Genomic DNA, 144179 nt, shown 5'->3' with positions numbered 1-144179 from the left:
TTTGGCTCCGTACAACAAGCAGCGAATCTCAAATCTCAATCGCGAGTGACAGGTTCAAATCCCGGTCAAGGTCATCGAAGGCTCGTTCCTCTCGTGCTCGCTGGACCGAGGACGTAAGGCTGAAGTTGCTCCACTGATTGCAGAGTCAGCACCGTACTCTCCAACGAGACCCAAGTTCCCCCGCCATGATAATGTGGAATTACCATCCCCCCCCGGCTGAGGACTGCGGTTTGGAAGCATGTAACCTGACGATCGTTTGATCTCGGACGCAGCCACACAAACGTCTCTTTGATACGTTCACCTCACTCGACAGGTTCGTGAAGGGTGCATTCACAAACGCTCACATCATTGCATTGCAAACCTGATCTTGGTCACTTCGTACATTCTTTAATTGTGATTATAATCAGCAGTGAGACGGAGCGACTAGCCCCAGCTCGAGTGCGGGAGTGAGATGAATTTTGGCATCCCGTGACACCCCTAAGAGATGGCGACAATAAATGATGGCCGATCATTAATTCCCATCACCCCCCCCGCCCCCCATTTTTTTGTTTGTTCGGAAACTTAAGTGGGTTTCACTGCGCCCTCCTCCACTGTGTTCTCACACGCAAAAAAATGAAACGAAGAGGCGGAGTTGTGGACGTCCCTGGAAATGAATCGTTCCACCTCACTGCCCCACCTCGCTGCCCCACCTCGCTGCCCCACCTCGCTGCCCCACCTCGCTGCCCCACCTCGCTGCCCCACCTCGCTGCCCCACCTCGCTGCCCCACCTCGCTGCCCCACCTCGCTGCCCCACCTCGCTGCCCCACCTCGCTGCCCCACCTCGCTGCCCCACGTCGCTCAACACTCGCCTCCAGTGCAGCCAGGTCGGCTCTCCTCCGCCGTGAGAACAACAACCACGGACGCGTCAATCTCACAAAAGCCCCTCCACGTGGCTAATGGAAGGTAGCAAAATTGGTACCCACCCACCAACCCACCAACCCCCACCCCCAAAAAATAAAAATGCCATTTTAAGCGCAAAGCCGAGCGAATTGACTGACGCGTTGCATTAGAGGACTCTCATTCACGAGCCGAGGCCGTTTGCAATCGTGCGCCCCCCCCGCCGCCACCGAGGGAGCCGGGGGGCCGCCGGAAAGCCCCCAGGGAGGTGCACTGCTCACTGCTGTGCCACGCGATGTGGGCTCACGCGCACGTCTCTGTGTCTGTGTCACCTGGGGGGGGGGAGCGGTGGTGGAGTGGTGAGCGCTACGCTGCGCTACGAACCCCGGCGACACGAGTTCGATTCCCGCTCACGGCCAACACCCAGTGACGATTATCTGAACCGGTCCTGGGCCTCCCCTAGGTCGACTCAGCCTCAAATGAGTACCTGATGCGGTGTGTAAACATCGCCATAGTACACACACACACACCATAGTACACACATACACCATAGTACACACACACACACACCATAGTACACACACACACCATAGTACACACACACACCATAGTACACACACACACACTATAGTACACACACACACCATAGCACACACACACACACCATAGTACACACACACACCATAGTACACACACACACACCATAGTACACACACACACCATAGCACACACACACACACCATAGTACACACACACACCATACTACACACACACACACCATAGTACACACACACACCATACTACACACACACACACCATAGTACACACACACACCATAGCACACACACACACACACACCATAGTACGCACACACACACGTGCTGCCGCAGTGCCACAGCCCGGCAGATTCCCAGAAAACCACCGCAGTTCCAATTTTGGAGCAACCCGGCAGTGTAAAGCTGCGTCAAAGCGGCACGCGAACTCTCATTTCAATCGCACCTTCAAAGTTACCGTTCGTGCAGTGGGACTGTTTGTGTCTCGCGACGTGCACGTGCCCTCTCGTGCTTGCGTGCGTCGTAAACGCACGCAAGAGGCTCTTGCGCGCCTTTCACGCAGCCCACACGCTTGGGGGCTTTTGCGCGTTTAAGGCCCAACAGCGACAAACGGGTCCCCTCCGACGGCGTGTGGCTGACTTCAATCGATCGATCGCGCGCGCGAAATTCAGCCGTGAAATTTTTTGTTCAAGTAGCAGCGGCGTCGGTTTTATCTGGGCCGGGGACCACGGTTCCAGACAAAACCCACCGGGGGCTTTGTGTAACTTGCGTTGTGTGGTTTATTACACGTTTTTGACCGTGACAATTTAGGTTAGGTTGGGAGTATATCCACGGTAGAGTTTTTTTTTTGGTCAGACCGCGTGAATATAAATGCGTCTGTAAACCCGCCACCACCCGACACAACCGATGAGTAAGGTTTGTCACGTAAACAGAACGTTCCAATTCGTTACTAGTACAGCACACCGGTGTGTTGGAGAGTAAACCCACACCGTTTACAATTCGACATTTCGCTAGTAATTACAACTCGCATCATGAATTGTAAATGTTGTGGGTTTACTCTCCAACACACCGGTGTGCTGTACTCGTAACGAATTGCAATGTTTTGTGTACGTGACAAATCTTACTCAAGTTCAAGTTCATTTATTAGGTATAGCCCTGTGAGTCATTCGCTTCTTGAATCGGGTGCAAACAAAAAACAAAAACGTGAACAAGAAAACATCTTAAAGTGAGTATGTGACTATGTGCAAACTAAAAATCCAGGAAAAAAAAACGGCAAAACTTCCAGAAGTGGCTGTGTCGGGTGGTGGCGGGTTTAACGACGCATTTATATTCACGCGATCATAAACCAAAACACTTATATTATGGATGATAACATTGGTCGCGAAAGCCTACCACGTGTTCAATTGAGAATATATCGAGAAACCCAAGCCTCTGACTGGATTCCCTGTCGTGCTCAGGGGTGGCTGGCTTGGTGTCAATGCGCCCGTGGTTTTGTGGGGGCCTCACGGAGTTTCTCCAACTTCGCCTTTTGAAAGGGAGATTCCTCCCCCGACACTCACACGCACAGATGTCCAGGAGGTGGCCCAGCACTGCGACCCGGTGCTGATGCTTGCACGCCGCGCCAGGCACGTACCCCGTTTGAGGCTGAGTCGACCTGGAAGAGGCACCCCCCCGCGGGATCGATTCAGGCATCACGTGACACTGATGTTCGCTGCGTGCCAGTAATCTAAATTTGCGTCGCCGGTTCCTCTGTGCGGTGTGCAAATCACTGCATCAAACATGGGTACAGAACCCCTCCGTTATGAAAAATGTCAGGTTGTAGCTCATCTTCAGGTGCTCCAAAAAAATGTTAACACTTCCGAGAATGTGCAACAACAACTACAAGAAATGTGCCTCTGGGCCCTGGAGAGACCACCTGGAGAAGATTCCAGGCACGCGTTGACAGCGATGGCGAACAAGTGAAGCTATTAACATGACATTTGTTGTCATCGTACAGTGTCTTATTATCAGTTTATTTCCATAAAAAACGATAGTCCCATGAAAGTGTTAACATTTTTTTTGAAGCGCCCTGTTTATTGACGCATCCGTCCCATATTTGTCCCCACATGCTTACATTTCAATTTAACGTGGAGAGAAAAAACATGTTTATTTTGTTACGAACAAACAGTAATTCACGACGGCTAACGATTACCTTGTGTTGTGTATCTCACCTGAAGCCGCGAAACATTCCTAAATTGTTTAATCATTTCAGGTTATTGACCCTCTCGGGTTTTTGTGTGAGTCTATGGGTCTCTGTGTGAGTCCGTGTGTCTCTGTGTGAGTCTTGTGGGTCTCTGTGTGAGTCCGTGGGTTTCTGTGTGAGTCCGTGGATGCCTCTGCGTGAGTGCGTGGGTGCCTCTGTGTGAGCCTTGTGGGTCTCTGTGTGAGTCCGTGGGTCTCTGTGTGAGCCTTGTGGGTCTCTGTGTGAGTCCGTGGGTCTCTGTGTGAGCCTTGTTGGTCTCTGTGTGAGTCCGTGGGTGCCTCTGTGTGAGTCTGTGGGTCTCTCTCTGTGTGAGTCCGTGGGTGCCTCTGTGTGAGTCTGTGGGTCTCGTACGCGCCCTGCCACACGATGGGCGCAAGCCACTGGGGGAGTGAGCGCGCTCACATCCCCCCGTCGGGAACTGTCACGCCACCACGTCCAAGCCACAACCACGAGAAGAACCAGGCGGAGGAGGACGGCCAGATTAGCACCGTTCAGATAACGTCACTCAGAAGACGGCGAAACTTGGGATAACATCGCAGCCCAAGATGACATCGCGTTGACGATAACGGCGCTTGTCAGATGACATCGCTTCCCAGGTAACGTCACTCAGACAACATCGCACTCGGATTAACACGATTCGGATGGCGTCACTGACAAGGACTCCCCCCCCCCCATCACCACCCACATCACCCCCCCCCCCATCACCCCCCCCATCACCACCCCCTATCACCACCCCCCCATCACCACCCCCACTCCCATCACCACCCCCAACACCACCCCCATCACCACCCCCATCAACCCCCCCCATCACCAACCCCATCAACCCCCCCCCCCATCACCACCCGCCATCACCACCCCCACTCCTATCACCACCCCCATCACCACCCCCACCCCCATCAGCAGCGGGAGACGGCTCCTGTCACCACGACACTTGGGTGTAGGCGTCGAGGACACCAATCACCGCGTTTGTAACAACAACAACAACAAAAACAACAACAACAACAACAACAACAACAACAAAAACAATAAAAACAATAAAAAAAATAAAAATAACCACACCAGTAACAACAACACCAATAACAACAATAAACAACAACAAAACTGCAGCAGCTCCCTCGCTTCGTTGCCACGCAATCCAGAGGGCAGGCGCGCACTCGTTCAACAACAAAAAACTACAAAACAACAGCAACAACTAGACAACAACAACAACCCCCGTGTTTTATTTATGAAGGCAAGGCCCCACTGAGCTGTACAGCTCATTGCCAGGAGCGACTTTGCCATCACAAATGATCGCTCAACGTCGCGCCTCATCATCTCCGGGAGGACCCGGAGAAAACAAACAAAGGTTCCCCCCCCCGTATAGCCTCCACAGGCTGTTGGGGCAAGTGCTGTTAGCGAGTAGCGCCTATGAAGGCCGGCACTGTGGCAGACGAAGGGGGTTGGGATGGCCAGCACCACGCCCGGCCGCCTTTGTCTCCCCAGTGGCGATGTTTACACACCGGTCCAGGTAGTCAAAATTTGATTACTATTTTTTCACCAGGCAATGCCTCACTGAGCTACGCAGCTCTGTTTCAGAAGCGACCTGCCCATCACAAATAATATCTCAAAGAGGTGGCTTATCGTTTCATTTGAGGCCGAGTCGACCTAGGCGAGATCCAAGAACCGGTTCGGGTGCTCGTCGCCGGGATCGTCGGCTTCGCTCTGGCCGCTCCCCCACGCCTCGCGAGGCCCCCCCCCTCTAGCTCACACGGGCTCGCCGCACTAAATCATTCATCGCGCGCCTACCGCGTGCCTGGCCGCGGTGCAACAAATTGACGGGAACGTGCCCAGTGGGGGAGCTGGCACGCGTTACGCACGAGGCTGCGGCAAGTCAGCGCGGCTCTCGGGTGCGAGAGATGAAGTCCCCGTCGAAGGAGCTCAAAAAGCGCACGCGGTCGTTAATAATGCACGGCGCGTGTAGGCTGCTGCTGCTGCGGCGGCGTCGCTCGCGGGGTGACGGCGAGCCAGGGAGCGAGCCAGGGGGCGAGCCGGGGCGAGCCAGGGCTGCCGGGGGGCGAGCCAGGGTGAGCCAGGGGGCGAGCCAGGGTGAGCCAAGGGGCGAGCCAGGGGGCGAGCCGGGGCGAGCCAGGGCTGCCGGGGGGCGAGCCAGGGCGAGCCAGGGGGCGAGCCAGGGTGAGCCAAGGGGCGAGCCAGGGTGAGCCAAGGGGCGAGCCGGGGCGAGCCAGGGGGCGAGCCAGGGCGAGCCAGTGCGAGCCAGGGCTGCCGAAGGGGACAAAAGGAGATCTTGGCGCTCCGCATTTTTTCTTGTTACGTCGCAAAGCAGCGTGGGGTAACGCCTCGCGCATTTTTCTCACTTCTCGGTGGTTCACCCCCAGCCACCTACCATCGCGCTCGCTGGGTTCAAAATCGTGGCGGTGGAAAGGGGTTGTTGTTGTTGATTTTTTCGTTTCGTGTAATTTTTATTTCGTGGCAGAAAAGTGTCCCGTCAGAAAATAGCGGTGCATTGTTTCCTTCTTATTCTTGGTTCTTTCGGTAAAGTCACGTAGAAGGGAAATAATAATATACGTGACTTTACCGAAAGAACCAAGAATATGAATCCCTGCAGTCGCGAAAGCTTTAAATCGAATTTTTTTCCTTGTTATTCGCGAAACTTGATGTCCGCGGTTTTGGTTTTCCACGAATTGCATCTGGAACTCTATGCGACAGCATCGACAAGAGAGAGAAAGTGATCATATAAAGAGATGCGAGAGAGAGAGAGAGAGGGAACTTCTCGAACCTTTATAAGCATCTGCAAACGTTGCGCGCACGATATTCGTAGGCCAATATTCTCCGCGAAATTTGCAATTTCGCGAGCATCTCCGGGACAAATCCCTCGCGAATAACGAGGGAACGCTGGGATTTGACGTGCCCTGTGAGCGAAACACCGCGGCTCCCACCGACAGGGCCACTGGGCGATGATGGCAATAGGAGGATGTTGGTGGTACAGAACATCAGCGCGCATCGCACGCTGCTGTGGGAATCGAACTGGCTCAGTCGGCGAGCTCGCTGAGCGGACATCTTTCACTGACACGTGGGACGGTGTTCAATTTTGGGGGCGGGGAGGGGGGTGCGAGTGGCGAGGGGGGCAATTTTCCAAGGTGGTGGGGAGGCAGGCGGGGGGGGGATGCATATCCAGTAGCCAGCGGGGAGCCGTCGAGGTTATAATTTAGGGGGTACAGCACGCATGTGTGGTGGTGGTGGTGTTGGTGGTGGTGGTGGGGGGGCAGATCTGTCCCAGTGCTTCCACGCCCACGGGACACGCGGTCCTACACCAGCAATAACTTTGCAGCAGCAGCAGTAATAATAATGCTGCCGCGAGGAGCGTGTTATTCTTGTTTGTGAGAATATGATGCTCGGATAATTCCGTTGCCCCGCTTGCAGCAGCAGCAGCAGTTGTTTTTTTCTTCTCCAGATTGGCTGGTACCCGTGGGACTGAATGTAACGCAATCTCGTGGCCGTAAATGGAGGCGGCGCTGGGACGGACGGGCGGTGGAGTGGGGGTGGTGTTGCTGGTGCTGTGATTGTCGCTGTTGTCCAATGTTTTTTGTGGCGTGCGTGTGTCTCCTGGGCCTCCTCTAGGTCGACTCAGCCTCAAAATTGCGTAGCTGGTGCGTGGCGCGTAAACATCACCGCTATGGGGAGACAAAGGTGGCCCGGGCGTGGTGTTGTTGTTTTGCCAACCCACCTCCCTCGTGTGCCGTTGTCGGCCTTCAGAGGTGCTGCTCGCTAACAGCACTTGCCCATAAAGTCTGGTCAGGATGTACGGGGGGCCGGGGGGTCTCTGTTGTGCGTGCGGCAATGTAGGGAGCGGTGGTGAAGCGGTTAGCGCGCTGCGCTACGAACCCGGAGGAGCGGGGTTCGATTTCCCACTCGCGGCCAACACCCGCGACGAATATCCGAACCGCTCCTGGGCCTCCTCCCCTAGGTCGACTCGGCCTCAAACGAGTACCCTAGTGCGGTGTGTGAACGTCACCACTCGGAGAGACAAAGGCGGCCGGGCGTGGTGCTGGTCACCCACCCCCTCGTGTGCTTCAAAGGTGCTCGCTAACAGCACTTGCCCCTGCAGTCTGTTAAGGCTACACGGGGGGGTGGGGGGGGATTTTTGTCTTTTGTGACGATTCCAAACGTCGATGGCACGGCCAAGTCTACTCACGGCGAGGTCGTCTCCACGCGACAATCGCCACGTGGAAGCCGCTCACACAAAAGCCCCCACGCTGCGGTTAACATCTTGCCACGAGCAGCCGAATTGCATTACCGACGCGCCATTCATTTTGTTGTTGTTGTTGTGGTTATGACGACAGAAATTCCAGCTAGAGCCTCGTGTAACTCGTTTCACAGAAGGAGATGACGCGGGCGGGGTCCCCGTGCCCCACATCAACTCACTTGAGCTGCCTCACATGTGTGCGTGTGTGTGTGTCAGGATATGTTAACTACCTTCGCCTGGGTATGGAAGAGGTCGTGGATACGATCCAGACCTTGACGCCTACTGCTGTATATTTGGAGTTTGCGGTGTCTCTCTCTCATCATCACGGTGGCTAAGAGATGTTAACTACCTTCGCCTGGAATACAGGAGGTCGTGGGTACGATCCCGACCTTGACACCTGCTGTATATTTGGAGTTTGTGGTGTCTCTCTCTCTCTCATCATCATGGTGGCTAGGAGATGTTAACTACCTCGCCTGGTATACAGGAGGTCGTGGGTACGATCCCGACCTTGACGCCTACTATATATTTGGAGTTCGCGGTGTCTCTTTCTCTCTCCCCGCGGTCGCGTGGATGTTTCTCCGGGTGCTCCGGTTTTTTTCCCCCTTCACAATTAGAAACAACATTACGCGTTTAGAGTATTTGGCTGCTATACATTTGCCACGTGATACGCCGTTTCGTTGAGCTGTCATTTACGACAGCCAGGTCGTTTATTAAAAAAAAGAGCTATACAGTATAGCTCAGCGGGCCTTAGCTGATCAAATAAAAATAGTTTAGTTAAAGTGTGAGCGCCGCTCATTGGTGCTCTTTCAATTGACTACTACATGTGTAGCTACTACATGTGTAGCTACTACGTGTGTAGCTACTACGTGTGTAGTTTTGCTACTAGGATAATCCGGCACTGCCTCCGATGTGCACGGTTGGCTGCGTACGGTGCAAAAGAAGTTCATCGTGCGTGTGCGCGCACGTGACGAGTAGTGGACACAGAACGATCGAGGCCCCTGTCACACTTGTTGTTGTTGGTGTTGTTGGTGTGTGCGTTTAACACGCAGCCAGGGGGGGGGGAGTGTCCCTCGCGAGCGTCAAGCGGCCGACAACAAACAGCGCAATCAAAGTTGTTGTGCAACAGAGATAACAGGAATGCACCACGGTACTCCGCAGCGCGCACGGCCGTGGTATGAGCCACGTGCCCCCCCCCACAACCCCCCCGGGCTGGTAAGGAGGAGTGGTAACGCCCGGGCCTCCCTCATCTCACACGTGACGGCTGCATTAGGGATATTGAGCGAGGGCCCTCGGAGGTTCCGAGAGCACTCAGGGAGGAGTGAGTGGAGGTGGCAGAGATAGAGGGGGGTTATGGTGGCTGGCGGGCGGGGCTTGCTGCGTATGAAGTCATCATTGGTCACAGGCGAGCACTGCCTCTGCTCCCCTCCATCCCTCTCCTAGCCACTCACCTCCCAGGCTGGACAGGCCACGTGGAATATCTGCGGTGGCTCGGAGATGTTAATTACCTCGCCTGGTGTACAGGAGGTCGTGGGTTCGACCCCGACCCTGACGCATGCTGCTGTATATTTGTAGTTTGTGGTCTCTCTTTCTGTCTCTCTCTCTCCCTGCGGTCGTGTGGATGTTTCTGCGGGTCCTCCGGGTTTTCCCTCCGCATTTAGAATCAGCGTGCGCTTAGATTATTTGGCTGCTATAAATTTCCACGTGATAAGCCATTTGCGTTGAGCTATCATTTGTGGCAAGGTCGCCTCTGAAAAATAGCCCCATATAGCTCAGTGGGCCTTACCTGTTTAAAAAAAAAACATAGTTTAGTTTCGTTTATCTCGTTGTGCAATTCGCGGCAAATTTGTAAATGAATGATACGTCCAGGTTTAAGTGTTTTTGTTTGAGCCACGCGATAGCTCACGACGATTTAGTCCCCTGTGTTGTTCGGGTGGTCACAGTCCCTGCACTGTGGGGAGTTGTTGGGGGGGGGAGGGAAGAGGTCATCTCATGAATATGTCCCACGTGTCGCCAGGTGTCTGTGAGGTCACGGCGGTGGTTTTACCGTAAGCGATCTCGCACGCGAGTTTTACCACGAGCGTTCTCGCTGGGATTTTACCGTGATTTTACCTTCAGTGATCTCTTTGGGAATTTACCATGAGCCATCTCACGGTGACTTTGCCGTGAGCGATCTCCGAGAGAGATTTTGCCGTGATCTCACCGTGAGTGATTTCACCGTGAGCGATCTCACCGTGATTTCCAAGAGAGATTTAACCGCGATTTCACCGTGAGTGAATTCACCATGAGCGATCTCACCGTCATCTCCGAGAGAGATTTTACCGAGATCTCACCGTGAGCGATCTCACCGTGATTTCCAAGAGAGATTTTACCGCGATCTCACCGTGAGTGATTTCACCGTGAGCGATCTCACCGTGATTTCCAAGAGAGATTTTACCGCGATCTCACCATGAGTGATTTCACCGTGAGCGATCTCACCGTGATTTCCAAGAGAGATTTGACCGTGATCTCACCGTGAGATCCTTATTAATTGGCTGTGTCGAGTAGTGGCGGGTTGAACGATGCATAATATTGGTCACGAAAGTCTACGTGGTGTTCAACCAAGTCGCCGCTCTATCTTATAAGCATTCCATTTGTTGTCCCGAATAAACCTGTTGGGAGTAGGTTTGTAAAGGTTGTGAAACGGTGAAAAAAACATGAAACAAAGTGGCAAACGATGAATAATAAATACCCAGTGCATTACTCGGATATTCATTCATATCACGCACCACACACACCACACACACACACATCTAACCCAACGGGGAAGACGCACAGCCGCGGCTACTTGGGCGACTCACGGTCCATTGAAATGTGAATCGCTTTGTTGCTGTCTTGCCTCCACCTACCTCCCTGGGCCCTCTCTACCTGGAGTGGCATTTGGGGAGCTCCTCGTGTAAGAGGCCTTCTCGTGAGAAGCTGAAACGAGAGTTCTGCCTCCCGTGTCGAGGTGGGTGCAGATTTAAAACCTCATCATGAGAAGTCAGACCAGCGAGGTGGTCGGCATGGATGAGATCCGGTGTTCGTGATCCAGGCCTTCAGTTGCCAGTCGAGGGTCTGTATGTATGTGTGTGGAACTTGTTTTGCAACAGTGCGTAGCCATCAGTGCTAATCGGAGATGCGGGGGAAGGACAACACACTAAACACAAAACGTAGTTCTGAAGAAATTAGATGTAAAAGTGCATCGCTCCAGTGGCTTCCTAATATCTAAAGGAAGAGCGTTCCAGACGGCCGCAGAAGCGCATCTGGAAGTGAGCGATGCAGTGGGGACCGTCTTTGTTCGATGGCTAGCCAAAAGCCGCCGCTGTGAGGATGACCGGTCATGAATTACTGTACGCCAAAAAACAAAACGGTCATGTGATGTTACATTTCCTCTTAATTTGGAATAATTCCAGCCGAGAATTCAAATGAAATGTGCTGCGATGACTTGCCATGTGACGGACATCTCTACTACAGCAGGACGAGTGGGAAAGTGCAGCGCCCCCTAGCGTGGATAACAAGTCACTGCAAGAAATCTCAGAAGTGGTTCTGTGAAACCTCCTTCCGCGGGGCTGTTCTCTAACACGCGGTGATTCCCTGCGCTCTGTGTGAGCTCTGAAAGGGAACTTGCGTCTCACGGCACGGCACCGATCGCACCGCCGAAATCACAAATCGAGATAAAAAGACAAGTTCTTCCGTAAAAATATATAATTAAACGATAGACCGCATCACGTGCTTCTGAGTTGACCGTAGCCACTGCCCTCAGGGTTCAGGTTTAACTCGCCCGCAAGCCTCTTGGCTTCATATCTGCGGGACCTTTTTTTGGCAGTATCAAAAATTATGCTTTGCAAAAGTGATCTATTTGGTGTTTGAACATCTTAACACATGCTTTATTGCCAGAAAGGGTAAAACCTATGCCTATTATTCATTACCTCTTGGCTTCGTTCGCGGCCCGAGTGGGTGGGGGGTTGGGGGAAATCGGAGGACCCGGGAGAAAAATCGACGCGACCACCACGGGGAGAGAGAAGGAGACACGCAAACTCCAAATATACAGCAGCAGGCGTCAGGGTCGGGATCTAACCCACGACCTCCTGCACGTCAGGAGAGGTAGTTAACATTTCGAGGTAGTTAACATCTCCTAGCCACCGTGGCGCGCCCTGAAATGTCTTGGGCCGTTCTTCGTAGTCAGTACGCGTGCTGGAGTGTGAGTGTTCCCGAGTGTTTAGTGTTCTGGAGGTGTTAGTAAGCGTGCTGGAGTGTTCGTGTTCTGAAGTGTTAGTAAGCTTGCAGGAGTGTCAGTAAGCGTGCTGGATAATTAATAAGCGTGCCGGAGTGTTAGTGATCTGGAGTGTCAGTAAGCGTGCTGGGGTGTTAGAAAATGTGATGGAGTGTTAGTAAGCGTGTGGGAGTGTTAGTAAGCGTGACGGGGTGTTAGTCAGCGCGCTGCAGTTGTATTCCATGGAGCAGCAGCAGGTGGCGCCCTCTGCGCGCGTCTTCCGTCTGAGATTACTTCAAAGTGGGAGATCACTACAACACTCCAGAGTCTGAGATCACTACAATAATGCACTACAGTCTACACACAGTCTGAGGTCACTACAACACTACACAGTCTGAGGTCACTACAACACTACACAGCACACACCATCTCTGGCTGCATTGCTTCACACAGGTAAGCCTCACTGAGTCGCAAGGCCCCTTTTTAAATCTTGCTTTTGGGTGGATGGACCATTCCGTTAAGGAGGGTTTGTTTGGCTTCTGAACTATTTTTTATTGTACCAGATAAGGCGCCACTGAGCGATGTAGCTCTACTTCAGAAGCGACCTGGCTTTCAACAAATGACAGCTCAACGAAGTGGCTTGTCACGTGGAAATGTAAATCAGCCAAATACTCTAAACGCGTGGTGTTGATTCTAAATGTGGAGGGGAAAACCGGAGGACCCGGAGTAAAATCCACGCGACCACGGTGGGGGGGGGGGGGAGACACGCAAACTACAAATATACAGCAGGCGTCAGGGTCGGGATCGAACCCATGACTCCTGCAAACCTGGCGAGGGAGTTAACATCTCCTAGCCACCGTGACGCTTCACGTGGTAGGAAACAAGAGACCACAAAGAAAGCTCACCACGCGTGTTAAAGGAGGGGAGCTAATGACGCTCCGCACAGACAGATACAAGAAACCCAGCGCTGTGCTGCCATCTCGTGGCCACTTCGCAGCCCAAGCCGGCTCCTACACCATCACAACGTGATGTAGGTGTTCCCACACCACGTGGTGTGATGCTCCCACACCACGTGGTGGTGCTCCCACACCACGTGGTGGTGCTCCCACACCACGTGGTGGTGCTCCCACACCACGTGGTGGTGCTCCCACACCACGTGGTGGTGCTCCCACACCACGTGGTGGTGCTCCCACACCACGTGGTCTTCCTACATCACGTGGTGGTGTTCCCACATCACGTGGTGGTGCACCTACATCACGTGGTGTGTTTTTGCTACGAGGATAATCCGGCACTGCGCCCAGCCCCCTCCTCGCTCTCGGATTTGGCCAGCGGAGTGAGAGCGCCGCGGGCGGCAGTGAAGACGCGCTGGGTGGAGTGGCGGGGCTGGGAGGGAGTCTTCTTCTCTTCCCTCGTGTGCCATTCTTTGGGGATTGCAGCAGATTATCAAATTGATGTCGAGATTTGATATTCTCCGTTCGAGTTCTTCAGGAGTAGCCGCCGTGGATTTGTGTCAGGTCGCCGTCGAATGATCCGATGTCGCATCACGGCCGCGAGCCCGGACAATCGTTAATTCTCCATTTGTGGAAACACATTCCTGCGGAGGGAGCTGGTAGAAACGTTGGGTTGCTCGGTCAATGGGCAGGGCCAACGGCGGCGTGGTGTATTCCGCAAATATGCCCGACTGTGAGGGCGGGCACAAGCCGGCGTGAGTAGGTTAAACGTTGAGTTTTATAAGGGCGCCACGGGGTGACCACTGACCAGCCACTCCCCACCCAGCCCCACCCCTCCCACCCAGCCCCACCCAGCCCCTCCCAGCCCCTCCCCACCCAGCCCCTCACCACCCTCCCCACCCAGCCCTTCCCTGCACGACGGACAGACGGACACAATAATCCCCTGTGGGCTGGTGTAACCATGAGTTTCCTACCAGTAAAAGTGTCCCCCGCATCTTCCGCAGAGTGGAGGAGGAAGGAGTGGAGGGAGTGTTGGAGTGGAGGGAGTGTTGGAGCGAGCGAGGATGATGGATCCACCGCCCCTCCCCCACCCACCCCCCGCTCCCACCTCGGTTGCCACACCGGTCGTGGGCGAGGGGAGCTGGCAGAGAAAGGCTGCTGGCAAGAGGGAAGCGCACCATTTGTATCAGCGTGAAGTGTTATTGTTTCCAGGGTAAACACTCCCCCGTGGAATCACAACATCCCCTTCCCAAGCGGCACCGCCGACTTCCCGGTGGCACGGACGTGTCCGCAGCTGCTGCCCGCGCCACGAGGTGTCATTTATATTCCGTGGCAATGCGTGCGTGTCTCAGTGTTGTGTGTGTGATGGTGTGTGTGTGTTGTGTGTGTTGTGTGTGTGTGTTGGTGTGTATGTGTTGTGTGTGTGTGGTGTGTGTGTGTTGTCTGTGTGGTGTGTGTGCGTGTTGTGTGTGTGCGTCTCAGTGTTGTGTGTGTGATGGTGTGTGTGTGTTGTATGTGTGTGCGTTGTGTGTGCTGTGTGTGTTGTGTGTGTGTTGTGTGTGTGGTGCGTGTGTGTGTTGTGTGTGTGTGGTGTGTGTGTGTTGTGTGTGTGTGTGTTGTGTGTGTGTTGTGTGGGGAGTGTTGTGTGTGGTGTGTTGTGTGTGTGGTGTGTAGATGCCACCACCGCCATCTATTGCGCGGCGATTGAACTTACGACTCTCGGTCTGAACAGGCAACTGGACATATGGACAGGTTTGTTCGTATCTCTGAAAGTTCGTAAGTCGAATGTTCGTAAGTAGAGGGGGTTATGTGTGAAGCTCTCGGCTAAAACGTCCTTTCACGTTCCAGCACACGTGTCTGATGTTTCTGAGAAATTCCGGCATGGTATTATTGGCCCATCCCATCAATTGAAAAATCGCTGATATGTTACGCAAAAAAATATATCTTTACAATTATTCATTAGCATTCATTATTTCTGGTCAAACTTCTCAACGAGGTCCACCCCTCCAGAAAAAAAAACACTCGTAAGAGACTCAACGAGAGACTCGGCGGTCACAAACGACGAGAGCAGCGTGCACGCAAATTCATCTCATAAATTTCGAAACTCGCGAATTTGCTGGGTCGATTCCGGAGCATTGCGCAGTCCATTTGTGCGGGGGGGGGGGGTGGGGGGCGACTCCTCTGCTTCAACACGGGGGGTCTGGGTGGGTGGGGGGAAGCAGCGCAAAAAGCGACTCTGGGTCCCCCTTCTTTCTCCCGAATCACTGCTACTGAAATAGCTACGGATGTTTTTTTTTTTAACCCCGTATACAATAATATGTGAGGCTATAACTGCAGGCTGGTTTAAAAAAAAGGTTAACACTTATATGGGGCTATAGTTTTTTTAATGGGAAAATTTTACGGATAAGAATACAACTGTAACGTGGTAACAAATGTAATGTTAATCGCTTCAAAAAATTTAAAGAGTTTCCCACTTGCTCGCCATCATTGTCAACGCGTGCCTGGAATCTTCTCTAAGTGGTTCCCAGAGGCCGGAGGCAGAACATTTCTCGTCGTCTTGTTGCAAATTCTCAGAAGCGTTCACACTATTTTGAAGCACCTTGTACAGTGAGGGAAAAAAGTATTTGATCCCCTGCTGATTTTGTACGTTTGCCCACTGACAAAGAAATGATCAGTCTATAATTTTAATGGTAGGTTTATTTGAACAGTGAGAGACAGAATAACAACAACAAAATCCAGAAAAACGCATGTCAAAAATGTTATAAATTGATTTATTTCTACCCCTGGCAAGTGTGAACTCGGGGTAGAAATAAGGAACAGACTCCCCCCCCCCCTCCCCCATTCCAACCTCGTGCCGGCTCCACTTTACACGTTTGTGCCACGGGCCTCAATCGCTGCCCATGCACCTCTCTCTCGCCCGTGAAGCCGACGGGAATTTGCGAACGCGAAAGTGTCTTCCCGATTCGCGAGATGAACGCCCACCTCCCCCCTTGACGCATATCACGCGACGACGCACCTGGTACGAGACGCCCATCGGTGAGAGTGGCCACCCCGGGTGAGGCTGCCACCTGGCCCTGCCACCTCGCGGGGATCTGCCCGCCGCGCTGTTCTGAGAGCCCCACCCCCCCCTCCTCCTGGCAGCGATTTCAGCCGCATCATCTCTACATAACAAAAAGGCTCAGTCCCTTTTACACGCACCTTTACATCATCCGTATCTAGTTTACACAACAAAGGCCCATTCCTAACAGCGTGCTTCAGCCGCACCGAACCTCACAAAAATAATATTCAGGGCCTACCTTGGCTCCTCCCACCCTCAACCAGTATATAATGTATACAAAAACTGTTTCCTTGGAATTTCTCTCACTTGATACAGCTATCGTGCTGTGACGGTTCCACCTGAAGACGGAAGCTTGTGTTGCGATTTTTTTTTACTTTTATTAATGTAATGTTTTTACCTACGTGACTTTACCGAAAAAACCTAAGAATATACCCCCCCCCCCCCCCGGTGATTCAGCGCTGCACCGTCAGACGCTCCCCCACAGCACTCAAAGCGTGTCGGTGTCTCTCGCTGTGCACGCACCTGGCCTGGCTCTGCGGCAGGGGCTTGGACAATTGGACACATCGCCACCGCTGAGAATGGCTCATCTCTAGAGCACGGTGGTAGCGCGCGCAGTGTGTAGCGCGCGTGTGTGTGTGTAGTGTGTGTGTAGTGAGTGTGTGTAGTGTGTGTGTAGCGCGTGTGTGTGTGTAGTGAGTGTGTGTGTGTAGTGTGTGTGTGTAGCGCGTGTGTGTGTAGTGAGTGTGTAGTGTGTGTGTAGTGCGTGTGTGTGTCTGTAGCGTGTGTGTGGAGTGTGTGTGTAGTGTGTGTGTGTAGTGTGTGTGTGTAGTGTGTGTGTGTAGTGTGTGTGTGTAGTGTGTGTGTGTAGCGCGTGGAAGTGGGCTCGCCGCTGATCGCGCCACCGAGGATGAGTTGCCGTCACGGGAGGAGAGGCCGTTGTCACCGAGGGGGAGCTGTGTCAGGCAGCAGGCGACGTGAGATTTCACTTTGAAAGGCGTTTTTCATGAGTCGCGGAGGGGCCCGCGGGCAGCACATCGCCACGTTGTGGGGGGGGGAGAGGGGGATATCACAGAACCACTCGCGGAGTCTTCAGGGGCCACTCACCACGGCCACGTGGCAGCAGCAGCAGCATCAGCGCCACCGCAACTCAACCGTGCAGATGAATCGGCCCGCTCGGCACGCGGCTCCCGGAGCGAATGCAAATTCTCAGCGTTTATGTTTGCTTGGCCCTGTGTTGATGTTCTTGTTGCATTCTTGCTCAACTCACCCCCCACCCCCAATCATAATCGCGCTATCAATGCTCTGTGACGGCACCGGTGGCCACCCTCGTAGCTAGCAGTGGACAACCCCGTTGTGAGACAGCCCCAGGAGACGACGTCACAAATCCTCTTTCCAATGTGCCTCTTCAGCTCCGCATTCTTGGCAACACGTTCTAAATATCCTGGCCCCAAAAAACCCAAAAAAATGTGTTTGTCGCTTGTCAATAAAACGGATTGTGGTTCTTTCTCTTCGAGCAAATTTAGTGGAAATCCGAATGTGAGTACATTGCAGAACGATTTGTTTGTTTCGATTTAAAGCTTCTTTCGTGACTGCAGGGATTCATCTTCTTGGTTCTTTCGGTAAAGTCACGTAGAATGGAAATAATAAAAATAAAACATTATAAAATTTCGATTTAAAGCTTTCGTGACTGCAGGGATTCATCTTCTTGGTTCTTTCGGTAAACTCACGTAGAAGGGAAATAATAAAATAATAAAAATAAAACATAATAAAATTTCGATTTAAAGCTTTCGTGACTGCAGGGATTCATCTTCTTGGTTCTTTCGGTAAAGTCACGTAGAATGGAAATAATAAACTAATAAAAATAAAACATAAAAATACGAATTATTTAAATAAACCATAATAAAATAATTATTTTATTATGGTACTACTTATTTAAATAAACCATAATAAAATAATTATTTTATTATGGTTTATTTAAATAATTAGTATTTTTATGTTTTATTTTTATTATTTTATTATTTCCATTCTACGTGACTTTACCGAAAGAACCAAGAAGATGAAATAAAATAATAAAAATAAAGCATTATAAAATAATTATTTTATTATGTTTTATGTTTATTATTTTATTATTTCCATTCTACGTGACTTTACCGAAAGAACCAAGAAGATGGTTTTGTTTGTTTTTGACATCATTGGCCGATATCTTGCGCTCACTGCACGTGAAACACGGGCGCCTAAACGGATTGAAGCCCAGAATCTCAGTGGTGCCAGCTCACTGCCCTGCCATTTGGTGACTGCCGGGCTTAGACAAAGTAAATAAATACAGATCCTCACAAAACGAGAACTCAGATGAGCACCCGGGGGGGGGGAGGGGGGTTGAAGGCTCAGCCTCCCCCTCGGTGGAAAGCAGCCTCCGCTCCGCACACCCCGAGACACCGGTGAAGCCCCACGGGGCAGCGTGCTCGTCCTCTTTAACGACGCTCGCCTCGGGAGCTGTCGTCCCCACTCCCTCGCGCGCTCTCTCTTATCTCTCTCTTATCTCTCTCCCTCTCTCTCCTCTCTCTCTCTCTTCCCTCTCCCCCTCATTACTCCTCTCCGGCGTCTCCCTGCCTAGCCTCGGAGTGGAGGCTGTTGCAGCTCCCCCCAGATCCCCTTAGCGCCCACGTGGCGCGAGTACGATGGGGGCCTGGGCCGGGCAATTCTCTCTTTCCTCTGCACCGTCCGTCGGGGCTGGTTGTTGTGGGGTGCGGGCGGGGGGTGGGGGTTTCTTGAATGAATCACGCATCCCGCGGTGTCGCCGGCATTTCCTTGCCGATGTCCCGACAAGGAGCTATAAACCATCATCGCGCGAACTCCACTCAGCCTCGCGGCAACAGCGTGGTTTTTGGCTCGGCCATTGAGACAAAGACGGTGGTCACAGATGTCGCGCAGCGCTGTCAGATGCGCCTCCGCGGCCGTCTGGAACGCTCTTCCTTGCGATAGTAGGACGCCACTGGGGCTGTGCACTTTTCAATCATCTCGATTGAAAACCCATTTATGGAGAACTCGTTTTTGTGTTTAGTTTGTTATCCTTCCCCCGCGCCTCCGATGAGAGCGGTTGGCTATGTACGGTGTGAACGAAGTTCGACACACACACACGCACGCGCACACTTCCATTTGTGACCGGACGGACTCCGGGATTTTTGTAGCATCGCCGCACGCACCACGTGTCATCGGCAAAGCGCATGCCTGTCCGACTTTGTCTCCCCAGTGCTCATTTTGACCACAGTGCACCGGGTTTCGGCTGTACTGTACTGGCCTTGCCATCACTTGTCCCGGGAGTCCCACAAGCACTTGCAGGCGGCCCCCTCTTCTCCGTGTGATCCACCAACCCTGCCTCAAGAGTTCCACGCGCAATTCCCTTTGGCGTTGTGCTGCTGGACGTGACTCAGAACATTCCACTCGAGCCATCTTGTTAAACCGGCCACTGAATCACAGCCGTCGCGTGCATCAATTGGCGAATTAACTTCGGCCCGGGTCTCCATTGAGGTTGTCCTCGGCCTCCAGTAAATTGTCAGCGCGGTCAAGGTCAAGATGTCATCACGGTCCCAGAAGCCGTCGATGTCCAGCCGCTCGGCTTGTTCGCAACCATCAAACTGCCCACCGGATGAAGTGACCCGCAACTTTGAGTGCGGCGCTCGAGTTTTGGAATCGCGGTGATGGAGTCCTCTGGCCGATGACTCGAATATTTTTTCACGTACCATGGGCGTTGCGGATGAGACGCAGGGAAGTAGCAACTGTTCGAGATTTTGTTTTGCTGTTCAAATTCTGCTGGGAAGCAGTTTACCCAGAAGGCTCCGCGGCTGGTGGAACTCAACACTAAGTTTGCTTGGTGGTGAAGTCAACTGTGATTGTTTTTTGTTATTGAAGGGAGCCGATAGACTACGGACAGATTTTGTCTGGGAGGCGTTACTTAACACCGACCAAAATGGCACTGTACATGATTTCGTGAACCCCTTACTGAACCCCGAAACGAATCGCTACCAACCCGACTCCACGCCGTAACCGGATCTGCCTCGGGTTTTGGGAAATGTTCGCAATACAAAAAAATACGGTGCTGTACTTTCATAAAATTACATACAGTACGGTATTGTTTTTTTTTAATCAAATATTACGCTGCATGCCAGAGCAACGTGCGTGCGCGCGTGATGTTCAAACGCAAATATGAATGTATGTTGAACTTCTTTCGCACCGTACGTAGCCAACCGTGCTAATCGGAGCTGCGGGGTGAAGGACAACAAACTTAACACAAAATGCAGTTCTAAAGAAATGAGTTTTCAAAATAGATGTAAAAGTGCACAGTTCTCTGTAGCCTCCTAACATCGGAAAGGAAGAGCGTTCCAGACGGCCGCAAAAGCGCATCTGGAAGCGCCGCGCGATGCGGTGACCGCCGTCTTTGTTCGACGGCTTCGCACCCAAAAGCCGCCGCTGCCGCTGCGAGGATAAGCGGAGTCCACGCGGTTACGAGGTTCCGCTCCTTGCACGAGGGACCGTGGGTGCGAGAACGCGCGCGCGCGTTAGACCGCGTGCGCGCGTGGCTGTGACAGCGTGCGTCTCTGCACGCGTGTTCGCGCGTTTCCTTGCGTACGTTTTTTTTTCTCGTGCGGTCCAATCCTTTCCCCCCGCCACCCACCCACCCCGTACAACATCGAGTCGCCCATCATGAACCTAGAGCTTTCGAGGCTCTTCCCGGACGGTGACAACAACTGACGGCCGGTGACGAAACGAGGAGACCGACACCCCCAAACCGCGCCGGAGAAATACGAGCGGCCGGGCTCCGTGAGCCGCGCACGGCGGAGCCGGGAAGCCGCCCGCGTCCCCGGCTTGTCAGCGGCCGCACGATGGGGAGGTCACGCACGCAGCCAGTGATAACAAAAAGATAGAGGGGGGGAGGGAAGTGACAACCTCGGTTGTTTCCGTTCCCGATGCTTCCTGTCTCTGTTGTGTGCCAGGAGAGAGAGAGAGGGAGGGTCTGCCGTGGTGCGCGGACTCGGGGGCACGCACGCGCACGAAAGAGGTCACTCGCTCGGCACGCTGCCAGCGCGCGCGCCCGCACGCACGCGCGCGCACTCCGTGGGGTTGGCACGGGGTTGGCCGCCTCCACCGCCGCCGTGATTGATTTGACGCCGCTGTGTTTGGCCGTCACCTCCGCTGCGCTCTCGCGCGCCGGATGCGCGGAGTGAATGATGTTTTGTTTTCACTTGCGACCTCTTCCAGATTTCTCCAGCTGCCAGCGCTGCCGCCCCGAGAAAGTGGCACTGCTTGGGCGGACGGGGGCGACGGAGGGTCTGGGGTGTAGCGGGGAGGGTGTATGGGGGACGCCACGATGATGAGATGTTGACAAAGGACTGGAAGGTAGAAATGAAACCCCAATCTTTATCGTAAAGGTACAATGCGCACTTATGTAATGGTTTGAATTCGTGCTCTTCGTGTTTGGATCGCGGCTGAGCGCAACTGCAGGAAGTGCTTAGAGGCAAGTTGAGGGTGATGGTGTCTTGGTGCGTTGGTTATCACACTGGACTGGACATCCAGAGGACTGCAGGTCAATCAAGGGGCGCCACGGTGGCGAGATGTTAACTACCTCGCCTGGTGTACAGGAGGTCGTGGGTTCGATCCCAACCCTGACACCTGCTGCTGTATATTTGGAGTTTGCGTGTTTCTCTCTCTCTCCCCGTGGTCGCGTGGATTTTTCGCCGGGGTGCTCCGGGTTTTCCTTCCACGTTTAGAAGCACGCCTTTAGAGTATTTGGCGGCTCTAAATTTCCACACTGATAAGCCACTTCATTGGGCTCTCATTTGTGATAACCGGGGTCACCTCTGAAAAAAAAGCTACATAGCTCAGGGCGCCTTACAGCTGGTGAAATAAAATAAAAATAAAAAGTTGAGTTAAAATTAACGGTATCCCATCACCATCATCGCCAAGTTGTTCATCCCAAAGGAGAGCTCGTGAACCCGAGTGGGCCATCGCCAGGCCGAGTGAAGAACACCCCGCAATTGACGAGTTGAACGTGAATGATTGCTGCATCGGAATGGCCCGAGTCGCGACTGGTCTTCCGTCGTCCGTCCATAGCCGCCCCCCAACCCCCCCCCCCCCCCGGCTGATTTTGTTTGATTCGCGGAGACAACGAGAGCCGAACGCAAACACAACGGAGCGCGCGCGAGAGGCGTCTGTTGCACGCGCCACGGTTGGTTAATTGCAAGCGTGGATCATCGTCACGGGGACGGGGAAGGGTTTGCCAGAAGGAGTGGAGGAGGGCGAGAGACTTTGCCACGGTGGCTCGGAGATGTCAGCTACCTCGCCCTCGTGCGCCAGGAAGTTGTGGGTTCGATCCCGACACGGACACCTGTAGATGTGGAGTTCGCGTGTTCCCTCTCTCTCTCTCTCTCACCCGTGGTCACGTGGATTCGTTTTGTGTGTGTGTGCGTGTGATCAGGATCCACTCTCGCGTTGGATCCGGGCCCAGGTTTCCATTGACAGGGACCACTCGACCCCAAGAGTGAGGTGGGTCGCCTCCGGTTTCACATCTCCATGACGAATGATCTCAACTGTAGTTTGGGTTCAATGAGATATTATTGAGATTTTTAAAAAAACGTCGCAGGCATTAACCATTGGGGGGGGGGGGGTTTCCTCCGCATGTTTTATGCATGCAGTGCTCGTGTGGGTCCTTGTGGGGGGCCTCGTTCTCTCTGCATAATCATTCTCATCTCTCTTTTTTTTTTAAAGCCCCCAATGCCTTGCAGCAATCCGCACGCGCGTGCACGCGCACGGTAGTAACAATAACAATTATAAACTAATAGATGGACAGCGGGCGATGCTCGTCTGAGTTTTGGGACAAGGCGGGAGACGTCATCGTGGCGTGCACGATTATCTTGCGCGGTGGAGCGCGCGCACTGCACTCCACTGCTCTCGTCGTTGCGAGTCGTAGCGGCGAAATTCGCGAGTTAAATCGTAATCCGTCGACTGGGAAACGACCGGGGGCTGTTCCCTCCTCCCCTCCTCACCCTCCAGCATCGCGCGCTTTCAGATGTTCTTCTGCGGCCGTCTGGAACGCTCTTCATTGCGATGTTAGGACACCACTGGGGCTACGCACTTTTAAACCATCTACATAAAAAAACTCATTTGTTTAGAACTGCTTTTGGTGTTTAGTTTGTTGTCCTTTACCCCGCGCCTCCGATTACCACGGTTGGCTACGTACGGTGCGAAAGAAATTCAACATACAGCACATACATACTTGCAGCAGACGCACATTTAAGATTGAGTCGCCCTCGGGGAGGCTCAGAACAGGAGCTATACTGATAATGTTAGCCTTGGTCGCGAATCAAACTTGGGTCGCACAGTGAGCGATCAATGTCGCCGCGTTGACAAGAGGGGCTGTGAATTGAGCATTCACATATTGGTACATTTCAAAGTAAAATATCAACCGTATCGACATAGCCCGCAAGGATATTGATAAAGATATCGATGATGTCTCTGCGGTCTCCTCCCTCGTGCCAGTGCTCTTCAAAAAACGAGTCTCAGGGCTCAATCCCGTGAAGCTTCCCCGGGAAAACCACCTCTCCTGCACCTGGATCTTTTCAATTCTCGGCAGCAGTAACAATGGTAATACCATCATCATCATCATCCTCCTCATCATCATCCGTGTCTTCGTCTCCTCGCTCGCCATCATCACCGCTGTCGTCTTCACGTGTACCTCTCCGAGCGGCTACTCCACCACTTGCCGTCAAGTTCAGAGCGTCCAATCTCTGGCCCAAAGTTCACGCGGAAAGACGGAACGATGCGTCGCGCAAATTGGAGTCCCCGGGTAGGTGGCGGGGGGTGGCGGGGCAACCACGGACACGTGTGGAACGGGGAGCCCGGTACGCCCGCTGAGCGCTACCCGCACAACAAGCAGCAACGAGAGCCGTCCCCACGGCGCTTGTGCCAGGCTAGGTGCGCTCCGAGGACACGTGCAGTGTCAAAGGCTCGCTGGCGAGAGGTGACCGCACAAACCAGCAGGTGCCGTGGGTTGACTCGTAGGTTGACGACTGGCAGATGATGCACCACGACCTGTGCCCCTACTTTATAGGGGTCATCCATTTAGTACGTACGCATGGAGGGGGGCGGGGGGGTAACCCAAATGCGTACGCTTGGGTATGGGGCGTCTACTGACAGTGTACGTACGCATAGGAAACGGGGGGGGGTGAAGCTTCGATAATAATTTGTCTATATTCGCCTTCAAATTAGTTAGATAGTCAGGCGGTGGACTATCTGTTTGCTTAAACACGTTAATATTATTAATCCTTGATCGTTTCTGCGTGGATTAAATATCGGCCGTTCTAGAGGATTCGGGGGGGGGGGGGGTGCGTCAGGCGTACGTACAGGGAGGGCGGGAGGGGTCAAGATTTGACAGATTTTTGCGTTCCTACTCAATGGATGGCCCCTTAGCCGCTCAGCGTCCCTCCTCTGCCCTCCGCTGTTGTTGGGGGGGGGGGCCACTGCCTTCAGTTCCCCATCAGCGTCCTTCACTAGCCTCCTCCTCCACCACACACACACAAAAGACAAAGATCCCCCGTATATCCTGAACAGACTGTAGGGGCGAGTGCTGTTAGCGAGCACCTATGAAGGGCGGCACGGCACACGAGGGGGTGGGTGGCCAGCACCACGCCCGGCCGCCTTTGTCTCCCCAGTGGCGATGTTTACACACCGCACCGGGTACTCATTTGAGGCTGAGTCGACCTAGGGGAGGCCTAGGACCGGTTCAAACAAACGTCATTGGTGGTGGCCGTGAGCGGGAATCGAACTCGGTTCGTTTGGTTCGTAGCGCAGCGCGCTAACCGCTTCAATACCGCTCCCCTTTACAAAGACAAAGATCCCCCGTATAGCCTTAAAATACTGTTGGGGCAAGTGCTGTTTGCGATCACCTATGCTGACCGGAACGGCACATTGGTGTTGTGTTGCCGCTTTGTGTTGCGCACCCAAATGTGCACTGTGATCGCTTTTGAGTAAGGTTCACGCTAAAATCGTCAAGATGTCTGTGGTGTTGTTGTTGTTGCTGCCGCGATCGATGATGTCGAATGCGCTTGAGAGTTTGTAGCAGAAGAAAGGGAATATCACCCGGGACCCGAATCCACTGCGAGTCGTCGAATTATCTTCATTCATCTGCGTAACATTTGGGGGGGGGGGTGGAGAGAAAGAAACCTCCCACCAATGAGTTGAGTAATTAATGCGTGTGGCACGCGTGAGTAATAATAATACTCATGAACTCTTTGGTTATTTCGGTAAAGTCACGTAGGTAGAAAAATAAACTAAAATAAAAAATAACGACGTTTCGATCACAACACAAGCAAGCGGTCGTCATCAGACGGAAAAAAATCATCCAGCAGTGGAACTGCTGAACCAGGAAGAACACAGCGAGGGAGCTCTTGTAGCACAGTGACTTTACCGAAAGAACCAAAGAGCAGAGGTGGGACAAAGTCATTGTTATGCAAGTCCAAGTCGAGTCGCAAGTCATCAAATTCATGACTCGAGTCTGACTCGAGTCCAAGTCACATGACTCGAGTCCACATCTCATAGGTGGGACAAAGTCATTGTTATGCAAGTCCAAGTCGAGTCGCAAGTCATCAAATTCATGACTCGAGTCTGACTCGAGTCCAAGTCACATGACTCGAGTCCACATCTCATAGGTGGGACAAAGTCATTGTTATGCAAGTCCAAGTCGAGTCGCAAGTCATCAAATTCATGACTCGAGTCTGACTCGAGTCCAAGTCACATGACTCGAGTCCACATCTCATAGGTGGGACAAAGTCATTGTTATGCAAGTCCAAGTCGAGTCGCAAGTCATCAAATTCATGACTCGAGTCTGACTCGAGTCCAAGTCACATGACTCGAGTCCACATCTCATAGGTGGGACAAAGTCATTGTTATGCAAGTCCAAGTCGAGTCGCAAGTCATCAACTTCATGACTCGAGTCTGACTCGAGTCCAAGTCACATGACTCGAGTCCACATCTCATAGGTGGGACAAAGTCATTGTTATGCAAGTCCAAGTCGAGTCGCAAGTCATCAAATTCATGACTCGAGTCTGACTCGAGTCCAAGTCACATGACTCGAGTCCACATCTCATAGGTGGGACAAAGTCATTGTTATGCAAGTCCAAGTCGAGTCGCAAGTCATCAAATTCATGACTCGAGTCTGACTCGAGTCCAAGTCACATGACTCGAGTCCACATCTCATAGGTGGGACAAAGTCATTGTTATGCAAGTCCAAGTCGAGTCGCAAGTCATCAAATTCATGACTCGAGTCTGACTCGAGTCCAAGTCACATGACTCGAGTCCACACCTCTGCCAAAGAGTATGGATTCCTGCGGTCACGAAAGCTTCAAATCAAGATGAATACTCATTGAATACACCAGGTGCCTTCGGGGAGGGCGGCTTGGAGACATTCTGTTAAAATCCTCGCCGTTATCGCCGTCTCACTGGGGGCGGTGGGGATCGGGGGGGGGGGCAGCCTGTGAAGATACATTAATTATCTCCCTCTCTCTCTCTCCGGGGCCAATTTACCGCAGACGGATCAAGTCAAAGGGAACCCCACGCGCGCTCTCGGAGCGAGCCGTCGTGTTGCTGGCGTGATCAATAACGCGCGGGCCTTCTGTGTTTTGTCTCTAAACACCAAAAAAAAATGCATCCGTTGAGCCTCGATACCTTCTTTTTTGTTTCGTGCGTGTGTGTGTGTCTGTGTCTGCAGGAGGGTCCTGCTCGAGGCAGCGAACCCTCTCGCCCGTACCACCACGTGCGGGCACCCGATGCTCTCTCGTTCTCTTTTTTTAATTTAGTTTCTTTTATCTTTTTTCTCTCTCTCTCCACCAGCGGCTGTGTTGGAGTTTCTCACGAACTTCGCGTGATCTGTCCGGCGATGCAGAGGTGTGGGTGGAGTGGGTGGGGTGGGTGGGTTGAGTGGACTAGGGTGGGTGGAGTGGGTGGGGTAGGGTGGGTGGAGTGGGTGGGGTGGGTGGAGTGGGTGGAGTGGGTGGGGTGGGTGGGTACGTGGAGTGGGTGGGGTGGGGTGGGTGGGTGGAATGGGTGGGGTGGGTGGGGTGGGTACGTGGAGTGGGTGGGGTGGGGTGGGTAGGTGGAGTGGGTGGGGTGGGGTGGGTGGGTGGAATGGGTGGGGTGGGTGGTGTGGGGGTGGAGTGGGTGGGGTGGGGTTGGTGGAGTGGGTGGGGTGGGTGGGGTGGGGGTGGAGTGACTGGCTGAGGCTCCTAAAGGCATACGAGCATCACCCCCCACACTATTCGTTTGAGAAAGTTGGTCGCACTGGCTTCTTAGGTGACAAATTGTTACTCGTGTCCGTGGGTTTCCTCCGGGTACTCCAGTCTCCTTTTCACACGATTGCCAAACAACTCATTCATGGGGATTGCCCAAAACATCGCAACGCTTGAACCTCCGACAAAAGGAGCCTCGGGGGCTCAGTGAAGTACACTGGAAAGTAATTGGCGTTGTTTCAGAGTGCGTGCGAGAGAATCGCCGTGTGAAAGTTGCGCGCGTGCGTGCGCGTGCATTGCGTGATAAGGATTCTCTCCCGCAGTGAACTCGAGGTCAGGTCTTCCTTGAGAGAGACCAACGGACCCCAAGTGTGGGCCTCCGGTTTCACATCTCGTTGCCGTGGGGCGCCACGGTGGCGAGATGTTCGTTCCCTCGCTTGGTGTGCAGTAGGTCGTGGGTTCGATCCCGATCCCGATCCTGACGATGCCTGCTGCTGAATATTTTGAGTTTGCGTGTCTCTCTCTCTCCCTTTTTTTCGTGGTCCACGTGGATTTTTACTCCGGGTCCTCCGGGTTTTCCCTCCACATTTCAAAACAACACCACGCGTTTAGAGTATTTGGCTGCTGCTATACATTTACACGTGACAAGCCCACTTCGTTGAGCTGTCATTTGTTGAAAGCCAGGTCGCTTCTGAAGTAGAGCTACATCGCTCAGTGGCGCCTTATCTGGTACAATAAAAAAATAGTTGAGAAGCCAAACAAACCCTCCTTAACGGAATGGTCCAACCACCCAAAAGCAAGATTTAAAAAGGGGCATTGCGACTCAGTGAGGCTTACCTGTGTGAAGCAATGCAGCCAGAGAGGGTGTGTGCTGTGTAGTGTTGTAGTGATATCAAACTGTGTAGTGGAGTGTTGTAGTGATATCAGACTGTGTAGTGGAGTGTTGTAGTGATCTCAGACTCTGTAGTGTTGTAGTGATATCAACTGTGTAGTGGAGTGTTGTAGTGATCTCACACTCTGTAGTGTTGTAGTGATCTCAGCTGACAAATGAACTGTTCGAATTGTCACGTGACCAGCTGATTGATGTATTTTGTAGAATAATTGACGTATTCATATATCAATTGAAACATGTATAATTGATATCCTCTATTCATACATTGATGAATTCGTGTCAATTCCAAAAATGATCATTTGTCAGCTTCAAAGTTTTCCCAGGGCCCCAACGGTGTAAAATTTTGGGCCATCCACCACCCCCCACCCACCACCCACCCCAACCTCCCACCCCACCCCCCCCACCAGCCCCTCCTCGTGTGTCGTGCCGACCGTCATAGGTGCTGCTACTCGCTGACAGCACTTGCCCCGACATTCTGCTAAAGGCTCTACGGGGAGGGTGGAATCTTTGCCTTCGTATTTGTAGCCTCTGTGATCTTCTCTGGGCTATGACAAAATAGATAAGAAGACGTTACCCTCCCCCGCCCCCCCACCCTCTCCTTCACATATCGTATTTTGTTTGACACGTTACATCAGCCAGTGAATGCACTCAGCAGCATTCACTCACAAAGTGGCGAGATGTTAACTACCTTGCCTGGTATACAGGAGGTCGTGGGTTCGATCCTGACCACTGACACCTGCTGTATATTTGGAGTTTGCGTGTGTCTCTCTCTCTTCCTGTGGTCGCGTGGATTTTTCTCCGGGGTCTCTCCCGTTTCTTCCTCCACATTTAGAATCAACGTCGCTCGTTTCGATCATTTGGCTGCAAAACATATCCAACGTGACGAGATGCCACTGTGTTGGGCTCATCATTTGTGATGAGCCATGTCGCTTCTGCAATAAATAGCTTAGTGGGACCTTCCTTACCTGGTCAAATACAGATTTGTATTTATTTATACGTGAAGGAGCCAGAATGTCTGCTTGAATTCTCTAGCTGATTCTATTCGCGCGACGACGACAGAGATTTGTTCTTTGGAAGGGCGGTCGCTGTGGGGGGAGCGGAGAGGGGTGCGAGGTGGTCCTACACCTCCACCCCCCACCCCCTGGTTCCATAGTCGGCCACCCTTTGGGGGGTGCGTGGTTAATGCCCCCCCCCCCCCCGAGTGAACGATCTCCGAGCGAGGGGAAAGACAAACACGGCGGGCGACAACGAAATCTGCGAGGGCGTCGCTCGCTCGCCCGCCCGCTCGCTCGCTCGCTCGCTCACCTCATACTCCCGCTCATCTTTCATCTTCCCCTACCTGCGTTAATAAATGAAACGCGACAAGACGATTTGTCACGGATAATAATCCATGCCCATTAACGGCACAGTCGCAAATTGGTGGTTTTTTTTTTTGGTTAAAAATTAATAATTATTATTTAGGCGTGAATAAATCATTAGAGTTCGCGTTCGGATGAACACCGTCGATATTTGTTTTGCGCGGCTCGGCTCTCGGCTCACGCGACCCGGAGCGGCCAATGGCGCTTTCAAACCCAGCGCGCCCCAGTTCAATTCCTGAGCACGGTCAGCTTCGACTGCCGCGTGGCCCTCCACCGGCAGCCACTCCACCACTCCCCCCCCCGCCCCCACACCTTCATTATATTCGCACTGACCAGCGTGGTGAAATATGGTCAAACAAACCCCCCCCTATGATCGACACGACGTGAAAAGGGGGCCCTCTCCATCATCCAGCAGCGGCTTGACGCGGGAGCTGGCCACGCATCATCGCGCGTCCCTTTCAGATGCGCTTTCCGCGGCCGTCTGGAACGCTCTCGCCTTCCCATATTCGGAAGCCACTGGGAGCTGTGCACTGTTAAGTCATCTACATTGAAAACGAATTTCTTTGGAACCAATTTTTGTCTTTAGTTTTGTTGTTCTTCCCCCGCCACCTGAGGCTACGTACGGTGTGAAAGAAGTTCAACATACGTTGTCACTCTCGATAGCTGAGAACGCTGAGGACACAGCTACCGCACGAGATGTCAGCGTGAGTCATTTGCGACTTAATCTACAATGACCCCAATCGACCTCTCTCTTTCCCTGCCGCCCCTTCTCATCGCACCCCCACAACGAGACTCCCCCCCCCCACCAATCATACCCCCCACCCAATGGCGGAGCCAGTATTTTCAGGTATGGGAGGGCAACCCCTCCAGCAATGAAAAATGATAGAGGAGTTGTTAGTAAGTAAGGACTCGTCCCTTGCTTTTTATTCGACGCGTGTGCGGCGATGGCGAGGGTCGATTTCGAACCGCGTTGTGTGATCGGCATCGCGCTCGCTGAAGGTGTTGATGCCTTCAGGGAAGTCGTGTTTTCAGTTTTAATTTTTCAGTTTTCATTTATTAGGTATAGCCCTGTGAGCCATGCGGCTCTTGACTCGGGTGCAACCGCAACAAACAAAAACATGAACAAAGAACATCTTAAAGTGACTACGCGCAACAGAAAAATCCAAGAAAAAACAGCAAAATCTTCCAGAAAAAAGCACCGTATATCAACGCTGTATACGCAACTGCGCACAATTCTGAGTCACTTACAATTGCTGAGTCCATAATTGCCAAGTATGGACTCAGACGATTATCCTATCATCTCATAGAGTCCCTGGCACGTAATAATATGCTACACAGTGGTAGTGGGGGTCGCAAAATGCCGATTTATTACTAATAAACCCCAATGATCCGATCGAAATGAGGGATTTCGATCGGATCATTGAACCAATCCTGGGCCTCCCTGAGGTTGACTCAGCCTCAAATGAGTACCTGGTGCGGTGTGTAAACATCGCCAATCGGGGGACAAAGGCGGCCGGGCGTGTTGCTAGCCACCCACCCCCTCGTGTACCGTGCCGCCCTTCAAAGGTGTTCGCTAACAGCACTTGCCCCAACAGTCTGTGCAGGCTATACGGGGGATCTTTGTCTTTGTGTGCATACCATATTTTTTCACGAGCGGAGCGCCGGGCGGCTAAAACGCAGCAAGTTGGCGCAGTAGGGGGCGCGGGTGGCGCATCGGCCACTCATCTCAGTCAGTCGACTCGTGGCACCTGCTGCGTCTGCCCCGTGACCTCCTGCCGGCGGTCGCTCGACACTTCACGTGGCCTCAACGTGCACCTAGCCTGGCACAGGCGCCGTGGTGACGTCACAGCCACTTACGGCTGTGTGCACGTGTCGTGTGGGCAAGCACACGACGAGGAGGGGAATGAGGGGGGGGGGTATAATAACAAAGACAAAGATCCCCCCCCCCGTAAAGACTTAACAGACCGTAGGGGCAAGTGCTGTGAGCGAGGAGCACCTTTGAAGACCGGCACGGCACACGAGGGGGGGTGGGTGGCCAGCACCACGCCCGAGCGCCTTTGCCTCCCCAGTGGCGATGTTTACACACCGCACCGGGTAACTCATTTGAGGCCGAGTAGACCTAGGGGAGGAGGTCCGTGAATCGTCACCGGTGTTGATGAGCGTGAGCAGGAATCGAACGGTGATTGCCGGGTCCCGAGCGCAGCGCGCTGACCGCTACATCACCGCTCCCCACTGGGGGGGGGGGGGTAGCCCCACCGCCCCCCTCCTCCTCACACCCCCCTCCCCTCCCCCGTGCCTCTCATCTCACCCCTCAGATAGGGCTGGGGGATTGGGGATCGGGTGGGGGGTGTGAGAGGGAGGGGGTGGTGGCGTATAGGATTAGTGGGAGCCGAGCAGGCGGGGGGGGGGGTACAAAGGGGGAGGCGGGAGAGAGGTGTAGAGGAGGGGGGGGGGGCATGGCTGCCTGTAGGTTTGTGTGATGATAATAAATGATGACCTTGATTTACATTTACACTAGATTCACTGCGGTATCAGCCACTGTTGGTGTCAGTGTGGCATCAGTCACTGTGGTGTTCACTGCGGCCTCAGCCGCTGTGAATTCACTGTGATATCAGCCACTGTGGTGTCACTGTGGTATGAATGTGTGATCAGCCACTGTGAATTCAATGTGGCATCAGCCACTGTGGAATCACTTTGGTATCAGCCACTGTGAATTCATTGTGATATCAGCCACTGTGGAATCACTTTGGTATCAGCCACTGTGAATTCACGATGGCATCAGCCACTGTGGTATCACTTTGGTATCAGCCACTGTGAATTCACGATGGCATCAGCCACTGTGGAATCACTTTGGTATCAGCCACTGTGAATTCACGATGGCATCAGCCACTGTGGAATCACTTTGGTATCAGCCACTGTGAATTAATTGTGGCATCAGCCACTGTGGAATCACTTTGGTATCAGCCACTGTGAATTCACGATGGCATCAGCCACTGTGGAATCACTTTGGTACCAGCCACTGTGAATTAATTGTGGCATCAGCCACTGTGATTTCACTGTGATATCAGCCACTGTGGAATCACTTTGGTATCAGCCACTGTGAATTCACGATGGCATCAGCCACTGTGGAATCACTTTGGTATCAGCCACTGTGAATTCACGATGGCATCAGCCACTGTGGAATCACTTTGGTACCAGCCACTGTGAATTAATTGTGGCATCAGCCACTGTGATTTCACTGTGATATCAGCCACTGTGGAATCACTGTGGTACCAGCCACTGTGAATTCACCGTGGCATCAGCCACTGTGGAATCACCTTGGTATCAGCCACTGTGAATTCACTGTGATATCAGCCACTGTGAATTCACTGTGATATCAGCCACTGTGATTTCACTGTGGCATCAGCCACTGTGGTATCATTGCCGTATCGGCCACTGCGCGGTCACTGCAGTCGTTCCAACAATTTGTTTCCATGTTCAGAAACAATGTCGTGACTGTCACCGAAACTTGGAGGGCTGCAACTCCGACAGAATACAGCCCGCGACATGTTCCGTTTTACCTTTTTAGCGAGAAGGACGCAATCCCGTGTTTGACATTTCATTTGCGTTCATTTAATCTTCTCAAACAACCGACCACTATCCGCACGTTGAGTCCAGAAATTTCGCAGAAACCCCTCCTCGTCCTCCGTGCGCGAGCACGTGTGCACATCGGAGATTTGTGTTGTACTCCGCCGCCCCAGTCCCCAACATTCAGGGCTCTCGCTTCGTTGAACAAACACACACACGCACACACGTGGCGTGAACTCGACGGACCTGCATCTGGGCAGCCCTTCGCAATTCTATCCGATGAGCCTCTTGAAGGAATGATGGCCCTGCGCAGGCAACAATTTTGAACACGACCCATCTTGCCTCCCCCTGCTGTTCACTTGAACGGGTCGCGCAGCGCCGATGAATTGATGCCACCACCGTTGGACGCTGCCGGGATTCCGCGTTCACGCCAGCGCAGCGCGAATGACGTTGAGGCTGAGCTGAGAAACGGCCTCTCACGGAATTGCAACACAATCCATATTTGTCCAACATCTTCTGTCAATCAGAATGGATGGGTTTTTTTTTAATCAAGAACTAAATGTACTCGTAGGGCAGGGCCCTAGCCAACATCCTGTATACCTGAAACCGGCCGTCAGGACGTCAATCACCCGAGTGTAAATCTAAAGAACATGTCACATTTGCCAGCGTTCAAGGACATACGGGGGGTGGGGGGGGGGCACAGCAACTCTGTAGGAGAAGTCCTATCTGGACAATACGGAACACTGTCCATCACCAGCCCGGTGTGGCAAGTCGGCATCAATTCAAATCGTTTCACACGGGTCCTTGGTTACGCTGCCATGATAGGTCGCCTTCCAATTTGATTTGACTCGTACATATCCACGTCTTTTTACTGATTGGTGCAATAGTCACCCACACATCTTGTTTAATGTTTCAGTAACTTCATGTTGTGATTGCGCTATCATTCTATACTCATGCCCAAGCCAGCTTTTGCATCGAGGATGTATTTTTCGTTACTTTTTTTAAATTTAACATTCGTGTATGTTTGAGCAATATTATAATCGATGCGGGAGACGTCTCTAAAAAGTTGGGATTTGACAGACGAAATCAGATAGATTTTATTTCAACAGGAAGGGCCCAATAAGCTGCTCTGATCTATTTAATGGATACCTTGCGACTGTACATGGTACCACGGTGACGAGATATTAAAACTATCTCGCCTGTTATACTGGTAGGAACCTCCTGGTTACACCAGCCCACAGGGGATTATTGTGTCCGTCGTGCAGGGAGGGGCTGGGTGGGGAGGGGAGGGTGGGGAGGGGCTGGGTGGGGAGGGTGGGGCTGGGTGGGGGGTGGGGAGGGTGGGGCTGGGTGGGGGGTGGGAGGGGTGGGGCTGGGTGGGGAGGGGCTGGTCACCCCGTGGTGCCCTTATAAAACTCAACGTTTAACCTACTCACGCCGGCTTGTGCCCGCCCTCACAGTCTGGCATATTTGCGGAATACACCACGCCGCCGTTGACCCTGGCCATTGACCGAGCAACCCAACGTTCCTACCAGCTCCCTCCGCAGGAATGTGTTGGAGGAGGTCGTGGGTTCGATCCCGATCCCGACCCTGACGATGCCTGTATATTTGGAGTTTAAATTTGTCTCTCTCTCCCCGTGGTCGCGTGGATTTTTCTCCGGGTCCACGGGGTTTTCCCTCCACATTTAGAATCACCATCACGCGTTTAGAGTATTTGTCCCCTATACATTTCCACGTGATAAGCAACTTCGTTGAGCTATCATTTGTGGCCAGGTCGCTTCTGAAAAAAAACTATATAACTCAGTGGGCCTTGCCCGGTCAAATTTAAAATAGTTCAGTTTATATATAGTGCACATTTTAGTTACACACGCATGTGTACACAGGGTTAAATCAATCTTACTCTGAGTTTGACCATTTGGCCTCTCACATCAGTTTCCTAGATTTGATCTTTTTTTTAAGTCTTCACGATTTCCATGCCTTTGATGGCTGTGAACTCGAGTAGATTGCTCACCTCTCTCATTCCTCACTCTGATGCCAAACTCGCTGCTCACCTTCTCGCCGCTGCACCTGTTACCTATACGTTGGCATCTGCGTCACCTGTTACGATGAGCTCATGTTGTAGTTTTGGTAATTTCACGTCACATTCAATCTGCGCCTTCATAAAGAGAACGCGGGCTGTTTTTGGAGGATGTACTTGAATAAAAGCGAAAAGGCTAATGTCGTTCGGTCATGTGGAGAGACAGCAGGATAATTGGTGCAAGTGATGCAAGTGGAAGGAAAGAGATCAAGAGGAAGGCAGAATACGAGGTGAGGGAGGTGGGGGAGGTGGTGGGGGCGATGTGGTGGCCCGAGGAGCAGAACGAGAGATGGGGCAGAACAGGGCAGCAGTGCCGGATTAAGCTAGTGCGGGCCTGTAGCATATGTTATAAAGAGACCCTAAAAATATATATATAAAAATGAACATTTTTTACTTGCATAGTAAATTGTATTTTTTATTTGCTATACAGCCAGATGATACGACAAATCGCTAATCTTAAACACCCAGTGGTTCAGAAAAGTTGAAGGCAGTATAGTACTATAGTAAGAGAGCAAGTGCAGATCCACTGACCGGAATTGATAGCTTGAAAGCATTTAGCGCGGGGCCCTTGAAAGCGCGGGGCCCGTAACATATGTATCTAAATTATTTTCTTTTATACCGACGTGACTTTACCGAAAGAACCAAAGAGTATGGATTCCTGCAGTCACGAAAGCTTAAAATCAAGATATGTAGCTACTTTTGCTGCTAGGATAATCCGGCACTGCAGGGCAGCGTGGAGAATATTGGCGAGGACATCGGAACACATCACATGAGTGGGACAAACGCGTGGAAAAAGCAGAATAAGCATCGGCTGGGAATTCTGCCTGATGCACTTTTTAACTCTCAAACTCGCCGAATGACTAAGAACCCCCACTTCGCCATCGTTGCCGTAAACTCTTTGTCTGCGATAGCAACGGTTGCCACTATTCACCGATCCCAACGTCGTCTCAATGTCCAGTTTCACAAGTTGTGATCATTCAACTCTACAGGCCGGTGCACCGTTAGACTGCACTCGGCACCGCGAAGGGCTCTGGGTACTATGCAGATTGGTCCCACCTCAGATCTTAGCACGGCTGGCTACGTACGGTGCAAAATACGTTCATCAACTTCATGGACAGTGCATATCATTATCAGAGTTGTTTCTTTTTGTTTGCATTTTGACTGCTTGTGTTGTGGTTATTGCAAACATGATGCCTTGTATAAAGGTGTCAGTTTTTGTACCAGTTGAAAGGGTAAAAACCTATTACTATATTTTGCCACTGGTAAAGAAGATGTCTCATAGTGTAAATGCTTACCCCGAGCTCTCAATACTCTGATAATGCGCTGTCTTTGAGTTGTACGCCTTTTGGCGTCATCTGGTCCAACACCAATGGAGACCATGCTCTAAGAAAAGCTGTCTCGGGTGTGGACCAATGAACTTCAAGGACAGTGCATATCATTATCATTATCAGAGTTGTTTCTTTTTGTTTGCATTTTGACTGCTTGTGTTGTGGTTATTGCAAACATGATGCCTTGTATAAAGGTGTCAGTTTTTGTACCAGTTGAAAGGGTAAAAACATATTACTATACGTTCAACAAGTTCCACATCATTACTCGAACCATCTCCTGTACAATTTTTTTGTAAGAAAGATATTGAGGTTTAGTTTTCTTCTTCTGTTACTTGTGTGTACCGCGTGCCATCGCAGCCTCCGCCAGATATTTTCTTTACAAGAGGAGTTGGAGAGAAAAATAATCCAATATCTGTGCATCATCATCAGAAGCATCAGCTCCTTCCCACTCCTGCTTGCTCTCGCTCTGCGAGTGCGAACCCCACAGACGGCACACAAACAGCAGACTACAGCAGTGGTGGCGGTGGCAAAAAATCATGTTTTACGGCCATTCGCGTCCCAGCTGTGTCCCAGCTGCCGGAGAGAGACACCGACAGTGCACGATCCCCCCCCCCAACCACCACCACCACGATCCACAACCTCTCTGTGCATCAGCAGGGGGCGCGCGCGTCCAAGTCCACCGCGTATTTTTCCTGCCAGAGATTTTTCAGATCGACCCCACGGCGGCGGCGTGTGTGCGCGCGTGCTACCCAGAGGGGTCCAAAACGAATTCCCGGTCGGGGAATTCGATGCAGTAAAGCGGCGAGCGGTGGCACCCACCACCAGCACCACCACCACCAGCACCACCACCAGCACCACCACCACCACCACCACCCATCTAACACCACTTTGGGTTACAAAATCGCTCCACCGTGTCCCACCCCCCACCCCCACCGGAAGATACTGATGGTGTCACAAAACTACTTCTTGATCTCACTTCGAGGCATCTCATGGCCAACGAAAAGTGTTCTTCACGTACTGTAGCAAGCAATAGCGACATCGTTAATTTTCAAGAGCTGAAATACCGTAAGTTTTGACGGCAAAGGTTATAATTTATATATTTTTTTGAAGGTTTATTATTTTCTCTTTATACGTGACTTTACCGAAAGAACCAAAGAGTAAATTCCTGCAGTCACGAAAGCTCCAAATTAAGTATGAAAGGTTCTAATGTTTTGGTTCAATCATTTGGTGACCTGCCCGAGACCGATCAACTCACTCTCTCCACATTTCGAGAACCCGGTGGCTAAAAAAACTAAACAAAAAAAACCCCAGATTGGAACGCAGCTTTTCAGTGCCACGATAAACACAGTTCCTCGACGAAACGCGTCGACGAACGCCAGCCCGAGTGCGCATATAAATGGCCAATTCTCACAACTATTTGACCGAGCCGTATTAGCAATGCCATGCACGTGCGCGCGCAGTGAGGTTTGCGCGCGCCCGGTGTACGCGTTGTGCGTCTTCGTGCCGTGGGGATCGGCAAGTAGGAACGGGTCGGAGCGCCGCGCTTACGAACCTGGCGGACCCAGGTTCGAGTCCCGCTCGCGGCCAACACCGGCGACGATTTTATCTGACCCAGCCTCAAATGAGTAACCTGGTGCGGTGTGTACAAATATCGCCACCGGGGAGACAAAGGCGGCCGGGCGTTGTGCCGGCCACCCACCCTGCTCACGTCACCAACACCGGTGACGATTCACGGACCTCCTCCCCTAGGTATACTCGGCCTCAAATAAGTAACCTGGTTCGGTGTGTAAACATCACCACTGGGGAGACAAAGGCGCTCGGGCGTGGTGCTGGCCACCCACCCCCCTCGTGCGCCATGCCGGCCTTCGTAGGTGCCGCTCGCTAACAGCACTTGCCCCAACAGTCTGCTAAGGCTACACCGGGGGGGGGGGGGTGTCTTTGTCTTTGTGCGGTGCCCACGTGGAGTTGAGGCCGGGAATAAAGGTCGCGGTGGGCAGCGGGGTGACGTCACCGCACGAGCAGCGACATCGACACGTGCGCGTGCACTCACGCGTGCAAAGACAAAGATCCCCCGGGTAGCCTTGGCGCACGGCTGTTTGGGGCAAGTGCCGTGAGCGAGGAGCGCCTGCGAAGGCCGGTAGCAGCACACGACGGGGCGGCCTTTGTATCCCCCCAGCGGTGATGTTTACGCACCACATCGGGGACTCGTTTGAGGCCGAGTCTACCTAGGGGAGGTCCAGAGTTCTGAGCGCAGCGCGCTAACCGTTGCACCACCGCGCCACCCCCCACACACACAACACCACACATACACACAACCCCACACATGCACACACAACACCCCACCACGCGCGCACACGCAAGCGTCGCACGGCCGTAAGATGGCGGGCGGGCAGCTTGACAGTTGCAGCAGGGGGCACCGCGCGCATCCACCCCTCCCATGCAGCAGCAGCTCCCCATGCAGCAGCAGTAGCAGCAGCAGTAGCAGCTCCCCATGCAGCAGCAGTAGCAGCAGTAGCAGCAGTAGCAGCTCCCCATGCAGCAGCAGTAGCAGCAGTAGCAGCTCTCCATGCAGCAGCAGTAGCAGCAGCAGTAGCAGCAGTAGCAGCTCCCCATGCAGCAGCAGTAGCAGCAGTAGCAGCAGTAGCAGCTCCCCATGCAGCAGCAGTAGCAGCAGCAGCCCACCAGCAGCAGTAGCAGCAGTAGCAGCAGCAGTAGCAGGAGCAGCAGGAGCAGCAGCAGTAGCAGCAGCAGCAGTAGCCCACCAGCAGCAGTAGCAGCAGTAGCAGGAGCAGCCCACCACCAGCAGCAGCAGGAGCAGCAGCAGCAGCCCACCAGCAGCAGTAGCAGCAGCAGCCCCCTAGCAGCAGCAGCGCGCCTTCGCCTCTCTCCTTCGCCACCACCACCCGCCCCTTCCCCCCGTCACCCACCAACCCCACGGCGCGCCGCGTGTGGCGGAGGATCCGAGGAGGAGGAGGATGAGCGGAGCGAACTGGGGTCACCCCGCCACTGCTGCCACACAGCGCCGCAGACAAAGAGAAAGATCCCACAGCCCCATGTATAGCCTTAACAGAATGTCGGGGCAAGGGCTGTTTGTGAGCGAGTTAAGTAGCTATGGCACGTAGGTACACGGAGGGGGGGGGGTGGTCAGCATCACGCCTGACCGCCTTTGTCTTCCCCGGTGGCGATGTTTAAACACACCGCACCAGGTTATACTCATTTGAGGCTGAGTCGACCTAGAGGCAATCGTGTTGGCGGTCGTGAGCGGGAAATCGAACTCGGGTCGCCGGGTTCGCAGCGAAGTGCGCTTACCCCCCCTCAACTCATGTACACTCGCACATACGCAAAGGTTCCCCATATAGCCTCTTCTTAACAGGCTGTTGGGGAAAGTGCTGTTAGCGAGAACCTATTAAGGCCGGCACGGCACACGAGGGTGGCCACCACCACGAAGACACAAAGGCACAACTCACAAACATTCAAACACTCACACGCCCGTGCGTGTGCGTACGTTGAGTTGTGAGTTGTTGTTTTTTTTACGTCGATTTTGTTGAACGCTACCTCGCTCCCCCCCCACCTCCTCCGGCTCATGTGCAAGAGTGACCCGGGACATTCTCCTGCCAGCAGGGAGGCGATTATTGCTCTACATAGTCCAAGTGTGAGTGTGTGAATAATTAAGTGTGTGTGCGTGTTGTGCCGTGGAGTTGTTGCTGTACCGTGATTTACACCAAAACTGCGTCTTATCCATCCTCACAAAAGACAAAGACGCCTCCCCCCCCCTCCGTGTAGCCTTAACAGACTGTAGGGGCAAGTGCTGTTAGCGAGCACCTATGAAGGGGGTGGGTGGGTGGCCGGCACCACGCCCAACCGCCTTTGTCTCCCCAGTGACGATGTTTACGCCAGGTATTCATTTGAGGCTGAGTCGACCTAGGGGACGCCCGGGACCGGTTCAGATTATCGTCACTGAGTCTTGGTCCACGAAGACACGCTACCCGCACGCATACACACACACGTGTATACCCCATACACACGTGTACCGCATACACAACGTATACACGTGTTGAGACATATACACAAATGATACATACTTGGGCACATATAAACACACGTTGATATATACACACATTCACGTGGACACACGCATATACACATTGATACGTGCGCATATGCATGATGTCACATGTGCACACCTACCCATATTCATATATACACGCATGTAAACATTGATGCATACACAGATGTACAAACATCGTGATAATTACAGGATACTGTATATATACACATACATATTTACACATATCTTAATATAAACACGTACACAGATATATAATAGAAACATACGTAATATATAGGCATACATAATAAACTCAACTAATACAATGACCTACATATTCAATGTTACACTTCTGCAATACAGATATATACACGTAAGCATATACGCATGATCGTAGATACCCAAATATGAAATAACTAAGATCCCCCGAATAGCCACACATACTAAGTCGACACACATACAAAGATCCCCCATATAGCCTTAGCAGACTGTTGGGGCAAGTGCTGTTAGCGAGCACCTATGAAGGACGGAAGAACACACCACGCCCGACCGCCTTTGTATCCCACCGCACCAGGTCCTCATTTGAGGCTGAGTCAACCTAGGGGAAGCCCAGGAACGGTTCAGATAATCGTCACTGATGTCGGTCGTGAGTAGGAATCGAACTCGGGTCTCTGGGTTCGTAGCATAGCACAGCGCGCTAACCATTACACCATCGCTCCCCGTATATACACACACACACACAAGTCTCTCACACACACACATCTCACACACACACATCTCACACACACACACACATCTCACACACACGTCTTACACACACACAGTCTCACACACACTCACACATACACACACACTCAGAAATACCCAAGTCTCACACACACTCACACATACACACACGTCTCACACACGCATACACATCTCACACACACACACATCTCACACACACTCACACATACACACACTCAGAAATACACACGTCTCACACACACTCACACATACACACATCACACACACACACTCGCACATACACACACGTCTCACACACACACAGTCTCACTCACACACACACACACTCGCACATACACACACGTCTCACACACACACACAGTCTCACACACACACACACTCAGAAATACACAAGTCTCACACACACTCACACACACGTCTCACACAAGCACATGGCCCCGGGAGGAACGAGGGAGCGAGCAGTGTGCGTGTGTGGTGGTGGTGGTGGTGGGTGAGAATCCACTGCGTGCGTGTGTGTGTGTACACGGGCGTGTCCCTGCTTGCGTGTGTGTATGTGTACGACCAATGATAATAACACTTGACGAATATCTGAACCATTCCCTGGGCGGACATCAAATGTATACCTGATGCGGTGTGTAAAACGTCGGCACTAGGGAGACAAAGGCGGTCGGGCGTGGCGCTGACCGCCCACCCCCCCTCGTGTGGCGTGCCGGCCTTCGTAGGTGCTTGCTAACGGCACTTGCCCCGTCAGCGTGCTGAGGCTGCACGGGGGGTCTTTGTCTTCATGTGCGTGTTTGTGTGTGCGTGTTTGTGTGTTCCTTGGTCAATGACGCGGCACGCGCACCCCACGTGCGTGACGCCGCGAGTCCCGGTGTGCGCGTGCGTGTGTGCGCGTGTGTGTGCGTGCGCGTGTGTGTGTGCGCGTGCGTGTGTGCGCGTGTCCGTGTGTGTGCGCGTGTGTGTGTGTGCGCGTGTGTGTGCGCGTGTGTGTGTGTGCGCGTGCGTGTGTGCGTGTGCGCGTGTCCGTGTGTGTGCGCGTGTGTGTGTGCGTGTGTGTGCGTGCGTGTGTGCGTGTGAGTGCGTGCGTGTGTGTTCGGTGTGTGGACGTGTGTGTGTGTGCGCGTGCGTGTGCGCGCGTGCGTGTGATTGTGCATTTGAGAATGCAGTACTCGTATGTATTTGGGTGTGTTTTAGACCGCGTGTATTTCAGCGTGCGGAGATGTTTGATTCCCGCTCACAGTCAGGTGGCTCATTTCTGAACCGGTCTTGGGCCTCACCTAGGTCGAGCCAGCCTTAAACTAGTACCTGGTGCGGTGTGTAAACATCAGCACTGGGGAGACAAAGACGGCGGGGAGTGGGTGTTGGCCACCCACCCCCTCGTGGGTCGTGTCGGCCTTTTTTGGTGTTCGCTGACAGAATTTGTCCCAACACTCTATGGCTAAATCGGGCACCTTTGCGTATTTGCGTGTTTGGATGGGTCTGTGTGTGAGATTGAGAGTTCGTGTGTATTCGTGTGTGTGTGTGCGGAAGTGAAGGGGCAGTGTAGTGGTTAGCGCACTACGCAACGAACCCGGCCCACCTAAGTTCGATTCCCGTTCACTCCTTACAACAGTGACGCTCTCTGAACCTGGTTTCTCCCACAGGTTGACTGATCCCTAAATGAACACACGGTGCGGTGTGTAAACCTCCTCGTCGGGCCGTGCCACCTTTGATGTGTTTGTGCTCGCGCACGTGAGCACAGCGGCCTGCGTGTGTCGGCGGCAGACTGTGTTTGTGAGTCTCTTAGTGTGCACGTAGACCGGCTAAGTGTCCCACGGGACTGGATTATACAGCGCGCGAGTCCACTGTGTGTGTGTGCGCGCACGTGTGTGTATGTGCTTGTGTGCGTTAAGGGGTGAGAAGTGTGTGCGTGTACAAGAGTGCGTGTGTGTGTGCGTGTGTGTGTGCGTCAAGGGGTGAGGAGTGTGTGCATGCTTGTGTGAGTCAAGGGGTGAGTGTGTGCGCGCACGTCTGTGTGCGTGTGTGCGTCAAGGGGTCAGGAGTGTGTGTATGCGTGTACAATAGTGCGTGTGCGTGTGTGCATGCGTGTGTGAGTCAAGGGGTGAGTGTGTGCGTGCGTGTACAATAGTGCGTGTGTGTGCATGCTTGTGTGAGTCAAGGGGTGATGAGTGTGCATGCGTGTACAATAGTGCGTGTGTATGTGTGCATGCGTGTGTGAGTCAAGGGGTGATGAGTGTGTGTGCGTGTACAATAGTGCGTGTGTGTGCATGCTTGTGTGAGTCAAGGGGTGATGAGTGTGCATGCGTGTACAATAGTGCGTGTGTGTGTGTGCATGCGTGTGTGAGTCAAGGGGTGATGAGCGTGTGTGTGCGTGTACAAGAGTGCGTGTGTGCGTGCGTGTGTGAGTGAAGGGGTGATGAGCGTGTGCGTGCGTGTACAAGAGTGCGTGTGTGAGTGAAGGTGTGATGAGTGTGTGCGTGCGTGTACAATAGTGTGTGTGTGTGCGTGCGTGAGTGAAGGGGTGATGAGCGTGTGCACGTTTAAGACAAGGAGTGTGCGCGTGTCCGTGCACGGTCGTCCGTGTAAGACTACGAGGTGGGCGAGGAGTGTGCGCGTGTGCGCGGACGAGCGCGTGCGTGTCCGCGCACGTGCGTATAGCGTGAGTCAAGGGGTAAGGAGGAGTGCGTGCGTGCGTGTGTGCGTGTGTGTCAAGGGGGTGGGGCCAAGGCGAGGGCAGGGCAAGCGACATGGATGAGAGAAAAGAGCGAGTGACGATTGTTCCTCCCCTCCCTCCCTCCTTGCCTCTCTCACCCAACCCATCCCCTCCGCTCTCTCCCCCCTCCTCTCCACCACCTCCAGCACACACACGCGCGCGCGCCCTCCCTCCCACCCTCCTCCATCCCTCCTCCCCTCCCTGCCACACACAACCCTCGCAGCCGCCTCCTCCTCCTCCAGCTCGCACCCCCCCATCCCCATCCTCGAGCCTCCCCGTCCGCCCCCCGCGACGCCCGCCGCTCTGCCCGCCGCTCTGCCCGCACTGGCGAGAGAGAAAATGGAGGACGGGGCTGCGAGCAGGTATCCGCGAGGAAGCAGCAGCAGCACCACCACCATCAGCACCATCAGCAGCAGCAGCAGGTAGCGCCGCGCTATGCCACAGCTCCACTGAGGAGTAGCAGCAGCAGCAGCGGCGGCGGCGGCGGCAGCGGCGGCGGGGATTCCACGGGGAGGCTGTGTGCGCCATCCCCCCCCCTCTCTCCAACCAACAACAAAAACAACGACAACGCGGAGGAGGAGGTCTCGCTCTTTGCGCGCCGTACGCCGCGCTCACCCCCCCCCATCATCATCCACGCGGGCACACAGCGAGTATCGTCGGCGGCGGTGGTGGCGGCGCAGAGCGGGGACGGCACGACGAGAAGAGGGGGGGAGGTGCAGAGGAGACGCGAGAAGAGAGAGGGGGGAGAAGGGGAGAGCGAGAGAGCGCTCCCCCGTTGCGCGCTCCTCTCGCTGCGAGCTGCCGCGCGCGCGTGGGGTGAGTGGTGAGCGAGCGCCACTTCGGGGGGGGGGGGGGGTCCTGTTCCGAAGCTGCTTGGAGCGAGTTGCGAGCCGTGGTGCCGAGCGTGTGTGGGTGAGCCGCGGTGCAGCAAGAGAGCCGTGGTGCCGAGCGCGTGTGGGTGAGCCGCGGTGCAGCAAGAGAGCCGTGGTGCCGAGCGCGTGTGGGTGAGCCGTGGTGCAAGCGGCGGCCAGCACAAGCGGGGTTCGAGCCGTGCCGAGCGAAAGGGAGCCGCGCGGAGCCGCGCTCGAGAGCCGCGGGGTGGGAGTCGGGCAATGCGCGGCGGACGTCGCCGCTGCCGCCGCTGCCGCTCCGTGGCTCCGCGCTTAAATGCGAGTGGCGCTGCGGACGAGCGCAGACGCGGCGCACGGAGCGAGGCGGCGGCGGAGACGGAGGAGGAAGCGGCTCCAAGGCGCGGGGGCCACCACCTGGACGGGCCGCGGGGCCGCGGGCATCGGCAACAGCAGCGGCAGGGGCAGCAGCGGCGGCGGCGGCAGCAGCGACGAGGAGGAGGAGGAAGAGGAGGGGGAGCCTCGACAGAGACACCACCACCTCCATCATCATCAGCAGCAGCAGCAGGAGAAGAGCGTGGTGTGCGCGGGCTGACGTCAGCGCTGAGACGCCAGCTGTGGTGAGTCCTGCCGTGAACCCGGTGGTTGGTGATTGGTGGTGGTTGGTGGTGGTTGGTGATGGTTGGTGGTGGTTGGTGGTGGTGGTGGTGCCGGGCAGCTGAGGCCGTGAGATGGGCTACGGACAGAGAATGTTGTTTGGCTGCCTTTGGGGTTTTGGTGCTGAATTTGGAATGGCGGTGGCACGGGTCACATAGGTGGGGGGGGGGGGTGGCAAGGGTCACATAGGTGGGGGGGGGGGCACGGGTCACATAGGTGGGGGGGGGATGGCACGGGTCACATAGGTGGGGAGGGGGGGGTTGGCACGGGTCACATAGGGGGGGTGGCACGGGTCACATAGGTGGGGGGGATGGCACGGGTCACATAGGTGGGGGGGGGGGGGGGGGTTGGCACGGGTCACATAGGGGGGGTGGCACGGTGGCACGGGTCACATAGGTGGGGGGGGGGGTTGGCACGGGTCACATAGGGGGGGTGGCACGGGTCACATAGGTGGGGGGGGGGGGGTGGCACGGGTCACATAGGGGGGAGGATGGTGGAGCACTTGGAGTGGCAGTGCTGGTAATGGGCGTGATAGCGATGACCAAGTTGGTAATGATGCTGGCGATGGATGATTTGCTCTTTGTTACGGTGCTAGAAATTGTGGCGATGGTGGTGGTGGTGTTGGTGGTGACAGTGTCGGTGACATGTGGTGATGTGGTAGCAATAGTCCCGGTGATGTTGTTGACGGTGGTAGTGATGGTCGTGATAATGTAATTGACAGCGCTATATGGTGATGGTGGTAATAGTGCCAGTGATGGTTGTGGTGATGGATCCAGGTGGTGGTTGAGACTGTAGGTCGGTGTTGTTGGAATATGAGGTCTCAGGCTGGAGATGAGAGCTGCCGTGCCCTGTGAGCTGAGCGGTGATGAGTTGGTGTATCTAGTGAAGAGTGGCAGGGCAGGTGTTAGTGTGTGCGTGTGTCCTAACTCCGTGTCTTATGGGTTTCGATTTCCCTTCGTGGCTAACACCGGTTGTGGATATCTCAACCGTTCATGGACATCATTTTAGGTGGACCCAGCCTTAAACGGTTGCCTGGTGCGGTGTGTGAACATCGGGACTGTTGAGACAAATTCGATTCTGGCCAAATCACCCTCCTCTGTTCCGGCCTTCGCACGTGCTAGAGAAGATCCACGCGTCCCCAACAGTCTTTTAAGGCCACATTACGGGGCGTCAACATCATTGCCTCGTTGACGTCTGAACGTGTTGTGTATGTTATAGTGTGTGTATGTTACAGTGTGTGTGCGACTCAAACCTGAAATGAGTACCTGGTGCGGTGGCGTAAAAAAACATCACCACTACTCGGGAGACAAAGACGGTCGGGACGTGGTGCTGATCACCGACCCGCCTTCGTGTGCCGTGCGGGCCTTCATTATTCAAATTTAATTGATTAGGTATAGCCCTCTTGAGTCGGAGGTGCTGCTACTACTCGCTAACACCCCCCCCCCCAGCAGTCTGTCAAGGCTACACGGGGAATCTTTGTCTTTGTTTATATCTGTGTGTGACTTAGACACGTGCGCGCGCGCGCATTAAATTATACACACGCGCGCACGTGCGTGTGTTTGGGGGTTAAGATACATGGGGGGGGGGGGGTTGGGTGATAAAGTTGCGAAGTGGCTGGAGAGAGGGGGGCAGTGTGTGTATGTCGAGGATGGGGGGGGTCCCAGAGGGATTCCCCGTGGTGGAGAGGGGGGTGCCGTACACCTCTCATCCTCACCGCTCTCACCGTGGATACGGCTCGTCCCCCCTCTTCCTCCTCCACCACAACCACCACCACAACCACCACCACAACCACCACCACAACCACCACCACAACCACCACCACAACCACCACCACAACCACCACCACAACCACCACCACAACCACCCCACCAACCTCCTCCTCCGGCTCCCCTCCCACTCACTCACCGGCTGGCATGGCGCCGGACTGTGGTCCCTGTGAGACCGCTACAATCATCATCATCATTATTATTTATTGGCGCTGCGGCCGCGTGCAGAGCGGGGCCCTCGGTACCGTCCGAATCGGGTGACCGCTGTAGGTCGGCTCCGTGGTAAAACAAAAACTAAACAAAAAAGTCGCGCTCGCTCACCCGTTCGCCCGCGGCCGCGCCACGCTGGGCAGGGGGGGGCGCTCAGATCAGCTGCACCGCGTGGGTACGACGAGGAGGAGGAGAGGGGGTCCAGCGACTCGTCCGTAGCAAGGTACCGGAGCCGAAGGAGTTACAAGTCGTGTACACAGCACGGAGCGCACACACACACACAGCATACTCAGGACAGAGCACACACACACAGCATACTCAGGACAGAGCACACACACACAGCATACTCAGGACAGAGCACACACACACACAGCATACGCAGGGCAGAGCACACACACACAGCATACGCAGGACAGAGCACACACACACAGCATACGCAGGACAGAGCACACACACACAGCATACGCAGGGCAGAGCACACACACAGCATACTCAGGACAGAGCACACACACAGCATACGCAGGACAGAGTACACACACACAGCATACTCAGGACAGAGCACACACACAGCATACTCAGGACAGAGCACACACACAGCATACGCAGGGCAGAGTACACACACAGCATACTCAGGACAGAGCACACACACAGCATACGCAGGACAGAGTACACACACAGCATACGCAGCGCAGAGTACACACACAGCATACTCAGGACAGAGCACACACACAGCATACGCAGGGCAGAGTACACACACAGCATACGTAAGACAGTACACACACACAGAGCATATGGAGGGGAGAGTACGCACATCACACACACAGAGCATACGTAAGAGAGTACACACACCGCATACGTAGAACAGTACACACATCATACCCGTAGGATAGAGTACACACATACACAAAGCACACGCCGTATTCACACAAAGCACACACACACAGGATAGAGTATAGACACAGCACATAGTGTCCACACGGTACACAGAACCAGTGCATACGGTGGTAGACACACTACAGGTACGATACACGCCACGCCGTTATACACACGCTACACTATGTACACTGCACAATTCACACTGCACAACAAATACAAAGATCATATGAACAGATCGTTGGTGCAATTGCCTTGTTAGCGGGCAGCAGCAACTATGAAGGCCGGCACAGCATGCGAGGTTGGTGGGTGGCTAGCACCACGCCCGACCGCCTTTGTCTCCCCAGTGGCAATGTTTTACGCACCGCACCAGGACCGGTTCAGATATTCGTCGCTGATATTGTTTGTGAGCAGGAATTTAACTCTGGTCGCCGGGTTCGTTGTGCGGTGTGCTAACCACCACGTACACTGCATCACACACACAGCACACCACCCACCACAGATTTCACACACACACAGCACACCACCATAGACTACACACGCACACAGCACACCAACCACGTCCCACCACAGACTACACACACAGCACACCACCCACCATAGACTACACACACAGCACACCACCCACCATAGACTACACACACAGCACACCAACCATGTCCCACCATAGACTACACATACACAGCACACCACCCACCATAGACTACACACACAGCACACCACCCACCATAGACTACACACACACACAGCACACCACCCACGAATGACTACACACACACAGCACACCACCCACCATAGACTATACCACACACACAGCACACTACTTTACCGTACGCTACACATCACACCGTGCATCGCACACTCCACACCACACCACTACTCACACTACAACTCCATACACCACGCCACCATACACCACAACGCATTATACCAGGCCCCACATCACCACACACCACACACCAGAGCCACGGTGAGGCTCACCAGGCCGCGTTTGTGTTTCCACTGAATCCAGAGCCTCACTGAGCTGCTCTGAGCCTCACGGAGTCTCAGTGAGACCCTCCTCGCTGCGGGGCTCGGTGTGTATCGTCAGTGCAGCGCCACGCACCTGCGTTAAACACGCAGCCGTGAACACGTGTGTAGAAGTGCACACGTGTGTAGACCTGCACACGCGTGTAGACCTGCACCTGAGGACGGCTGCTTGCGTTGTGGCCGAAACGTCGTGAGAATTATTTTATTATGTTTTATTTTTTTTATTTTATTATTTCCATTCTACGTGACTTTACCGAAAGAACCAAGAAGAAGTGCACACGTGTGTAGACCTGCACGCGTGTTTTGGCGTGTAGATCTGCACACGCGTGTCATGTGCGTGTGTGCCTAGATCTGCACACGTGTGTAGATCTGCACACGTGTGTAGATCTGCACACGCGTGTAGACCTGCACACGTGTGTGCAGTGCTGCTGTCTATAGATCTGTACTCGGGTGCAGTGCTGTGCGTGTGTTTAGAGCTGCACACGCGTGTGTGTTTTAGATCTGTACATGTATGTCATGTGCACGTGTGTTTGGGTCAGCACACGGGTGCATCGCTCTGTGTATAGAGTGCTGCACACGTGTGTGTGATGTGCACGTGTGTTTACATCTGCACACGTGTGTAACGCATTTGTTTAGATCTGCAAACGTGTGTTTAGATCTGTATACTTGTGCAGTGCTGTGCATGTTTAGATCTACACACGTGTAGTGCTGTGCGCGTGTGTACACTTACACACATCTGCACACTTCTACACATCTGTACACTTCTACACATCTGTACACTTACACACATCTGCACACTTACACACATCTGCACACTTATACACATCTGCACACTTATACACATCTGCACACTTACACACATCTGCACACTTATACACATCTGTACACTTACACACATCTGTACACCTACACACATCTGTACACTTACACACATCTGTACACTTCTACACTTCTACACATCTGCACACTTCTACACATCTGCACACTTCTACACATCTGTACACTTACACACATCTGCACACTTCTACACATCTGTACACTTCTACACATCTGCACACTTCTACACATCTGTACACTTACACACATCTGTACACTTACACACATCTGCACACTTCTACACATCTGTACACTTCTACACATCTGTACACTTCTACACATCTGCACACTTCTACACATCTGCACACTTATACACATCTGCACACTTATACACATCTGCACACTTACACACATCTGCACACTTCTACACATCTGTACGCGCCTTTAGTGGTGTGCACGTCGACATGTATCGGTGTACACGTTTGTAAATGTAAAATTTCAACGTACGTGCCCCGTGTGAAATGTCGGTGCACAGTATTGCACACGTGTGTGTGTGTAGTCTACACGTGTGTGTGTGTTTATTATGTAGTGTTACGTGTGCAGTTGTGTTCATTGTATAATCACTGAGGTCTGCATGTTCGTGTGTGTGTGTGTGTGTATATATGTTGTTGTACATGTATGTATAGCTTTGTACACGTGCTAATAGACGCGTTTAAATCTGGTATATATTTGTGTGCGTGGTGTCGTGTGTGGTTGCAGCACGTGTACATGATTGTGTACGCGTGATTCGTTGTGTTGTGCCTCTGTGTATAATTAAATGTACACGTGTGTTGCCTTTTACACGTGTGTAGGGTTTTGAACACACGTGTAAAGACCGTGCAGTGTGCATTCTTGCACACTTTTATATAGTCTTGTACGCGCGTGTGTATGTGTGTGTTGACTTGATATGAATTAGGTTGCGTGGGGCGCGTAAACACCGCCCTTCGGGAAGACAAAGGCGGCCGGGCGTGGGGTCTGGCCACACCACACACACCTCGTGTGCCGTGCCGGCCTTCAATGGGTGCTAGCGACTCGCTAACAGCACTTGCCCCAATAGTCCGTCGAAGGCTATACCGGTGGTGGTGGTGTCTTTTGTCTTGTGTGGTACACGTGCTCAGTCACACGTGTGTTGGTCTGCGTGACACGCGTGTTTGTATGTTGCGTGTTGTGTGCGTTCAAGGCGCAATTTCCTATACAACAGTCTGTTGAGGCTATAAGGGGGGAATCTGTGCGTCTTTGTGTGTTGTTGTGTTGTTGTGTGTATTCACGTGTGCGCGTGTCTTTGTGTGATGTTGTGTTGTGTGTATTCACGTGTGCGCGTGTGTCTTTGTGTGTTGTCGTGTTGTGTGTTGTTGTGTGTTGTTGTGTTGTGTGTATGCACGTGTGCGCGTGTGTCTTTGTGTGTTGTCGTGTTGTGTGTTGTTGTGTGTTGTTGTGTTGTGTGTATGCACGTGTGCGCGTGTGTCTTTGTGTGTTGTCGTGTTGTGTGTTGTGTTGTGTTGTTGTGTTGTGTGTATGCACGTGTGCGCGTGTGTCTTTGTGTGTTGTTGTTGTGTGTTGTGTTGTTGTGTTGTGTGTATTCATGTGTGCGCGTGTGTCTTTGTGTGTTGTTGTTGTGTGTTGTTGTGTTGTGTGTATTCATGTGTGCGCGTGTGTCTTTGTGTGTTGTTGTTGTGTGTTGTGTTGTTGTGTTGTGTGTATTCATGTGTGCGCGTGTGTCTTTGTGTGTTGTTGTTGTGTGTTGTTGTGTTGTGTGTATTCACGTGTGCGCGTGTGTGTTTGTGTAACGTGATGTGTGCGCGTGTGTTGATGACTAAATCCGTGCGTATCTACGCGCTCGCATCGAGGTGTATAGACGGCGTTGATGTGCGTTGAGCCTTGTAAACATTTTATTTTTTACATTTAACAGCGTAATATTGCGTTGTTGTTTGTTGTTGCTGTAATGTGTGTCCGTGTTTATATCGACTGATGTGTCCACGAGCTGTCTGTTGTTGTGTTTCCCGAGTTGCGTTGTGTGCTGTCCGATGCGCGTGTTTGTTTTTGTGCGACAATCGTCCATAACGTTGGTGTTGCCGCTTGTCCAACTTTCGTAAATGCGCTTCACGTGTTGCGATGTTTGCGTTACGTTTCGTTATATTTGTGTAAATGTGTAATCGCCGCGGGACTTCTCTTGCCAGTGTCAAAATGTAGCGTGCGTTTTTTGTTTGCGTGTTCACAATTATGTGTGGTTAATGCAGACGTGGTTCCTTGCAAAATGCTTTCAGTTTTGTGTTTCTTAACATCTTAACACCTGTTTAATTTCCAGACAAAGTAAAACCATATTCTTATATTGTGTAATCATGTTTAGCGCTGTGTGTGTGTGTGAGTTAATGCTGTCTGTGTGTGAGTTAATGCTATGTGTGTGTGTGTTAGTTAATGATATGTGTGTGTGTGTGAGTTAATGCTGTGTGTGTGTGTTAGTTAATGCTGTGTGTGTGTGTGTGAGTTAATGCTGTGTGTGTGTGTTAGTTAATGATATGTGTGTGTGTGTGAGTTAATGCTGTGTGTGTGTGTTAGTTAATGCTGTGTGTGTGTGTGTTAGTTAATGCTGTGTGTGTGTGTGTTAGTTAATGCTGTGTGTGTGTGTGTTAGTTAATGCTGTGTGTGTGTGTGAGTTAATGCTGTGTGTGTGTGTTAGTTAATGCTATGTGTGTGTGTGTGTTAAGGCTGTGTGTGTGTTAATGCTGTCTGTGTATACTATACTGTGCTGTACGCAGTTGCGTGTGTGTTAGTGCTGTGCGCGGAGTTTGCTTCGCAGTGATCACGTCCGTGTGAGGTTTGTTCGTCAGATGCTGCACCTGCACACACACCTACACCTGCACACACACCTACACCTGCACACACACACACCTACACCTGCACACACACCTACACCTGCACACACACCTACACCTGCACACACACCTACACCTGCACCTGCACACACACCTACACCTGCACACACACACACCTGCACCTGCACACACACCTACACCTGCACCTGCACACACACCTACACCTGCACACACACACACCTGCACCTGCACACACACCTACACCTGCACACACACACACCTGCTGCACATGCACACACACCTGCTGCAAGTGTGTCACGCGTGCGTGCAGTCGCACACGCGTGTGTGCACTGTGGTGTAGACACCAATGATCTGTTGTGTATATGTCAGTGTTGTGTATCGCTAACACAGCGACGTGCACACCCTGTGAGACACGTGAAGCACAGTGGAGTGGGGGGGAGTCGTGTGTGTTAACAATATGGGGAGCGGTGGCGCAGCAGTTAGCGCGCACTGCGCCACGAATCCCGGCCACACCAGAGTTCAATTCCTCCTCACGACCAATAAGAAGGACAAATTGTATAACCGGTCCTGGCCCTTCCCTATGTCTACTCAGCCATGAGTGAGTGAGTGACCTGCTGCGGTGTGTAAAACATCGCCACTGGGGAGACAAAGGCGGTCGGGCGTGGTGCTGGCCACCCCACTCACTGTCTCTTTTGCCGTCCTGGCTTTCTCTAACAGCGCTCAGCCCCAACAGTCTGTTAAAGGTTATCTTTGACTTCTACTGCGGGTTGTGTACCGGCGATTATGTATTTGTGTGCAATACGCATAACAGGAGCCCTCTCCCCCCCCTGTCTGTGTATGTCTGCTCTATGCGTAATTATGCAACGGACAACGACACAGTTGAAATTAGTGATTTTATTTCGAATTGCATCGCAAACCAAAAAATGTACAACTCAACTTCAATGCGTTTTTGCAAGTGTCAATTCGCAAACAATCGCTAATTGTACGCGTTGAGTAAATTTCCATTGTACCGTGGGACCCCTTTGCCAGTATCAAAGTATGAAAAATATTGCCAGTAAAGGGTAGAACATATTCTTATTTTTTCACACATTGCATTGTGTTCAATGCAATTCGGTAATTGCATTGCAAATTATGTGTCTGCAGCAGCCGTGGCAATGCCTTCCTTGCTGATGCTGCTCTTTCTAGATTTGAAGCTTTCGTGACTGCAAGGATTCATATTCTTAGGTTTTTTTCGGTAAAGTCACGTAGGTAAAACATAAAAAAAGTAAAATAAAATAAAAATCACGACGTTTCGGAGGCAACACAAGCTTCCGTCTTCAGGTGGAACCGTCACAGCCACGACAGCTTACCTACGTGACTTTACCGAAAAAACCTAAGAAGATGCTGCTCTTGTTTGCAGCCCACGATGTCGGCCGCCTATAACCCTGCGTGTGCCTGCCGTAGTTGAAGGGCAACCGTGGGGTATATGCCCAACAACTCTTTGCCGACTTCACGTAGTTGAGATTGAAAACTAATTTCCCAGATTGAAAACTCGTTTCTAGATTGGAAAACTCATTTCTTTAGGGCCGCTTTTGGTGTTTAGTTTGTTGTTTTCCCGCCCGCAACTCCGATGAGCGCGGTTGGCTACGTACGGTGCGAAAGAAGTTCAACATGCATGCGTCTCTATACAGCGCTTGTGTGTCTGTGCAGTGCACGTGTACGTTATGTGTATGTCAATTAACTTACCTATGTGCTGTGAAAAATGCCCCTTGCTTTAAACGTCGCCTATTATATACGGTACACAGTGTTTATTGACGAACGGCGAGTTTCTTGTTTGATATTTGTGCTCGTGCACCACTGCCGGCGCAGCAGCGTAACCAGTCGATGTGTTTTAATATTGTACATTGGTGTGTGTATGAGATGGATGTATATATAAAAATGTACGGGCAGTCCTCGACTTGCGAGCGGGTTACGTTCCTGAGACCCGTTCGTAAGTCGATTAATGGCGAAACGTCGTACTCGAATTGTAAATGTTGTGGGTTTACTCTCCAACACACCGGTGTGCTGGACTAGTAACGAATTGGCACGTTTTGTTTACGTAACAAACCTTACTAATTGGCTGTGTCGGGTAGTGGCGGGTTGAACGACACATTCATAATTACGTGATCTAACCTAAAAAAGCTCTATTATAAATAAGTAGATTTTTCGTATTTTAAAACTCAACACTTTACGGTACTTTTTTTTCTAATCGTATATACAGTGAGTGGTATGAAATATATTATGGTTCAACAAAAAAAGGAAGCGTTAAACTCATAAATAACAACAAATGCCGTACATTTGACATGTAATACTGAATAAATACTGTATAGTAGATAAAACATAAAAATTAAGTAACATGAAATGGGAAAATAAACCCGTTTTTCTTTCGCTTACCTTGAGTCCTTGAGCTCGCTTGCTCATCAAAGGGTGCGTGCATCACGTGGGATGCTGGGCCTCATTACATCTCGCGGAGGATCATTCTCCCGAACAAAAATAGTTCCACGATTCGGTTCGTAAGTGCAACTGATGTTCGTAAGTTGGACGTCCGTATCTCAGGGGCTGTCTGTATATCTGCTTACAAGTCAATAGTGGACATGTTAGTCTCATCATCATCATCCGCAGGGACGGTGAAGGCTTCCCCAAGCCGTCGCCATCAATCCCCATAAAGATATGAGTCTCTTATTTAATCATTAAAATTAACCGATTAAGAGTAATAACCTTAGAGCCCCTTAGTCCATCGACCGCCGGATGAATGCAATGTCAGTCACGGCCATACTTCACCATGTTGGTCAGTGCGGGGTTGGTGAAGGGTGAGCCCAGGGACGGGTTCGGATATCGCTCGCCACGGATGTTATCCTTAACCGGGAATTGAACTCGGGTCGCCACTGTGCCGCTTACTCCTTCACGTTGTCTGTATATGGTGCCTGTAAAGTATACGGTGAACGTGAAGTGTGTGCGGTGGATGTGAAGTGTATATGGTGCCTGTAAAGCATACGGTGGGTGATGTGCAGTGTGTATACGGTGGATAATGTCACCTCTGTGCGTGCTCTCACGTGACCGTGGGTGACACTGTGGGTGACACTTTGGGTGACACTTTGGGAAGACAAATTAGGCAATGTTGTGCTTTTAAGTGACAATTTAAGTAATAGTTGTCGTGACTCTCTGGGTAACCCGGGTGACACACCAAGTGACACTGATTGAACATTTGGGTTACACGTTGGGTGACACTTGTCAGTTTTCTTGGCCTGGGAGCTGCGAGCCCCATGCCGTGGTGAGCCACGCGATGGCACCGCGCTTTCCACCGGCTTCACCAAAGGGGACGCGGCGCTCACCGCCGTTTCGTTACCGCGCCATCCGTCCGTCCGTCGTGCTCGTGTGCGTGACCGTAATTTTGAACTCAGGTTATTGCGGCATCGGAAGGGACTTGGTGGGATCTTTGTGGGATACTTTCAACAACTCCCATGCAGCCCTGCGCACGTGCGGATTGCATTGCGTGCGCCTAAATTAACTATTTTCATATTGACTTTTTATTTTACCGGGCAAGGCCCACTGGGCTATATAGCCCTTTTTCAGAAGCAACCTGGCCACAAATAATAGCGCGACAAAGTGACTCATCACTTGGAAAATGTATTGCGGCCAAATACTCTCAACGTATGTATATTCTAAATGCAGAGGAAAAAAACCGGATGACCCGGAGATAAATCTACGCGACCACAGGGAGAACATGCACACTCTTAATATACAGGCATTCGGGTCTGGATTTAACCCACAATCTCCTGCATGCCAGGCGAGGTAGTTAACATCTCACCACCGTGGCCGTAACACCGTGCCGATAACCAGCGCCGTGGCCGGAGGGGTTCCTGCGGCGTGGATGGAACCATCGCGCTCGCTCGAGTTCGGCGATCGGCCGTGCGACGACCTCTGCGTTGCGTGTAAAGAAGCGGGGTGTTGGCATGCATGCCCAGAGGGCAGAGGTCGCAAACGGGTTTTGATTCCTTACCCGTACCCGTACCCGGCCGCAACAGGGTCGCAAATGGGTACCCGTACCCGTACCCGGCCGGGTACAGGTACCCGTTCTCTACCCGTATCCGTACCCTACCCGAAATGAGTGACCAAACGGTTACTCAACAGTGACTCACGGACTACCCGTACCCGGCCGCACCAGGGTCGCAAAAGGGTACCCGTACCCGTACCCGGCTGGGTACGGGTAGCCGGGTATCGGGTAGGGTACGGGTATTGGGTACCCGGTTGCGACCTCTGCCAGAGGGCGAGCGACGTAGCGACTCCGTGCCCCAGTGATGACTTGTCGGCGTTCTGCGGTGGCGATTCGATTTCAGAACGAAAAAAAATTCCTCGTTTATATTGTTCATCGTTTTTACCTTTGTCCACTCGGATAAATACAAACACGGCGGTGACGTAATTTCCGTACAGGTTGCACAGATAATGAAGTTTAACCGATGCGTCGGCGTTCGCCAAGATCATTCCCGGCCTCCAGTGTTCACCGTAGCGACCGCGCCTGTTTGTTCGTTTGTTTATTTAGTTGGTGCGGTTCCTTCATTATCTTGGTGTGACACGGTGCGTGGTTATTGGTGCTGTGCGTGATGGTGCGTGATGGTGCGTGGTGGTGCGTGGTGGTGCGTGGTGTGGTGGTGTGCAGGGCGATGCGTGGGATTTAGTTGGCGTCATAGTTTGGTTGTGACAACGTGCGGTGTGCGATTCGTGTGCGGTGTGCAGTGTGTGGTGAGTACGATGTGTGATGTGGTGGGGTGAGGTGTGCGTGTGATGTTACTGCTGTGGTGTGTATTATGATGTGTGTGGGGAGCGGTGGTGCAGTGAGTTAGCCCGCTGCGCTACAAACCTGGTGACCCGAGTTCAATTCCCGTTCATGGCCAACACCAGTGGCGATTATCTGAACCGGTCCTGGGCCTCCCCTAAGGCGACTCGGCCTCAAATGAGTACCTGGTGCGGGCGTGGTGTTGGCTACCCACTCCCTCTTGTGCCGTGCCTTCATAGGCGCTCGCGAACAGCACTTGCCCTGACAGTCTAAGGCTAAACGGGGGATCTTTGTCCTGGGGTTGTGGTGTATTGTGTGAGTGATGTGATGTCTTGTGACGTGTGAGTGCTGCGGTGGGATGCTGCTCAGGCCAGGCTTCTCGTTGCTCACCTAAAACCCGAAGTATTTTAAACCCTCCGTATTAAAGCATAACGTTATGTTAACGACGGCGCAGACCTGGAAGCTTGTTTTTCCCGAATGCGTGGAGGGTCTTTCTGGCTTCCCTGGGTTGAAATCCTCAAAGCGGAATCAACCAAGCATCCCATTGCAGGCCCGCTCCTCTTGAAAACCATACTTGAGGCTCGGGGAAAGCTGCCGTGGTTAAATAATGCACCTCGTTCATATTACAACTGCGCCTACAATGCGCAACCGTTTGCTTTCGTTTCGTAATTACATAGGCACATTTTAAATCGTAAAAATACGATTTGGTAAGTGAAGTAAAAAAGTGTTCGGAGCCCAAATCTGGTTTAGGGTGCGCGTCGTTACGGCGTGAATGATTTCTCGGCGCGTTCGCCCGACGCGTGCCCCTCTCGTGCGCCGTCGCATTTCCTTGGTGAGGTGGGGGAATCTGAGGGGAGGGGAGGGCGGGGGGGGGGCAGGTTGGGGGGGGGGGCAGCGCCGCTGAGCGGAGGCCGAATCGAGAAACCGCACCTCTCGCGCTTATCGTGCGCGCCGTTTAGAAGCGCGCAGTTTCACGGTCGATCAGAACGCGCACCAGCTTCTGGGCCACAGTCTCGTACCCCTCGTATATCCATCCGCGTGTTCCGGCGGACAGTGGCGTGTCGACACGGTTGCCGCGACATCGACAGCCGGGACCGGCCAATTGTTTTCGCCGCCTATGAGCCGCGCAAATCCTCCTGGGGCGTGCCGTCGATCGCACGTGAGCGCGGCCCGCATGTAGGGGGTCGCGGGTGGAGGTCGCGAGCTGTGTGTAGAGGTCGCGGGAAGAGCTCGCGGGCCAAGGTCGCGTGTGGGAACCTCACGGGTCGCTCAAAGCGGAGCCGCCACCGTCGAGCCGTCGCGGCTTTGGCAGGGAGCGGCGCACGCCGTAGATTTGTTTGTTAAACGGCTGCTGGCCCCTCTCTGCGGCGTGGCGAGCGGTGGAAAAGAGGGGCAGAGGAAGCCACGGATTCATAACCCCCACCCCCCCCCCCACACCATGGTTCATTTTCCATTTTATTGAAAAGCACGAGAACTCACCTGGAGACTTTCACGAAGGCGTGACAGCGGGCCGACTCCGCCTGACCGTGGCCAGCGCTTGAAGCCGCTTCGACCCGGGCTGCGCTTTGGCCTTCCAGGTTGCGGGTGCAGGTCACAGTAGCGCCAACAGCAGTTGGTGCGAGTTTCATTTTGTTCGAGCGGGTGGAGGACTCGCGAGAGACCAGAGGGTGGAGTCAAGATGTTCGTGATCGTACGCAATGCGACGTCGCACGTCCCTGGAAACGTAATCAACTAAATAACGAAACCATTGACTCGAGCAGTCCCCGTCGCCGCACTTCCGAGCGATCTAAAGCCAAGCTGTGTATTGTGTCGTCCAGATTGATTTCTTTGCAATAGCATGTTTGGCGTGCACACAATGCAGGGGTTGTCACACCTCTGCTCATTAATATTCCTTCCCGCCCCGTTCGGCAACGTGCAACACGCGCGGTCGAGAGCTCGTTGTCACTTCATCACGGCGAGCCGTGTCACAGGACACGCGCGCGCGTATGCGCATGCCTATGTACGAGCGTACCCGCGCGCGTATCCGCGTGCGTACCTGCGTGTGAACCCGAGCCGGTGCAGGTGTTATGTAACGTGTGTCGTAACCCCCGTGTTTGTTGACCATCGCTTGAAGTTGCGCTAATGGTGCCACTTTTATGGGTCCAAGGGTTCACTGTCCATGCAAAGCGAAGGCGCTGGACTTTGTTCCGCCACTAAAAGCCACCTATAATTACAGCGCTTGACCAAGAGGTGGTTGTTTTTTTTACTTTATTGCCGACATCGGGGCGATTGCGAGCAGCCGAGCAGCCGTGCAGCGAGCATCCCTATGCAGCGAGCACATGGCTCGGGGCCTTCCCATGGTGATGCCCGCTAGTACGGCGCCGGGAGGCTTGCGAGCCCTCCTCTCCTGCACCAGGCGGCCCAGTTAGAGACGGGGGCACGGTGCAGGGTTAGGATTTAGGATTGTGGGGGCGGGGGGGGGGGAGTTCAAGGTAGAGGGGTTCTGCTCCCATGCGTCACGCTCATTACACACAGAAGTGCTCGCCGCAAATGAACCACAACACCTTTTGGTCATCTCGTCAAGGCGCATAAACTATCACGTGAACTCTCGTAGTCCTCGCATCAGCGGCTCTTTGGCTGGCCATCGAACAAATAATGGTCACCGCACCGCGCGCTTTCACATGCGCTTCTGCGGCCGTCTGGAACGTTCTTCCGGTATTAGGAAGCCACAGGAGCTATGCACTTTTAAATGATCTAGATTTGAAACTAATTTCTTTAGAACCGCTTTTTGCGTTTAGTTCCTTGTCCTTCTCCCGCACCTCCGATTAGCACAGTTGGCTAATTACGGTGCGGAAGATGTTCTGCGTGCACGTACATACACGTACGTACGTGCACGTGCATTCGCAGCGCCGCTGTCCCATCCACGCGCTGCGGGAGGGCTCGCGTCGCATCGCAATATTTGACGTAGATTCGTATCGCCGCACCGTTTCCTGTGCGGGGGGGGGGAGTATCAATTGTTCTATCTCAGCCGTTGATGCTAAACAACGTCTCACCGTCCACTCGACGTGTGGTTTGAAATTTGGCAACGCTCTGAGAATGTATTGTCAGTGTACTGTGAATGCTGTGTCAGTGTACTTACAAGTGTACTATCAGTGTACTGTGAATGCCCTGTCGGGGAACTATGAGTGTGTAATAACGCAGAGACAGGGACACGCATTCCACCCAGGCTGTGGCCTCGTGGCTGCGATTGCCTGAGTTGAACCGCGTGGTCAGGGTTTGGTCTGGTTCTGTGCGATGACCGCATTGCGGTGGTGGCGGCTTCCTTGCTGAGGTATACTCAGCCCTGCCATGGCAATGTGGAATGTTCGCCATGGACTCGGCACCGCTCGCGGAGCTGGTCGCAACGGGAGAGCGTGGGGAATGTCTCTTTGGCAGCGATGTTTTTTTGTTTACAGCACTCAATTAAAGTTACACTTGAAAATCAAATGTGACTTGAGTGTAATGTACTCTGAAAATAAAGGCTCATATAGTTGTGATAGTAAACTAGACGTCGGTGACGGAAACTTGTCGCCAGTTATCGGTTTCCACTTAAAATCCACACAGTTTGTCATTTGCATTCATCTCATTTTTTTTCCGCACCTAAAAAACTGTGTGTGTACACGTGTACCTTTTCCAAATGAACCGCGGGTGTGTTTAGTAAACGCATGTTAAGGTTATTAAATAGCGTGGAAATAGCGCAGGGTGCACGTTCGGCGATTTGTGGAATTCCCAATTGTCATCTCTGTCCTCCAAAGCTATAATGTGTAATCTCCTCGCTCGTGTCACCTCCTCGCTCACCTCAGGGCTTCCGTTCCCACAACTTTCATTGAGCTGGCCGCTTAACATTGCTGAGGCTGGACATGTGAACTACTAGACGACTACTGGACATCCGCGACTTCTGGGGTACTACTGGACATGTGAACTACTAGACTACTACTGGACATCCGTGACTTCTGGGGTACTACTGGACATGTGAACTACTAGACGACTACTGGACATCTGTGACTTCTGGGGTACTACTGGACATGTGAACTACTAGACTACTACTGGACATCCGTGACTTCTGGGGTACTACTGGACATGTGAACTACTAGACTACTACTGGACATCCGCGACTTCTGGGGTACTACTGGACATGTGAACTACTAGACTACTACTGGACATCCGCGACTTCTGGGGTACTACTGGACATGTGAACTACTAGACGACTACTGGACATCCGTGACTTCTGGGGTACTACTGGACATGTGAACTACTAGACTACTACTGGACATCCGCGACTTCTGGGGTACTACTGGACATGTGAACTTCTAGACGACTACTGGACATCCGTGACTTCTGGGGTACTACTGGACATGTGAACTACTAGACTACTACTGGACATCCGCGACTTCTGGGGTACTACTGGACATGTGAACTACTAGACTACTACTGGACATCCGCGACTTCTGGGGTACTACTGGACATGTGAACTACTAGACGACTACTGGACATCTGTGACTGCTGGACGACTACTGGACACCCGTGGATAGAGCTTTGCAGCTCATCGGATTCCTCCGGTGTAAATAAAAAATATTTTTCTGATCCTGGCGTTTTAGGCCTGGGCACGGTCACTGTAAAAAAAAAAATATATATATAGTAAAAATATGAGGAAATGGGAGTTGACATTGCTTACAGCAATTGGTGCAACGTGCTCCGCCGTGGTAGTAACGTCCCGCCCCAGTCGAGGGCCCGGGAACCGGTATCGCGTCGCCGCCTTCGTCAACGAGGGCTGACCAGAGCTCTGCGCCAGGTGCCCCACGTGTGTACTGTACAACTCTCACCACCCCTATCCCCCCGTGGCCCGTCCTACGTGCCCCCGTCCCCCCGCACGCCGGGGTCACTACTCAGCGCTCGTGCCGTCGTCGGCCATTGCTCAGCCCACCGTTGGATGAGAAGGGCGATGCCAGTCGGTGGCATGGTGATGTGCGTGTACGCACGCACATCACGTGGCGCCGCCATTGGCCGCTAAGCGATCATGACGTAGCCACAGCACTCGTGCCACACGAGACTCACCTGGAGGCCACGTGAAGTATCTAAGGCTCGCTGACCGGAGGTCATCGGACAGACCCCGGTGCCATGGGTTGACTGAGATGACCTGACAGATAGATGCTCCACTTTTGTGCGCCCCACTGTGCCAACTTGCTGCGTTTTAGCCTCTCAGCACTCCGCTCTTTGTTGTGAGCGTCGCTCCTCTGCCCTCCGCTGTTGCCGGTGGGCGACTGCCTCCACTCGGCTCCACATCTTTCCGTATCGCATCAGCCCATCTCTTCTCCAGCCCGTGCTGCGCCTGTTTATATCCCCCTCTATCCGTAGCCACTTGGGCATGCGGTGGCTGGGCCTGCCGGGCTACATGCCGCAGCCAAAAGCATCCTCGCCTGTGGGAGAAGCTCACTATCCTGTAGCCCGCCCACCATCACGAAGGTTCGAAATTATCACAGGCGGAGGGTCAAAGAACAAGCCCTGGTCTCTTCATGGCCTTGACCAGGTCTATAAAGCGTAGGCTTTGACTGGGTCTATAAACCAGAGGTGTTGGCCTTGTTGAAGTTTCTTACGCCACAGAGAATACGATGGGCAGGATCGCCGCTCGACCGAATCCACGGTGGCTTCTCGTTCATACGCCTGGCGAGACGACGATGTTGTGTGATCGTTGCTGGGATCTTTCCCGGCACACTGACAAGGGAGGTGCCCTGGTAGTTGTTACGATAATTTCGTTCACCCATCCTCCCAATCCCTGCAGAAACCCGTCCGGCGGTCCACGCAGTCGTAATATTGGGCAGTCCGCACACAATGGCCAACCCTCCCCCAGCTATTTGCTTGGGAGGTCATCTCCTCAGCAACCATTGACGGCCACTCATCCTTGCGTTGCCGAACGGCTCTCCAAGCCGAGGCTGCGATTAGCCGTTCCCGCTCTTTGGCGTGGAATGTTGTAGGCGGAAATAATGGCACCGCTGCCATTTCTCCGCCAGCTGGGACCCCTCCTTCGCCATCCAGGGTTTATGTGGGTCTTCAATGTAGCCATGGCAGCAGGGCGCCGCGGTGGTGAGATGTTAACTCCCTCGCCTGGTACGCAAGAAGTTGTGGCCTCATTCCCGACCCTGACGCTCCGTGTTTGCATGGATTTTTCTCGGGGTCCCCCGGTTTTTCGCTTAAACATTTCAAAATATGAGCCACAGTCCTGCACCTTGGGGGGAGGGGGGTGGGGGGGGGGATGCCAACCCCACTTCCAGGTAATGATTGCATTCTCAATCGTAACCTTCAGCACCCAACTGTGGGGTCCTATGTGGATACCTGCCCCCCCTCCCTGGCTCCCAGTAGAAGAACATCCTACAGATGACAAAAGCCAATCGGCTCCACAGTAGGTCCCCTGGTATCAAGGACACGGACCCACATTCCCTGTATCTCCCGCTACATAGTGAGTGCTCTTTTGCTTGGACCCGGCCGTGCAACCCAAGATTTTTGCTGAACGGCGCACCGGTCATTTCAAGCCCCCGTGGCCTCCTTCCATTCTTTTTAGCCGACCTGGCCCACGTCTTACAATCGCTCCCACCCCAAGTTCGAGCGTCACAACCCACTCGGCCGTTAATTTCGCCTAATAGGACGGCTCGAACCTGAGGCCACCCCCTCCCCCCACAGCGAACACCTGGGGAAGGCAGCAAAGCGAAAGAAGCCGTGCCTACATCCCGGCACGGATGTTCACTTTCAGTGGGGGCAGAGCAGAGGTCGCAACCGGGTACCCGATACCCGTACCCTACCCGATACCCGGCTACCCGTACCCGGCCGGGTACGGGTAGCCGTTTGCGACCCTGGTGCGGCCGGGTACGGGTACAGGTAGGCCGTGAGTCACTGGTGGGTAACCGTTTGTCACTCATTTCCTAACGTCTTGTCTCTTCTCACAATTCAAGTTCCTAGAATCAACCCACCCACGCCTGCAACATGGCTTCATCCCAGAGGTCGCAATCGGGTACCCGATACTCGTACCCTACCCGTACTCGGCCGGTAACCCGGCCGGGTACGGGTAGGGTACCCGTTTGCGACCCTGGTGCGGCCGGGTACGGGTAAGGAATCAAAACCCGTTTGCGACCTCTGGGGCAGAGACAACATGGAGGCCGAGCCGACAACAACGTGGGGTCGCGCGGACACTCCCCCCACACCTCGCCGCCATGCTCCCACGCCCCCTTAATTCTTTTGCTCGGAAGGAGAGCCACTCCCTGTTGTTTGATGTTGAGCCTGGACCTCCTGTATACCGCAGAGGTCCAGGCGGTACCGGTCCTGCTTCCTCCCCAACGATTGTGTCCACTGCTTTTGGAGGCTTTTTGGGAGGGGGCGGCGGGGGGGAGTGTAGGTGGGGGTGCAGGGGGCTGGCGGCGCCCAGTCCCCTGGCTCTGCTCAAAGACGTGATGGCCGGCCGATCCCCTGGGTACCTTTGGCGGCAAATGCTTATTTGGAATCCCTTTTCGCGGTTCTCTGGAAAATTAATTCGAGGTGGAGGCGTTACCGGCCCCTCGCGCCAAACCATCGGTGCCATCGTTAGTGCAAACAAAGATAGAGGTCCCCCGTATAGCCTTGACGGACTGTTGGGACGAGTGCTGTTTGTGAGCACCTATTGAAGGCCGGCACGGCGCACGAGGGGGTGGGTGGCCAGCATCACGCCCGGCTCCCTTTTGCCTCCCTAGTGGTGATGATTGCATCTTGCATCAGGTACTCATTTGAGGCTTAGTCGACCTTGGGGAGGTCCAGGACCGGTTCAGACAATCACCACTGGTGTTGGTCGCGAGTGGGAATCGAACTCGGGTTGCCGTGTTCGTAGCGCAGTGCGCTAACTACTGCGCCGCCGCTCCCCACATGCAAATGCATGCATTTACACCCACCACCGCACTAACCAAAGCACTCACTCACGCACGCACGCACGTGAACTGCAGCCGATTATAATAGATCGGCAATCGCAGCGCGCGTTCGGGGCGAAGACGATGAAATCCGAGACCCCAGACGGGAACCCTTGAAGCACCTGGGGCCAGCGGGGGTTTTGAGATCTATTAGAAAAGACAGGATGATTGCGTTTCTCCGATGGGCCGATTCGTGTTTTTTTTCTTTTTTCGAAGCGTTGTCGTCGAGAACGAATGCGCTCGGTCCCTCCGTTAATTTCAATAACTGGCGGAATATCAGCGGATCCTGCGGGGTGCCTGGGACGTGAGAGCTTTCGCTCGCCCGTCCCTCTGTGCCCGCGGTGCCGCGAGGCGCACGCTGAGATCAGGCGATCGGAGCGCGCTCGGATTTTGGCCTCTGCTTCCATCCCTCCCGCTACCTCTCTCCCCCTCTGTCTGCAGACCCCACTCACTACACCCGGGCCCCCCATCCATCTAGTGCACCCCTCTCGTCCCCTTCCCACCACGAGAACCCTTCCACCCCCTCATCGCCAGTGCCCCACTCCCCGCCCTCAAGCTGCTATTGCCGTCCCCATCCGTCCGGGATCGTAATTTTGGGGCTGGGGGGGGGGGAGGTGCCCTGGGGGGTGGAGGGAATGGGGGGTGTGGTGGGGGGGGGAAGTGCAGTTGCAAGATGTAATTCGACACGCGGAATAAACCACGCAGTTAATCGCGTGTGGCGATTGCGGTGGCAGAGGCACCCCGGCGTCTCCGGCGACTGCGGAATCGAGCGCTCGCAACGAGAGAGAGAGAGCGGAGCGAGGCGGAAAGGTGCTCGGCGTCGACACGCACATCGGCTTGGCTCGATGCTGCGACGCGCCATGCCGACGCTCGCCGCGTTTCGATTTTTTGACCCTCGAGGAAAAAAAGAAACCTTGGGGTGACGCCGCAGCCAACCACGGTGGTTTCGTTTTCCCAGCCCGTTGTTGCGACCGCCTCGCCAGGAGTGAGATGGATTCGTCCTGTCGGACGCTTTTTTTTTTACCCCCAGCACGCGTCTTTAAAGGGCGCGAGCGCGACCCGCCTTCGTGTCGCGGCGTGATCCCCGCACGACGGAGTTTTCCCCGCTCCCCCCCCCCCACCACGGGGTCCCCGTGCCGCGCGTTTCGCCTGACACCACGACACGAGCGGTCGGCGGAGGAAAATGTTCAACCCCGCGGCCCCTAAATTGCGGCCTTTCCTCTCCTTGAATTCGTGCTCTTTTTCTCATTGGGAGCTTCGTGTAATTTTTGTAGGCGCACGGCGTTTGGATTTTCCTCCCTGACCGTGTCGCACCGACGTAGTCTTGCCTGGTTTGTTGTTGCAATTGTTGAGGCCACGTCGGTCTGAATAAACCTCTCGCCGGGGACTCCCAGCTCGGCGAGCTTACGTGCCATGTCGGCCCTGGGAGGCGACGCCGCTCAGCTCCCTCCTCTGGAGTTGTCTGGTTGAGCCTCCCGATACCAGGCGGTGCTGCTCTGTCCTGTTCCCTTAAGGAAGCTTCGGCACGCGGCGATGGTCTAAAATATTCGCACCATTCTGTCGGTAAAGCTGGGTTTGGATGGATTAAAATGTGGCAGTTGTTTGCGCGGCCATTGGTGCTGTGGCCGAGACACAAATTCAATTCTCCTAATCTTGATGACGACGATTACTCTTGTGTCACCGGCGCGGCTGACGTGTTGTCCCGTAAGCCTATTTTTGTTTACGTAAATATATGTAACGCAATACGTGAGAATTGTAAAACGCACAAAGGCCAGAAATCCATGGATCCGTTTTCTTTTCTTTTTTAAACCGCTGCGAGGCACGGCGAGCGTTGTCAGAGGAGCCAGATTTTTGCGCGCCACCAACATGTCCCTCGTGAACACAATCGCGCTAAAGGACGCGCGTACGGTTTTTCTCCTCTGATCCGGTTAAAGTGCAGGATTTTCACTTAAAAATATTTTTCTGTCCCCATGGCAACGCTCGCCATCGCCGTTTTTTTGGGGTTTTCGGCTGATCCATTAAGCAGCGCTCGGCCCTCCGTGAGCCGCGGAGTGCGTGATGGGATTACCCCGTCCGTCCTCCCCTGCGCCACGCGTCCCCTCCTGCATTAGGGTTTACCCCAAATTGAGAACTCCCTCCCTCCCTCTTCTCCCGGGAAGCGTCCGGGAGCAGGAAGGGCCCTTCCTACAGAGGCCCGGGCGCTGCGAAGGGGCCGACCCCGGACCCCTCGTCTCTTCTCCCCGGCGCGAGCTCTCAAAAGAGAGGACGCCGCCGCCGCCGCCGCCGCCCCCCGACATTTCGCTCCCAAAAAGCCACCGCACGGCCCGGCGTCCCTACCACGGGCACGGCTCCCTCCTCCCCTTCCCTCAGGCGGTGGCCCGCAAAGAGCCGCGCCTGTAATGTCGCGGTGTCCAGAGCGCCATTGTCGGAAACGCGCGTTTGTTTACGTACGTGCGCACTTTCGTACGTTGAGGTTCTTTTGCAGCGTACCCGCAGCCAACCGATCGGGAGGTGCAAATTTCTTGTTTGCGTACGGCCGCAGATCTCGTCGGAACGCCGCGGCGCGAATTGCGCCTGCGGTGATGTTTTTACACGAGAACGAGATGCGCGCCTCGTTCCGCGAGCCGTCGGCTGTGGAGACGCCCTCCTGCTTAGGCACCGGCGACTGTCGGGCAACGAACGCGCTCCGAGGGTAACGGCGCCGTCGCCGCGGGAGCGGCCACGCTCTTTATTGTTTTTATCTTTGTAAATTAAGGAACAAATTGTGCGGCACCGCACGCTTCCACGGGGGGAGAGGGCGATGGCGAGCGACGTGTGCGATCGCCCTTCAGCAGCAGCTCGTTTGTGCGGGCGCCCTGATGTGACTTGGGGACCTCACAAAAGTAGTCGTGAATTTGTTTAAGCTGCTCTCAATGCAGAGTTTGGGGGGGGGGGGTAAGGGGGAGAGTGGGGGGGGGGGGCACGTTTCTCTCTGCTCTCAAGTGCCAACCTCGGCGTAGAGTCCCACGATTTCCTCCAGCATCTCCCCGCTCAGCTCTCCGTCCGCACAGCTCTATCCCTCCCCCACACCTCTCCCTCCACGCTCTCCTCCGGGGTCTCCCCACGCATCTCTCCACGCTCTCCGTGAGCCTTCGCCAATTATCCAGCGCGTGGCTGTGGCAGCGTCTTAATACCGAAGCAGTAATATTATTACAACGTCCAATGCTCGTGGCGACTGTGACTGTGCTTGCGGTGTGATTCCCATGTTAAACACGTGCACACACATTTTTACTTCCTGTGTATATCCTTTTTATAAACACACGTGCAGTATATAAATTGCAGTATATAAAGCGTTACGGATGTATATTTTGTAATACTGTGCCGTGTACAAATTTGTACGTACAATCGCCGTTTACATCGTCACGTTGTGCGTTCTTACCATGCGCGCGCATGTGCGCGTGTACCTGTAATCGGGGTGTACCTTGTGCCAAGGCAGAAAAACAATTGCGCTGCTGACGCTACTGGGGCCCCCTGGTTTGTCGTCAATGGGATGTGAGAGTGGCGTTGAGATTTGGCCGACAGAACTCATTGGGAGGCCCCAAAACCCCGGCCTTGTTTCCAGATGTCCTCATCCTCGGCAGAAAGCAGTCGACTGCAGTGGTGGGCAGTGCCAGTGCGCCTGGCTTCTGCTACGTGCGGTTTGTATTTTACGAACATTCTTAAAAATATTTATATCGTGACTTAGACCGTTGTAAGGGCACCGCTGGTCGTGGGTTCGATCCCGGCCGTGACGCATGCTGTATATTTGGAATTTAAATGTTTTGGATTTGCTCTCCAACACACCAGTGTGTGCTGTACTAGGAACGAATCGGCATGTTCTGTTTTCGTGACAAACCTTTCTAATTGGCTGTGTCGGGTGGTGGTGGGTTTAACGACACATTTATATATTTACGCCATCTAACCCAAAACACTATATTATGGATATTTGGAGTTTGCGTGTCTCTCTCCCCGAGGTCGCGTGGATTTGTCTCCAGTCCTCTGGTTTTTCCCTCCACATATAGAATGAACATCACGCGTTTGGCTGCTATCAATTTCCACGTGATAAGCCACTCCGTTTAGCGATCATTCGTGGCCGGGTCGCTTCTGAATAAGAGCTACATAGTTCAGTGGGCCTTACCTGATAACATTTAAAATTATTTAGTTTAGTTTGGTATGTTGGTAAAAATATATTTACGGTTTCCACGCCCGCTGAAAACATCTTGAGGACACATCGTTGGTCGTGCTCGATCGACTATTGTTGCAACAATGTGGCCATAATAACATTTTACTTGTCTCAGAACATTAAAAGAAATGTTTATCCTCAATTACACATTGACACAGGTGTCGATGTAAAACTGGATTTGGCGACGTGGATTGGCAAGGATTCGTAATCTGTCCCCTCTTGTGCAAAAATCGACAATCGTTTTGAGTGAATTTTGTTGTCAGACTTGAGGGATTTGCATTTTAAACCTCCTCCACCGCATGGAGACGTCGCTGCGCGCGGTCCGGCGTTTAGAGCGGCTGCCTCGTCGCGCAAGATCACCTCCCACGAGCACGGTTGGCCACGTACGGCGCGGAAGAAGTTCGACGTGCGAGCGGACGCGTCGCGCGTTTTTGCCGCCCCACTTCCGTGACGAGCGCCGGCGTCGTCGTCGGGGGGCTCCGGGCTCGGTGAGGCCGCCACTGTGAGGTGGTGAGGCCGCCACTGTGAGGTGGTGAGGCCGCAACTGTGAGGTGGTGAGGCTGTCACTGTGAGGTGGTGAGGCCGCCACTGTGAGGCGGTGAGGCCGCCACTGTGAGGTGGTGAGGCCGCCACTGTGAGGCGGTGAGGCCGTCACTGTGAGGCGGTGAGGCCGCCACTGTGAGGCGGTGAGGCCGCCACTGTGAGGCGGTGAGGCCGCCACTGTGAGGTGGTGAGGCCGCCACTGTGAGGCGGTGAGGCCGCCACTGTGAGACGGTGAGGCTGACACTGTGAGGTGGTGATGCCGGCACTGTGAGGCGGTGAGGCCGCCACTGCGAGGCGGTGAGGCGGGGTTTCCCTCTCCGCGTGAGAGCGCGCGTCAGTCGGCGTCACCGCAGTGCCGAACCACCGCGTCCAGCCCCAGGGGGCCGCCTCTCGGAGTCCCCCCCCCGGTGTCTGCCCCCCCCCCCTGCGTGCCCCCCCCCCCCCGCGTGCCCCCCCCCCCCCGAGTGCACCACCTCCATGTCGTGAGCGAGGGCCGTGCACGTCGTCGTCGTCTCTCCTATCGAGGCACCTCTCGTGGCATCGGCAGAAACCAAACGGTGCCGTGTCAAGGCGGTGACGGTACCGCGCGCTTCCAAGGATGGGCTTCTGGTGGCCGTCTGGAGCGCGCTGTTCCCTCCGATGTGAGGAAGCCAAGCGGAGCTCCGCGCTGTCGAATCGTGGAGATTGACGAACTCGTTTCTTTCGTCTTGATTTGAAGCTTTCGTGACTGCAGGAATCCATACTCTTTGGTTCTTTCGGTAAAGTCACGTAGTTATTAATACATTTTTATTTTATTTTTTATTAATTTTTATTTTATTTTTATTACATTTCTAACTACGTGATTTTACCGAAAGAACCAAAGAGTATAGTTTCTTGAGAACTGCTTTTTTTTGGGAGTGTTTAGTTTGTTTTCCTTCCCGCGAGCGCGCGCACATCCGATTGGCACGGTTTGGCTACGTACGGTGCGGAAGAAGTTTCAACGTGCAAAGGCGTGGAGAGCGTGAAGGGAGAAGGAGGTGTTTGGGAGACGTGGGAGAGGGAGGGAGGTTCTGAGAAAATGTTAAAGAGCGCGAATTATTTAAATGTTTTCCAAAGGCTAACATTGCGAGCAGAGAGAGAGAGAGAAAAAACCGAGAGAGAGAGAGAAGCCACGGGAAATGCATTATAAACGGAGTGTTACACGGCGATCGGCAGATGTAACGAGGAAAAGTCATCCGCCTTGAAATCTCTTTCACCACGGGCGCCCTCGTGCAAGTCCCGGACATGGCACCGCGACAGAGCGCGTTACGACACCCTTCAGAAGTAAACCTCCACCCACCAAACATCCACCCCCCACCACCCACCCACCCCACTCACCACTAAACATCCACCCCACCATCCACCGACCCCACCCCCCACCACCAACCCACCCGACCCCCCACCAACCACCCGCCCGCCCACCATGCACCACCCTCCCACCATCCACCACCCTCCACCACCCATCCACCCACCCCCCACCACCCATCCACCCCCCACCACCCACCCACCCTACCCCCCCACCATCCACCACCCCCCACCCTACACCACCGACCACCCCCCCCCAACCATCCCCCCAGCACAACCACCCTACCCACCCCCGACCACTCCACCCACACCCCCACACACCCCCCACACACACCCCCACACACACCCCCCCACACTCACGGCCGCACGTGCGTGTATCCACGCTGCCGCGGTGTGGAGCCCGATGGCCCATGGTGGTGGTGTTTCGCGGCCGCGTAAATGCAAAATCTTGCGCGTGCGTGGGGCGGTAACGACGGCGTTTAATTCGGGCTGCTGCTGCGTTGCTTCGCGCGCGCGTCTGCGAGGTAATGTTGCGTTTCGGATTCGAGCAACGCGAATGAATTCCCCTATCCCCCGGCCACCCCCCCCCCCCCCCCAATGAACGGATTAAATGATTGCCTCTTGTCAAGCTGTGCGTGCGGCGGCCGCGATGGGCGCGCTGCGCGTTGAGTGAGCGCGCTCGTGTATGATGAGCGCGCGTTAGGATGAGCGTTACCATCGCCTAAGCACCAAACTCCTCCACCCACCATCGCCGTCACCATCGCCGTGTTGATGGTTTGACCGCGGAGACTCGCGCTCGTGTGGTTCTGCGTGCGGCCAAAATTACTCCAAAAAAAACCCTTTGAGGACGCAGGGAACGGACACGTGGCGGTGATTAAATGTGTGCTGACGGAACACCCCCCTCTCTCCACCACCCCCCCCCCCCATCCATTTACATATCAGCGAGCACTTATTAATCACTGCTCCAGGGCAGTGCGGTTTAGGTCCTTTTTACCAATTAGCGGCGGGGCAGATTGCGGGCAAATTTACTCGATTGCTTTTGATTGAGATTATGCGGAGCAAATCTAATTAAAGGCAATGATCTGATTTGCATAATGCAAAAAAGGAGATAATTAACGCTAACGGAATTAGCCCGTCGTCTATTGGCGCTTCGAGGATTGCGAGGTTTTATTTTTTCGGGTGGAAGCGGACCGCCTCGGTCGTCTTCCAAATTCGCGGTGTGCATTTGGAAACAACCTCGGCCCGTTTACAAAGGGGCGGGGGGGGGCAGGTCTTGTGTTTTATCGCATTTTAACCGCGCCGTTTCGTTGAATTTTCGGAGCATTTAGTACCGCGCAGGAAGTTAATCGGCGTGCGTTTTAATATTTTTCTCAGTGCATTTTGACTTGATGCGTTGAGTGTGCTTTGGTATTTAGCGGTGCATTTTGTTACATTTACATCGGTGTATTTAAACATTTAGGGCTGTGTATTTTGCTATTTATTTGTGTATGTTAATATTGATTAGTGTATTTTGGTGTTGATGTATTTTGATATGTATTGCTATATTTTGGTATTGATCAGTGTATTTTGGGTATTGACCCGGATGTATGTTAATATTCATTAGTCACCTTGGCTGCCACACGCAGCCACACGTGGTGGTGGGGCACTGCTGTGACAAGGTGCCCTCGAGGCGAGCGATTTAAAAAAAAAAAATTGAATCGCGCGGATTTCGGAATCTCCAAAACCCGCTGGGCTGCGAGGTAACCCGGACGTTTGTCGTGCAGCAAATGAGTTGGAGAGCGCGTCTGTGGGGAGCCACGAGTGCTTTCCCCCCTCGTCCGTGTGAGGTTTTCCCCTGGGCACTCTGTTTTCCTCCCACACGCTCCGTATCGAGGAAGCGGCAAAACGAGTGCAGGACCACAGCGAGAAGGATGAATGGATGCTGTTCCACCGAACGCGCTTTCCGTACACGTGCGTTTGAACACGGCTGCCGACCGCTGCTCACGGGTTTTGCTTCTGCAGATTTCCTTCGGACCGATCGATCGTCTGTGTCGCGAGTAGAAATCTGCGATTCCCCAGTGGACGCTGTCGGCACAGGACAGCGTGCAGGGGCGGTCGTAAGGGCGATGCACGCAAACCACTCTTCCTAGGTAGCCACAGCCCACGCCTTTCACTCCCCGTGAAGTGATCTGAGTTTGATTCTCATCCATGGCTAACATCGGTCTTGAGTGACACATGACCCAGTCCTCCCCCCCCCCCTACCACTTAACCAACCAGCACTGACCAGCACGGTGAAGTATGGTCGAATAGTATCCCGTGACTGACATGGGGGTGGGGGTTGTTTAACATCCAGTAGCGGATTGACATAGGGTGCCGTACATTGTATAAACTTACACACGGAGACGCTTTCTGAGCACAGGAAATGGCTGCGGCAGCAGTGAGGTGAAGCGAGTTCACACCGCGAGTGGATGAGTCACAGTGAGAGGGCAGCTTGAGTTGCAGCACGTCCTTGGCGATTACCGATCCGCAAAAACAAAGATCCCCCGTGTAGCCAGGACAGAGACTGCAAGGCGCAAGTGCTGTCAGCGAGTGGCAGCACCTATGAAGGCCGGCACGGCGCACGGACCGGGTGGGTGGCCAGCTGGCCAGCACCACGCCCCTGCCGCCTCTGTCTCCCAAATGGCGACGTTTACGCATCGGAGAGGCGCCACGACCGGTTCGGATAATCGTCACGCCGGCGTTGGCCGCGAGCGTGAGTCGACCCCGGGTTCGCAGCGCTTGCGAAACCCGTGTGCGCTTGCCGTTCCCCCACGCACGTGACCACCGGCTACGGACGTACGCGTGGACGGTGCTGCTGTGCTCAACGGGACTTGCTTGCGTGCCGCTGTGCACCGCGGCGCCCACTCTCTCCCCCGCCGTGCAGGAGGAGCCGAATTCTTCACTGCCGAGTCCGCGCGATGTCTTCCGCGCAGCCGCGCTCGGCCAAATCGCCTGCGCACTTCGTTATCGAGATGGATTTCGGCGGACCCTCTCGTGCAGCGGTCGGGAACCAAAACAACAAGAAGAGCTATTTTCTGAGAATTCGGTGGGAAAAAAAGACCCCTCTGTTTCAAGAGCCGCAATGTGCGCGTGAATGCGAAGACGGTGGCCCTTAATCAATAACGTCGCAAAAACAGTCCTTAATGAGTCATGTGTGGCTACGGGTTTCCGGTGAACTGGACTTCCATGGTGAACTGGGTTCGGCACCCAAAATAACAAGGACAGGCATTTTTTTGCTCGAATTTCAAGAGACGCACGTGTGGCTGCAGAGCCGCAGGCTGCCGACCCGTACTCTAGTGGCTGGGCTGAGATGGCAAAAGTGGATTCGTCATGTACGAGGCCCACGTTTTGAGCCCTGGTGAGTGCCCCCTCGACTTGAAAGCCGGCTTCTCTTGCGGTTGGCTGGCTCCGTAATCGGACTCCAACGGGGCTGTCGGAACAAAAATGCCTCCTAAAGTGTGCGGTGACATCGGGTAGGGGCTGTGCTCGAGCGCGGACAAATTGCCGCATCCGCCGCCGTGCGTTCGGTTTGCAACCGAAAGCGGATTCGTTATCACGACGATTTGCAATTCGCCCCTCGGGATTTCCGCACGGAAGCCGGAGCCGATTTCGGTGGCTGTTTTGTCCACGTTTTAGTATGTTCCTGGACGCGCGTGAACTTCACACCGGGAGGAGGGAGGGAGGGGCGGGGTGCATTGTTTACCCGATCGATGTTTACGTTGTTTGTTTTTGTGTCGTAAGGCGACCAAGTACAAATCCCATCTCGGGTGTGGCTAAGCAAGTTAAAACAGAGCAAGAGAACCCGTGCGTGGGCAATGAAGCAACGGGGGGCGGGGGGGGTGTTTCTCTCGGATGAGCCCTTCATGCCTCCAGCTGTCCTACGCATGTTGTCAGTCCGTCTGGCAGATTGGGAATTCGGCATTTGCGGATATTGGGGGGCTGCTCTTCGATGACACTCGTTGAAATTGCCGGCGACTGAGGCAGTAGCCGTGGGTCTGCAATCAGCTTTATTATCGGTGGATGTGCGCAGAGTGGTGATCACGAGGGTTAGGGTTTGATTCACGGTGATTAGGGTCGGGGTGAATGCTCACAATACCCGGGCGCGAGTGTTGATCGTGATTAGGGAATGTGGTTTATGTTTGCGATTACTGCGTGAGGGATTATGCTGAGGCTCGGCGGTGATTGGAATTAAAATGAAACAAACCGTGACCTTTTCGGCTGCTACAATTTCCATCCGTTTTTATTGTCGTCGTTATTTACCCACCAAATCGTGGCCCGATTTCAGAATCAAACGCGCGCAACTGTTGATAGCGACTTCCCTCCAAGATGACCGCTCTGCTCGTGGTTCTCGCTCGCTCGCTCGCACACAGCCTTGAGTAAACTCTGGCACAGCGTCTTGGGAGGATGGTGAACGCTTCTTTCCGGGGCAACGCCGGACGCGGCTGCCCGCGTTGGGAGGCTGGGCACGGGTGAACTGCGCCTCGCGTTCGCTTGCCCATTAATAAATTACGAGGCGCGCAAATTGAACTTCAAAAGGACATTCAGAGGCGCGGGAGAATAAATTAAAGAGAGAGAGAGAAGGCTTCAGATTATCTGACAGACGCAACGACACCGACGCCGATGTTGCGGCTCAGCGAGAGGAGAGGGAGAGTGAATGTCCGGACGGCTGGAGATGCGACGGTCACCCGCTATTATGCGGCACTTTCGGATGTGCTTCTGCGGCCGTCTGGAACGCTCTTCCTTCTGATATCGGGAAACCACTGGGAGCGATTGCATTTTTAAATCTAGGTTGAAAACGAATTTATTTTAAAACACTGCTTTTTGCGTTTAATTTGTCCTTCCCCCCGCACCTCCGAATACCACGGTTGGCTACGTACGGTGCAAAAGAAGTGAAATGTACATACGTAAGTAAACAAAGAAGCGACGTTCGGCCCTGCGAGCTGACGCTCGCTGTGGGAGGACCCGGACCGTTCACTTTGCCGCTTCGCTTTTCACGTCGTCGGCTGCGCTGGGATGGGGTTCTCTCTCTTGGTTGCAAACCGGCGGGAAGCCCCTGAACTCCCAACGCTGATGTTGTCTGCGCGTGCGACATCCTGTTGTGTCACTTTATATATATTTTTAAACGTCGATAACGGGTCGAGTCGCCGCCACTGCCGAGCTCGGATGCGTGGAGCCCGACCGGCATTGCGGGTCCCAGAGATGGCCTGCCGAGAGTGGGGGCAGCCTGGGTTCGACTCCCCAGAACTTTCGTTGCACTGCGGGTGGCGAATTGATGGGAAATCTCGAGATGAGCAGAGGGTAAGGGTAGCGGCCTGCCAGTGTCCCCATGCGCGCGTCCGGCCAAGTGTGGGCTCGCATTTGTGAATACATTTTAAACGCCAACGGACAAATGCCGGTGATATTTCCTGAAACGAAGAGCGAGCTCAAGCGCCACCGCGCACGCTTCAAGCGCCTTGGACGTTCTACGATGGTTTTACCGTGTTCTCGTGCGGCTCGCAAAAGGGCGGAAAAATTGTTAAATTTTTTGTTGTTGTTGTGAACAAAAAATTACGTAAAAATTTCATTTTTTTCACAAGGTACGGATCAAATATCGTTAACTCGCAACACAGCTGGGGATACGATTTGTAATTGTTCCGAGGTATGCGGAGGCAGAATTAGATGTGACATCGCAGGTGCTCCTGAATTTTTTTTGTCATTTCTTGTTAGGAGAGTAAATATTTGTCGAGAATGTAAATACAACACAATTAAAATATAATGTGCATTTTTAATAACTGTCTAAACGCAACCAACTGTCAGATGTCTAAAAATGTCTTCCGATTGTTACCATTTGATAATTTGCTTAATCGATTTTTACTGATCAAAAAATTTAAACAAGACTAAAACCTTGCGTTGAGAAAAGTAATACATTTAGTTACGTAACATGCCTTTAAAATTGGAAATTTAAAGTTTTGACAGTTAAACAAATGCAAAAACCAATACAATACTGTCAGTTGAACGCGTAGGCTTTCGCGACCAATATAATCCAACACACACCGGTGTGCTGTACTCGTAATGAAATGGCATGTTCTGTTTACGTGACAACCTTACTAATTGGCTGTGTTGGATGGTGGCGGATTTAAAGACACATTTATATTTATGCGATCTAACTCAAAAAAAACTTACGGGTTTATATATATTTTTTTTGACAATCGTATCGGTAAGTTTTCCGCATCATGAGACGCACTGCAGAAATGTTTCCTGGCGACACTGAACGCAGAGATGGTGCGCGGTGTAACCGTGGCACCGGCCGTACCAACCTGCCTGGTTCTGCCGGCCATAATAGGAGCTCGCTGACAGCATCGCCACATCACACTTGCTTGCCACAAATGAACCACGATACCTTGCTGATCCTCGTACAAGGAGCACGAAGCATCACGCGAACTCCGGTCATCCTCGCAGCAGCAGCAGCAGTAGCAGCAGCAGCAGCAGCTTTTGGCTGCTGGCCATCGAACAAGGACGGTCACTGCATCGCGCGCTTTCAGATGCGCTTCCGCGGCCGTCTGGAACGCTCTTCCTTCCGATATTAGGAAGCCACTTGAGCTATGCACTTTTAACTCGCTTAGTTTGAAAACAACTTTCTTTAGAGCCGCTTTTTGTGTTTTAGTTTGTCCTTCTTCCCCCGCACCTCCGATTCGCACGGTTGGCTACGTACGGTGCGAAAGAAGCTCAACATACATATACGTGGATACACACAATCTGCCCAGGATAAAGCGGGGCATCATTGCGTATGGTGCCCGCGTGTGTCGGTTTTGCTAAATCTTCTCCGCCAATTGTCACATCTCAGTGGTGCGGAAAGCGGCGTGACGGTGCGGCGTGCTTGCCCTCGCCACCCAGGTTTCGTCCGGCGTCTTCTCTACCTTCTCAAGCGCTGCTCGCATCTGGGATCCAGCGTTTGGGCTGCTGCTGCCACCTTGCCAGCGAGTTCACCTCCTCCACGGCGAGGGCTCTGCTTGAGGCGGTGCTAGATTTGTGCTTGTGCACAGCTGTCAATGAAATACGTGATTTTGTACGTTTTAGTTTCGTCACATTTGATTTTTTTATATTTAGTTTTCTGTTCAAACGCCAAATTACGTTGTGCAGACGACCTTGTCCGCCTTTGTGTCAACCCCAGTTCGTTCTTTCTTGCGCATCGTCCCCCAGTGACATCGGGGCCTGGCTTAAACGCGCACATGGCGCCCTGAGCAAAAGGAGAGCCACGTGGCACTGGAATTGAGCCACACGCGGCTCCTAATTTCTGCCGGCTTGGCCTAGTAAGGCTGCTCTGAAAATCTAGGCGGTTCACGAACCCAGCTAGCCCACGTCGAGTGCTTTTGTGGGAACGCGGCAGAGAGACGTGGCGGTCGCGATTTTTTCGTTGCCACCGTCCACAGGAGTTCTTCTCGTCCTCTGCATTCAGCAAATTCAATTGTCGCACGAACACCGTCTCTCGCAGCGAGCTTGTCCGCGTCTGGTCGTTGCGTCCACTTGGGTTTTGTCAGATGTCCATTCTGAGGGCATTTGTCCACTCGACGCCCCCACTCAAAAAAATCCACTCCGTTATTCCGGCACGCGGGGCCCGAGCTGTTGCCGACACTGTGCGGTGAAGCCGAACAAGCGAGTTGTTTGGCGCAGTCTCGCAGGTTGTGGGAACCGACGTGAGGTAGGTCGTGAAAAATCGCGCGAAAAGTCGTAGCCCAGGCTGCGGCAACGTGCCTGAATGGCGGCCGTGTCTCATGCCAGCGAGCTTTGGGGCCGTCCATAAATGACGTCACGCACCTAGGGGGGGGGGGGTCAGACATTTGTGACGATGTGTGACGAGGGGGGGGGGGGTTGAGAAATGTGATGTCACGTAAAAATGCGCAACTTTAAATAACTATAGACAACAAGTTCTACTTAATTAAATAGACTTTTTTATAAATGTTTTCTCCAACATCAGAGTGCAGCGCTACGTTAAATACGCACTACAATGACAATAGTTTAAAGCGATTTGAAGCATGTTTTAAAAAAAATTGGGGGGGGGGGCGGCAAAGCTTTGTGACGTCATATTTGAGGGGGGGTCTGACTTTTTGTGACGCCGTAACGAAGGGGGGGGGGGGGGTCAAAAATCGTCAAAATCACGTGACGTCATTTATGGACGGGCCCCTTTGGACAAGGGAAGTCGGTTGACACGGCACGTCGGTGAGGGTGACGCCGAGTGTCGAAGAGAGTAAGAGAGCGGTAGGAGTGAGTGAGGGGGGCTATTAGGGAGATGGTGTGTTGGGGAGTAACACGAAGTGAGTGGTCACACCGGTGAGTGGGGTGGTGGTGGTGGGTGTGGTGGTGAAAGGCACGAAGACATAAAAAAGGAAACTGGGTCTAATTGCTCTGCGAGTTAATGATTCTGACCCCTGGTCACTGGACAGCGCCCTCGTAATCGCACGGGAACGGAACTGTGGGGTTGTAGCAGCAGCACATCGCTCCTGCGCACCTGCGCATGTGCGTGCGTGTGCGTGCGAGGGGGGAGGTGAGATTTGGCGTGGGTTCACCCTCGCTAGCCACGGTGTTTGTGGTTGAGCCAGGCGTGGCGCGCCGCGCGGGTGGGATTGGTGTATCACGGCAGGATCGGCGTGTGTGCGTGTGTCTCGCTGGGCAGAAAGAACGAAAATAAGACGGTGCAGCAACAAGCACGTTGGCGAGTTTCGTTCAGAGTTTTTAATTCCTTCTCCTGTATGTATTCATAATCAACGTTTTTGGGTTTAGATCGCGTTATTTATAAATGTGTCGTAACCCTCCACCACCCGACACGGCCAATCAGTAAAGAAGTGTCACGTTGACAAAAGACAAATAGTTCACTACTTTAGCCCACCGGTGTGTTGAAGCGTGAAACCACAACATTTACAATTTGAGTACGACGTTTCGCTGGTAATTGCATCCAGCATCATCGGGCAATTCGCCAGAATGTATGTTCGCCTGTATGTATGTTGAACTTCTTTCGCACCGTACGTAGCCGACCGTGCTAATAGGAGGCACGAGGGAAGGACAACAAACGCAACACAAAAACGAGTTCTCAAGAAATTAATTTTAAAACTCGATTATTTCAATGTGCATAGCTCAAAGTGGCTTCCTAATAACGGAAGCAAGAGCGTTCCAGACGGCCGCAGAAGCGCATCTGAAAGCACGCGATGCGGTGAACGTCTTTGTTCGATGGTTAGCCAAAAGCCGCTGTTGCCCGAATGAGCGGAGTTTGCGTGATGATGGTTTATGCTGCTGTGGAGCACGTGGATTTTAATTGCTGGGCATTCCAACACCGATATCCCCCTCCTGCAGTGCGCCCCCACACTCACCGAAGCTTCTCTCTCTCTTATAAAAACTAAGAATTGTCTGGAGCGATTCCTACATCGATAAATAAAGATAGGCACACGTTGTTTGATTGTCGCGTTAAGACGAAGGCTTCTTAAATAGGTTAACATTACTTCAGGTGTTTTCCTGCTCGAGGAGTTTACGTTTAAATTGCATTATTTACAATAATTTCATCCGGGCCGCGCTGTTCGCCTGAATCAGACGTGTTGCATGTGCAGTGTTGTTTTATTTTCCATGTACATTTTATTTAAGTATTATTCAGCTATTGACAATTTCTGAATGTATATGTACATATACAGCATTTCTGTATTGATAATTATCCAAAATATGTCAACAGATCCACCTTCGAAAATATTGTGCTGTATAGATGTGTATATACAAGAGATGAGATTTAAAAAACAAGACTTTCTAGCTACCTCCGGCTGCGATGGGAGCCCGTCCTCTGTTGGCGGGCCGAGGCCGTAGTAGGGCCTTCCCCGTCCACACGTGCGGGCGTGCAGGTGTGTACAGGTGTGCACAGGTGTGCGTGTGGATGTGTGTGCGTGTGGTGCAGGTGTGCGTACGTGTGTGCGTCAAGGCCGTAATTATAACATATATTGGGGGGGGGGGACACATCCCCCCCCCCATTATTCAAATATGCTCAAAATGTCCCCCCCCCCCAATATAGCGCTATAAAATAGATGTCCGTTTATATGATTGTGGTTATGGTTGTACTTTATTAATCCCTAATCTCTGCCATTACATACAATGAAACAAGAAAAGTTAAAAAATGAAAAAACAGAGCAATGTAATATAATATACTATTAGACAGTATTGTAAAAAAATAAAAAGTCCATCCCATGTGTTAGTTAATGTTAAAATATTTTAGGCAGGAAATGGCAGTAAATTATTTTAAAATTTAGATGTTTTTCTGGGGGGGGGGGGGGGGACCCCCGGACCCCCTGGAAGATTTGGTCCCCCCCAATGTTGACTCCATGGATACGGCCTTGGTGTGCGTGCAGGTGTGTGCGTGTGTGCAGGTGTGTGTGTGTGCGTGTGTGTGTGCGTGTGTGTGTGTGTGCGTGCGTGTGTGTGCGTGCGCGCGCACGGCACTCGCGCTCCGTAACATCCAGGAGTAGGAGGAGGAAGGGGGGTAACGTTTCGTTCCCCGTGTTGAAGAGCCATTGATGACCTTGAGCCGTTCAAATTGAATTTGGCCGCTCACGACCATTTTGCAATTGCCGCTTCGCTGCCCTCGTGTTGAGATGGGGGGTGGGGGGCAGCCGAGAGAGGCGCGCGCGTGCAGTAAATAACCACAAACAAACAGCGGCGATAAAACAACAAACAGGGAAACCCTCGTTATTAGCTTGCGGGGGGGTGGGGGGGGGTTGCTCTTTTTCCGCTGTTGTTTATTGCCACGGGTTCGCGCGGGAGGATTCGCTGGGCCGTCTGTCCGTGTCCACCCTGCCTCGCTTTGTCGTGTCCGGTCTTGTCAGTTCACCGTCAGGTCTAAGTCGGCCTCGTCCGCCCTGTCCGTCCAGTTTTACCCTCGACTGTCCCCTTCTCTCATTCCTGTCATGTCCGCTGGCAGTTTCAAGTCGTGCTCATTCTCTCTGGGCTGGCCTCATCCCTGTGTTCTGTCCACGTGTATCCTCGTTCTCAAATTGTAAATGTTGTGGATTTGCTCTCCAACACACCGGTGGGCTGAAGTAGTGACTAAATGGCGTTTTGTTTAAGTGACAATTCCCTTGCTAATTGGCTGTGTCGGGTGGTGGAGGCTTACGACGCATTTATACTTACGCGATTTAACCCAAAAACCTTTGTTATAAACCGCAGACCCTGGTTGTATCTGCTGTGTGCTGCCTGTCCGCGTACGAGTGGAATTGCTGCTTCACAGATCATGCACAGACAGCTTAACCATCAATAATAAGAAGGCAGTCATTGTAGGTCAGCTTTGGGACGTTTTTCCCATGTCCTACTGCTGTATTTTAATTGCCTATAGTGTTAGGCGTTTATTAAAATAAATCCTCACAATTCTAAACGTCCTTGGCTCATGTAGTTACTGTACATGTTGACCCACGCCTCTCCATCACACGAGTCTTGAAGGTAACCCTTGTGGCTTCTAATAATTATGTGTAATGTAATTATTGTAGTATGCGCCGCGCGTGCAGTGCGAGGTCGTTGGGTGTTCTTAAGCACCAGGGCTGTTTGCTTCATCGTTTCCGTTCAGCCGCCTTACCCGAAGGAAGTTTTTAGGGATCTATTTAAAGCGAGTCATTGCCCCCTTGATTTGATATACCTGGAAAGACGATGGGATGCTGTCTGTTTAACACGTAGTAGGCTTTCGCGACGAATATCACAGGTATTTTTTTGGGTTCCATCGCGGAAATATATAAAGGTGTCGTTAAACCCGCCACCACCCGACGCAGCCAATTAGTAAGGTTTGTCACGTGAACAGGGATGCTGTTTGTCGCTGGTGCCATCCACGCAGCACGGCACGCCTTGTAGTACATTAATTATTGTTCTTTATTTGTGTTGGTCCATTGGGATTTAACCCAAAAACCCAAAATAATGGGACCAACAGTCTTTTGTTCACGGGAGCACCCTGGGTTTAAGCGAGTTGAGGAGCCTGTGAGGTTGCAATTCACGTATGTATGCATGCCATCTCTGGTAGTGGTTCATCTCCAAGGCAGTGACTAAGAGAGGAGGAATCTAAGTATGGGTAAATACACCCAGACTTGCTGTTTTCGCTTGGTAGGAGACGCCCCATCCCGTTGTTATTTCCCCCCCCCCAAATGAAGCGCCACCAATCGTTCCTCACTCGCCGAGTGTGTTCTGAGCTGCCCGGCGCTGCCGACAGATGGCAAGGGGGGCGGCGTCACTAGGCCAGGCCCGGTGCCTCTACGAGGTCAAAAAGGGTGAGAGTCAATGTCACAGGGACTTGCCATACAGAAGGAAGCAGTTTCCTCCCTCCCCCCCCCCCGGCTAAATCCTCCAATGCTACCGTTTGGACACAAAAATCCACAAGATATAAGATAAACAGACTGCAATTGTGAGATTTTTTGGGGGGGTGGGGGGGTTGTTCCCGCTAACCCCCTTCCTCCCCCAATGCCATGTGATGCGATTTCTGAGCCGAGGTTTAGCTCTGGGGGATGCAGTTTTTAGTCGCGAGCCAATCGAATGTCAGGCAAAGGGGTGCTGACTTTCTCCTGACCTGTCACGTTGGAGGTGCAGTCGGGATGAGCTTCACGCGGCTCGGGGTCGTGTTTGCGGCACGCGAGTGTTGCTCTCGCATCTCTGTGGCCGGGGGGGGGGGGCTCTTGCGAACGAAGCCGCAGGAACCTTTAGCACAAACGTGGGCTCGTAATCGGCAGCACGCGGTCTAATAATGTGCGTGAATTGTTATGCGATGAATGCACCGGGTTATATTTTTTGAAAAAAGCCATCCAAAATAATGAACAAGAAAATCTTTACGGGAGACGCATCGTGGCGCCGATTCGTGATTTCCCCAAGGAGACGGCGGGAACCTTGACCCTTTCGCGGTGAACTCTGACCCTGGAAATACATTGGCCCTTGATCTAATGGCCATGAATTACCCTTTGTTGCCCCTTGTTAGGAGGGCCCTCTCTTCAGATGTCTAATATTTGTTAACGGACATTAAAAGCGTTTAAATGAAATACAAGCAAGACAAGAATGCGATCACGGGTTTTTTGTGTGTGGTGATGTCAGTTGATGGCCTACTTTATGGCTTGCCGAAGGCCAATAGAATTTTAAAAAGCAAGTATTTCTTTTTTTAATAACGTCGTAACGGTTGTAATTGTCACAGAGGTGCACACGGAGACTTCAGCTGCTGTTTCTTCTTCCATGTGTACATGAAAAGATGTTTGAGATTCATCGCTGAGCGAATAGTGTCAACGCAGTCTCCTCGGCAAGTCTCAAAGCGTCGAAGTGGTTTGTAGAGTATTTCATTAAAAGATGTGCACTTTTAACACATCACGTGTGTGTGTGTGTGGCAGTAGTCGTACCGGTGATTACACGATTACACGTGGCTTGACAACAAACCCAATCACACGTGGTGGCTAGTACCCAGTAAACGTGGAACCGTTGATCCAGCGGGTACCAACCAATGCCAACGTTACCTAACGTTGGCGTTGTCTATTGCAGTGGTTCATAAACCTTTACTGCGGCCTTGTGTATTACTTACGTATCCGTGCTGAATTCGTTTTTTATTATTTAGCTTCTAAAACAAATCTGGCCGTATTTTCGATTTAAAGCTTTCGTGACTGCAGGGATTCATCTTCTTGGTTCTTTCGGTAAAGTCACGTAGAATGGAAATAATAAAATAATAAAAGAATACTTTAGATAACTTCTCACAATCTGGCCGTGCCTCGCACCCCCAAGAAAGGGCATCTCGCCGCACCCCCCCCAATGGGGTTTGCCTGCACCGCAGTTTAAGAATAAGAGAAACAACCCACTGCTCCCTTGGGTAGGAGCGACTCCTATTGCATCCACGTCTCTCCGCCTCTGGCACGCTGAGCGTGAGCTCCGTGGTTGAGAGTGGTGAGTGAGAGTTACACGTGCCCGCGCGCCATTGGCTGCCACTTGGGGAGTGGGGGGGGTGGTGCCTCCTCTCTCTCTCGAGGAGCGAGAGATCCCCCCCCCCCAAGTTCCTCTTTTCTTCACTCGAGGCATCACCGCGTTCGTGGCCCCCCTCGCTACCTCCCCTCCCCTGCACCTCCTCCCTCCCCCTTGCCCGCAGCTAAAATGAAAACAAACAGCGGCTTCTATGGCGGCGTTTCACTTGCCGTGCGCGTACCTCGCCGGGGCACGTGGACGCTGCCTCTTTCGCGGCCCCGCGGGGTGGCTGGGGGGATGTGTGGGGGGGGTGTGGTGGTGGAGTAGGAGGGCTGGGGGTGGTGGTGGTGGAGGACTCCACTCTGTAGAGGAGCGGCTCCCCACGAACAATGGGGCAGTCCCTCGGGAACAAACCCCCCGCCTCCTCCCCGCCCCTCCCCCCCAGCCCTCCCCGCCCCTCTCCCCCCCACCCCTCCCCGCCCCTCCCCCCCCAGCCCTCCCCGCCCCTCCCCCCACCCCTCCCCGCCCCTCCCCCCACCCCTCCCCCGCCCCTCCCCCCACCCCTCGCCCCTCCCCCGCCCCTCCCGCCCCCACCCCCTCCCCGCCCCTCCCCCCCGCCCCTCCCCGCCCCTCCCCCCCAGGCCCCTCCCCCCCACCTTGCTTGTGCCATCGCTGCCTGCCGTCTTCTCCTTTGTGACGAGGCAGAATCACCGCCACTCAGTGGGCAGAGAGAGAGAGAAGGGGGGGGGCGGTGCTTGATTCCTCAGTGTGGGCAGGAACGCGTGCAGCTTTGGTGGTGGTGGTGGGTGGGGGGTTGTTGTTGGTGGTGGGTGGGGGTTGTTGTTGATGGTGGGTGGGGGTTGGTGGTGGTGGGTGGGGGTTGTTGGTGGTGGTGGTGGGTGGTGGGTGGGGGTTGTTGTTGGTGGTGGTGGTGGGGGGTTGTTGTTGGTGGTGGTGGGTGATGGTGGTGGGTGGGGGTTGTTGTTGGTGGTGGTGGGTGATGGTGGTGGGTGGGGGTTGTTGGTGGTTGTTGTTGGTGGTGGCGGGTGGGGGTTGTTGTTGTTGGGGTGGTGGGTGGGGGTTGTTGTTGTTGGGGTGGTGGGTGGGGGTTGTTGTTGGTGGTGGTGGGTGATGGTGGTGGGTGGGGGGTTGTTGTTGGTGGTGGTGGGTGATGGTGGTGGGTGGGGGTTGTTGGTGGTTGTTGTTGGTGGTGGCGGGTGGGGGTTGTTGTTGTTGGGATGGTGGGTGGGGGTTGTTGTTGGGGTGGTGGGTGGGGGTTGTTGTTGGTGGTGGTTGGTGATGGTGGTGTGTGGTGGTTGTTGTTGGTGGTGGTGGGTGGGGGATGAATGAGGAGCCGGGGGCCGCCTCGCTGTGAGCCGGGGTCGTGGGTTGTTCACGCTCCGTCTCCGCCTCCAAACAGATGTGGCTCCAGTTGAGCCCCACCCTCCCTGCCCCCCCGCCTTCTCCGCGTGTTGTTGTTGTTGTTCCTCTCCGCGTGTTGTTGTTGTTGTTGCACGCGCCTGCTCGTTATTCCTCTCCCCTCTTAGCAATTGCCTCTCCCCTCGCGGTTCGATTAATGGTCACCACTAGAAGGGAGGGGGTCTTTTGCGATTTGGTTCACGAAACTCGGGATGATTTTCCCGGCTTTGGGGGCCGTCCATAAATGACGTCACGCACCTAGGGGGGGGGGGTCAGACATTTGTGACGATGTGTGACAGGGGCGGGGGGGGGTGGTTTGAGAAATGTGACGTCACATCAAAATGCGCAACTTTAAATAAATATAGAATTGTTATAACAACACTAATTGTTATAACAACACTCCTACAACATCAGAGTGCAGCGCCACATTAAATACGCACTACAATGACAATAGTTTAAAGCGATTTGAAGCATGTTTTATTTTCAAAATGGAAATATGGTTTTGGGGGGGGGGGCAGAGCTTTGTGACGTCATATTTGAGGGGTGGGTCTGACTTTTTGTGACGCCGTGTGACGTGGGGGGGGGGGGTCAAAAATCGTCCAAAATCGCGTGACGTCATTTATGGACGGCCCCATTCCCCCAAGTTTTACAGCAGAGATGGGAAAGTTGATGCCAATTGTTTTAGCCCAATTTTGTTGACTTTGATAGGGGTGTTTTTTTTTTATATCGTCACATAACTCGGGCGATGTTGTTCCATGGCTATCTTTTCTTGTACCTACCTTGCGGATCCTGTTATTTGTATCATTTGTTACTGGAAATGTAGCATTCTGGATGACGAGGGTTTGTTTTGCATCGTTGCGATTAAACTTTCAAGTTTAACACGCAGTAGTAGGTTTTCGCGACCAATATTCATAATAGAGGATGTTTTGGGGGGAGGCTAGATCATGTAAATATACAATGTGTCGTTAAACCCGCCACCACCCGACACAGCCAATTAATTAGTTAAGGTATGTAGATTGGATGCACGACGGACGGACGGACACAATAATCCCCTGTGGGCTGGTGGAACCAGGAAGTTCCTACCAGTAACATTATACAGCACTGGCCACTGCGTATCTCTGGGGAGCGGTGGCGCAGTGGTTAGCGCACTCTACCACTCGGGTTGGTGGGCGAGAGTCCAGGTGATCGCCGTGCAACATCGTAGATGAGACTTGTCACAAACCCTCCCCCCCCCTCGTCAATAAAAGGAGGAGTCGCGATATTCTTAGTTTTTTTCGGTAAAGTCACGTAGGTACAATTTTTGATAAATAAAATAAAATGATAACAACTAAAATTAAATTAAATGAAATCACGACGTTTCGTCGTATTTTAGTTGTTTTCATTCTATTTTCATTATTTTATTTTTTACCCACGTGACTTTACCTAAAAAACCAAAGAGTATGAATCCTTGCAGTCACAAAAACTTCCAATCTAGAATTAGTCGCGATATTGGCCGCTTGTAAAGTTTCGAGAAAATATTTAGGATTGGCGCAGACACAGCTCCCGATGTCGATTGTAACGCGTGGAAGTTGTTGTTGTTTATCGTCTCGGGTTGCAGTTTGTGTTTTGAGTGGATATTTGTCCAGTCGTGGGTTTCGTTCGAGTTTGCTTGTAAGTCGTGAGTTGTCGCTCAAGTTACCATTCTTCTCTTATCCGTCGTGATACAAATTAACACTCGCCTCTTCCTGCAAGTGTTGGAGGGGAGTTCCTCATGCACTGCTGGATTAGAAACCCTGACGTTGGCTTCATGAGGGCGATCAAACTGCTCGGCGCGCGTGGTGGAACGCGGGCAAGTGAAGAGACACGGGGACATGTGAAGTACATTACAACAACGAACGTTTTGCGGTGGCGTGTGTGGATGTACGATGAGGTTCATTGACACACTCTTTAACAGCAACGATTCTTACACGAGCGTTGCTTGTTGCCATGTCACTACGAACGACGCCCATCATTTCCTAAGGCCCGATTCGTTTGTCAGCTTGTCCAAATCACGTGCGATACGGATCGTAACGTGAAAAATCTACCCTGGGGGGGCCGTCCATAAATGACGTCACACACCTAGGGGGGGGGGGTTGAGAAATGTGACGTCACATCAAAATGCGCAACTTTAAATAAATATAGACAACACGTTCTACTTGATTAAATAGACTTTTTATAAATGTTTTCTCCTACAACATCAGAGTGCAGCTGCACATTAAATACGCACTACAATGACAATAGTTTAAAGCGATTTGAAGCATGTTTAATTTTTTTTGGGGGGGTGGGCAGAGCTTTGTGACGTCATTTGAGGGGGATCTGACTTTTTGTGACGCCGTGTGTCGAGGGGGGGGGTGTCCAAAATCGCGTGACGTCATTTATGGACGGCCATCCGGCAAACCCCTCCGATGTCGACTTAAAGCTTTCGTGACCGCAGGAATTCATATTCTTTGGGTCTTTAGGTAAAGTCGTCATTTTACCGAAAGACCCAAATAATATACCCTCCGATGTCCACACTGCCCAACAGCCACGGCCGACCAGTGGCAGTGAGAGGGCCTTCTTCACCTGTTAAGTGGACTCGCATAGGCTCAATAAACGAGTGGCGTCTAAACATCGGCACCGGGGAGACAAAGGCGGCCGTGATAGATGGCTCTCGACTATCAAGCACCTTGTGTGCCCCCCCCCAACAGTGTTAATTGGGCCACGCGATGAAATCGTAATATTGTTAATTTAGCACGCGTGGGGGGTGAAATGAGTTAGACCCAGGGGCCGGAAAACCAAAACAACAACAAAAGCCATTTTTGTTCGAATAGGGTAAAACAATAAAAACCGATCAATATTACAAGAGCCGCAATGCAATACGAGACGATGCTCAATAAATAAAACTATTCCGACTTGCTAAACAAATGGACTTTCATTTTATCAGGCCCACTGAAGCTCCCATAGCTCTTTTTCAGAAGCTACCTGGCCCAAACGATAACTCAACGAAGTTGGCTTATCGCGTGGAAATGTATAGCGACAAAATAATCTAAACGCGTGTTGATTCTAAATGTGGAGGGGGGAAAACCGGAGAAAATTCCACGCGGCCACGGGGAGAGAGAGAGAGACACACCGCCAACTCCAAATATACAGCAGGAGTCAGTGTCGGGATCGAACGCACGACCTCCCGCATACCTGGCGAGGTGTTTAACATTTCGAGGTAGTAAACATTTCGCCACCACCACGAAGCAATCCTTAAAGAACCCGCCGCAGGCATCTCCGACCCCTGCGTTCGACGGAGGGGTGATGATCTAAACTCGCGAGGAAGACGTGCGAGGTTGAATGATGATGATGGTTCGAAAGTCTGCGAACCGCTTTATCCACCACTATCACCACCACCACCACCACACGTGATTTACCATCTCTCAGTGTTTCCGGCAAGCCGTTAATTTCACTTCACACATCTTCTCTCATTCAGCAATCCCCGTGCTAATTCTACACCACTTTACGTGCGACACGCGTAAACACAGAAAACGAGTCAAATTTAGCATTTATTTCTGCTGGAGGAATCAGATTGAGCTCAAAAAGCTATTCCCCGAACCCCCAACAGATGTTCCAGTAGGGGCACGGGGGGTTAGAAAGTTACAACCACAACAAAGAATACAACAAAAATACGATAGCAGTGCAAAGTATAGAAAAGGTAAACAAATCACTTAATAAAATATACACGGTGCACATTGTTACTGTGTAACACGTGTGAACTGCATGTTGCTCTGCAACACATGTAAAGTGCATGGTGTTTTTGTGTAACACATGTACACTGCATGTTACCGTGTGACACACGTAACCTTCGTGTTTCTGTGTAACATGTCAAGTGCACGTTACTGCGCAACACGCGTGTCAACTGAATGCTACTGTGTGACACGCATGTAAATAGCATGTTCTTGCCCAGTAAAAATATTGTTAACATTAAAACGTACACGGTATTCGCTGTTTCGGCATACGTGGGACGGTGGCGAGTGATCACTGATTCAGAATCCTGCACCAACCACCACCACCACCACCACCCTGTGCACTGACTAGTTTGGTGAAGTATGGTCAAACAACCACTAATAATACTGTACACGTTGTGCTGTTACAGTACAAAGTGCGCAAGAAGTTGAGGTTAACACCTTTCCGGGTTTGACCTGGGACAGTTTGGCATTTGTGTTTGGGTAGCCAAGTATTGATTCTGTTCTAGTGATATTATGTTCAACTTTATCACGGTAAACTTATATATTTTTTTTATAATAGACCTTGGTTGACTGAGAATTATGTCTGAGAATTATGTCTGAGAATTATGACTGGGAATTATGTCTGAGAATTTTGACTTAAATTTTGACTTAAATTTTGACTGAGAATTATGTCTGGGGTTTGTCTGCAGTGGAAGGGACGTCAACCCTGTGTGTAGCACCGGTAGCAATGTGCCATGGTTATGTGTCCATAGTTATGTGTTTATGTCCCATGTCTATGTTGGGATGTTTGTCCAGAGTTGTCAGGCTTATTGACCACACACTCTAGAGCGTTTGGGCGTAAATGGTTTGTGTAGATAATGGCCTCGGGTTTGTTTTTTTCTGTAATAACTACCAGCAAAGCCCCCCCATGCCCTTTGGATGTGACTGTCCATACCGTCTCTCCCTTCAGCCAGCAAAACTTTCCTCCCGTGCGGTATATGCGAGTACGCTTGTAAAGGTTAGCTCGCCTCTATCCCCCTTCATAATTTAATGACTTTTCACGATTTGTTTTGTGGCAAATGTAGCGGCCTTTTAAGTGGCAGCAGCCGTCATGTGGACCAACTGATTTCTTTAACAATTGTACAACATGAAGAACCTTATTGATTCGTACGCGCACGATTCGATGCCCATATTGTGAGCATAATAAACTCGTGCACCAATGCATCATTACACGCCTAATAGTTATGCAAAGTACACGTCACAATACAATTGTGTGCTTTTTGAACGGGTACATACCAATGGGACACACGCACTATAATATGCAATATAATCTGCATTGGTAATTCACAATGCACTGTTGTTTGAAGGCCTTGCCATTGGTTTCATCAACATGCACTCTACAGCATTCATTGCTTTGCAGCAGTTTGCCCCCCATCCCCCGCACACCTCAATGCTGTGTGAAACCCGACAGCAAGGGGCAGGCATCTTGGATACGATGCGGGCGCATTGAGCAACGCAGCTTTGTCCTCTGATGCTCGCTGCCAGCACAACCTTGCATCGTCTTCGCATTCGGAAGCAAAATGGGGATGCAGTTTTGAGAGGTGGTTGCTCTCTGGCAAGTGGCTCTATGGCCACCGATCCCACACACGCTGGGACTCAATAACGAGTAATTCAATTGGACAATTTGGTAAGGGTGAAATCCGCATGAATTACAGCTGGGGAGGGGTGCTGAGCCCCCCCCGCCCCGCCCGATCGATCGCGGCCCCTGCAAATGCAGTGCGCGGGGCTGCCCCATTCGTAATTGCAGCATCGGAGCGCCTGAAAACGCTCGGCTCCAAAAATAACACTCGGTTACTCCTTATAAAATAACGGAAAATGATCCTCATTGTCCGGCGATCAATCTGCACAGACATCGGCCAAAGAAAACCTACGCTGCAGTTTTGTGTCAAAAGGCTCAGAATGACTCCAGCGTAATTAATTGACGGGGCATGTTATTAACGTGGCAGATTGGAAGGGTTTGTGGTTCGGATATTGCAAAGCTTTACCAAAGCATTGTGTATACCACACTGCTGCCCCTTGCATGTGCATACTTTCTGCAGAGACAATCATTTGAGCAGACAGTGCTCATTGTGTGGGTGAGGGGGAGATGATGAATTTGCCCTCTCTGGGGCTGGGGAACAACCCCCTGCATGTTTTCCCTCCCAGAGACCGCGAATTCACCTCTGATGGGGCAGGCGGCGATGGAAAATAATTAAAAACCACGATACATTCGGGAAAAATAAGACGTTGAAAGACACGTAAGAGTTTTGAGCAGTGCGATTCCAGAGTATATGTTAGAACACTGCGATGATTTCGGGGAATGGTATTTAATGACACCGTCTTTGTGCCACCGCAGCAGAAACCTCGTGCCCATTGGCCCATGCCGCTCCTTTGTGCCTCCTGAGAGACCGTGACCGACCCAGGCAAGCACATGGGGGTCGCCTGTGCTCTGATTGGCTGCCTTCTGGGTCATTTGACCTGGGCTGGATTTGAACACTGTAATGGGAAGCGTTGAACCTTTGCGGCGTTTCCAAGCGTCACAGGCCACGTCATGTGCCCGAACCCCCATTGGTTGTGGGCAAATCAGCATTTGCAAATCAGCATTTGAACCACAATCCTTATTGGCTGCCTGGCGTGCGATTGGACAAGCTCTGTTTTGGTCAGGCGTCTGTACGGCGCATTGTCAGAGTTTTCCTCACACCTGCTTGCGATTTCGTCCGTGCACTTGGGTTTGTTTGACCATACTTCACCACACTGCTCAGTGTGGATTATCAAACAATATTGATCGATGCTTTTTTAGATTTAGTTAGTGGCAGGGTTTTTTAGCTCCCGGTTGTGTGTTTTTTTTTACTGACACTGATGTTGATGATGTGTATTTTTTTATATTTGCTTGTGGAGGTAGAGGCTTCGTATGGAGGGAGGGATGCTGGCATTATATTTCTGGATCCGGTGCTAAATAAAAAAAAAACCCGGAAATTTAGCTCGAAATATTTACACTTTAAATAATTTACGTGCAGACGGACAATCTCCGCAATCCTGGAAGCGCTGCGTCGGGCGAGCTGCGGTGCCGTGCGGTGCCTCCGTGCCCTCTCCTCGATTGACGAAGCCAGCAGCCACACGGCACTCTCCACCGCCGTGTCCCGCTAACCTTCCTGTCTCCCGGCAACCGCGCCTGTGGTTATTAAAAAACATGAATAAGAAATAGGGGGGGGGGGTGGGGGGGGGGCGGCGCAGCCATCTCCGGTGCGGATGCTTCCTCAAGGACCACGCTTCTCTTGCCACCGTGATGGGGGACGGGGAGACAGTGATTGGCTTCGCAGGGTGAGCTCTTTGCAGGAAAGCTGTTGAAACACCTCTTCGCGACGTTGATGGGGTCTGTCGTGGCGCGCGCTATTGTCAGATTCTCTTATTCGTTTATCCATAGAAATTGTTCCAGATATCTGCATGGTCACCCACAGATAAACACAAGTCTTGTTCTAGATTTGAAGCTTTCGTGACTGCAAGGATTCATACTCTTAGGTTTTTTTCCGGTAAAGTCACGTAGGTAAAAAATTAAATTAAAATGAATAAAAGTATTTTATTTCTATTATTACTTTTATTAATTTTAATTAAATTTTTTACCTACGTGACTTTACCGAAAAAACCTAAGACTACAACTCTTGTTATCTGGGAAGGGGGAGAGAACAAAAACAAGGATTCTAGTTTTTGTGAATAATTGAGGTTTTTACGCGTATTCCAATTTGCAACGTTCTGCCATTTCCTGCCAGCTGATTGGGTAAAGTGAGGACGTGACCCTTACACTTTGCCCCACTGACCGCCGTTTTGTGGGCAATGTTCCCGTGACCGAAGGCGCCATCACATTGCACATGCGCAAGCCGCTGATTGGCAACCACAAAAATGGTACCAGGTGGCACTGGCCCCTCAAACGCTCCATAGCTGGCGCCACGCTCACTGGCCATGCACCACTCAGACCGTAGGACGTCCTGTTCAGCGATTCACGTAGGGCATCATTTCTCCCCCTGCTCTACCGCTTTTTTATGTTCTGTATTAATATTTGTTCCCAAAATTACACCACAAAAATGTACTTCTTTTTACAGTATTCATTCAACCAATAGGATTACATTTTGCTGCACGTGTTTTTAAGGACATAATTGTCCTTAATTTACCAATTAAAATATTCATGAACCTCAAGGCTCTTTTTAGGGAGGGTCCTGCCTAACTTGTTTGTCCGGTTCGTTGTCCAGTTTGCTGGGAGATATTAAACCTCATTACGTGATGTTGGGCACTTTGCTCGCTGTCGACAAAGCGGTGGCCGTGGCAGGGAGGAGGCAGTACTGTCGCCTACCCAGTCGCTCAAGTCAACTGGTCAATCGCTTAGTAGTCACCAGCTCAGCCACACACTCGCTCAGCCACTCAAGTCGCTTGTTTGTCTCGGCTGCCACATGGCGATATGACAGAAACCCCTTGCTGCTGAGCCGATTGAGCAGCTACTCAAAAGTTCCATTCCCGTGATCGCCCCATCATTTTCTTGGGGCTTTACCAAAGCCCGCCGGCGTCTGCACGTTAAACAATAATAAGAAAATCCTTGACCGCACCTTTAAACAAAAAACTTAAATGCATTTTTTTCCATTTTACAAACACTTTACATGCCTCCGCAGCCTCGCGCATCTGCTCTGCATGCAAATCCACCCAGCTGATGATGTAAGTGTAGCTCATAAACTAGGCTCAGTATAAACACCTTTGACATCGTTGGGAAAAGAAGTTGGTAGTTTTGTGACCGCACCACGGTTGAACTTTTATAACAAAAAAAACCCCGCCGTGTTGCAGTGAAGGCGTTGGGAGCATTTCCCGTACGCTTCCCCCTGGGAAATGACCCCACAGCCACAGCAGAAGTCACGCCTGGGCCCCCACAGGGTGTTGCGGTGAGAGCACCCTACCCTGCAAACCGGCTGCCTTTGTTTCGCCAGTGTCCGAGGCTTAACCACACCACCGTACCACGTGGTCGCCTTAATCGGCGTTCACTAATAGGGCTTGCCCCGCTGGCGCATGGGCTATCTGGTGGATCTTGGGTTTTTCTTGTGTGCCCTGCGGGCGCTAGCCATGGCTCTCGAGCGGCGGTGCTCGTGAGCGGAGAGGGTCTCGCTCCCTTTTGCTCGCTGGCTGGCAGGCGGTGGAACGAGGCCACCGCCGTGTCACGCTCTGGACCGCGTTAGCGAGGTCCTGAGCTCTCGGGGGGAGGAGCTTCGCCTGCAGCTCCCCCGCCAAGGGGCCTCAAACGCCCGTTGCAGCGCCCCCTTCCCTCGACCTCTCGACCTCGCCGTCAGGCCTCCTGCCAGCCCACATGAGCGGGCGATGCGCATTAATCTTCCACGTGTATGGAGAAGGTTGGCAGACGTGAAAAGCTGGACAGTGGTGTGGTGGGGGGGGGACGTGGGGGGACAGCGTGTGGGAACTACCGCGTTGGTTGGTGCGAGATGTCGTGCCGTAATTACGCGGCCGATTTGTTTAGAGAAATTTTTTTTTGTTTAATCATCGTTGTGGTGAAACTCTACACCGGGTGCCCGGCTGCTGAAATGAGAGGTGGCAGCCTAACGGCCCCCGCGGGTGTTTCACGGCAGCCACGTCACAAGGTTAATTGAATGATTTGAAGGCACTGTCGGTGTGATTTTCGGTAACTGTTGCTGGAAAAGTCTGACACGGGCCATCTGCAAAACCAGGAGCGGATCATTTTGGCCGCACACTGTGAGCAAGCAATTGTGAAGTGCAGTCTTCTGCATCTCAAAACCACAGTCTTCTGACTTTTTGAGTTCACTGCTCCAGTTCCGAGAACAGTAGCTTATTGATTACAAAGCCCGCTGCTGCCGCCATAGTATGCAATACCATCTCGCCGGTCGTCTATGCTGCCAGAGTCACTGTTCTTGTTCAAGATCACGGCTAAGGCACCTTCGTTTCCCACTGCCCATAACCGTCTCTTCTCCCGAAACAAACGGAGTAGACATAATCGTATAGTTTTGCCTCGCATTCCGCTCGTCTCATTTTTTTCGCGCAACTGTTGAAAATGCGGGTTTCGTTCGGACACTCTCAAAATCTAGAATGGTAATTGTGACAAACGTCAAGGGGGTTGTGCCGCGAGCCTGCGCCTCCACCCACCACTGCCGGCGGCTGCGCGGGGGAGCAGCGGCGGTTGCCAACCATCGCACGTTCCCAGGCACAGCGCTGCCGGCCCTCTCGCTGCGTTGCGGCCCCCCCCCCCCCCGCTGACACTCGCGCCGCCGCGCCTTATCGCTGCCTATTGATGCCCTCTCATCTCCGTATTAACGCGCCGCTGCGAGACGCTACTTGTGCCACTGATAACGTAATGGGGCCGTATCGGTTCTCTATTGGTGCGTTATCACCGCCCTCTTGGTATCAGAAGGATGCTCTATTAATGTCTGTGCCTATTGATGCCCTATTATGACCGCAGGCCTGTGCTATTGGCTACTCAATGGGTCCCTTTCTAGTTCACGATTTGATGCATCGTTTGTCAGTGCCCGGTTCATGCCCCTTGGTTATTGTCTACGTGCAAATGGCAGTCTCCTGCTACCTCGTCAGTGTGCTCGTGAAGTCGTGTTGTTGGTTCTCTTGTTGGAGTCGCTGTTCCCAGGCACTGCCAAGATTTACCCCACTGGTTCCCTTCGATTAGTGCTGTGCCCTGCAGGTGCTCTATCGATGAAGCCTGTTGGTCAGTTTTTCATCACCCCAGACGCCGCTGCGTCTCCTTGCTCGTGGGAGACGGCCGATGTGAATCTTCCCAGGTTGTTGGGGACCACGGGCATGACAGTTGGGGGACGGTGCTATTAACTAGAATCTGTTCATTAAGGTTCCTTAATCTGTGCGCGTGTGTGTGTGTGTGTAATCAGACGGAGTGTGTCGCTGCTGAGGAGCGAGGGAGAGGGGGAGGGAGCGACGCAGGAAGAGAGGACGAAGCTTAACAAAAGAAAACAACAACAAAAACAAAAGAGGAAAACCCGTCCCATTTTCTCGCCACCAACGGCGCCGCCGAAAATGATGGAGGTCCCGAGCCACGCGAAGCAGCTGCTGTCGCAGCTCAACAAGCAGCGCAGCCAGGGCTTCCTGTGCGACGTCGTGGTGGTGGTGGAGAACGCGCTGTTCCGCGCCCACAAGGCCGTCCTCGCCGCCAGCAGCCTCTACTTCAAGTCGCTCGTTGTGCACGACAACCTCATCAACCTGGACTCGGACGTGATCACGCCCCCCGTGTTCCGCGCCGTGCTCGAGTACATCTACACGGGCCGGCTCGGCGGCTCCGCCGTGTCGGCGTGCGGCGCCGGCGTGGGCGGCAGCGAGCCGGGCCTGGCCGCGCTGCTCACCGCCGCCAGCTACCTGCAGCTGCCCGAGCTCGTGGCGCTGTGCCGCAAGCGCCTCAAGCGTAACGGCCGCATCGGGCCAGGCCGGCCGCCCTCCGTGGCGGTCGGGGGAGGCGCCGCGGCCCTCGCCGTGCGCGCCGCCGCCGCCGCGGCCGCCGCGGCCGCCGCTGCGGCAGCCGCCGCCTCCACCGGCTCCGCGGCCGGGGTGCCAGGAGTCGGGGGGCCACCCGGGGCCGTGCCGGGCCTGGAGCGGAGCGGCGACGAGAAGGAACGCACGAGGACGCCCACGCCCACCCCCGTCATCCAATCGTATTTCTCTACCTCAACCCCGAGGCAAGGCGCGAGCGCGGCCGCGTGCGTGGGTAGCAGGGAACGCGGGTGCGGTGATCGACGCACGGCACTACGAACCCGTGACCATGGTTCTATTCTGTGCCCGTGGCCAGCTTCAGTGGGGAGTGATGTCAGAACTTGTCTTTGCCCTCTCCTCGGATGACTCGGCCTCGAATGAGTACGTGATGCGATGTCTGAACATCACCGTTCGGGAGACAAAGGTGGCCGGGCGTGGTGCTGGCCACCCACCCCTCCGTGTGCCTCATGAGCCTTCATAGGTGCTCGCTAACAGCGCTTGCCCCAATAGTCTGTTGTGTGTGTTATAGTTTGTTGTCCTTCCCCCGTACCTCCGATCATCACGGTTGGGTACGTACGGTGCGAAAGAAGTTCAACATACATACTTATGCATAAAAGTTGGTGCATTGAAATGCACAAGTGTTGCATCTCCCAGTCATCAAAGTCAATTAACACACAACACTGGGGTCTGCCTCGGACACTTCATATGGCCTCTTAAAGTGTACCTAGGCAGCTACAAGCGCTGTGTGGTGACATCAATGCCACTCGGTGGCGAATGGCAGCTGTTGTTGTTTTTTCATAAAAGCCTGTGCACAGTAACAGGCGCATGCTTACAGCACTTGCTCTTGTAATTTATGAGGCTAATGAGGAGATGTTTATATTTGTGTGTACGCGCATGTGAGAGTTGTTTTCATTTAACATCGCTGTTGGAAAGGAAGGGGCACCAATTTAAGTTAATTCGGCCTCTCGGCAGCGCGTTTCAATTCCCCTCCACCATATTTTTGGTTGCTAGGGAACGACTGCGCATGCACAAACTGTCGCTATGGCTACGTGTATAGAATAGTGCGGAATATAAAAGGTCACGTGATCTGTTCGAACCAGTCGGCTTGAGGGAAATATAACCGCGTTTGCAAACTAACCTTTTATTTTCGAATAATTAGGGCATATGAAGATCATTGTATTCGTAGAGCTGTCATTTGAGAGAGAGAGAGAGAGGTACCCCTCCTTGAAAAAAGGCCTTGGGTCCCGTATAGGAACGCGGCTTCTCTCTCCGATGGGAGCGGTCTGCGAGCCGGGCGTCTGCCTGCGAACGCGGCTCTGCGGCATTGCCTGCGCTGCCGCAGACGCCAGCAGCGGGGAGTCGGCTGCTTTAGCAGAATTTGCGATTTGCGGCGCTCACTCCGGGCACGGGACCGTAATTTAAACGCAAACACAAATCCTCGCGCACAGAACTCTCAGGGGCAAGCGGCGAGGCATGATTACATTACCGCTATGGAAATTCATACATTCGTCTATTTATACACGTGCACACGCACGCACAGATAAAGATCCCCCTACAGTGTTATTATAAAGTGTCGGTGCAAGTGCTGTTTGTTAGCGATTATGGCGCAGAGGGTGGTGGTAGATGGTGGTGCGGTATTCTAGCACCGCACCTGGATGCCTTTGTCTGCCACGTACTGATGGTCACACATCACAACAGATACCCATTTAAGGTGGAGTTGCCCTAGAAGCTGCCCAAGACTGATTCAGATATCACAGTCAACTGCTGCGGTCTGTTGCTGGAGATTTGAAATTTTAGGAGCGTACATCGTAGCCCAGTGCCCAACTTTGGGGCCCACTGCTCTCTCGGACGCGTGCGTACACACGCATCGGCACAGAGACGAACACCTCCACACACGGCGACACAGACACAGGTAGGCAAACGCGCAAAAAGAACACAAACACATTCAAGTCCGCACACACGCGCACATACACCGTTCGAGAGCGTGTGTTAGGGGCAATTAAACCCAGTCTGAGAGGTATACGCACATCAGATAAATACAACTCGAATTATTATTTAAACTATTTTTTATTTTACCAGGTAAGGCCCACTGAACTATGTAGCTCTTTTTAGAGAAGCGACATTTGGCCACAAATGATAGTTCAACAAAGTGGCCTATCACGTGGAAATTTATAGCAGCCAAATACTCTTCAACGCATGTTTCGAAATGTGGAGGGAAACACTGGAAGACCCAGAGAAAGATCCATACAACTACGGGAGAACATGCAAACTCCAAATATACACCAGGCATCAGGGATGGGATTGAACCCACAACCTCCTGTATACCAGGCTAGGTAGTTAACATCTCCGAGCCACCGTGGCAACCACGATGGCTCGGTGGGCCAATTCCATTACGCGTCTGAGCAACGATGTCGCTTTTACGGAAGCTGGGATCCTGGGCTCCTAAACGAAACAACCAGGGCGCCGGGGCCTCGTGGTTGGGACTTGCTCACGTCAGCTGTGTCACGAGTGACTGTGCAGCCAAGAGAGAATTTGGGGTTTTCCAGGGTTTCCTCTGGATTTGGTTGAGCGCAGTTTTGAGGTCACGGTGACCCAATCAGTCGTCCCCGCACAGCTGCACAAGTGATTCGAGTTCGATGGACCATTGAAGGATATTGGGTAAGAGTCTGTAACTTCACTTCATTGCATGGCGCAATAATGGCTCCCGTTACTTGCGGAAGTAATTCGTCTATAGCTAGTGAAGCGTGTGAGCACAAAATATTAAAGAGACATACATCGAACTCGGGGAGTGGCGGGGGGTGTGGCTGGTGCTGCACCTATTCATAGTCTGTGCTTTGAACCCGCAGACCTGAGTTCCATTCCCAGCCATGGCTAACATCCGTTGCGAGTGATATTGGTTCCACTCCTCGGTTCTCTGCTTCGACAAACTCTCTTCAACTGGCGGCGTGCTGAAGTTACGGTCAGGGAAATCCACGTGGCCGACACGGTGCGAGGGCAGGCCCTTCGCCTATCAGGGCTGCCGAAATGCAATTAATTCTTACACTATTGACAAAAGCCATCGTAGCGGTGTGTGTTGTTGCGTTTGATGGTGGGAGCTGTGGGTGCCGCGCGTGCCTTCGTTCCTCCGGCTCGCGTCCCCCTCCCCCTCCTCCTTCTCGCTCGCCCGGCTCTCGGTCGCCGCTTGTGCATACTGATGAGCACGCGCGCGCTCACGCGGGGCCTAGCGCTCGCGTCCCAGCGTGTGCGCGGTGACAACGAGGACCCCTCGATGGCGGCACCGAGAGGGGGGCGACGCTTGCGCTGCGAGCGCAGATGCGTCGACGATGGCAATTTACAAGGCAGCAGAGAGTCAAAAATCCATTCCGGGGCACAAATAAATTTGTTGGCGGTGAACGTAAAGCCAGGAAATTAATTGATCATACTCGGCAGGGGGGGGTCAATTTAACATCCATATTTAGGGGCTCTTTAAACCGTCGCCTCATTTTTGGTTAGACCAATATCGAATAATAATTGGTTCTTATCTGGAAAGCGTTTGTAAGAGATGAATGTGTGTTGTTAATCGACACTCCGCTGTAGTTTCGTGGAAGATTTTTTTTTAAAGGCTGCATTAATGCTCATCGGTGTCCGCCGTGCAACGCCAATGAATCGAAAAAGCGCAATGATGAATCGCAATGGCGGGGGTGCCCCTGCACTTTTACACAGTCCGCTGTGGCCCCTGCGCGCGAAGAATGCAGGCTCCCGTCGTCCTGAGTGACGCGAGTCGCTCATGGCGAGGCGGGCCGGAAGATCGGGAAACCAGATTCTCGTCCCAGAGCAGTCGACCACAAATGCGTGCGTTTTGGTATTTCAAAAGCAATCAAATGTCTCTTGCCAAAGGACTCTTAGTAAGGAGGACCATTTTGACACCATTTCTATTCCGAAAGGTAGTCCTGTGTGACTGTGTGAGTGAGTGGCTCTATAAGCAAAGTGGCTGGATTAATTTTGTTTGGTTTTTCCATAATTGTCAGATTTTTTTTTGTTTTGGAGCATGTTGACATTTAAAAATGTGGGATACATGATCTCACAAGGGTCTTTTTAATGTCCACTTGACCAGCGGTTGGTGCAGCTCTGGTAATTCCCAACAGAGTTGACGGGGGGGGGGGGGGGGGGGGCGGCCCTGGGAACGGGGTCGTCGACGCTGTTGGTGATGCCTGGCTCGGGATGGTCTCCGGTCCGGCGGCGTTACTACGCCCCGGGAGAGGACCGTTGTGCGCTGATGAGAGATGATGCTGCTTTCATTTAGCTTTGAATGATAGATAGATGACCTTTGTTTTTGATCAGCTGAGATTACCCATTGGGACCAGAAGTCTTTTTTTTTCCTTCCTAGGGAGAGCTGAGTTTCTAAGAGTACGGGCAAAGATATCAACGAATTTCCGAATGCGTATATGGCAACCGCACAGAATGCGCAGTTTGGCAAATGTACATTGCGATAAATACAAGGTAAAATGCGAACCTTCAGATTATTAGATGCTTAGTACTGCCCTATTGTTTTTAATTTAAAGCGGAAAATCACTCATTTAGGTGCATTCGTGTAAAACAATGTGTGTCTAAAACATTTGCATTTGTAACTGCCCGATAATATCTCTAACATCGTGTTGTTGAAATCAAAACAATTATTTGCGAATAGGTTTTAGCCTTTCTGGCAACAAAGCAGGTGTTAAGATATTAAAACACCTAACAGAAACCTTTTGCAAGGAATCATGTCCGCATTAACCACAGATACTTGTGGTGTTTGAGACTAGGCTCTCAAGAAAGCTGTCTCTGTTGTGGACCAATCAGTTTCAAAGACAACGCACATACTACCAGAGCATGTTTTTTTGTTTGCATGTTCACAACTCTATGTGGTTAATGCAGTACATTATTCCTTGCAAAAGGTTTCAGTTTGGTGTTTAAATATCTTAACACCTCCTGTTTTATTGCCGGAAAGAGGTAAAACCTATTCTCATATTTTGATACTGGCAAGGGGAGGTCCCATGACGAAACAATTCTGTTCATCTTTTTGAGATTACCACGCTATGGCCATAGTGGGTATTTTGCCATTTCGTGCACACGCTCTGTCAAAGATGCAAATGGCGCATTGGCATGTCCATGCAGGTACAGAGTGAGGATTGCAATGCACATTCCTGCAAACCGTCTCCCAATGTCTGCTTTGTTGGACACTCTCCGCTCGGTGTTGTTAGGCTCGGTTTCTGCTCTGCTCGCTTGGGTTTTTTTCCCCCCAGTGACTTTTTTTTCTTCCCGCCGGACGAAGGTGTCTGTGAGGCCCGAGAGATTAGGCGTCGCGAATAAAACCGCTGTGTCCGCCTCGATCATCAGACGCCATAGGTTGACCCGTCGCAGTAGGCGGCAGCTTGACTCAAACGAGTCCGTTCCATCTCACCTCAGTTGGGTGAATTGTCCAAGGTAAGGTTGAGGAGTCAGAGTCATGGATTCATGGTCAGAATCAAAGTCACGGAGTGCTAGTTGCAGTATAGTCCTGCTCGCGTATGCATACTTGGCCGAGCCAGACTCACGGTGTCATCGTCGGTGTTTGTCAGTGTTCCATGCAGTCCTCTTCCACTACCGTTATGTGCGTCACAGTCTGCTGCACCTGTGTGCGTTCACACTCTGGGCTGTTCCGTGTGCTCCGTGTGGCCTTGCTTTTGCCGAGTGAGAGAACGGTTCGGCAGAACCCACGGACGGCAAAGGCTGCATGCAGGTGGAAAGATGGTTGACGGGCAGTGGTGGCGGGCTCGTTTTCTCAGGATGAAAAAATTGTTTTGCGACTGTTGACGAGGCTCATTCTGCCCACCACTTTAGATGCCACTGAGAGAATGTTGTTGTCCAGTGTTGAAACTGCATCGCTGCTTTCAAATGCCCTTGTGCGGTCGTCTGGAACGCTCTTCTGATATTAGGAAGCCACTGGAGCTGTGCACTCTGAAACCTCCATTGAAAACTAATTTTATTTAGAACAGCTTTTTGTGTTTAGTTTGTTGTCCTTCCCTGCACCTCCGATTAGCGCGGTTGGCTACGTACGATGCGAAAGAAGTTAAACATACATACAGAAGTTGTGGGGTGGAAGCTCAGACCTCAGTCGGTGTTGTGGTGATGATGTAAGTCGAGCACTGGGTGAGGATGCAAGAGGAATGAGAACCAGCGGCAGGTTTGGCGTATATCTTGCAGCTTTGCTATCGGCTTGGCTTTGGCTACCTAACTGCTGGCCGGGTGTGTGGAGGGGCAGTGGTGGGCAGCCCTGGACTGGTAGCCACCGAAGAGACATCATTGAGTGGAGTCTATGTCAACCAAGCTCTGTGTGATAAACGCGTCCACACTGGATCACAGTACCCGGCCACTGACTAACGTAGAGTGCAAGGGCAGATGTCTCGAGAGTTCCGGTGTGATCTTCCCCATGTGGATGAAGAGAGCTTCTTTAAGTAAATTATATTGGGTCTTGACTTTGACAGCCGGCTTTAATGGGTGGCTATGATTTATCAGAATCCCATCAAGAGTGAATCCTGGTAAACCGGATTGAGACTTCTGCTTTCATTGATTTCAAATTGAGGAATTGGTTCCTTCACGATCCGCTTTAGCACGGTAAAGATGAAACACTCTTGGAACAATTTTAGGCGAGTTGAGCAGTAGACGCTACTAACGGCAGTAGTTGGCTAAAACGGCCAGGTCAGAGTTCAGAATACGAGTTGAGCAGTAGGCGCCACTGATGGCGGTAGTTGGCTACAACCGCCAGGTCAGAGTTCAGAATATAAGTTGGGCAGTAGGTACCACTGATGGCGATAGTTGGCTACAACCGCCAGGTCAGAGTTCAGAATACGAGTTGAGCAGTAGGCGCCACTGATGGCGGTAGTTGGCTAAAACAGCCAGGTCAGAGTTTCAGAGTGCCTTCTTTGATCGGTGAAAATTCTATGTCATTTGCATAGAATAACCTGCCGGACTGAGTGTGCTGCAGGTTGGTGATGTATCGGTTGCGGAGAGTTTGAGCCACAACGGATCCACTACGAGGTAGATCATTGACCCAAGAGCACCATGAACTGGTTTTTATTGCCCCATATGAACTCTGAACCCGATGGTCTCGTAGCAGAGGTCCGCCCCCACCGAGTTTACAACCCAGCCTGGCAGGACTGCGACCGCTTCACGAGTTGACCGACGTGTCGGGGCGTGGCGGAGATCAACACACGCTTTTTTCAAGTCCCTTTTTCGGAGAAGCCGTTTCCTTCAAAGATTGTTTAGTGCTGGTACTCGTCCACAGGTGCGCTCCAGCTTTGGCACGTAAAAAAAAAATGGCTTTCTCTTTGACGAGAACGCTGCCCACCGTTGATGATTATTCCTTTCCAGGACCATGCAGCAGATGCCAAGCAGAAATATTGATGATATCTGGCTGCATTTTGTGGGTCCTTACCTTTGCTCAAGCAGGGTGATGACTTTTGATTCATGCCGAAGTTTAGGTAATCTACCTGCGGGATCAAAGTCTCGATTAAAACCGGGCAGCCCAGAGAGAGTTTCTAGAGCGGGGAGCTACCCAGGTGTGTCAGCAACTCTGCTGAGACGTCATCGCATTCTGGGGTAGTGCCAAGCGTGGCAACAGCGGTCGCCTGAGATCTTGTTGTCCGATCGACTGGGATTCAGACGGAGCTCTGGAAATGTCACAGGGCTCGCTCTGCTGGGGGGAGGGATGATCTGTTTCCATGAGGCTTAATTCGGTCACTTCAACGCCCAATCCATTGTCCAACCCCCTCCCCCGAATCTTAGTCACACCGTCCCAGCCACGAAGTGATTATCGCAGAGCGGTCACAGTCCTCCTAGTCGTAGAATGGTATTCACGGAGTGCTGGTCTACACAGTGCTCGTCACGGTCACGGTGCCTTGGTCAAGTCATGGTCGCAGTCCCGGAGCGATAGTCGCCGAGTGACGTTACCCGGCCGGCTGGGGACGGGTCGCTTGCCAATGAGGGGGCCTGCGTGCGCTCTCCGCGAGCCCCCCCCCCCCCTTATCTCTAGTTGCTTCTCTTGCCTCCTCTCACTTTGCCCGTCACGTGCCCTGCCGCGCCGTTACCTGCCCAACAAGTTCGAGGCAGCGCCTCTGGTCGCACGTCTGCGGTCTGTTGCCCGCCGCGAATTGTGAAATGTGGAGAGGGGGACGCTCTCAAAAAAGGGCTTGGCGGGTGAGAAAGGGGGGAATGTGGACGGTTTGGTGCCGGACCTCGTGGTATCTAATCTGAGAGAGCCCCTGGCAGAGAAAGGGCTGCGGGCATGTCCACCCACCCTCCCCACTCGCGTGCGTGTTGCGTAACACGAGTTATGTTTGTGCTTTCCAGTCATTCGTAGTAGTGGTAGGGTTTTGCTTTTTTAGGGTTTTAAGGAAATGGTTTGTGAGGTTTTTTTTTCCACCCCACCCCTTTACACGTTTGGTTTATGAATGTAACGTGCCGCATGAGAACACTGCGTAATTATCATGTTATTGTGTTGCCTGGCTCAAGGTGATTTAACGTCTCTCTGTTCTACAGTATCATCAGTTTATTGATGGCATCAGGTGGGCCTCTAAACAATAGGGGCAGTCTTTATTTTTATTATCGTCATTATCATCATCATATTTCTTGAGTATTTAATGTCTGCTTTACAATGTAACGATGTCACATGAATGTTTGAATGCCACTGAACAGCGCATGGCACGCTTTGATCAACAACAATAATAGACACCCGACTTCGTTATCAGGCGGTGTTTGGAGTCTAACTGGTATGGGCTGGCTTGGTTGCGTGTGTGTGGGCCCACTGCCTGGGACAGAGACACAGGCGGGTGCTGTGTTACACGGGGGGTGGGGGAGGAGGCAGGGTTGGAAGGAGGGGGAGGAATGCACGATAATTGTTGCACATATAATCAGGTGGAAGTCCGCTCGGGATAAGGTATCGCTTCTTTCGGAGAAACTTCGGCGGTGTGTTCGTTCCGATTTCAAAACTGAAAATCGGGTACAACATATGCCTCTATCACGCAACGGGGGCCCACTCTTCACTTATCCGCCCAGCAAAGGCAGATTTGGACCGTGCAAGTGGAAGGAAGGGAAAAAAGAGTGTTTTTGGGTCATGGGTTCTATACGGAAAACGGTGGGAAAAGTTGGTTCTGCCAACACGTGACGAAGCACCCCCCCCCCCTCGGTGTTCGCGATTAGACTTAGAGCCTGACATTAAGAGTCCGTGAAAAGTATTGTCCATCTCCCCCCCCCCAATTTAAATCAGGAAAGTCAGTGGTATAAATAAGTACGCTTAGAACACATTGCTTTGTAGCTATTGCAGTCACGAGCTACACAGTAGACTGTGTGGTTGTCGACCGAAGCGGTGAGGACTCCACATGACCTAACCCACCACCACCCCCCTCTGGTGAAATGAGACGTTCCGTTTTTTTGGGCCACGCCAGAGGTCGCAAACGGGTTTTGATTCCTTACCCGTACCTGGCCACACCAGGGTCGAAAACGGGTACCCGCACCCTACCCGATACCCGGCTACCCGTACCCGGCCGGGTATCGGGTAGGGTACGGGTATGGGTACCCGATTGCGACCTCTGGGATGAAGCCATGTTGCAGGCGCGAGTGGGTTGATTCTACGAACTTGAATTGTGAGAAGAGACAAGACGTTGGGAAATGAGTGACAAACGGTTACTCACCAGTGACTCACGGCCTACCCGTACCCGTACCCGTACCCGGCCGCACCAGGGTCGCAAACGGGTACCCGTACCCGTACCCGGCCGGGTACGGGTAGCCAGGTATCGGGTAGGGTACGGGTATCGGGTACCCAGTTGCGACCTCTGGGCCAAGCTCGGCGGTGCGACACTTAAAGTGTTTATTCCAGAGCGGTCCATTTCGTTGAAGAGGGGTCGGGGGGGGGGGTCGAGGGGGGTGTAGGAATGTTTGGTCACTCCACGTGTGTTTTGAAGGTACTCCTAGAAGCAGTGGAACGGGTTCATGGAACACAAAGGCGTTTCGGAGCGCTAAAAGGAGAAATCCTAAAGAGTGTAGGGTGCTATACAGTACTTCACTGACTGAGACCAACCGTGTTTGTGGGAGGGCACGTGTCGAGAACGCCAGGTAACACAACAGCATTTGTCTGAACAGGCCACACACTCCACTGGTGACACTCGGAGGAAGTCAAATGAAATGCGACTGGAAAACATCGTTTTCCAGAAGACCCGACAAGCCGATTTACACGGTGAAAGTGAACGCTCGGCTGTTCACCTCTCATTCGATTACCCACAACAGTCCACGGTTAAAAAGAGTAGTATACTGTGCACAGTAAAATGAACGAGACTTCCGTTTCTGTTCCTTCCTGAATATTCCATCGGCCGAGACGGGTGCGTTGAAACGAGTGGCGGTTGGGCGTGGTGCTGACCCACCCGCATCCTCGTGTAAGCCACAGTGCCGACCTTCGTAGGTGCTCGCTCACCGCACTTGCCCAGAATAAGTCTGTTTAGGCTGTACGGAGCGGGGGATCTTTGCCCTTGTCCTTTTGTGGTGGCCTTACACCAACCCAGGGGTTATCGCAGACTGCAGAGAATTACCGTCACCACAGACAATGGAACTAGTGAGCTTCCCCCCCACTCCGAGCACCCCAACCCCCCTCCTGTATGTGTGCATGTTGAACTTCTTTCGCACAGTACGTAGCCAACCGTGCTAATCGGAACTGCGGGGGGAGGGTGGGGGAAGGACAACAAAACTAAATAAATTAGTTTTCAATCTACATTTAAAAGTGCATAGCTCCAGTGGCTTCCTAATATCGGAAGAGCGTTCCAGACGGCCGCGGAAGCGCATCTGAAAGCGCCGCGCGATGCGGTGACACCTGTGCCCCCACCACATCGTGTGATTACGCAACAATTGACGGGTAGCAGCACGTGCCATTGACCAGAATATAACAGGAGAACGGACACGTCGCAAGCCCCCTATGGAGAGCGCCGTCGTGCGCCATCTCGAGTTGAGTGCGGGAGATCAATTGAAATGGGGGTGGGGGGGAGGCATGAGTAAACGCATGTATCGTGCGAGAATATTGGTTTACAACCGTTGCAGTGATGTCCACTGCTGCGTCATGGTAGACGGACGTTTCCCTGGTTCCTCCTCAACGTTGGAACTTGAGCTCCTGAACGTAATTTGCCGTACGCGAGACTATAACAGGATTCCCACCTGATAACGGACGCTTGTGTTGCGCCCGAAACGTCGTGATTTATTTTATTTTAAACCTACGTGACTTTACCGAAAGAACCAAAGAGTAAGGATTCCCTGGTTTGATCCGAGAGTTGGCCAACTGAAGACGTTCCACAAAGACACTTCTTCACGTGTTGTATGTACGTATGCTGAACTTCTTTCGCACCCGTACGTAGCCATCCACGCTCATCGGAGGTGCAGGGGAAATGACGACAGTTTGGTTATACCAGGGGTCGGCAACCTACGGCTCCGGAGCCGCATGCGGCTCTTTACGGGCTGCTTCTTGACGATATGTACGTATGTACAGTATGTACTCAGATGCATTGCGGCTCTTGAAATACTGAATTTTGTACCGAATTGGAAAGAAATGGCTCTTCTTGTTATTTTGGTTGCCGACCCCTGGGTTATACAATACGGTAGCAATCGGTGACAGAGATAAAAAAAAAACATTAAGCTCTACATGGCCGGACTTTCATTATTGCTTCTCTCTCACGTGTAGCGATGTATGATTTAAAGCACTTGGTCAATCCACTGCCGCATAAATGCCCTCCCCGTACGCGTGTCAAGTCGTGGGAGTTGTTTGCCCACGGTGTGGGCGGGCGAAGAGAAAAGGTGCTCAGGACCGCGGGTCCGTTATCACACGCCGCCGGTGATAGCCGTGCTCGTGAATGAATCAAACTCAACGCCGCCAGGTTCATAATAGCGCAGCGCGCTAACCACTGCTCCCCCAACGCCAGAAAAAATAATGCTTCAGCCTCTAATAGAGAAACGCATTGCCATGGCAACCTTAATTGACGTGACCATGAAACCAGGCCAACCCGTATCACTACCGCGAGCGAAAAACATCTGTAAAACTGTTTTTAATATTTCTTCATTTTCTTGCCGATGGATTTGTGAAGCGGAGCCTGACGTATAAACGCCCGGCCCTGCGAGCGCGCGTCCCCTCCGCCCGGCGCCCATGATTAATGAAAACGAGCAATTGCTCCATTATATTTTCTTTCTTCACAGAAATTTGTATCGGCGGCCATTTGTCAGGCGCAGTGAATGGCGGTTGGCGGTTGCTGCGGTGTAATTTGACGAGATTAATCACTCGGGTGATGCTGTGTTGGGCAGGGGGGGCACTTGCATCCGGTTTCACTGCCACCCCGAGCGGGGAACGCCGCGATGCCGGCAGAGAGGACGACGCGATGCCCCTTCCTGTTGTTTCCACGCGACGTGGAGGACACGACCCGGGCCTCCCTTCCCACACCATCAACCCCTCCACGACGCCCCCCAACCTCGCGCGGCACGTTGTGCGCCGTTGCCGCTAATCTGCGTCCATCCGTTCCCGCCAGTGCCAATCCCCTCTTACTGGGAGGGCGGAGGGGGGGGGCCTGAGTCGGTGATTTTTCCGCTCGAATGAGTATTGAGGCGGTGCTCCACCTCCCTTTTACAGCGCTGAGCCGGCGGTCGAAATTATGTGTTCCTGTGGCAGGGACGAGCCGACAACTGCCGTTCACGTCCCCCACCAAAGCGATACTCATTTTGTTGGCCCCGAAGGGACCCCGATGGGTTGAGTCCATCCCCCGAACCGAGATTTGAATTTTCAACCTTCTGACTGCGAGCCGCTTGCTCAGCTGCCAACGCCACCTGTGTCCGGATAGAACAATAACGCAATTAGTGACGCTAACAATCTTTTTTTCTCGACGTGGATGACCGTTGACTGCGTTGCGTGGAGCCAAGTTCGGTGTCGCTCAAAAGCTAGGCAAGAGGGTGGGGTGGGGGCCTTTAAATTAATATTCTGATATTTCTGATTCAACAGGATGATGGCGTTCTAGGCAGCGGGGGGGTGGGGGGGGGGTTGTGAGTCACGCTGCTGCGGAGAGTTCCACTTTGAGTTTTTACTCGCAGGGCGACAGCAACGAAAGAGGGACGCGGTGGACGAACGAAAGTAGAGGCGCGGTGGCACAAGCAGGCGATCTTGTAGCTGGCCCTGATGGCGATGGGAAGCCGGTTGGAGGGAGCGGAGGGAGGTGTTGGGAATCTAACCCAGGACGATGCGGACGAGATGGTTGCAGTCGTAGTGCGAGCGAGGATGTTTGGCGATTTCGGTGGCGATGGGTGGACGTGAATGACGGGGCGCCCCGAGGTGGTAGTTGGGAGAATCTGACTCTGTGGTTGGTGGGCCTGTCAAAAGGGGATGAGGTTTGAGTCAAGAGTGAACTTGTCGAGGAACTTGTTGTTGTGCTTGGAAAATGGGATAGTGGAGCCGGCGACACGTATCTCCTGATTTGATGCGCCGCATATGCAGTGGTGTGCCGTGCATGTGCACATAATCTGGAATGCATCTCGTTGATTGCTCCTTTTCCCGAGAGGTAACTGCTCGGGGTCGTTGGGATGGGCGTGCTCATTGGGAGCTGCTTCGTGTTGTAATGCGCGGGAGGACACCGGGTACCGAGAGAAACCCCCAGGAGGGCGAACGCTCCCGACTCGGCACAGACAGGTCAGCTGCTGACCTGTCAGAATCACAAAATGGGGAAAAAAGCAGAAGGCACTGTGACGGCGTGTGTGAAGGATATTGCGGGCAGTGCCCGGGCCGCCTGTGGGAGAACAGATGGTGAGCTTGTTTGAGAGATGTAGAAGAGCGTGGAGGTAGCGCTGAGTACAGGGTGGGGGTGGGTGGCGGCGGTGCTGGTGGTCATGATCGGAGGTGATGTGGGTGGTGGAGATGGGGGGGGGGGGGCGGTGGAGGTGTTGGGTGTTGTGGTGGTTGATGGTGGTGATGGGGATGGTGATGGTAGGACTGGTGGTGTTTTTTGGTGGTGATGGGGGGTAGTGGTGGGGATGGCGGTTGTGACAGAGGTGGTGGTGGTGATGGGTTTGGTGATGGAGGCATTGAAGGTGATGAGGGTGGGGATGGTAAAAGCGGTGGTGAGTGTGATGGTCGTGGTGATGGGGTGGTGATGGAGGCGATGATGGCGTGACCAAGGGGAGTTGGGGCGGTGGTGGAGGTATTGATGGTGGTTGTGTGGTAGAGATGGGGGTGATGATGGTGATGGCGGTTGTGGTGAGTGCCGTCACCTGCGGCTTGAGGAATGTGACCTCTGTGCCTGCGGGTGACTCCACACAAACAGGTTCTCTCCCTCCTCCCCGAGAAGGCATGGGGGCTCGGGGTGGAGGTGGCCTGTGATGCTGGGGGGGGGAGGCAGAAAGAGCAAGAGCTCAGGGGGGCGAGAGGGGTCACAGATGTGGATGTGGGGGCACTACCTCCCGCGCAAGGTTCTTGCATTTCAGTCTTAATGCTTTTATTTGCAGTGATGCCTCATACACTACGTCTCTGTCTGAGCAACCGGTGGGCCGCAGGCACAGACTGGGTCGGAGTGTTCACTTTTTGACATGTCGGGCGAGTACTTTTTGTCTTTAAGTATTCTTAAAAATGTAATAATACTATTCAGTACTCTCCCCAAGTGTCCAGTAAAACCTCACTGAGTCTCAAGACTTTTCCAGGAAGGTCCTGCATCAGGTTGGGTTCTGCACCACGATGCATGTCCATTTTTCTGAAAAAACCCACAAAGATCCCATATATAAACTTAACATACTGTTGGGGCAAGTGCTGTGAGCGAGTAGCATCCATGAAGGCCGGCACGGAACACGAAGGGAGTTGGGTGTCCAAGACCACCCTTGGCCTCGTGCCGATGTTTACACACTGCTCCACATTTGAGGCTGTGTCGACCTCGGGGAGGCCCAAGTCCGGTTCAGACCATCATCACCGGTGTTGGCCATGAGTGGGAATCAAACTCGGGTCGTCAGGTTCGTAGCACAGCTTAGCGATAACCTCTGCAGTGCCGTAGGTGTCTATGAAGAACCCCCCCCCCAAAAACAGCCAACATTTGCCACGAAGTGGCGGTGATGTCACCACGAGCTTGTGCCAGGCCAGGTTCACTTTGAGGCCACGTAAAGTATTAAAGACTCGCCGACAGAAGGTCACTGGACAGACCCAGGTGCCATGGCTTGACTGACTGAGGCGACTGGTCGATGCACCAACTGTGCCCCCTACCGTGCCAACTTTCTGCATGTTAGCTGCCCACCGCTCCACTCATTGTTGTGAGCATCGCCCCTCTGCCCTCCGCTGTTGTTTAAGGGCGACTGCCTCCAACTACCCAAGTAGCGTCCTTCACGAGCCTCCACCACAGAGGTCGACCTTGACACCGCTGGTACCGGTCTTCAGCAAGTCCGCTCAGCTCCACACGTCACTCCTCCGCTCGGATGTCCCGTCGGCAACCTGCTTGGGTCCGTCATTTTCCTGCAGGTGTGGGGGCACGCAGGCTCCATCGCAGCGTGATCCACCACGAAGCACGTTTGTCCTCGGGGTTCGAGGTGTTCGTTGACGCCACGTTAGGGACTCCGCTGCGTGGAGAGTCGAGAGCGCGACACGAGGCCCTGGCAACCTAAAGGCACTGGCAACAGCCACAACATTTGTATACATGACACTTACATTTTTGAGTGTATTTGTTAATAGCTATCTCCTAATCGATCTTGGATGTATTGATTACACTGGTCTACAGCCAAAATGCTTCCGAAATGAATGTAGTCCAACTTGACTAATTCTGGGTCACTGAGACTGAAAATTATGCTTCAAATTGTTTATTGCCTCGAGTTTCCAAGATATGCTACTGGTTGAGTGTATACGACCCTTGACTTGGGAATGGCAGAGGATGTGTTTTCAAGGGAAGGGATCTCAATTTCAACCAGAAATTACTCGAATACATATTTGACTGGATCTATGAATAAATCTATGACTGGGTTTGGACAGTACTTGCTCTTTGAGCAAAAAAATGAATGATGCAATTTGAACCTGGTATTGCATCATACATGATATGAATTGCATTATGTTATTCCTAGAAGTCATGGATGATGCAATCATAACTAGGCGTACATCCCTCTTTTGAACAAATTGCCCGATATCAGCTCTCTTATTTGTCAGTGTTTGATTTTGCAAAGGGACACATTTCTGTTTAGCCAAAGTGAGCAGAGATGCCTCGTACTTGTGTGAACAAAGCAGATAACTTCTGATGTTTGTGGTGAAGTGACTTTTGCAACACAAAAGTGCAGTATAACCACTATGTTAAGAAAAACCGATCACCTTCATTTTGGCTGGAAAATTGGAGATCAGGACAATATGTGGGCCCCACACATGCTGCAACACTTGTGCAACAAATATTCGCCAGTGGTTGAACAGGAAAAGGAAATCTATGTCTTTTGCAGTGCCAATGATTTGGAGAAAGCCAACAGATCATATCAACAATTGTTACTTCTGCATGGCGCCTCCAGTTGGGAAAGGTGTGTCAAAGAAGAAAAAGCGGACTGTGCATTATCCAAACATTCCATCAGCTATACGCCCATGGAGAAGGACTGCCGGTTCCAGATGCACCAGAATAATTCTCACTCGAGTCAGACGAGGAAGAGGATTACACTTCTGGTCCTGAACCATCAAGGTCACATGACCCAGATTTTCTCCAATCCTCCTCCTCTGAACCACACCTCATAATACAAGGTGAACTGAAAGACCTTGTCAGGGATTTGGAACTACTCAATAGTAAGGGAGAGCTGTTGGGCTCCAGACTGCAGCAGTGAAATCTCCTGGCAGGTGATGTTAGGGTTTCCATGTTTCGTGACCGTCAAAAGGATCTTGTCCCATTCTTCTTCATGAAAGGTGATCTTGTAGCCTGCAACATCGATGGTGTGATGGCAGCACTCAACATCGTTCATGATCCAGATGAGTGGAGACTGTTCATTGATTATCGAAGATCAGTCTTAAAGCTGTTTTTCTGCATAATGGCAATGTTTTGCCATCAATTCCAGTTGGTCATGCAGTCCATATGAAGGAAACATATGGCAACATGAAACAACTTTTGAGGTGCATAAATTATGACCAACATCAGTGGCAGCTTTGTGGCGATTTGAAGGTTGTTGCTCTCTTGCTTGGTCTGTGGACTGGATACACAAAGTACTGCTGTTTTCTCTGTGAATGGGATAGTCGTGCGAGAGATTCCCACTACATCAAGATAGATTGGCCTCTCCGACAGTCATTGGAGCCTGGGAGGTAAAGTGTTCAGCATCCACCACTTGTTGAATCAAGGAAGATTTTGTTACCACCTTTACACATCAAGCTGGGGCTGATAAAGAACTTGTACAAAGCCATGGACAAAACACAAGCAGCTTTCAAGTACCTCCGTGGGAATTTTCCAAGGTTAAGTGAAGCTAAGATAAAGGAAGGTGTCTTTGTTGGTCCTCAGATTCGTGAACTTCTTCCAGATCATGCATTTGACAGTGCACTGCATGGCAAGGAAAAGACGGCATGGAAAGCCTTCCAGTTAGTGGCAACACATTTTCTCGGAAACAACAAGGAAGACAACTACAGGGAATTGGTGGAAACCTCCTCAAGGCATACAAAAGCCTTAGTTGCAACATGTCACTAAAGATATATGTTTTGCACTCTCACCTAGATGTTTTGAGCGACTAACATGGCGAGCGATTCCACCAGGACATTGCAACAATGGAGACACGCTATCAGGGCAAATGGAGCCCATCAATGCTTGCAGACTATTGCTGGACAGTGACAAGAGATGCTCCATTTAATGAATACAAGAGACAAGCCCAGACGCGCCGAGTAGAGACTGAATAAGGACTAAACTACGTACTTATATATACATAATAGTTTTTTGCCTTTTGTTTCATTTTTTTTTATATAACCCTTTTTCTGTTTTTTAAAGTGTTACATGAACAGGACAGGTGACATGTTATCATGTAAAGCAACCATAAAGTCATGAAAAGACCTAGGTTTACAATTCATGAGTAAAACTATACTATCTACACAATATACATAGACGTAAAATGTAAAAACTGAAATATTTTGGGAACGATAGCCAATCAGTTATTTTAAGCACATCAAAATCCATAATAAACAGCAAACTTAATCTCTGAAGCAGACGTCTAAAAAATGATAGACCAGTGTTATTATTGTGGTTAATATGGTGCGTTATTATGCAACATTATTTGACGATTAGTCATATTGTAGCAGCTCGGGGGAGCGGCGGTTAGCTCACCGCACGAAGAATCTGGCGGCGTTGAGTTTGGTTACTGACCACGGCTAACATAAGTGGTGCCCGATAACCGGACCGATCCTGAGCTCCCGCTTCACCCGTCAGCACTGACCAACGTGGTGAAGTATGGTCAAACAACCCCCACGACCGACGCGCATGGGGGGAAGTCTTCATCCAGGAATGGATTGACAAAGGGCTCTGGATTATTTCATTATACAAAGTTAAACTTCTTTCTCACCGTACGTAGCCAACCGTGCTAATGGGAGGTGCGGAGTTCAGTTGTGTTACACATGCTGGCATACGCCTATGCACTTGTAAGCACATTAAATGTGTATTGTTACGAATGTAATTATGTTGATCGGTAGTTTGGTTGGTAGGTGGGTGGGTCGGTTGGTCGGCAGATGAGTAGGTATTTAGGTATTTTTAACAGATGGGAAGGCAGGTGCTTGGGGTATGCATGTGGGTGATGTAATAGCTATATCATGCAGGTGTATTTCATTCAGAATCCATTGAGAGTTGACTGAGAGGCACCACTGTTTTACATGGGAGAGCTTTAAATCACAGGACAGAAATCATTTAAACTTATAATTTCTGAAAAAAAGTAGTTTAATCGGCAAACATGTTTTAAAACGATTACACAGCAGTGTCGATCTAAAAAAAAAAGTCAAACAATCACACTTTTGCATCAAAGAAATGTATTAAAATAAAATATAAAGTACGTGACTGCAGATACTGCCCCGCCATTCGTCGCTTCTGAAGCACGCGGACGAACAGACGAGAGACGAGCGCTGTGAAATTCCATTGAGTTGGTGGAGAGGAAGTGCGGTTGTGGTAATACTATTCCACGTGACTAGAGTCGAGAGCAGTGGTTCTTCACCTGGGGTTCACACCCCCCCCCCCTGGGGGGTGCGAGAGATGCCCTTTCTCGAGGTGCGAGACATGGCCAGATTTTTTTGAAGGTAAACCATCGAAACAAATTAAGCACGGGCACGTCAGTACAACTACTTTGTTTCATCAAAGTTATGTATTTATTTACATAATACATTTTTATCGTGCGGTAAAGGTTAAGAACCCCTGGTCGACAGCCACGGTGGCGAGATGTTAACTTCCTCGCCTGGTATACAGGAGGTTGTGGGTTCGATTCCGAACCTGATGCCTGCTGTATATTTGGAGTTTGCATGTTCTCCCCGCGGTCACATGGATTTTTGTCCAGGCCCTCCGTTTTTCTTCTCCACATTTGGCTGCTATAAATGTCCACACGATACATTTGTGGCCAGGTCGCTTCTGAAAAAGAGCTTTAGCTGGTAAAATAAAAAAATAGTTTCAGTTGAGTTTTTACATTCTAACTATTTATAATCACGCTGTCATTACAATAGTAATGCCCCAATTGAGTTTTAATACTCTGTTTCAGGAGGTCCCTGCGTTGGGATGTTTGTCCAATTGCATTAATGATCGTGTAGCAAATATCTCTGAGCTTACTTGTATCGTCACGCCCATACGTCGCGATGCGGTGGGTGTTTGTCAGGCATGTAATGATTTTGTCTCGTTTGTGCAGATTTGTTCACGCCATGAGCATAAACGTAACAACGTATAATTTGTATAATTCCTAAGTAATCAATTCTCACGCACACACACGTGCGATTCAAATCACGTGTACGGAGAGCGCACGAACCGATTTGAATTGACGACTGAATGTATAATTCCTCCTCTTACCCTAAATAACAAATGTCCCATCACAAATAACTCTCACTACAGTTATTTTGCTGTGCCTTTTTTACACCTGATGAAGGAAGCTTGTGTTTGCCTCCAAAACGTCGTGATTTTATTTAGTTATTTTAATTTATTATTATTATATCATGATTTTTTTTTTTACCTACGTGACTTTACCGAAAAAACCCAAGAGGCTGAATGCATTGTCAACACGCGGAGTCGTCATGCCCTCCCCGATGTGGGTATCGGTGACCTTGTGTTATGACCTTTGCCCTTCTGTGGGCCCTGTGTTGACGCATTCCCCGGCGCCCTGACGTAACCTCGCGCGCACAAAAACACCTGCAAGAGGAAATCGACGGCGACTTAGCGTGGGAGGGGGTTTGGCAGCCGCTCGTCCATGCGAGTTCGTGGTCGGCTTAGCACGCCCGGCCACCGTCACCGCCGTGAATGGGGCGCATAATTAAGAGCCAAGCTGATTGCTGAGGTGGCCGGGTGGCTCTCAGGGGGTTATCGCCCCGTGGCCCGTGTCGGAGCAGCATTGAGCCAGCACCACGGAGAACCTCCAGAGCCTCCAATCCCCGGCTCCCGCCCGAGATTATAGAAGAGGCTTCTTGAGTGCGGCGAGCTTGACGGCCTCCGCTGCTCACCGGTGACTGCACAACGCCGCCATCATAGTAATACAACAACTAAAGATGGAGCTTTTTGCTCTTAATTCTTCGGCAGAGAACGACCCTAGAGGGGTATTTATCCGGCAGGCAAGAGGGGAGAGCCACTCGCGCGTATCTGTAATCGCTTCAGAGGTGGCAATATAGAGTTCATATGTTGATGAGTGAGGCCCTTGAAGGATAGCTGGCGAAGAAGTAGGATATCACTGTCAAGGTCGTTGCGTACACTTCCACCACGTGTGCATTGGCTGTGTTAAGTTACAGGTGTACTGAATGGTCAAGTGTATTGCTGCGTGCCTACAATGGCAACGTTGGTGAAGGACCCAAACGCATACGAATAGGTTTTCCACTTTTTTCTGGCAACAAAACAGCTGTGTTAAGATGTTAAAACACCAAACTGGAACCTTTTACAAGGAATCATGCCTGCATTAACCACATATACTTGTGGTCAAAATGCAAACAAAAACACACTCTTGATAATATATGCATTGTCTTTGAAACTGATTGGTCCACACCAGAGACAGCTTTCTTTCGAGCCTAGTCTCAAACGGTGCTAGATACAGTTTAACACATTCCTGCGGAGGGAGCTGGTAGGAACGTTGGGTTGCTCGGTCAATGGCCAGGGTCAACGGCGGCGTGGTGTATTCCGCAAATATGCCCGACTGAGGGCGGGCACAAGCCGGCGTGAGTAGGTTAAACGTTGAGTTTTATAAGGGCACCACGGGGTGACCAGTCCCTCCCCACCCAGCCTCTCCCTGCACGACGGACACAATAATCCTGTGGGCTGGTGTAACCAGGTTCCTACCAGCATAATTCAAGCTGTGAGTTAGACCGGGACGCAGCACCGAGACATTTACTGCTCGAGTGCACATCGCACAGACTCCAAGGAGCTCGACGTTAACGACGTTAATTTGATCGTCGATTAAAGAACGACGCACGGTTTCACCGCCCCCCCCCCCCGTCTCGCAGGGGCAGCGCGCTCGCCCCGAAAAGCCCTTCCACGTGGCGCAGAAATGGTGGGCAGTCGGTGGACCTGGTTGCCATGCCGATGACCCTTGAACTTGTACAGCAGCACCCCCTGTGACCCCTGCCTGTGGCCCCACCCCGCGGTGAGTGCGGCGGCCTTGGCCCACGTCACTGAGGGGTGGGGGGGAGGGGCGCACGGTGCAGCTTCAGTGGCGGCGACGGCGGCAGCGGTGGCGCCGTTGCCTGGCAACGGCCTTGGAGAGCGGCGCTTCAGCCAATGGGCGAACGCCGCAGCCACCCCTGGCGCTGTGTGGGCGGGGCGAGTGTCTGCGAGCGCGCACGTGCTCGTGAACGTGCGCGTGCCCGTGAACGTGCACGTGAACGCGCGCGTGAACGTGCGCGTGAACGCGCGCGTGAACGTGCGCGTGCCCGTCTTGTGAGTTGCGGACGCAGCGGTTAGCGCGCGCTTGGCTGCGGAGGCCGGCGACCCGAGTTCGATTCCCGCTCACGGCCAACATCGGTTACCGAATATCTGAACTGGGCATCCCCTAGGTAGACTCGGCCTCAAATGAGTCCCCAGGGCAGTGTGTAAACATCGCCATTGGGGAGACAAAGGCGGTCGGACGTGATGCTGGCCACCCACACCCCCTGTTGTGCCATGCCAACCTTCATAGGTGCTCGCTACGAGCACTTTCCGCAACAGTTTGTTCAGGCTACAAGGGGGCTCTTTGTATTTGTGCGCACTCTCTATTGGCACAGTAGGGAGCACAAGACGGTGCATCTGCCAGTCATCCTAGTCAACTCATAACACCTGGGTCGGTCCTGTGACCTGTCAGCAGTGAGCCGTCGACACTTCACGTGGCCTCAAGGTGCACTTAGCCTGGCACAAGCACCGTGGTGACGTCACCACTACTTAGTGGTGAAGAGCGGTTGTTGTGCGGTGAGTGTACTGATAAACCGGGCCTCACTTGGGTTGACTCAGCCTTAAATGAGTTCCTTGTGTGTGTAAATGACAATTTTTTTAGACGAAGGCAGCCGGGCGTGCGGTGCTGCCCCAACCGCCCCCCTCATGCCCTGGTGGCCTTAATAGATGCTCGCGAACAGCACTTGCTCCAACAGTGGCATAGAGGGCTATATAGATGACTTTTGTTGTGTGCATGTGAGAGTGTGAGTGTGTGTACGTATGTATGTACGTATGCGAGTGTGCGAGAGTGACGTGTATGTGTGTTAGGTTATTTTAATGGTGGTCGCCGACGCACTGCGACTCTATACAGATGAACAACATCCTGTCACGGACACCCACAAAACTTGTATCCATATTATATTAATTTAATAAACGCGGGGTGGTAGGGGAGGGGGGAAACCCCCCGTACTGCACCATATGATTCCCCCCCCCCCACCATTTCCTTAGTGTTTTAGTTTTCTCTGGGCCGGGTGCCCAGAGTTTAGTGTAGCTTCTGCACATAGGCTAAGGCCTTCAGTCATTTTGTGAGCTGAGTTTAGGTGAGTAAAGTTAGATTCGGTGACGACCCCAGCCGCGGAGCAGAGGGAGCGCTCACGCGCGCTCTCTTTCGTGGAACAGGTAGCGAGTCCCGGGCATGGCCGTGCGCGTAACAAGAGTGCCGAGTGTCTCTCTAAAGGCCTCCACCGCCTGGGGCACGGACGCGCAATGGGAGAATGCGTCTGATGCAATGGCCCTGTCTGCTTGAGAGATGGGCCAGAGTGCTCGTGCAAAGCTGAAAATTTGGCGCCCATGAAGCCACGGAGAAATTACAGGACGACACTGACAGTGGCGACGGGGACGGTGGCGTCGGTCAGAGCCACGGTGCTCCGAAGTACGGGCAGAGAACCTCTGCGAGGGCGGCCGCTCGAAAGGAGCAGTCCGGGGCCGGCACTCGGCGGCCACTCAACAGAAAGCGACCTGTGGTGGTGAGAACCACGGTCAGAGGAGGGCCCACAGCCCCTCGCCTGAGGAGTCTGAGGGCCCAGGGAGAGTGCAAGGAAACTGATGAATGGGAAGAAGAAGAGTAGGAGGGCCAATTCTCAAGAGTGCAGAAGAAGCCTCAGAGAGTGCTAGTGAAAGACATGAAGGCGGTTATCTACCAGCGTTGGTGAGGGGGGGGGGAGAAGATCCTAAACCTCCTTGTTAGACGGGGTCAAAGGGTCTAACCCCTGAGGTGGCCTGCAACACTTTGGGATCTCCCTCGGCACAGTTCCAGTTGGAGATTCTTCAAAAATCGGCCGGCTGCGAGCGGAGGCCAGAAGGCCGATCGAGGGGGCAGGAGCCACAGCAAGGGTCTGCTCGTGGGTGACCTTGGGACACATGGCGGCGGCATTGTTAGATGATTGGGCCAGGCTCCGGATGCGGGCGCTGCAGCAGTGCCTCTTGCAACAAATGCGACTCGGGAGGAGAGCTTGTGGCAGTATTTGCCCCGATCGTCACAGGCGGCGAGACAGGACCTGCAGTCGTAACTGCCAATGCCCCGAGGTAGGAAAGAGAAACCCGATAGGATTTTTTCCAAAGAAGCTCGTGATGTTGGAGACTGACGCCAGCTTGGCAGGCTGGGGGGGGGGACTGCTGCCAGAGGGGAGAGCTTTGCAGGGTCAGTGGTCGAGCGCGCATAACAGTGAGAGGGCGTCTTGTTTCCTAGAGCTCGGAGCGATTCACCGAGACCTGGCGTGTAGCTCATGGAGGTGTAGCAGGAAACGGGGTCTTTGTCAGTTGCGGCAACGTTGACAGAATCAATATTTATACTGGAGGAATCCGATGAGCTCTAAAGCTTTTTTTCACAGATGTCCAGTAGGGGCGGGTAAGAACGTTACAACAACAAACAGCAAGAAAGGGTCCTAGATTTGGCTGCTAGTGACAAACCTTTGTGTGTGTGTGTGAGCTTGTGTTTGTGTGCCTTTTTGTTCTAGTCCGTGTGTATTACCACACGTGCTTAAGTGTGTGTGTGCTGGCGATAGATGTTATCATATTATCAGATTAAACTTCAGCAGTCCCATACCCATCCATGCTCTGGGTATAGCCCAAGAATTATGCTCCCAGCCACCGCCGCTATTGCCCCTTCTCAATGAAGAGTGATGCATACGGAGCCGAGCGTTGGCATATCCCATTCATTCCGGTGCTGCGGCAAATACATTAACTCCTCAAGTTATTGCTCAGGGAATCGGCACAGGACCACATGGTCCAGGCAGTCCCAAGTGATCCTGGAGTTGCAGCCAGTGCAATGACGCTGCTGTTACATTCACATCTCTTTGGGGAGAGAGACCCCCAGTTGCCTGTAGGTGATGCCTGCGCGAGCTCGTTTGACGTGAGGGCTGCCAACGTCGCTCTGCGTGTGGGTGTGCGCCTGTGTGTGAGCCTGTGCATGCGTGCCTGTGCGTGCGTGCTTGCGGCTGCATGAATGCTGAGTGTCGCTGCTGCTGCGGGCAATATACGGCAATAAACTCCCAGCGACGCACATCAAGTGGCAAGTTGGGGTTTCACCTGGTCTGGGGAACCGCCTCCCCTAGGTCAAGTCGGCTGACGGTGAGCACCTGGTGAGGTTATGGTGAGGTGTGCGGGCAGGCAGCGCAAGGTCTAAGGAGGAGGGAAAGCCAGTTGGGCGAGTGTGGCGCTTGCCCCCCTCCGCCTCCCACCTCGTGCGGTCTTCTTCGGTGGGGTGTGGAGAAGGGCGCACTTCGCTAACTTAAAAGAAAAAAAAATACGTGGACACCGATTCGTTTCCTGGTTTGTATCATGTTGAGCCGAGTAATCTCACGTGAAGGTTTTTGGCCGTTTTTTTTAATTTAAACTGTTTTAATATTTTGTTCAGACTTGTGTCTTTTTATGATGCTGTAAATGCATAATAATACTCTTTGGTTCTTTTGGTAAAGTCACATAAATATTTCTTTTCAATCTACGTGACTTTACCGAAAGAGGCAAAGAGTATAGATTCCTGCAGTCACGAAAGCTTCAAATCAAGATTGCATAACAATAATAATATACCACCAACTCATTATGAATGTCCCAAACCCATCGGATCTCAGAAGCCAAGCAAGCGCATGCGAGCCTGGTTTGGGTTTTCTCCGGATTCTCTCCCGTTTCCTGCCACGTGCCAAGCACTCATTAATGGAATTGTCCGAACCATCCCAGAAACGTTTTGGTGTCTCGGTGAGGCTTTTCTGGGCAAATAAATGGACGTTGCACATGTCCGCGTTGGTATACGTGCATCTGGGGGAGGCTATGGGGGGTGTTGGTGTCAATTGCCCATCTCGTGCTCGTGTCGGCTTCATGACAGTGAAGTCGCATGCCTTTGCAGATAAGCGTTGACAAGACGCATCGGGTCATTTTCTTTTTTACTCGCATACCGCAGAGAGCCTGGTGCAGGGTTAACCAGTTGTAGCAGAATGGGGGACGGGGCAGTGTTGTCATAACAGCCTCGTGTGTGGAGAGAGACTCTTCTTGTATCTTGAAAGATTAAGCTGAACTTAGCGAACGTTTACGTTTACAATAGGCACAGATATTGTGGCCGTCACCTTGTTTGTTTCATTACGCGTCCATTCGGCAGACGTGCTTTCTGTGAATGTTCTCTGAGGTGGCCTCAAGGCTTTCAGACTGAGTGGTGGTGTGAGTGTGTTTTTATCGTTTCTTGGAAATTGGGTGGTGGGGGGGGGTACATACGTTTAACTTCTTTCACACCGTACGTTGCCAACCGTGCTAATCGGAGGTTGCGGGTGGCTTTCTGTCGGAAGAGAAAACGAGATGTCTGCGGTTGACGTCGGAAAGCGGGGAAGGGGAAACGTAAAGATTTGAACCCGCATTTTTTTTGTCGTCGGACGAGCGAGGCTGGACCCGGCCACGGGCAGAGTTCCAAATGTCGCAGCTTTCGCAAAACGTGCCCTTCCGCCCCCTTCCCCCTTTGGTCCATGTTTACAAACCGTCTCCACTCGGGTGCGAATCGGACAAAGCCTGTCGATTAGCTGACACCAGAATATAGTGTCGACGGTGGCGGACAGGGTGGGGGGGGGCACGCTGGGAGATGCGATGGCAGCTGGACACTGTTGTTCTCGTGCCCGTGTCGGTACCACCGGTGGCACCATGGCAACCTCGCACTAACACGTGCGTGGGTGTTTTCGCGCGCGAGTCACGCGTAGGGGTGCGTTGCTTCGGCGACTTGTGGTGAAAACACGAATGGGCGTGGGTTGCCTGCGCGCGTTCGCAAAAGCAAAACAATTCTCCCCGTCCACGGGAAGTCTCTCGAAAACCACGATTCCCAGAAGCAACGGCGACCCACCGCTGCGCCTTCAGCGTGTGTCCCGTGGCGTTTGTGTATCTTACGGTTGTTGTGGTTGAGCTGCCTATTGGCAGTGATTTGTCTGGCCCCACACCTTGCTGATATAAGACTTAGTTGCTGTTAAGGACGATCCACGGGATATTGGATTTAAGATGTTAATATTCTATTGAGTTCTCTTTTCTAAAATTCAGAAAGCGATGACAACGTTGATCTTTGATCACTACGGCGGAATTCGTAGAGAGGCTGCATTCATGCCGACGTCTCGACTTAAAAAATATAAAAAGCCATCCAGCGGTAATAAATAGCAAAGGGTCTGTTTTGCCAAGTATAAATGAAATAACTTTTAAAGGGCTCATCCAGCTGTGGACCACAGGGACTTGGTTTTTCCAGCAAAACTTAAGCAGCAAAACTCGGGGAGAAGTCGCGTGAGCAGGGTACGGGCAGTCAAACAAAATGCTGCTCGGTTGCCTGCGCCCATGGGCCAGGTTTGCGTGCGCGTTGCGTGGGCCCTGTCCTGAAGTGCCGCTCTCTCCGGGTCGTCTTCCGCAGCCGGGAAGTTCCGCGCGTCGGGGAGCTGCAGCGCGTCGGGGAGCTGCACACCCTGGGCTCCGGCGTCGGCGAATATTTCCCATCGCGTGTGGCTCCGGACGACGCGGGGCTCGACCTGCGCGGCGGTGGCAGCGGCGGTGGCAGCGGCGGCGGCGGTGGCGGCGCCGGCGGCGGCGTCTCGTCGAGCGAGCGGAGCCAGCTCGTGGGCCTCGACCTCTCCAAGAAGAGTCCGATTCGCGACTCCCGCTCGTCCTGCGGCGGCGGTGCGGAGCACGCGGACCGACTGCACTCGCCGACGCCCGCCCCCTCCGGCGCCGACGGCTACGAGGGCCGCGGCTCGGCACTAGGCGAGGCGGAGGCCTGCCTGGGCCTCATCCGACGGACGGCGCCATCCCCGCTCGGCGGCGGCGGCGGCAACGGAGGCGGCGGAAGTAAGCTGCCCGTCTCCAGCGGCGCCGCAGACGGGCTGCCGCTGCCTCTCAACACGAGCTGGCTCAAGCAGGAGCCGGCTGAGCGGCCGTGCGACCGGAAGGATCAGGTGAGCGCCTGGGGCGGAACTCGCAACGAGGTTAAGAAAAGAATATCGCCGGCGTTTCCCGGGGCAGGGACACGGGTGCATTTTGTGTGCACGTACGCTCTTTTGCTCTCACAGCTCCAGGCCAGCGGTCAGATTTAATCTTTGTTTACCCACAATTTTCACTCGGAGAAAATATTCGTACATCCTGGACCTTCTCTGTCAAATTCCATGGTGTCCTGTCTCTCTCCCCTCCCCCAGACCCTGCCCCTTCTGCAAAAACATAGGCTTGTGAATTAAATGTTTTGTCCTACATTAATGTCGGGCCCCCACATCTCCTATGAGGCCAGCTCACTCTCCCCGGCGATGCTGTCCAGCCCTCTGCACGAGCACTGGGTGTGCGCATTTCTGGGTGATGAATATCCGAACTGGCCCTGGGCCTCCCCTAAGTCGACTGAGCCATAAATGAGTACCTGGTTGCGTGTGTAAATATAAGCATTGGGGAGACAAAGGAAGCTGGGCGTGGTGCTGGTCAACCTCTCTTGTCGTGTGCCCTAACCGGCCTTAAAAGGTTCGCGCACTTGTCACGACAGTCTGTTGAAGGCTATATAGGGGATCTTTAGCTTTGTATTTGTGTGTACGTGCGTGTGTGTAAATACGCTTCTCACACAGGACCTGCATCACGGGCCATCAGCTCAGGGCGACCACAAGACCCCTCCGAACTCTTGGGCCGGGGCGTCCGGCGATGACGACGAGGTGCCCGTGCCGCCAAGCAACGGCGTCGTCGTCTATTCGGGAAGTTCAAAGTCCGACGGCGGTGGAGGCGGCGGCGGCGGCGGCACGGGGCTCTACCAGACGACACGCTCGCTCCTCGGTGTCGCCACCATGGAGGAGGACGACGACGACGATAACCGCAGCCTGAACGACGAGAGCGGGATGAGCGACACGGGCAGCGGCGGCTCGGAGCCCGGGCTCGAGCGCTACGCCCACTGCAACCACCACCACCGGCACGCGGCCGCCTACGGCGAGCCCGACGCCTTCGGCGGCGACAACCTCTACGTGTGCATCCCCTGCGGCAAGGGCTTCCCCAGCTCGGAGCAGCTGAACGCGCACGTCGACACGCACACCGAGGAGGAGCTCTACCAGCGCGAGGCCGGCGGCGGAGGCGGCGGAGGAGGCGGCGGCGGCTGCGGCGGCGACGACGACGACGACGGCAGCAGCGGCTGCGCGGGAGGCGGCAGGGGCGGCGGCGGCCCTCCCTCGGCGTGCGGGGGAGGCGGCGGCGGGGGGCCCGGCGGTCTCGACGCGGGCTGCGCCGACGACTCGGCGGAGGCGCGGCCGTACCGCTGCATGGCGTGCGACCGCGCCTACAAGGACGCGGCGACACTGCGGCAGCACGAGAAGACGCACTGGCTCACGCGGCCGTACCCCTGCGCCATCTGCGGCAAGAAGTTCACGCAGCGCGGCACCATGACGCGCCACATGCGCAGCCACCTGGGCCTCAAGCCATTCGCGTGCGAGGAGTGCGGCATGCGCTTCACGCGCCAGTACCGCCTCACGGAGCACATGCGCATCCACTCGGGCGAGAAGCCCTACGAGTGCCAGCTCTGCGGCGGGAAGTTCGCGCAGCAGCGCAACCTCATCAGCCACATGAAGATGCACAGCGCCGGGCAGGCCATGTGAGGCCCCCCCCCCGCTCCCTCCCTTTCTGGACCCCCCCCCCCTTCCCTGTGGTCGCCGGCGCGTGGAGGTGAGCGAGCTAGCCGGTGAGCCCGGCGCGTTGGCATCGGGCCGAGTCTGTGAGCTGGCGAGCGGGCATCCGCAGTTTGTAGGGTTTTCGATTAACCGTCCGTTTGTCGTCGGCGTTGCCGCTGGAACAGATTTAACCTCGTGACACTGCGTCAGTAGCACCTATAACCTGATTTTAAGAAATCCATGGACCAAAATTTACGATGGTTTTTATATGCGTTATTTTTTTTAATATGAGTGTACGTCCCTTTTAAAGTAACATGTTAAAGGTTATCATTTTACAGGTGTTGGGCTGTCATAATTGGGCTTGGTGCATTTTCGTTTTACGAAAACGGTTAATTAATTTTAGTGATGTCGATTTGTCTAAAAGATCGCCCTGAGCGAACGGCTCACATATCGGGAGATGTCATTAAGGCTCGAGGGGGTGGTGGGGGTGGGTAGGTGGAGGGTCTTGGTTGCCGTCTGAACCAATCAAAGTCATCGCCACGTGAGGCGTGCGCCAACCAACGGGTGTGTACGGTCATCGTGCGCGCAGCCCCAGCTCACCCGCCAGCTCACCCGCCAGCTCACCCGCCAGCTCACCCGCCAGCTCACCCGCCAACTCACACGCCGCCAACTCACACGCCACCACCTCCAGCCGCCGTTCCATGGCATCGCTCGCCCTCTCTCGCACACACGACCCCCGCAACTCAGGCAGGAGGCGATACAATGCCACTCTTTAAAAAACAAAAAGGAACAAAACAAAGAGGTATTTTTTGTTGTTGTTTAATGGCCGGTGGTTTGCATGGGACCAGTGGCTGACAGGGTCAACCGACGCGAGGGGTCGGATCGTCTTTGAAAAACGGGAAGAGAGAAAGAAAAAAACGAAAACTTGCCCCGCTTTGCCCGAGGCGCGGCGCCGCAGCAGACTGTGCGGGCGCCCGCCGGCGGGGCTTCCCGAAGCTTTGTGCCGGTATCGCCAACCCTCACCGTGTCCTCTCGATTTTGACCAATGAATTGAATCTGTCTTTTTTTTCTTTGCACATTCCTTTTTGCAGGCTTTAAAAAGAAAAATAACAAAAAACGGGAACAGCTTACACTACCTGTGACGTAGTGAGGTTTTTTTTTGTCTTATCTGTTTAATCTCTGTTACGAATGGTATACGGTATATATATTTATATGATTGGAGGCCCTACATTGACTCTTTGACAGGCACTCTGTGTAAGTGTATGTGACTTGTAAACTAATTTAAAATGCAGGAGGGAAGAGTGGCTATACAGCAGAAATAATGATCATGGTAAAGACGCACACACGTTTACGTGAGCCTACCCGTGTACTGTACACGAGCGTACAGGAACGTTTGTCCCCCAGGTGAATGCGCACGTAGAGTGAACTCGGGCCATGCTTTTCCCTTGCAAAGCATCTCCCCTATCCGCGCGCGCGCACGAACGCACGCGTGTGCAAACACTCAACGGCCAACACCAATAACGAATATTTGAACCGATCCTTGGCCTCCCGTAGTTCGACTCAGCCTCAAATGAGTACCCAGTACGACGCGTAAACATCGTACCAGAGAGACATAGGTGGCCGAACGTGGTGCTGGCCACCGACCCCCCACCTCGTGTGCCGTGCCCGCCTTTATAGATGCTTGATAACAGCACTTGTACCAACAATCTGTAAAGTCAAGATTTAATCTGTAAAGGGGTGGGGATATTTGTCTTTGCACACAGATGAATGTGGAGTGGCTCACTCGCTGCGCCATGACTCCGGCCACCTAGCTTCCATTTCCCTGCCCTTGCACGATTCCTGTTGCAATTGGAATCTTAAGCCTGACCTGGGGGGGGGGGGGGGCTCCCTCCGGTTAACTTTTCCTGGTGCTGTGCAATCGAACATCGGCACCTGGCAGACAAAGGTGGTGGCCGAGTTTGTGGTGCTGACCACCACCACCACCTTATTTGCAGCGTTGGTCCTGATAGATGTTCGCAGAAAAGAAAAGCACTTGCCACCAACATTCGTTTTGGCCAAATGGCTTTTGTACATGAATCATAAATGCCACTTTATAAAGGTTTGAATTGGAAATTAATATGACGTTGCACAGCACTGAAAAATTGTGTGTGTGTGTGTGTAGATATATACACGCACGCCCTAACATATAAACATACCAATTATATGCAAAATTATTTCTATAATATACGCTTTGCGAGCAGAAGGCTCGAGGTGACGTCTATAAACCCTTGAACACATGCTGTACGTCTGTGAATATATGTATGCAGGTATACATATATTTATACGTGTGCAGTGTAACATGCGTGGCAGGCACAAGGCATTTTGGTGCAAGCGTGGCCCCGGCTCCCGAGCAACGAAGGCCGTCCCACGGGACACGCAGCGGCTGATGTCATAACGAGACACTCGAGGACCCCCCAGACCCTTTCTCGTCCTCCGCTCGCTCGCTCGCTTCCTCGCAATCGGGGGGAGGGGGCGTAAAATCATTGACTGCAAAAAAATTCAGTGAACATTGCGATGTAAAAAGTATATATATAGGATACTCTCGCTCTTTGCAAACGGTAATATCAAGACGTTTTGAATTTCTACAAAACAAAAGGTGAAATATTCTTAATGTTTGTCCACAGGACTCTAAAGAACGTATGTTCACTGGTTAAATTGAAATGTGTACAAAAAAAATGTTTGTCGAGAAATGTTTTCCTAAATAGGGGAACGATGTTTCGGTTACAGTTAAAACTGTGTCGTGTTCAACATCAGCACTGGCTGCGCAAGCCAACGCCAAAATTGGCGCCTACCATGATCATTATTTTCTGTGGCGAAAGTGACGAAAACCTGTTCTAGTTTGCAGTTCATTTTTTTTTTAAATCAATGTCCTAATGTCTGTATAGTCACTTAGAGGAAGAAGATTTGAAAAGAAAAAAAAACTATTATTAATAACAACAATTATCAACTGTTGACCAAAACGCCTGTGGATCAAAGCAGTGATGGCAGGCTCATGATAAGGATGTAAAAATTGCGAAGGATAATAACGAAGGTGTATATTTTAGCATGCTTTTCCTCGTTTGTATGTACCTGGTTTTTTGCGCGCGTATTAGCTTTGTTCTGTGTCTGTTTTTTGGTAGCGGTGACAGCCGGCGCGGTGTCTGTGGTGTTGTCTTGACAGTAGCATGGTTCTTGCACAGCACTTATGTTGGATAGCTGCTTAGTAATGCAGTACGTTTTGTTGGCGTATAACGTTATGGGTCCTCTGCTCTCTCTCTCTCTGTCTGTCTCCGTCTCTCTCACTCACCCTCAACACTCTCCTATGATTTTAATTTTTTTGTTAAATAATTATTCTTAATGATATTTTTTGTTGTTTTCTATTAAGTTCCCCTTTCTCCCCTTCCCCTTTATTCCAAAGCCCACACCTGACCCATCGCAAGCACACCAGCTGCTTTAAACCCTTTCCAAACAATACAACACTTACCTTTCCGAACGGCGGGGAGGAGAGTTGCCGGCTGTGTGCACCGAGCGCGGGGTGTTGGCGTGTCGTTTGTGCGTGCGTGTGTCGTCCGTGCGTGTTGTTATCCGTGCGTTGTTCGTGCGTGTGTGGGAACGGTTCCGCCGTTCTTCCCAGCGAGGCAATGCAGTCGTACCCCCCCGCCACCGCCGCCCCCACAAACTCTGGAGCTCGCCCGCCCGCCACCGCCGCCACGGGCTGGTGTGGCCAGACCTCCGAAGCTAAGCGCGCTCCTCACTGCCAAATCTTGGTGCTTGCGGGCGGGATCCCCCCCCCCCCTTTAACGCAGATTTTGCGTTATCGACGCATTTTTTTCTTTTTTATCCGCAGATTTCGGGTGGCGGTTTATACTCCGCGCCTTGGGCTGGGGCCAGGGTATTGGGTCGTGACGCCGTCATTGAGGTAGCAGACCGCTGCCGACGTTTGCTTTAAAGAGAAAGAGAGAGAAAAAAACCTAAAAAATAATTTAAAAACAAATGAACCAAAACTCTTCGTTGGAGGGCATTATACAAACAGGGTGTGATGAGGTATTTTAGAAGAAGAGAAAAAAATATTGAGAGTCATATTTTGTAATAAAATGTCAGCTTTAACTCTGGCAGCTAAATTCAGCTGCAAAGTTGTCCAGCTGTTTACAGGAATAACGTTTAAGGAGTTCGTTTTAGTTTGCGTCTCATTGTCACTTTTCATTTTAGCCATTGCCGTCAAAGAACTTGCGAGAAAGATAGGCTGTTATACCGATAAGCTTTTTTTTTTTTAAACAAAATGAAAACAAACTCTACCTCAGATCTTAAGCTTTTCATGTCTTAAATGTGTGCAGCGGAGAGCAGTCTACACGATTATATTAGCTTTTTTTTTTGTCCCCCGTGTTGTTGTCTTCGAATGCCTGCCGCTCAGTTGCGCACGACCTCGCAAGCGAATCGCTCTCTCCTCACGTGCCGCTGCCAGTGGATGTACAAGGTGTTGCCCTGACACTAAAGAGGCCTTGAACTTTTTGGCGTTTTGAGTATTGTGTGTTTTAAATGTAACCGTGTCACAAGCAATATAGACACCAGACGTTACAGAATGTTGAATCGGATTCCGTTAAATCGTACAAAAAATGGTATGTAGAGATATCGGTCGTATTAAGGAGCAAACGAATCACGGACCATAGACTAACAATTAAATTAAACTTGCCATATTGTAAATTGATAACGTGTATATAATATTACAAGTAGGGTAAACACATCTCCTGTTGTTTTAACCGCCTTCGTTACAGTTGTTAGCTTGTAATTAGAAAAAATTTAACTCAAACGAGTGTCCAGCCAAAGGGGGGACAGACTGCTTGCATTGCATCGCTGGGTTCAGTGTGGATTGTGTCGAGTGCGAATTGTCTCTGGTGTGGTGCTGAGCGTGGTGGTTGTGGCCAAGTGGGGTTTGTCAATGAGCGTTTTTGTTTGGCGTGTTTCTGTCTCGGTGTTATAATATTTGTCGTATTATTTGTCTGTGTTGTGTTTCGTGTGGTTTGTGTTTCTATTGTGACGAGAGTGTGGTCTGTATCTCTGTTGTGTTGCGTGTGGTTTGTGTTGAGCGTGGTTTGTGTTGAGCGTGGTTTGTGTTTCGGTATTGTGCTGCGTGTGGATTGTGTGTTGAGCGTGGTGGGTGTCTCAGTTTTGTTTTGCTCATGAATTGTGTTGAGACCGCGTGTGCTTTGTGTTGAGCGTGGGTTGTGTCTCGGTGTTGTGCCGCGTGTGCTTTGTGTGTTGAGCGTGTCGGTGTTGTTGCTGAGCGCCGGTGACTCGGTGCCACACACCCGTGCCACCCTGCCGACCCTTCGCCACGCCGCGGCGTCTCGATTAACACGATGCAGGGATTTGTACGACTTTGTGGGCTCAAGACATTTTTTTTTAAATGCAGTATTGCAGCTCGCTGAAGTCTTCTGCAGGGATCTAGAGTAGAGAAACAAAACGAGAGGGAAGAAAATAACACTAGTCCTTATTATTGTGTACGTACTTTTTATGATAAGAGTTATGGTGGCGGGGTGAGGGTTTGGGGGGGGGAGGGTTTAAAATTTTACGTAGTTCTCTTTAACGTTTTAAGATGAAATATTTCTCAGTGTTACATAACCCAGCTCAAACTTCAAAACTGTTTAGCAGCTTCTGTCCAAAACCATGGGTGAATTTTTTGAACCAAAGTTTTATTTTTTTGAAATCGAAACCTCATTTTTATAAGAACCAAAAAAAAGTTTACAGTGTATTTTTTAAAAGAAAAGTGGTAGCACTCTCACTAACCGACATAAACGCCGTGACCTTTTTTTCTTTCATGTTCAGGCCAGAACCACGCGAAAACAGTGTTTTCATCGATTACTCTCGGAATTTAGTTTTTATTTCACATTATTTTTCTCCTCACGTTTCCTTCGGGTTTTTTTTTTGCTATCAGTGAATGTATTTATTGCACGGTTCGTTCTGTGTGGAGGTTTTTATTTTAAAATTTTCTGCTTCGTTCATTGTTTTTGTCTGTTACACAACACACACACACAAGAGATACACATTCAAGTTTTTATTCACAGTACCTTACCTAGCCATAGAACATATCAGGGGAACACAGAATGTAAAACCAATAAGAATAACGGAGCCGATCACACTTTTTTATAACGCTTTAACCACGTTCAACTTTTGCTAAAGCACACTTCAAAAATGCCTCTGGGTCACCTCAACGGAAGAAGAAAAATAATAATCTACATTTGCTGAAATGTTTCGCACGAGTTTAAAACAAAACAAAAAAACCCAGGTGTTGTATTGTACAATAACAACGAAACATTACTTTTTTTGTTTTACAATTATTTTTTGAAAAAAAATGTTTTGCGTTTTCAAAGCTGTAACTGCGTGTGTACAAAAAAAACAAACCACAAAGGGTATATATATAACGAATGCGCTAAGTTTAAGGGGGCGTTGTAACGAAGCAAACCAAAATAGTGGCAGGTTCATTTTGCGGGCCCGATGGGGGCCCTCACCCCCCCTGCCCCCGCGCGTTGTGTTGCCGGGCCTCCTCGGCCCGAGAAAAGCTTTTTTTGACCCCGTGGTGGCCATGGTGGTGGCCATGGTGGTGGCCATGGTGGTGGTGGCGGCGTTTGTCATGGTTCAGCGCCACCACTCTCCCCTATCCGTTTGACGCTTGAACAGACGGGGGCCCCACGCGATGGTGATGATGATGATGACGACGACGGTCGTGTGTGACCACGCGAATGATCGGTGTCGCGACGCTCGAGGCTGCCTGTGGTGTCTCTCTCTGTCTCTCGTCTTGTACACGCGCGGCTCTGGGCGCCCCCTCTCCCGCGGACGCGTCTTCCCCGCGACCGGACAGGAGCGTCAGCCTCTCACGGCCCCCCTCACCCCACACACCACCAATCGCCGTGACTTTGGCCCCACTCTCGACAATTGCCGCGTGGCCCCTTCGCTCCATCGCGACGTGGAACGCGCGCGCTCGCAACCGTCACAGCCTCCTCACTCGCAGAACGAAGCGATGAGAAATATTTATGAATTGGCGCAAAATTGAGAAGTTCTCACCCTACCCCACACCCTCTCTCTCAAAATCATGGAGTTGGCCCTCTTTGAAACGGGTCAATCTCGACGGGCCATGGCATTCGCGCACGTGGGCCAGTGCGTCTCCAGAACGCGTTGTTGTACGAGCCAGTGACATGCACGCGTGCAGCGGACGAGCGATGTTGCGTTGTAACCGACGATGGTGCTGCTTCTGCTGCTGCTGTTGTTGATGTTGATGATGTGGGTGGTGAATGAGGTGGTGCCGGGCAGTGGAGGACGATGAGGGGAGGTCACGTGGCCGCGGTTTCATGCAGCCAGAATCCTCAAGAAGCGAGCGCTCGTTCGAGAACTCCCAGCTTCACGAGCAACGTGGTGGGGGTGTCGTGGGGGGCAGTGACCAAGCAGGGTTCTTTACACTATGAGACCTCCTTTACCAGTGGCAAAATATAGTAATAGGTTTTACCCTTTTGGCGTCATCTGGTCCAACACCAATGGAGACTAGGCTCTAAGAAAAGCTGTCTCGGGTGTGGACCAATCAACTTCAAGGACAGTGCATATCATTATCATCATCAGAGTTGTTTTTTTTTGTTTGCATTTTGACTGCTTGTGTTGTGGTTATTGCAAACATGATGCCTTGTATAAAGGTGTCAGTTTTTGTACCATTTGAAAGGGTAAAAACATATTACTATACCAAGCAGGGTGTTGGGGCCACAGTGTGTCCGGTCTTACCGTCACGTCCCCAATAGACGCGCCACGCACGTTGGGTTAGACGCGTTCGACCACAAAGCGCCCAGCCACAAAGGCAAAACAATCACTCACTCCCCCCCGTCTCACGGGGGTCACTTCGCATGACGGACTGCAGGGGTGGTGTTGGGCACTGCGTTTACAAACACCAATCTAGAATCGGCAGAATCTCTATTTGGGCCGGAGGAATCCGATGAGCTCTAGAAGAAGTTCTTTATAGCGGACGTGCCAAACCCCAACCCGAACCCTGTACAACGCAACCCGATGCCTGGGCCGCAGCTCAATGTCACGGCCTCCACGCGTCCCAAAGCTCATCCCCAAAACATTGAAAAAAGCACCGCAAACGCCGCAACGCTTTAAGGAGCCCAAATACGCCCGCTCTGTAAATTGTCTCCACAAAAGAAACACCACACACACAAACCACTGCTACGACTGCTACTAATTAGGCGGGCATCCACTCACAGGCCAGAGATTGTCGCATCGCTCCAAATGTGATCGACAACAAACAACGAAAACACGAAATTCCCGCTCCTCCCAGGTGGATGTTCACCTCCGAAAAAATCTGTCGGTTCGGCGTGATGTGAACGGAGGACGCGGGGGGGGGGATGTGTTCAGGCACTGTTGGATTTGTACAGAGCGTGAAGAAAGAGTCTTGAAGGAGGAGTGGTGGCTGGGCGTAGGAGGTGCCGCATGGGCAGCGAAACAACAGGAATTGGGGTACCGCATGGGGCAAGCGAGTGGGAGGGCCCAGGTGGGGCAAGGAGTGGGACCGGGTAAGGAAGGAGACGGGGCAGGCTCAGGGCTTCTTTCACCCCGAGACGTCTTGCGTTCAGCTCGGCGTTGAGTCAGATTGTGTGGCACGGAGAGAGGCGATACACGCCGTCTGAACTGGAAATCGCCGCCAGGAGGAGGAATGAGGAGACGCAGGGGTAAGCAGCAGCAGCAGGAGAGAGGAGAGAGAGAGAAGTCGGTGGCAACCGCGACAACCCCAGTGAACGCGCTTCGCTGGGTTAGCGTGGACGGACTCAGCTTGGTTAGGGGAAGGGTGGCGACACGGGGGTGGTAGTGGCGCGTCTTTTAGGAACTTGACGGTACCCGAACACACGAAATGCCCTGGCAATGTGAGCGAACGCCTGGGGTCACCGGTGGTGTGGGGCATGCGGTGTTCGAGGATATGGGGGGGGGGGGGGTTCAGAGTGAATCGCAAACAAAAAAAGAACGGGGTGGCCATTATGTATTTCAACAATAACATTCAAAACCTCCACCCGGGGCTCGTGAACGACCGGGCTTGCAAGTGAATGCTGGCGAGGGAGCACGCGGGCGAGCAGAAACCAAAACTTCCACGTGGACTCGCACGTGGCGGCGGTGATGGTGATGATGCACCACCCCCTCCGTGCGCGTCGATCAGTGATCTCCAGAGGTTCCACTCTCCAAAGTTTCGAAAAATAATAAGTGCCAGGTCACCCCCCTCCCCTCCTTCTCCTCCCACCAGCACGGCCCCGGCGCTGTGAGTCGCGTCCACGAAGAGAGCCGTGTGCAGGTTGTTGTGGTTGTTGGTGGTGGTGGTGGTTGGTTGTTGTTGTTGGTGGTGGTGGTTGGGTGGGCGAGGTGCTCGGTGATTCGGACTCGTCCGTCTGCCGCTGTACGCCGTGAGTGATGGACGAGCAACGGTCGGCACTGCGTTGTCCACCACCACCCCCCCCACCTCTCCCCACGAGGACCGTGGTTGGGCCGGGACACCCCCACCGTGACCCCCCCCCCCACCGTGACCCCCCCCCCCCTCCACCGTGACCCCCCCCCCCTATTTGCGTACGGGGGGCCACCCGCGAGTCGCTTGCACGGCTCCCTCCACAACCCCCACCGGCGCGGAGCAGACGGAGCGGAGCCGCTCGGTACAGTGGCTAATTTACAAGCGAGAGAGCGGACGCCTCGTTTGCATATAAATGGGGGGCCGATGAGGCGACACAGCGGCTGATGGTGGGGGAGGGGGGCTCTCCCTGCGGTTCACGTCACATGGGGGAAGACGACAGCCGGGGGAGGGAGGGGGAACCACCCCCGATTGGTGGAGCCCCCCCCAACGTACATCCCTCCATCTATCCTCCCTCCATCATCCTCCTGCTCCTCCCTCCTCTCTAATTCTGTGGAGTGGCTCCCCCGCTCCGCGCCCACCCCACGCACTCCCTGGGTGAGATCCGTAATTACTGGGGATGGTGCGCGCGAGACACCTGTCCGATAGAAATCTGCGGAAGCCGCACGCACGCGCACGCACGCGCACGTGCTGTAGCACATTCAGCCCTCAATCCTTGCCGAATGTTTAGTCGGGGGTGGGGGTGGGGTGAGCCACTGGATCGCCCCAGTCGAGAACAATCATCGCCTGCATTGGCAGCGCCGTGAATCCCAGCGACGGCGGTGGCTTTGGTTGGGTTCGGTGAGCAATTGTCGTGAAGCCACTACGGCGAAAGCGTGACTTGGTGATGGGGCGGCTGCAGTTGGCGCTGGCGAGTGAGGATGGGGTACTCGGACCCCGTTTGTACCCCCCCCCCCACCTACTGCCCGCACAACGCTGTGGTAATCGACCCCCCCCACACGTTATTGTGGATCGACCGATGGTCGACTCCATTAATATAATTTGGGTATATCCACCGTCCCTTGCATTAGTGATGGCATGGTGTCAACAGAGTGTGGGTGCACGCTCCTCCGTGTCTCTTCACTCATCCATGTTACCCTCCTGTCTGTCTCTCACTCCATGCCTCTCACTCTGTCTAACTCGCTGTCTCTCTCCGTGTCTCTCACTCCACGTCACACACTCCACGTGTCTCACTCCACGTGTCTCACTCCACGTGTCTCACTCCACGTGTCTCACTCCATGTCTCTCGCTCCACGTGTCTCACTCCACGTGCCTCACTCCACGTCTCTCACTCCACGTGTCTCACTCCATGCCTCTCACTCTGTCTAACTCGCTGTCTCTCTCCGTGTCTCTCACTCCACGTCACACACTCCACGTGTCTCACTCCACGTGTCTCACTCCATGCCTCTCACTCCACGTCTCTCACTCCACGTCTCTCACTCCATGCCTCTCATTCTGTCTAACTCGCTGTCTCTCTCAGTGTCTCTCACTCCCACGTCTCTCACTCCACGTCACACACTCCACGTGTCTCACTCCACGTGTCTCACTCCACGTCTCTCACTCTCACGTCTCTCACTCCACGTGTCACACTCCACGTGTCTCACTCCACGTCTCTCACTCCACGTCTCTCACTCCACGTGTCTCACTCCACGTGTCTCACTCCACGTCTCTCACTCCACGTGTTTCACTCCACGTCTCTCTCTCCACGTCTCTCACTCCACCTGTCTCACTCCACCTGTCTCACTCCACGTCTCTCACTCCACGTGTCTCACTCCACGTGTCTCACTCCATGTCTCTCACTCCATGCCTCTCATTCTGTCTAACTCGCTGTCTCTCTCAGCGTCTCTCACTCTCACGCCTCTCACTCCACGTCACACACTCCACGTCACACACTCCACGTGTCTCACTCCACGTGTCTCACTCCACGTCTATCACTCTCCACATGTCTCACTCCACGTGTCTCACTCCACGTGTCTCACTCCACGTCTCTCGGGTCTCTGCGTCACTCCCTTCTTCTCCGTGCCCCGCTCCTCCGCACCGTTCACCCCCGGGGTGCACGTGGGGCTGCTGTGCGCACGCTGTGTTTGGCTCGGGTGTAGTTTGTTGACAATTAGTCAACCCCTGATCTCTTTGTCCCGCGCGCCCACCACCTCATCCCCCCACCCCCCTCCCGCCCGCCACGTGAATAGTCGCTCCCACCTCTCGCCACCGGCCGCTAGAGAAGCAAAACGGCACTGGGCATTTCCTGTCGCGCGCGGGGGTGGTGGGGGAAGAACCACGTGCCCCGGTGCTCGTGAAGACCACAAATGGGTGAATTGTAATTTGTTGATCGGTCTTTGCTTTGCTCCAATGGTGAAACGAACATGAATTGTGTTGTGTTTACCACGATCGTTGTAGAAGGCTGGTATAAATGCTCATAAGTTCCAAAAGACCACTGTAACCTCACTGCAATGTATATACGTTGAAAGATTAAGACACGCTCGCATTGTGGAGTTTAAACTCGGGAGCGTCACGGCCCCATGGGGTTGGGAACCTTGTGTGACGTGAACACTCCCAACCAGACGCTGTTTTAACCGAGCAATAATCATTGCAATGCCCTCCCCCGCTACCTTTTAGAGTAAAAAAAAAGAATATATATGAGAGGAACACACTAACCCAAAATGCGCGTGATGCTGGCTGTGATGCGGCAGGGATTGGCAGCGACAGGGTAAACCCTAGCAGGCAGGGGCCGGTCAGTGGGCCGGCCGGCCGGCACCCCCCCCCCCCCCTCATCTCGCTGCAGTGAGGCCCTCGGTCGGGGTCGGGGTGGGGGGGCAGCACGTGCCCGCAAAACCGTCCGCGTTTGCAGGGTCGCTCCGGCCTCCTGCCCCTGGGAGACGCTGGTGGCGGCTCGGCAAGGCGCTTGGGCAGCGCAGGTAATTTGTACACGGCTGCAATTTAACGAAGCCATGTGTGATTGTGAAGTACCAATCGCGTAGTGGCTTAATGCCTCGTAAAGAGAGAGAGAGAGAGATAGAAAAACAAATTGAAACCTCAATTCCATGCCACAAAAACAAGCGTCGAGGGGGGAAACACGCTCCCCGCTGCAAACGCGGCGCGTTTTTGTTGTTGTTGTTGTCTCCTGCGCTCCGAGGCCTGGACGGGTACGGCGAGGGCGACGACGATTGAGCAGCATCCGTGCAGGGCCCGGCCCGGTCCCCAGGCGTTTAGGCCACCCGCAACTTACTCTTCGGTGGAGAAATACGTTTTTTTTTCTTTCTTAAGTCCCACCAATCCACCACGCTGGCATTTTAACGAACCGCTCTCAAACCTCTGGCGGCGGCGGCCTTGGCTGTAGATTCGGACCCGTGGTGCGGGTAAACAAATGTTGGGAGCAAAGAAAAAGGCCCTCGCTGCAAACTTGATTTATGCAATTTCCAGGTTTGGGGGCCGAGGATGAATTTCGGCTGCTGCTGCTGCTGCTCGGTCGCCCTCATCACGACCGTGTGACGGAATTGCCGGCGGTGAACGAGGCAGGCTGGCGAAACTTATTTTTGTGGCTCCCCCCCCCCCCCCCAAAAAAAAACAAAAATCTATATAAATATATTGCGTGCGTATGGAGAACGAGCAGAGTGTGTCGTCTGCAAATACGGTTCTGCTTCTTGGGAGATGTCGCGAAGGAGGACGAGGAGGGAACGTTGGCTTTTAGGCGCAGGTGTGTGCACGTGGCGTCCAGAGGGTGCTGGAGCACCAACCGCGTGCTGTCGCTCTGGCATCGTGGTCGTCGCCGCCAAACGAGCGCTGTCCAGTAAAAGGGAACTCGAGAATCGCCTGCCGTCGACGTTTTGTTTTGTAATGCGCAACTCTTTAAGCTGCCCAAGAGGGTGACGTCGCTCAAGCTGGAGAGAGATCGAGCGAGCGCGTCTCGGCACGAGGGGCCTTTGGTACCAGCTTGTGGCCGCGTCACGGAAACCCACCACACGTGTTCCCCCGTCACGTGCAGCGAGTCGATTGGCTTGTTCCTCTTCGCTGTTTTTGTCAGTACCGATTGGTTTTGATCTCCGATGTTGAACGTTGATCGGCTGGATCCCGAGTCTCAATGTGCGGTTGAGTGGGTTATAGTGAGGACTGCGTAGCTCGTTATTAATGTTTTGTAATTAATTTACTCTTTAAAAGTTACTCTTTAAACACCAAGGGGCAGCAGCTCTTGCCAGCACGACAGCACGTTGGGACAACCTCTGGTGTTAGCACAACCCATTGAGCCATATTTTCAAAGATCACCAAGCGTGATGCGATGTTACAAAGGGAATTTTTAATGAGGACCTCACTGGAACTTGTTTTCAGTTTATAAATAAATAACACGGAACACGTGGACGAGAAATTCTGGCAAAAAAAAGCCAAAATGTACAATTTTGCCAATATAATGCCAAGCCGACTTTCATTTGAATTGGTTTAAATGTGAAAGGTTTTAAATATTTATATTCTGATACTGCTTCCCGTCTTTCTCTTCACCGCGACTTTAATCTTTTTGCAGAGGAGGTTATTGCTCTGAAGCCATGGAAAGGGCCGCTCGCCCAGGCAGCTGCACCTCGAGCCCATCTGTTAATATAATAATGTCACGTATTCATAACAATGACAAATCAGAGGAAATATGTGCGTCCCTGATTGTGATAGACACTGCTCTGTCAAGCAAGTGTTTTTTGTTTTGTTTATTTCATGAGCGCCCATGCTATATTTAAGATCCTATAAACGGTAAGAGCCCGCCACGTCTGTTGCCATGGGTGCCGTGTTAAAATCAGACTTGTGGGGGTCACACGCTGACCCCCGTGTTGGAATGACCCAGTGGGTGAGAGATTGGCTCAGGCCCAAGCTGACCACTGCACCGCCTTGGGTCTGGTTTTATTTCAGTTATTTGGGATTTTTTTTGTTTTCTTTTGTGGCAGAATGTGACGCGCGCTTGTGGAAGCTCTGGGGAACGAGACGCGAGACCCCCCCCCCCTTTTCTGACCTCCCGTCGCCCCCCTGACCCCCCCCAACCCTCTCGACCCCCCTCCCCTCCGCGCACAAGCAGTTACAGCTTTTGTTAGCCATGACTCGCCAGCTTTGGCACCAGAGCTCAGGTCTCAACTCAGCCAATGCTGCCAGCCTCTGTCTGTATCTCTGTACCTTTCTATACAATCTTAAAAAAGAAAAACCTCCTCGGTTGTACAAACATTCAGCCTCAAGAACCAAAACTGTCTTAATGTAAAGAGAACAGATTTAGAGATCTTGTAATAAAATGATTTTAAAGACAAAGCCCCGTTTTCGGGTTTGCTCTTTTTTTTGCGCGCACGTGTACGCGCGCGCGTGCGCTTGGACTGCCTGTTTTGATCAAACTATTCCACCGACAACAGGAGACGTTTCCCACCGATGAGAATGCACAGTGCACCAGGGGGGGCTGATTCGTGCCAAGACAGCCGCCGAACGCTTTCGCCTTCAATTTGCCCGACTTGTCATCCGAGCGAGCCAGAGAAAATTTTGGCACGTCTCCTTCGGACGTTAAGTGAACTTTTGGTCAAGATGTGAAACATATCTGGCACCCGAAAATGTTCACGAGCTCAGCAAAAGCGTCCTCACGCGGCCGGGTCCGTGCGCGAGCGACCCCTTCTCGCGAGGCAATGCACGCGAGGCAATGCACGCGAGGCAATGCACGTGGAGGCTCGGGCGTGAGTTGGGTGTTTCTGAAATATAAAATCACCGTTCCGAAGGAGTTGCGCGTCATTAAAAAATATTCCAATAAAAAAAGTGAGGCTCGGCCTAAAGCTGGGGCAGATGTCTTTGTATTAGCAATGCAGCGGCGGTGCAGGCAACTACTGAATTTTTAAACATCGCCTCTAGCCTCAATCGTGCCTGTTGCGTGTGATGTGGAAAAGGCGCCTTTTTGCCGATGACAAGAGTTGAAATTCTTCACGCGGGCTCTAATATACAGAAATATATACACACACACACATGCACAATGTCATATGCATATACACACACTCGCACGGTGCAAACAAAGATAAAGATTCACCGTGTAGCCTATACACAGGCTGTTGGGCAAGTGCACTTGTGCATTTGTCTTCACAGTGCTGATTCTTACAGCATCAGGTACCCATTTAAGGCTGATTCAGCCAGAAATTAACTCCCAAGTGAACTACTCGGCTGAGGGAGGCTAGTAATTGTGTGCAGGCTGTACATGACAATTACAACTCTACAGAGACACGCACATACACTCATTCATAAATATGCATATACTAAAAAACAAAGACACACATTGATACAAAAACAAATCAACTTACACTCAAATACTCGCACAGACGAACATGCACGAAGACAAACATCCTCTTTCTTTCTCAAAAAATGTTCGGGAAAGGGCTGTGACTGAGTACACCTGAATATTCACACACACGTGTGCACACAATAACAACAACCGCCATTCACCACTAAGTGGTCGTGACATTACCA

The 144179-nt window shown here is 52.6% G+C and overlaps 1 protein-coding gene across 2 annotated transcripts; it reads left to right on the top strand.

The window, feature by feature from the left end:
• Positions 1-44458: 44458 nt before the first annotated feature.
• HIC1 (HIC ZBTB transcriptional repressor 1) lies at positions 44459-128754 on the top strand. 2 transcript variants are annotated; one of them, XM_078873768.1, is made up of 4 exons: positions 44459-45628; positions 98028-98825; positions 126085-126622; positions 127271-128754. In XM_078873768.1, exons 2-4 carry the CDS (start codon positions 98173-98175, stop codon positions 128279-128281), a joined length of 2202 nt encoding a protein of 733 aa, XP_078729894.1. In that variant the 5' UTR covers positions 44459-45628; positions 98028-98172; the 3' UTR covers positions 128282-128754. The 2 variants fall into 2 exon arrangements, with proteins under 2 accessions (XP_078729894.1, XP_078729893.1); XM_078873767.1 differs by lacking the exon at positions 44459-45628 and adding an exon at positions 94382-94449.
• The last annotated feature ends 15425 nt before the right edge of the window (positions 128755-144179 follow it).

Source organism: Lampetra fluviatilis, chromosome 37, assembly GCF_964198595.1.
Source record: "Lampetra fluviatilis chromosome 37, kcLamFluv1.1, whole genome shotgun sequence".
NCBI lineage: Eukaryota > Metazoa > Chordata > Hyperoartia > Petromyzontiformes > Petromyzontidae > Lampetra > Lampetra fluviatilis.
This window is presented reverse-complemented; position numbering and strand designations above follow the sequence as displayed.

Excerpts from the sequence above, each read along its gene's own strand:
- HIC1 (XM_078873767.1), top strand. The coding sequence starts at position 94,415 with ATGGGGGACGGGGAGACAGTGATTGGCTTCGCAGG. Across the intron at positions 94,450-98,027 it reads ACAGTGATTGGCTTCGCAGG|ACGGAGTGTGTCGCTGCTGA; the intron begins GTGAGCTCTTTG and ends GTGTGTAATCAG. Across the intron at positions 98,826-126,084 it reads TTCTCTACCTCAACCCCGAG|CCGGGAAGTTCCGCGCGTCG; the intron begins GCAAGGCGCGAG and ends CGTCTTCCGCAG.